The following is a 144,179-nucleotide window of genomic DNA, read 5'->3' on the forward strand; positions in this document are numbered from 1 at the left end:
TACTTCTTTTTTTTTTCTTTTTTTTTTGTTGTTGTTGTTGTTGTTTTTATTTTTTATTTTTTTTAAATCAAATAATCCAATTTTTTTTTTCAAGTTGAACAGACTAAATTTCTTTAAACAAACTTACTTATACTCCAGAGTCCTTTAAAAACTTAATAGCATTTATACATTGAAGGTATTTGATTTTCTTGTAACTATCACTTCAAACGCAACAAGCATTTGACCCAACAAGTAAAACTTTCTACAGTTCATAACTTTTATAAATAAAATAAATTAAATTTACAGTGAATAAGTTCTCTGAAATATTTCAATATTTCTGCAGGTTTAGTAACATCGTAAAATACATTTCAACTAAAATTCACAAATCTAAAAACCTGTTAGGCATTTTTAGGCGTTTTAAGTTGGAAATGAAGACCAATGTTACATCGTAATATGCCAATTACAAATAGTACTTCAAATAGCAAATACTACAGTTTGTCCCAAACTTTAAAAACTATTCATGAACTCAACACTGAACTATTGATGGCTATGAGAATTGTTTCCTAGCCTTTTTGAAAATTTCAACCCATTTACGTTTAAGGTAATTATTGATAAGTACGATCCTGTAGCCATTTTCTTTATTGCTTGGGTTCAAGTTTATACACTCTTTCTGTGTTTCCTGTCTATAGAAGATCCTTTAGCATTTGTTGGAGAGCTGGTTTGATGATGCTGAATTCCCTCAGCTTTTGCTTGTCTGTAAAGCTTTTGATTTCTCCTTCATATTTGAATGAGATCCTTGCTGGGTATAGTAATCTGGGCTGTAGGGTATTTTCTTTCATCACTTTAAGTATGTCTTGCCACTCCCTTCTGGCCTGAAGAGTTTCTGTTGAAAGATCAGCTGTTATCCTTATGGGAATCCCCTTATGTGTTACTTGCTGTTTTTCCCTTGCTGCTTTTAATATTTGTTCTTTGTGTTTGACCTTTGTTAATTTGATTAATATGTGTCTTGGAGTATTTCGCCTTGGGTTTATCCTGTTGGGGACTCTCTGGGTTTCTTGGACTTGGGTGATTATTTCTTTCCCCATTTTAGGGAAGTTTTCAACTATTATCTCCTCAAGTATTCTCTCATGGTCTTTCCTTTTATCTTCTTCTTCGGGACTCCTATGATTCGAATGTTGGAGCGTTTAACATTGTCCCAGAGGTCTCTAATATTGTCCTCATTTCTTTTAATTCGTTTTTCTTTTTTCCTCTCTGTTTCATTTATTTCTACAATTCTATCTTCTAGTTCGCTTATCCTGTCTTCTGCCTCTGTTATTCTACTGTTTGTTCCCTCCAGAGTGTTTCTGATCTCATCTATTGCATTATTCATTGTATATTGACTCTTTTTTATTTCTTCTAAGTCCTTATTAAATCTTTCTTCCATCTTCTCAATCCTTTTATCCAGGTTATTTATCTGTAACTCCATTTTGCTTTCAAGATTTTGAATCATTTTCACCATCAAAATTTGAAATTCTATATCAGGTAAATTCCCTATATCTTCTTCTTTTGTTTGTGTTGGTGGGCAATTATCTTGTTCCTTTACTTGCTGGGTATTTCTCTGCCTCTTCATCTTGCTTATATTGCTTTGCTTGGGGGTGGCCTTTCCCTCTTCTTGCAGTTTGTGGAGTTCTCTTTATTATGTAGTTTCTTCGCTGTGTGTGGGGTTGGACGGGTGACTTGTCCGGGTTCCCTGGTTAGGGAAGCATGTGTCGGTGTTCTGGTGGGTGGAGCTGGATTTCTTCTCTCTCCTTTAGAAGACAATGGGCTGCTTTTCTGGGAGCCTGATGTCCTCTACCAGTATTCAGAAGTTGTTTTGTGGACTTTACTCCGCGTTCAAATGTTCTTTTGATGAATTTGTGGGGGAGAAAGTGGTCTCGCCGTCTTATCCCTCCGCCATCTTGTTCCTTCCTTCCCAGAACACTGGATTCTTATATTCCACTTGGTCGTGGAGTATCTCTTCCCAGCTGCTCCAGCAAGGTGCAGCCGCTGTACCTTACCTTGGACGAGGGGTATCTCCTCAAGGCCGCCCCTCCTGCCCCGAATGTGGATCAGCTCCTCTCGGCCCTCCGGTGCCCAAGCAGCCACCGCCTCCTGAACGTGGTACAGCTCCTCTCGGCCACCGCCCTAACCCTGGGTGCGGGGTAGCTCATCCCAGCCACGATTCTGCACGTGGTCGGTTGCGCCGCCGGAGCCGGGCGTCTCTCGCGTCTGCGCCGCCGGAGCCGGGCATCTCTCGCGTCTGAGCCGCCGGAGCCGGGCGTCTCTCGCGTCTGCGCCTGCGCCGCCGGAGCCAGGCGTCTCCACTTAGCCTACTTCTTACTGACTTTAAATGGCATATTTTTCTCCTGAGGCATTTCTTTTTGTGTGAAATATATGTATTCTTAATCATAGTTATTGACTTCATATCTAGCTTTTTCTTACAGTCACAGAGAGAGAATATAAGAGAATATCTTCAGCCAAAGCAAGTAAATGTGCATTTAAAAGTTCAGCCCAAACTTCAGCATAATTGTCTTGAAAGTGACTGGAATCGAGTTGCAAGAGAAAGGATGGGGTCTGTGATAAAGATGGCACACTGACCTGACAACACAGTCTCTACGTGGATAGTGTTGTGATTCATAAACATTTAGAGGTAAAAATATAATCAGCCTTGATTTTTAGCAGGAGTTGAATAAGGAAACTAGCAGCATAATTTTGGAACTGCCAACTGTCCTTAGAGCCAACTGTCTCAACACTATGGAAGTGGGAAGGCAAACAAGACAAGCAACTGAACAATTAACCATTTCTGTCTGCATGCTGCGTGTCAATTGCTGAGCCATATATATTAACTGGAGTTACCTCCACGAAACCAAAATGTAGTGGAAATAAATTTTAAACAATTTTTAAAAGGCATTGTACATAATAAGATAAAACATATAGAGAGTGCTTTCTATGCTCTAAATTTTTTTTTCCAGGACTAACACACTGAATGCTCATAACAACACCAGGGATTTACAGATGAGGTCCATGGGGAGCAGGGAGTCGAGGGGCTGTGCTACCCACTTTCACAAATATGTATCCAGAAATGAGAAGACAGATGGAACCCACAATCAGATCACAAATAAAATAGCATCTACAAAATGAAATGAAACATTGCTAAATGTGCATGTATTATTATCTGAGCCATTTTCACCAAGAAAAAAGATCATCTTGAAAATGCTGTCCCTTGTCTTACAAAGCATTTTGGGGGTTAGCCTTGTAAAGCAACCCATGGAAATCTGTAAGGCATGTGACCAGTAGAGAATCTTGAAGGTGACAGAATAGTAGTGATGGATGTATGGAAGAAGTTTTCTGGAATGCTTGGCCGCCTCTGCTGGCTCCAAGACAAACATTTATTTTGAGGAAACAAATTGTGAGAAATGCTGCTGTTTGAAGACATTGGCTTATGGACATTTAATTTTGAAATCTATACTTAAACTATTAGGTTGCTGCCAAATAAAATACTTGTCTACCTAAACATATGTTTCAGTTGAAAATGCTTGTCAGTGTAGACAGACAAGAAGGAAATGCCCAGAACATGGTCAAACTTAGCAATATTTTAAAAAGCCAAATTGTTAAGCACTGAATTTTTAGAATATTAATTTTCCAAACAATGTTTCAGTGTCTCTTGTCAATTACTGTGTTATAAAAATGAACTAAGAATGTGTAGCCTTTTAAAAAGTTCTATTTAAGAACCCAGCAGTCTTGTCAATGAAAAAAATGATTTTTTTTTCCTTTGAGAGTCAAGAATCTTGTCATTTTCCTGTAATTCCTTTTTTTTTTTCTTTTAAAGAGAAATTAAACATAGTCTGTCAGAATCCTCAAAAAGCATATCTGCTTGTTCTAAAATATTTTCCTGTATGATTTTTACTTCAGAGGGATCTAGATCACTCTCTCATATATATATATATGATAAATGTATATTATACATGGTTTTTTTTGCATAGTTCTTTACAGTTTAAAAAGAGCAGCTCAAAACCTTTGGACTCAGTGCAAGAAAGTGAGCGTGAGATGATTTGAGAGAATAGCTTTGAATCATTACCATATGTCAAATAGATGATCAGTGCAAGTTCAATGCATGGAGCAAGGCACCCAAAGCCAGTGCTCTGGGACAACCCAGAGGGATAGGGTGGGGAGGGAGGTGGGAGGGGGTTCAGGATCGGCAGGGTGGGGGGGACACATGTATAACTATGACCAGTTCATGTTGATATATGGCAAAAAACCATCACAACATTGTAAGGTAATTATCCTCCAATTAAATTAATTAATTAAAGAATAAAAAGAGTAGTTCAGAACATCATAGCTTATACTATCCAGAAAATGGCATTGTTGAACTTGCCAAATCTTTGTCCAGTGCAGTGTCTTCTGTGCTGATGGCTTCATCTTGGAACCCTCAACTGGTTTTTAGTTATCTTAATTGTGAGTTGATTTCAGACTTGAACTTGAGCATATTGGGTCAGGATGCTCTCATAAAAACATCTTTCTGACTCTATTGAATATGACTGCAGGGCCCCCCAAGGAGATGGTGTTCTGGCCCTTGGAGAGGAAGCAGTTAGCCAGACAATCATTGTCATGAATGGAGAAAAAAGTTACCAGGCCTTGTACAGACAGTTTATTTGCTCAGGCAACTCCCCTGATCTAGGATCCCTTTCCTCAGTTCCTCTTTCCCTGCCTCTGAATGCAGGGAAAAAAAATCTATGGCTCATCTCATTTGTGAAACTTTGCTTGATCTTCTCACCTGAAGTGGTGGCTTCCTCTTCTGATCTGTTATGCCATGCACTGGTTCCAGGTCCAAGGAACTAGAGGGAAAGCTGAGTTCTTGAAAGATTTCCCACAGTATACGATCCTTAAAGACACTGGCACTGCAATTTACACTCTTTTGGTTTTCCCCACAGCCACTTCCAGGCTTCTCTGGTGGCTCAGTGGTAAAGAATCTTCCTGCAAGGCAAGAGATGTGGGTTCGATCTCTGGGTCGGGAAGATCCCCTTGGAGGAGGGCATGGCGAACCCCTCCAGTATCCTTGCCCTGGACAGAGGAGCCTGGTGGGCTGTACAGTACATGGGGTCACAAAAAGTCGAATGCAACTGAAGTGACTTAGCACACATGTGCACACAGCAACTCCCATAGTGTCTTTATTTTAAAGAGAAGTTTTCTGGTTCCCAAAAGGAAGCTGAGAATAGGTTGTTGTTATTGTTTTAACTGAGAGGCTCTTACACAGTGAACAGCAACTCCCAAAAATAATACAATAATAATAAGACTTTGTGTCATCATCTGACCCACTAACTCAGAGGAGGGTAAGGGTGGGCACTAGTCCAGACAGGAGAGTGTAGGCTGAGGGAGCAGACAGCTTTCCAGGATTCCCATAGGCATTCATAAGAGCCTCTGTGGGACTTTGGGTCCTGTTTCCTCAGGCAGGCTGGTGGGGGGGAAGGACTCAGGTCCCCTTCACTTCTGCGGCTACCTGTAGGCCATCCTGGCTCTTAGAGACTGTTGTTGAGACTCAGGGAATTCACGCACTAGGACCCACCAACCCTCAGAATGGGAATCAACCATAGCATATGTTCCTAATTTCAAACAGATGCACGGCAATATGCTTGCCTCATCCTGATTATAATTTAAAGCCTACAGGCTTCAACTGAGGTGACAAACTGGTCACCAAAGGAAGATTGTATTAGAACCAGGTAGCATTTGCTGGAAGAGTTTCATAGGAGATTGTCCTAAACATCCCTACCAATAGTTGCTTGCACACAGTAGGTGCTCATTAGATATTATTTGTAGCTGTTCCTTTGTAAGTAGGTAACTTCCATTGGGCTTGTTTCTTCTTAGAGATTCTTTGAAAAATGGAAGAATAAAGTATGCGGGAACAAGTGGCTGCAAAGGAGATAACGAATGGAAAATATGAGCTTCTGAAGGGCCAGTTCCCCTTGTCTAATTCTTACTCTTTTCCTTTACTTACCAAGAATTAGTTTTAAAAAAGAGCAGCTGTTTTTCACACATTGGGTATTCATTAAGTCTTTATGGGACTAAACTGTGTTTTAAACTGCATGAGGCCTTTGCAAATAATAGCTGATTTCCCTGCAAACGGAAAGGATATATTTAGAGGCTTTCCTGGGAGAATGAACCGGCCCCCGGGGATTTGTAATGGACTGTTGAGCCTTCCACCTCGGGGGTCAGTAGGTCAAATCCAAATCAGGTCTGGGGTGGCTGACAAGCATTGTTTGAGTGACAGCTGTCGGGTAGCCAGGATGAGAGGAGCTGGAGGGTTGGGCTGCGTTCAAGTGAAGTGAACAGGTGCTGTCTGCAGTGATCTTGGCAGAGGATGGAGGACAGGAGAATGGTTGAAAGATTGAGCTCCGTGCCTCAGCCCCAGAGGCCACCTTCGACCTGGCCAAGTGAGGAGCATGCCTTCCCAGGATGGTTGCGACAGGAGGAAAGCCGAGGAGATGACATGTACAAAACTGCCAAGGCCTCAGAAAAACAGCGGCATTCATGCAGCTTTGTGGGAAGAGCTGACTTGTCCGGGCTAAGCTCTAATGCATCTTCTCCTCACACTTCTGCTTTCTGAAGGTCGCTGGCACGGTTTTCTAAAACGGGGTAAGGACAAACAAGTGAAGGTGCAAAGGGATCAGTTGGAAGAGGGCAATGATTCAAGTAAACGGTGTGAGTTTCTCAAACACATTCTTCGCCCCACACGCCTTAGACTCATGGCATCCAGGGGGTGGGGGTAGAAAATGGGTAGTGGAGAGGGAGGGCAGAATCCGAGAGCTGCTTACGAAAGAGCTTAGAGTAGACAGCTACATAAGTGCCATCCTTGTGTTTGACCATGGAAGAAACTGCTGCTCAGGGCAGTGTGGAATAGGTCACTGTGTAACGTTTAAGTCACCAGCAGCGAAGGTGACTTCAGCTGATATAAATAGTGAACAGATGTATTTGAAAGGATACTGAGTAGCTCATAGCATCTTGTGGGAACCAGGTGGGAAGAGGTGGAAGCAAGGGGCACCAAGTGTGGCCAGAGGTTGATGAGGCCGGAGCCTTCTCCAATATCTTGGGCGCTCTTTGGGGAAGCCCTTTTCACAGTGTTCACCACTGAGCCACAGGTTAGGGCAGGGAATGTCCCCACTCCAGGCACAAAACTGGCATCCTCTTGTTTAACTCTCTGCCCAAATTTCATCTCTGAGAGAAGCCTTCTCTGATCATTAGATTTAAAATAGTAACACTCTCCACCTACTGCTCTTACCTTTCCTTTCTGTCCTGCTCTCTATAACATCTTCTCATCTGACAATATTTGTTTATTGTTTACTCTGTCTCTACCCCCTACAAAGTAATCTTCATGGGGATCTGGACTTTTTGGGGTTCATCTTGCTTTAAAGCCCCCCACAGCCCCTTTCTGAGGAGATAGAATGCCCACCAGAAGCTTCTTGTTCCCTTAGGAGTTGGGAGCCTCCTTGGGATCCCAGGTCTGGGCAAGTTGCAAAGCTCTTTTGGGAACGTCATGGGGTGGGGGTGGGGGGGTAGGGTAGTCTCCTTTCAGAGATTCCCCTCTTTTGCCTGCACTCCCAAGTCCTCAGTTAGGTGGCTCTCCCCTTCCTAAAGAATGGAGGGATGGCACTTTCAGAACAAATGTGAGTGAACAGATGTAAAGCAGGGAAAAGCACTGCTAGAGGCAGAGTCCCTGCGCAGTTTGGATGCCACATTTTCAGTCGGGAGTTTAACAGCACGGTAGAGGCATCTGTCCACTAATCTGGCTAAATATACAAAGATCCTTCCTGGATCCGGCCTCCTTTTTCCTTTTTCTCCTCCCTTTTCACCTGCAGTCCCTCCCACCCCCATCCATTTCCCAGGAAAATAAATCTCTGGGAGGAGGCCAGGAGAGTGGATCTCAGAGAACCCTTCTGAATAAATGTCTATATTAATGAATTATTAACTCAGTCACCCATGACCTTAAACCTGGAAGAGGGAGCATGGAGGGCAGAGAGGAGAGCTGCTGAATTCTTTATTGGAGTCCTGTCAAAGGCAACCGACCATTTGTTCCCCCTCCTCCATCAGGAAAAAAAAATTAATATAAAAGGCAAACTTTAAAACTTATGTCGAACGAAATCAGATAGAATTCTCTTTTTGCTTTCCTGCCCCTTCTTGCCTCTCCCTCTCTGCCCTGTCCCCATTCCCACCCACCAGTTCCCCCTTCAAGCTCAAGGGTTCAATGGCTTCCCAAGGATAATTTTCTGGGGGAAAAAAAATGCTCGAGAAAATGATGAATTTGGGTAGTTAATTTATCGATCCTGGCTCCTCTTCCCACTTGTTTTATTTTAGAGGTCATTAATCAATGAAGAAAAACACCACCGTGTCCCCCGTTTGCATTTAATACACTCACGCTCCTTATTTATTCCTCTGGAAGAAATTCCCAGCAAATATTCACCCATCGATTTGGGAGCGATGGATTTTTATAAAGGTTTGATCGCTTCCTAAGTGATCGAAGTGATTTGTTTCATTGGTTTTCTAAATATGAAGAGCAGGGGCGCGGATTTGAGGGGGTGCAGGCCGGTGGGCTCGCTTTTTGAAAACTTCCGAGATGTGACAGGGTGGCCTGTGACAAAGAAGTCCGGGATCCGCTGGGTGAGCGGAAAACGGCCCGGGGCGCCTGCTGTCCCGAGTAGGCAGCGACGGTGCGCCCGGGGGTGGGACTGCGCTGACCCTCTGCCCCAGCTAAGCCCCTGCCGACCTCGCACAGACCACGGTGGGAGCCAGGGCCCCGCCCCGCCTCACTGGCCTGCTGGGGAGGCTCGGATCCCTGCGACCCTCCCCTCGAGACCTTTCCGTGCGCTCCTGGACTTTCCGGCCTTCTGAGCGCCCCCTTTAACCTTAACCCACTCCTTTAGCTAACCCTTGGTTCCCTAAGACCTTTGGACCCTGGGTCCCGTTGCCTCAAGACCCGAGCACGCTGGGGCCGCTGGGGGTGGAGGGTGGTCCTTAAATCTGGCAGGTCCGGAATACTGCACGGGAGCAGAGAGGGAGAAATGGGCTCGGCTAGTTTCTACTTCTCCCCGTGCCCCCCACCCCCACGCAGCAAGAGGAGCCAAATCTCCCCTCCATGGTGCCCCAATATACATCTGGCGTCAGTCCTTCCGGACTAGTGTGGGCAGGAAGATGCACTTTGTGTCTCACTGACCGGGGTTTGAATCTGCCTCCATCACTCATTAATGTGACCTCAGGCAATCTATCAAACCTTACTGAGCCTCAGTGTCCCCATCTGTAATATGGGGTGAATGATAAAGCTTTCTCCGCGTGGTTGCAGGGCGGACTTGAAGCTTCTTCCCGCACCTGGCCTGTCGAAAGCTCTCACAGACGGTCAGCTAGTCTTATTAGGAAGGGAACTCGGGCTTCCCAGAGTGTGGGCGGCAAGAGGCCTTGGGAGTAGTTGCCAGTTCCCAAATCCTGAGATTTTGAGGTGTGTTTGGAGGGCAGTTTTAGGAGGAGTTCTTCGGGACGGCTAGTTCTGGGGACCGAGCACTTTAGCTGGTTTGCACAGAAACAAGGAGGCGGCGGGACCGCTGCTTCAGTGTCCGGGCTCGGAGCCTCGGTGCTGTCTTTGTTCCAGAGAACTGAGAAAAAGAATATGAGAAAGGCAGTATGCCTCTTCTCCCGTGGCCCAACGGAGGCTGCTCTTCGGCAGTCCGCGGACAGATGAGTTAAAGGGGCCTAGCCCTTCCCCCTCTCCTCCCGATGGAGTCTTTCAAAGTCGGTGGAGACTGCGTGACTCGCCTCGGGGGTCCACAGCACCGTGAGTTTTCCCTAGCGGTGTTTGCCTTAAACTTGGGTACTATCAATCTATTCAGGGATGACTGATGACCTTGTCACGGAGACGCCAGTCAAAATATTTTCGGTCCAACTCCGTACCAACCAGCACCGAGGCATCCTGCGTGAGACCGGACAGAGTCTAAACAGCGCGTTTCCCAGGCTCAGAAGAAATGAGTGGTGGGAAGACAAAACGAAACAAGCGGAAATCAGGAAAGAATGGCTATTAATTGTTCAGAGTGGCAGGTGCTAAATAAATTGGTTTGTTGAGGGGGTGGGGGGGGGAGATCAATGTTATTTCTTCTCTGTGAGGTATGGACAGAAATCCGGTGATGGGAAAGCGCCCGAGCCGGTCCGGTGCCCTCTGCCTACCTGACTTCTGTGAATGCCTTGAAGAGCTGGGGGCGGCGGGTGTCTAATCCTTGGATGTGAAACCACGCCTGGAAGGGCTGCCACGGCCCGAGGCGCGGGGAGGAGGTAAGATAGGGGTGGGGTTGCGATCCCACCCCGTACTTCGAACACCAGGTTTTGGGGGGCGAGAGACCCCTCCGGGGGCAGCCCCGGGCAGCCAAAGGCAAATAAGCCTCGCCTGTGTCCGGAGCACTTGTACCACCAGACGTAGCTCGGGATACTTGCCTTGCATGCCAAAAGGGAGAAGGAGCCAGCCTCCCAGGAAGAGCACTCGAGAGCGGGTGGGCTGAGGGCTGGGCGCTGTGAGACTCCACTGCAGCCTCCTTTCAGCCTCGCGGTCCGGCCTGAGTCCCACCAGGACCGGTGCCCTTTAGAGACCCTCTCGGTCTCACGCCTTCCACCTCTCAAAGACAGCTTCCTCGACTGCCGACTGAATTTCATTCCAGCGTGCAACCCACCCCACCACGGACTCCCCCTTCACTCCCACCTCCACCAAGATTTATATTAGAGATTGCGTGGCGGGCTAGTCGACTCTGGCACCCAGCAGTACTCCTGAGAAAAACTGAGCCCGGCAAAAGCGCAAACCCACTGCCGGGACTTGGTCCCCCTCGCCCGGCCGCGTGCGCTCGCCCGGATGCCGACACCCGAGCGAGTGCCGAGATGCGTTCCGGTTACCGCGTTTCCACGGCTTCCAGGACCAGGGCAGTGAGCCGGCACCTAGAAAAGATATATCATGGGCAGAAAGAAACAACAGGCGAACCGGAGACGTCACGCCAAAAAAAAAAAAAGTGGGGGGTGGGAGGGCAGAGGGCGTATTTGTGCGAGAGAGGCTCAAGAGCTGTGTGTGGATACACCCGAGTTAGAACTTCCTTCTTCCCTCTCCCCTCCCCTTGGTTCTTCTGGCCTGCCTCCCGCCTCCCCCCACCCCCATCTCTCCTTCTCTCTCTCTCTCTCACGCACAAATGCACACACACTTGTATTTTGTGCTGTCGTAAAACCCACGTGTCCAGCCGGGAGGCTGCCAGAGCGTGGAGCGGAGGAGCCGGGACGCGGCAGCGGCCAAGAGCCCGCCGCCGCTGCTCGGTCCGGCGCCCTGGTCCGCCCCGCACTCCCGCGCTCGGAGTAATTGCTCTCACGCCTTCCGCAGGCCTCACCACATCCCTGGCTTGTGGCCCCGGAGGGTGCCGGGGAGCGGGATCTCTAGTGCTCCGCTCCCGCGCTGCCCAGGGGCATGTAGCGTACCGGGGGCGCACACTCTCCTGCACGCTCGCCAAAACACACGCACGCGCGCACAAACCCGCCGGGCAGCTCCGAGTTTTCCGGTAAGCTTGGCTGGTCTAGGGCTGAGGGTCTTGGGCCGCGGAAATAGGAGCCTGGAGGTCCCGCGCTGGGGGCGGGGGGGCGAGACTGTCCCGCCTCCTGGCGCCGGAGGCCAGCGCGGCTCAGGCGCTGCGCCACTCGGGCTAGGGCTCGGGTCGGCTTCGAGCGCCGGCAGAGGGCGGGGGCTGAGTCCTGCCGCGGAGTTCCGCGGGGAAGCGCCCTCTCGCCGGGCTTCGACAGTGCAGGGTGGGTGCCGGGCGCCTCAGGCCGGGAGGCAAGGTAGGGTGCACACAGCTACCCCCGCGCGACGCCGCGGCTTCAGAGTAAACTTTGCGCCCCAACGGAGTTGGGAAGAGGGAGCCGCCAAACCCGGCTGCCGCCGGCGGAGCCAAAGACTCAAACTCTTCGCTCCAGGGTCTTGGCTGCTGTCCTCCCCGACCCTCTCGCACCAGGCCCCGAGTCCGGCTCACGCGCACCCATCTCTTTGCCCTCTGTCCCCAGCTTGAATCGTCGGACATGCTGAAGCCCGGAGACCCCGGCGGCTCGGCCTTCCTCAAAGTGGACCCAGCTTATCTGCAACACTGGCAGCAACTCTTCCCGCACGGGGGCGGAGGCCCGCTCAAGAGCGGCGGTGCCGCGGGTCCCCTGGGCGCACCGCAGCCTCTCCAGCCGCCGCCACCCCCGGAGCGCGCTGAGCCCCAGCCAGACAGCCTGCGCCCGCGGCCGGCCTCGCTCTCCTCCGCCTCGTCCACGCCGGCTTCCTCCTCCACCTCGGCCTCCTCTGCCTCCTCCTGCGCTGCTGCTGCTGCCGCCGCCGCCGCCGCCGCGCTGGCCGGTCTCTCGGCCCTGCCGGTGGCGCAGCTGCCGGTGTTCGCGCCTCTGGCCACCGTCGCCGCGGAGCCTCTGCCCCCCAAGGACCTGTGCCTCGGCGCCACCTCGGGTCCGGGGCCCTCCAAATGCGGAGGCAGTGGCGGGGACGGCCGGGGTGCCCCGCGCTTCCGCTGCAGCGCGGAGGAGCTGGACTATTACCTGTACGGCCAGCAGCGCATGGAGATCATCCCGCTCAACCAGCACACCAGCGACCCCAACAACCGTACGTAGCAGCAGCCCTCGCGCTCTCTTTCGGGGCACTGGCTCCGTCGAGCGCGGGCGTCCGTCCGGGAGGCGCATCAGATGAAGGGGATCCCGGGTGGTTGGCTGTCCGGGCCCCGGGCCCGTACCTCCCTGACCACTGTGACCAAAGTTTTCTGGATTAGAGAAGGAAGGAGAACGGCTAGGATGGCGGGGTGGCCCCCATGGGTTTCCTCTTCCCGCTTCTCTCATTCCCTGCTTCCCAGTCCCGAGTCTTTAAACCCAGGTTTCCCGCGGACCGAGGAGTACAGATCGCCGCCCTGCCGCGGCGTATTGCGCCCGGCGCCCGGCGGGTTTTAGCAGCGCGCGATGGGAGTGCCCAGGGACCGGCCTGGTCTGGCCTTCGGAGGGACAAGACAGGAACTCTCAGCGGTTCTGGGGAGCGTGGATTCCAGGGCTGATTTCTCCTTCTCTCTATCTTACCTCTGGGGTTAACTGTGTCAGTTCATTTTCCGATCGTGGGGTTGTCGGGGGACCAGCCGGGAGCTGCTGGCTGGCCGGACCTCTAGGAGTTTTGGATGGCACTGGGTCAGTCTCTCCCTGCAGGCAGGCATTGTTCTTAAGTTTACTATTTATTTTAGGAAAGAAGGAAAAGAAAAAGAAATGCCAGTTACTTAGTGAGAAAACATTTCTGATTTCAGGCCAGGGTCGTTTCCTGCGGATCCCGCATTCTCCGTGCACCCTTGATCCTGCAAACATTTACAGTCCGTAGCCACGCTTGTGTGCTCACATTTTTTTTTTTAATGAGGGTGATAGTAATTTAGTATAAGAAGCGTATTCTTCTTGTCCCCACGTAAACGGAAAATGCCTAAATTAGCATCAGCTTTCTTCTAGAGTCCCTTCCTGTATTCACAATTTCAAACCCTTATCCATTTTGAGGCTTTGAAGTAAAACTCTAAATGAACACCAAAAATGTATTATTTATGTTTTATATCCTACTCTTTTTGGTCATTTCAGAAGTTATGCTGTGTTTACACTTTCTGTGTTGGGATAAGTTGCAAATACACTTCCAGAGACTCCAGGAGAAAACATTAAAGCAGGTTAAGAGAATTAGGTTGAAAGCAGTTCAGGATTTGAAAGAGCAACACTCAGCTACTTTCTTCACCTCATTCCTTCATCTAGCTTCTCTGGGACCAAAGTTGATTACAAATGTGTATGATCATTCTATTTTGATCATGTCCCTTCTTACAGAATGTCTATCAATCTGCAAGCTTCTTAATTCGTTGTAAAAACAAAATAACTACAGACTGTAGTTAGTGAAAGGACTCCCAAATTTATAACTTTGATTTAAAACACTGGGAATGACCCTAGTGATTGAGATGTATAAACCTTTCATAATAGTTGGAGATAAATGTTTCAATGGAGATAATTATTGTTAATAAGAAGAGCAGTTGTATTTACTTTTTTCCTTTCTAGAGTCTGAGGCTAAGGTATTGTGTTTACAATGAGGGTTTCGATTCAAATTTGTTCTGCAGTTAAGGAAATTCTTGTTTTTCAGAGTTCCAGAAAATGCTACAAAGCTATGTTGTCTGAATGGATTAAAAAAAAAAAAAAAACTTATCGCCTACTGAATTCCTTGATGGTGTTGTTTTCAAAGCATTTCTGTAAAAAATATTAGAAGCTAATACTTTAGTAAAAAGGTGTTTCTTATCACTCAGTGAAGTATAGTCACTGTGGGCTGAGAGTGCTTGATCAAACTGGCAGACTTTCTTCTGAATTACGTCAGTGCTGGAAAAGACACCAGCAGTGCACCCCCAAAGCCCTGTCTGTATGCTAAGCTCCCCATGATGTTTACAATGCAGTCTTGAGGTTTAATGCATTTTCATCAGAGAAAAACCTGGACTAATCAGAGAAAGAACTGGGACAGAGTCCTAATTAATAATATGACTGTTAAACCAGTTTATTGTCTAGGTACCATTTTTCCTGGTTGGAGGAAATGAATTATGATTTATTTACATTATTCCTATTGTGTTGATATTCTAATATCTCCTTTTGAGTCGACTGGACTGCTTCAGTGGGCAAAGTGCAGAGGCAAAGACAGGAAAGAAAGGAAGTCAGATTCCCCTATTGGAGTTACACTTCATGTTGCTCTCTAATTAAAAGGCAATTGAGAAAGAAAATAGAAAACTGAGGTGGGTGGCTATAATGCCGGGAGACCAGGTGTGCCATGCTTACAGGAACTTCTCTGGGCAAGAGTAAGTACTCATTTGAAATCAGGAGATGTGTTTTACAAAGACAAAGTGAGAAGCAATTGAGTTTAGTCTAACTAGAGGATAAAAACACATCAGAAATGCATAGAGTGGGAAACGTTTTTTCCTTGGCAGGGGAAGTTGATATATCAGTTGAAAGATGGTGAAAAACAGTTTCACCCCATTCCCAGGTTGTATGTAGGGGGTGGGGTGAGAGATGGACAGAAGGGAATCACCTATTAATTTATCGTGCATAGATCTTTTTAGTTTTCCTTTTAGTCTATTGCCCTTTCCCTCTAAAAGAATTCTGTGAAGTGACCACTCAGCATTGCTTCGTTTTTTATTACTTTGTATGTAAAAGGGTATTGAGTCATTTTGTCTGCTCTTTTACAAGGCAAAGGCGCCTCCAGACTTGTCTTTTCCCTTTAGAAGAGTAACTTGCCTGGGATCACCAACGCAGTAACACCTGTGAATCAATCAGTAGCCCTCCTTTCACTTGAAACTGTATTGGCATCTATGGGAACTGCCATAGGGAAGGCATAGTGAAGGGTGTTGCAGCTCTGTTTCACACATAAAGAGATTGAAAAACAGCAGAAACTATACAGTCTAGCCCGGTGAGCTCTTCTAGTGTATATCTAACTCTGTGTATGAAGTTATTCTATAATTGAAATACACTTTCCACTGAACCTGTCAATGCTTAGTTGCCTCTTCTTGCATCTGTTTAAAGTCAGGTGGAACTTGTGTAAGGTAAATGGGAGATGGGGGACCTTCCGTCCTCTTCCTGTATCACTGCCCTCATTTGCTGACAGTTTGCTTGAAACCATTGATTCCGTCAGGCTCTGTTGCAGAGGCAGCCTCTTCTTGGATTCTGGGAGCTCAGTGCACTGTTTGAGACCCTGTCACTTTTCTTGGAAGGTATTGAGCAGCAGCCAAGCGGCGCGCTGAACGCTTGTGTTAGTTCAGAAACGACTGGCCCAGCCACTTTGCTCTTCATATCTTTTTAATTTTTGATTAAGATCATCCTCCCTTCTACCTGGGAGAGAGGTGAGGGCTAAGCCTGTCACAGGTTTCTCTGCGGAGATTTGAGTCGGGGCATTCCGCAGCTTCCCCAGCAGGAGGTCTCTTATCTCTACAGATATTTCGGGGAGCCCTGCTGTGCAAGGAACAGCGCTGGGAACAGCACTGGCTGGAGCACAGGTGTAGGAGCTGGGGCCCCGAGGCTCCTCTATTGGTAGCGCCATCCTTTCCGAGGGTTTGGGGAGAGATATTGGAGAGAGAAGGAAAGCTGGGGTTTGTTTAGTTGAGAGGTCAGGGCGAAGAGATAAAAGAAGAGTGAGTGTTTTCTGACCTTCCCTAATCTCTTCCCACCCAGTTGGAAAACGCAGGTCCTGTTTGGGAAGCTCCCGAGCCCAGTAACCCAACCAGTGGGATTTTCCTGACACCAAGACACACTCGCTGCGCTACTCCTCACTGTCAATGGCCCGCGAGCGACTTAGATTTCAGACCCGGTCCTCGGTGGGAGGGAGGCGGCTCGGCGTCAGTGTGTGGGCTTTTGTGTCATTCTCTTTTTCTTTTTCTGTCTTTTTGTGTGCAGGCCCAAGCCCCATCCCGGAACACACATGATGTAGCTATTTTACATCATCCGTTATCTAGTGCCCTGAAACTGAACATAGAGCCATATATTAGATTGAGGTTAGGAGAGGTGGCGACTGTTTATTTAAGGTGATAAAATGGTCCATCAGCAGTAATCTCCATCGATATGTGCCACCAGGAGATGAAGGATGAGGGGACAAGCCACAATTAATTGCCCTATAGTTTTGTAGGAGAGAGTGGAGCCGGCCCAGACCCGGCTTCGATCTCCTCTCGCGCCTCCTATTCATCATCTCCGCATTGTATATGGCGGCCTCGCAGGGGCAGGGGCCGGTGAGGTTTATCTCTGCGCAATATTCTCTCGCCCTCACACACTGGCGCTCCCATTTAATTTATTAATACAGTCATCGGGAGACCAAAAAAAAAAAAAATCACATTTCCTCTTTCTTTCCCTCCCCCTTTTGTCTCTCCCTCTTGGTCCCAGGGCCAAGCCGGCAGCCAGGCCGAGCAGGGGAAGCCTGACGCGGCTGTGATTCGCGGAGAAAGCTTTAAATCCGCCTAGAAAGAGTCCCACAGAAGGCTCCCCGCGAGCTGGGCCACCCCGCAGAGGCCGAGACCAGGCTTGGCGGCTCCCATTCCTGGCCTGCCTCGCCTCTGGATCCGCTCTCTCCTAGTCCCGGTTCCGGGAAGCCTAGAAGACCCCTTCCCAGGGGAGAAAGGGGGCCGGGCGGGTGGTGGGAGCTCCGGAGTGCGGGTGGTGGCGATCACGTCTGGTCTTGCAAGAAAGCCGTTCGCTGGCAGCCAGGCGGGCGAGGACGTCCACATTCCGGTTAAGTGCTGAGGGGCCCGGCGTCCATCCCGCGCAAGGTCCATCACCATCCCAGCCAGCCGGCGGCTGGGCGCTGCAAGGGCTGGGAGGAGAGCGCGCGCTGGAATCGGGCGTCGAACCCACGTGCGGGAGGCTCCCCGCCACTGCACTCCCCAGGCCCCTGTCGGCTGACCCCCTCGGCGACCCTGAGGGTCCGCGCCACCCGGCGCCCCACCCCTGCCACGAAGCAGGCGGAGCTGCCAGCAGGCGGCACTCCCGGGGCCGCGTCGCCGTCGCCAGGCAGGGATCGATGGGCGCCAGCCCCACGGGGCTTGGCCTCAGGACAGAGGGCGGCGACCTCGGCGGTGGTCGCAGAGAATTTATAGCTCGGTGGTTACCACGGTCCGGGCGGGGAGGCAGGCTTTTCAGCTGCTCCCCGGTTCCCTGTCCGGAGCACGCGTGAGGGCAGGAGAAAGCAGCGGGGAGGCTCTGCGGAGCGAAGGCCCAGCGTGGCAGGCGCGTCCCCGGGGTCCCCTCTCCGCCTGCGCCCACACGCGCCTGTCGAAGGGCCCTGGAACGCTGTATATTTCACCTTTCCTAGAATGAGAAATGAGATACCAGAGGACTCTGGCCTCCTTTGCCCCTTTTGCCTTAAAAGAGATCCATTTTCAATTACAGGAGTCGCACGTGCTCTTGTAAAAACATCCAAACAGTACAGAAGGATAAGGAGTGAAGAGTGAAAGTCGGTTCTTCACTCCACTTAGTCCGGCCTTTTGAAGTCAGTGGGCGAACAAGTCTTTAACGTAGTGATAACCTCCTCCTCATTCAGAGACCAATAAACAGGAGCTTTAAAAGATCTGTTCAAGATAGAGACCATGATTTCATATTCCCCAGTGCTACAATGGCATATCTTGCTTGGAGAGTATAATATCTCTCACGATCCTAAGAGACAGTAGGAACATTTGTTTGCCTCTTCTTTATGAATACAAGTAGATGTATTATGTATTGTTTGGCCTAGAATGCTGTAACATGTATTATATATATATATAATGCCTATATGTTTTTATGTGTAGTTTAGGCATCTAGCCCACTTCTCCCTCAAATCTTTTCATGTAGGTGTTGGTGGCTTGCTATCTAGAAGACACTAGAAGGTGTTGCTGGCTTGCTATCTATAATGTTTGTCCACTTGGGCCACATTTGTCAACCCCAGGTAATCAGTTACTTGTTTTAGCCATCCTTAGGCTCCTTTGGCTAAAACAAGTAACTGATTACCTGGGGTTGACAAATGTGGCCCAAGTGGACAAACATTATAGATAGCAAGCAAGCCATCCTTAGGCTCCTTTGGGAGAAGGCAATGGCAAGCCACTCAAGTACTCTTGCCTAGAAAATCCCATGGATGGAGGAGCCTGGTAGGCTGCAGTCTGTGGGGTCGCTAAGGGTCGGACACGACTGAGCGACTTCACTTTCACTTTTCACTTTCACACATTGGAGAAGGAAATGGCAACCCACTCCAGTGTTCTTGCCTGGAGAATCCCAGGGGCGGGAGACCCTGGTGGGCTTCTGTCTATGGGGTCACACAGAGTCGGACACGACTGAAGTGACGCAGCAGCAGCAGCAGGCTCCTTTGGGACTCCTGAGACATAAGTCAGAAGTCACATATTTTCAGTGATGGAAGCTGTTTGTATTAAGAGACAGTATTGTTAGGATTAACATGTATTTTGACGTAATTGGTCAGCTTTTGGGGTGGAATATTTTGAAATAGCATGAAGTCATTTATAAATGATGATAACTTCTATTGGATGGACTAATGACAGTGGATTGGAATTGCCTATCCTGCAAGTATTCTTCTACATATTGGGAGAACCTCTGCTTGTCATTCTGCAGAGTGCTACCATTGTTTTAACACTTCATGGAGACAAATGAAAGTTCCTAAGTTGAAGAAGTGCTTTAGAGGACATCTTTGAGAAAGGACTAGACATACTCTATCATGCATAACAAAAACCAGGAATATGTTTGTTGTCTGTGTGGGTGATGGCTGGAGTTGGCACCTTTGCTCTTTATTTTATTGCTGATGTAGTGGGTATGATGTTACAGGTTGTGGTAATCTTGTAGGTTGACAGAATCTCTGGTATGGACTGTCAGGGAGTGAATACCAAATGCTCTTTCTTCTCACACTTTGTTTCATTGAGCCAACTAGAAAGAAAAGGTCTGTTAATCAAATCCCCCGGGTGATTCATTTTTAATTTTACGGGCATATTGCCTTTGCTTATTGTCATTTGTTTTAAGCTATTTTTGCTAAGGTGCTGAAAGGCCATTTCTGAAGTTAGGGACTAAAATTCAAAATTATGGACATTATCATCTTACTTTTCAAATCATCCTCTTAAGTTAAACTCCCCAAACCCCAGAGTGTGGAAAAGAGAGAAATCTCTTTAATTCAATCATGCTACAACAGTTTTGTAGCGCCCCCACCACCACCAAATAGTGACTTCAGTGAAATATTTCAATCTATTGACTGAGTTATAAGTTTGGATATAAAATTCTCCTGGCTTTCATTAATCTTAGATCTCTAGATTTGGAGGCTTTTATAGTCAGGTGGACCTGATGGTGAATCTTTCTCTGCCCCTTTCTAAGTTTCTGGTCCTTGGTTAAGTTATATTGCTCATAAAACCTCATTTGCTTCATCTGTAAAATGGGAATTGTGATATTACAATAATATAGTGGTTGTTTGGTTGAAGATGGGTGCCTGGCACATAGTAGGCAATTGGTAATTGTGGGTTTTTATTGTCTATCTTTCCATGCCCCCTTTGTCTTAAAGTTTTTGTTTTCACAATCAGGAACCTGTGAAGGTGTGAGAAATGAGTACATTCTGGAGGAGTTGAGAGTACCTCCCTCCATCTAGGCCCCAGGGTCAAAAGCACAGCCTGGCACAGTTTTGATGGTTAGTTTGTGTGGCTGAAAGAGGGGTCCTTTGTGTGACGGCAGTCCAAGGGGCATGGTCACTTCACTACCTGCCTAAAGAGGTTGCTACTTTCCACTTGAGAGGCCTGGGGACACCCTCAAGAAGCTCCAAAGGTCCCCTCATTCTCTGGACTCTTTGGGGAGAAGTGTAGGAGTAGCCGGCTGAGGGGAAGGCACAGAGGGCTGGAGCCCTTCTTCACTGAGATAGGATGCTCATGTAGTCAAGCTTCAGTTCACTGTGAAGCAATTGAGGAAAACAGGGGATCACTCACCAAGCTGGGTTGCCATCAGATGTTCCTCGAAGGTTGCTCCATGACTCACTTGTCACGAGTTCTTTGGGCATTTCAGTTGTTCCAGCACGGATAGAGTACACCCAGGGCCATCCACCAGGACTGGCTGTGACCAAGGCTGGGCACAGGTGTCCAGGGGGTGATCCGTCGCCCAGTGCTGGCGCATCCGCTGGTGCCCAGCTCTTGCCATCTCTGCCAGTCGGGGCTCGCCCTCCATCAGGCCCAGTGCCACAGGGCTCTGCTGCGCTGGGGCGCCGCGGCTCCCCAGGGAGGCTGGGCCAGAGAGGCCGGTGTCGTCGGCCGGCGGGCGCCGAGACCGCGTCCCAGAGGCAGGTCCGCGGAGCCGGGGCGCAGACACGGCGGCTCCGCCGGGCCCATTAATAACCCGGAGGGCGCTGCGATCCGACAGCATGGTCGCCGCAGGCCTGCTTCCCGCGGCTGCCGGGCCTGTTCCTGCCCGGTTTGAGTCGAGGGACGCCGGGCGTTCACGGCCGGCCGCCCCAGAGGGTGTGGTGTGTGTGTGAGGCCGCGGGTGTTGGGGGGGATGGGTGGGAGAGGGGTGGTCCCCTCATGCGCCGGCTGCTCTGAAGGCTTCACTAAAGCTCTCACTTAGTTTGTAACGTAAAAAAAAAATCGCATTTAGCTTCGGTATTAACCGTCTGGGCGGGATTTGGGGCCCTGTCCAAGGAAACTGTCTTCATCATTAAAGACCCATTATTTTGATCATTACCTTTGCTGTTCTTTTTTTCTCGGAGGGGGCCTTCGGGGAAGAGCTTGCACGCAAGCACAGGGCACCCCAAACCCGCCAGAACATCTCCCCTGTCTCGCACCGGCTTCAGTAGAGCCGGGGCCACCTCAGCGCTCGAGAGACCCCAGCGCCAGGGCGCCCTCTGTGGCCGGGGTGTGGGACTGCGGCTCCACGGGGCCACGGCCGGCTCCGCCCCCTCGCAGGGATCTTCTCGCGGGAGCAGAGCTTGGACCCGGGACCCAGGGATGGCGGGTAGGGTCGCCCGCCTGCTCTGGTGATTTTGAAACTCTGTTCGTAAAGAAAGGAAAACCAAACATAGCCAAGCCACCAAGGTAGAATCTCCCCGAGATCCCAAATGGGTCGGGAGACACCTTCCTCCTGGTACAACGATAAACACACCTCGAAACACCACGCGCAGAGCGGGAATAGGGGAAGGGGCTGAGAGGGAGAATAGGGAGGGAAGCGGGGTAGAGGCCGGGAGGAGAAGCCGCCAGCCGGCCCGTCGGTTCCTTGGAGACGCCGCCGCCATCCGGCTGGAGGACGCCCCGGAGGCTTGAGGAGGGCGCGCGGGGTCTCGACCCGGTACCAGGCGGATTTGGGCACGGTGAATTCCAAGGGAGCGCGTCGAGTCCACCTCTCCCCCTGCTCCCTGTGGCCTCGGCGCCCTCGCGGCCTCACCTCCCTCACAGGTGGCTCACCCGGGCGGGGAGGCTTGTTGTCTCGGGGTCTGCCAGGGGTTAACCCTCTCCCTTTCCTCCCCTCCCTCTCGCGTGTCTCCGGCAGGTTGCGACATGTGCGCGGACAACCGCAACGGCGAGTGCCCCATGCACGGGCCGCTGCACTCGCTGCGCCGGCTCGTGGGCACCAGCAGCGCCGCGGCAGCCGCGCCCCCGCCGGAGCTGCCCGAGTGGCTGCGGGACCTGCCCAGGGAGGTGTGCCTGTGCACCAGCACCGTGCCCGGCCTGGCCTACGGCATCTGCGCGGCGCAGAGGATCCAGCAGGGCACCTGGATTGGGCCCTTCCAGGGCGTGCTCCTGCCCCCGGAGAAGGTGCAGGCCGGCGCCGTGAGGAACACGCAGCATCTCTGGGAGGTAAGTCGCCTGGCCACCCAGGACCTTGCCGCCCGGCAGAGTCTAGGCCCATATAGAGCCTCCCTTATTCCCCAGAGGGCAGCGGAGACAAGATTTCTCTGGTCATGCAAATATCTGGTATTTGCAGCACCTGCAGTAAAAGAGTTGCCCATAGCAGCGTAGCCAGGAAGCAGCACAGGCTTACAGGTTTCTGAAGATGGAATCACATTAACAAGCTTCTAGTCCAGCTGGGATAGATTTGACCCTTGATCTCCCTTGATCTTGAGAAAAAGAGAAAACACCTGAGGAAATAGAACAGAGGAGGTTGGGCACTGGGATGTGAGCTAGGTGAATTTTGTGTCCTGTTTTTAAGCTCTTCCAACATGTTTTTCTGTTTGTCCACTGGGCAAGAAAGAACGTAAGTATAAACAGGAGGAAGGAGAGTCAGGCTTATTTTCTCCAATACAGACAATTCCGTAAACGCCGAATGTGAGAGCCACATTCCACAACTTTCAAAATGCCCAAAGTAAAGCAAGATTATATTGTGAATCAGAAATCACAAATTCTGCTTTTTCTCTGACAAAGTACAATTGTTCAGGCTTCAACAAAGATAGAAAATCATACTGTAGGAAAACTGAAGTGGTTCGGTATAATCCAATTGATAGTACTTCAACGGTACAATCTTACCTGATGCTGTTACTTAAAAATCAACAATGTATTTGAAAAATATTAACCTGAGATTTATCTCAGAGCTTCATGGTTGATTCCCAAGGTCCATTCTGAAAAAGACAAGACTCTTAATATAGGTCCTCCCCCCACCAATTTTAGATACTCCTACCATGGAGAGTTGTTTGTGAAAGTAAGGTGCCATAAATCTTACCCTTAAGCGATATGTAAATCTGACTGAGACCAGGGAATATAATGGAATGGGATTAGCCAGAAAATAAACATTTTTAAACATCAGGGGCCAAGTTGGTATGGAGCTTAGGGCTCCATTAATGGGTCATTTCTGCAACAGCATGCACCCCACACTTGGCTCAGTATACTGCAAGATGACCATTTTCATTGCAGGCTGCCCTATAATCACTAGCTAAACTCATGGGATTCAATAATCTGCTCAGATTTTTGCTGAGCACCTTCTCTGGCCAGCACTATGACTTGGTCTCCAGAACACTTATAGGACTATTGGCAATGGTCTACTACGGCTTGTGTCTGCAAAGCCGCCTTTGATGGAGGAGGAGCTAAATCGCTGAGCTCATAGACAAACAGCCCAAGATGACTTCATGGTAGCTGATGGGCTATGTACTATACAGTTATCCACTGGTGCACTGTGCCCAGGCTCCCAGGTTCCAATTCACACCTAAAGTGTTACTGGAAAACAGTTACCTTTTCAGTCTTTCAGATTAGGATTCTTGAATGAGGGGAACATAGAGACATATTTATATTACCAAATAGTGCCTTTTTTAAAAAAACAATTTTATATAGGGAAATGGGGCAGGAGAAAATGGTTGATACATTGAGGCAAGTTAGACGTTAGCATTTTGGAGTAGGAAAAACTAGGAAGTGGGGAATAAAGCATCTGGTTCTGAGACGTTTCCTAGTTGGTTTTTGTTTCTGACTAATTAGTTGTAACCTCCAGTGTGGTTTAAAGTTTGTAAAACAGTTCCAGGCACTTTTCATGTTCCAGTGGTGTTATTAGGAACTCTGTACCATACAGTTGAAGGTCTGCCAATATTTTTCTGAGGAAATTGTAAAGCAATTGTTTAGTGTACAGATTTATTCTATCTGAAAATGTTAAAACTGAGTGCTATTATATTGTCCTCTGATGCCTTGAGTTCAGTGCCTATCTATTTTTAGAGTGCCAGGGACAAAGCCACAATCATGTAAAAAATCCCATAGTTTATTGTCATTGTTGGTTTTCGTTTTCCTCAAAGGCTTTGAATGATTGGGATGTTGGCAAGAAACCACTATATAGGTAGAATGTGATGATTTATATCAGTATTGAAAACCAGGGAGTCTTTCTTCTGTACCTTTACTTGTACTTGATGAAGCTAAAATTCTGTTGCAGTAAAGAGACCAGGGAATTTAATTTGTTGTTGGTGGTGATGCTTTGGTAGATAGAGTGAGTTTTATCTGTTGCTTCAGGTATGTGAGTTGAGTGTGTTGGGGATTGGTGCATAGACTTGGTTCTGTGTTTAAAAATAATACTTGTTAGGTTTATGCTTGAATGGTCTACTTCTTAAAAGGACATAATCTGTTTATTTTTATCATCTGTAAGAGTAGTTATAATGACATGCCTTTAGAGGACTGAAGAAATATTAAAACTGTGACCATGTTAAATGTATCAGACTTCTGGGAGATCATATAAAATGTGACTGACTGAGGTCAGGTAACTTAGTGCCAATGTCCATTTGTAAGATGAAATTTTTTAGCAGGTTTCAGATTTTTACTAGTATAATTTTTAAAATATGAAGTATAAGTTTATTTTTAATTTTTAATCATTATGATTATTACTTTTATGAAATATAACTATTTGGATTAAGTTACATTTATAACAAAATTCTAAATGTTGAATTGTTCCGTAGACTTCAGTCTTTCCTTTCAGATCTAAATTTTATTGTGAAAAAAAGTTTTAATTATTATATTTTTTATATTAGAAAGAATCAGTAATTGGAATACACTGTAGGTCTATAGGAAACTCTTGGCAATAATTGTTTTAATGACTCATGTAGTAATTATCCGTTTTGAAAACATACTTTTAAAGATATCTTCTAGACTACAGATCGACATAAAGCAGATCTTGAAAAAATTAAAAGAATTGAACCATGACTATTGCATTGTAAATGTTAACTGGAATCGTTTCTCTTTCTCACATTTTTTCGTCACTTGCTGATGAAGAAATGTCTTTACATTTAGAGTTCAATACTCAGGTCCTGATGGATCTTACTAAGGTTACTTATCTTTATTTCAGTACGATAAATGGATTGCTAATCTTTTCCCATCACTGTTTCCAAGTAGATGATGGATTTTTGTTTCAGTTTACAGTTCATTGTTTTTAGTGTGGTTGTACTTTATTATACACATGAAGGCTTAATACAGAAACAGATTCACCTTAGTTACTCCTTTTGTTTAATTTTTAAAAGCTCTATTTTTTGTAGAAAAATGACTTTCTTTAATATTTAAAGTATATCAGCTATGGAGAGCTTGATTGGTTTGTAAGTGTGATGTCATCTTTTAGTTAATATTTTCTTTGTGTTTAATCCTGGTTCATAAAAATATAATTTTATGAAAGTTAAATATCATACCACTACCTTCATTATGTTTTGACTCTTTGGGGTACCATGGGAAATTCTAAGAATTTTTCTTTTTTAGCAATAATCCAAGGTGAAATTTTTTTGGGTGCTTTAAAGAGGTTAACAAGCTAAAATCAGATTTATCATTTTGGGCGGCCAATTTCTTTTAGAATCAGAATTTTAATGTATTTTATAAAAATAGTAAATTTAGATATCTTAAAATAGAAATACAACTGGATAGATTAAATAATCACTTGCCTTGCTTGTATACATTTATTCCAGCAAGACTTGGATGCATGATATATTTCTAGCTATTTGGCCATAATGGGAAAAATCTTTCTAAATGTTTTGCAAAGAAAACATAGTCTTTCTCAGCAACTAGGTCTTATTGATGAGAGTGAGTTAATTTTGTCCTATGTGTTTTCTAATAAAGAAGTGGAAAGGCACATTTGATTCCAACATTTATGAAAACATTATCTCCATTATTAATGTGCCCCTTTTCCCTTGAGATAAATTAATCTAGTCCGCACATGGTTCCCCTTTCTGCTTAACATCAGAATTTAATATGACTGGACCTGAGGAATGTACACAGTGTATACTTTAAATTCTACTGGAAGAAAATACGGAAGTTTAAAATAAAGTTACAGTTTAAGATAGGATAGAATTACTCAGGCCTTTCAACTCGAAGTCTGATCTGACAAGAAGTTTTAACAACATTGACAAAATAAATTGCACTTATTTTCACCCTAGAAAAGTTACTCCGTTAATTGAAATAATGTAGTAACTTGTTAGGATTATAGTCAAGGTATTAGGATTTACACTAACTTGAGTACTTTGCAATACTTTGGAGTTAATTTTATAGAATTTCTCTTTGCCTAGTTTAAGTATCTCATTTTCATTTTTACTATGTAGAGACTTTCATTATTTTTCTTCAGAAAATCAAGAGGGATAATATACAGTGGTCCTTTTTGTGGTTTGATTTTGTGCCATACTATTTTAGATTTAATAAGAGGTTTACTTTGAAGCAAATAGTCTATTTTTCATCGTTACTATTTAGCTTAGGTCAAAAGACATTAATGAAAACCAATATTAAAAATATATTGCGTGCTACTAAATGTTTATATTTCAAAGCCATCACAGGTAATTGGTACTAGAAGGAAATGAATTGATCTCATATTTTAAATGTATAATGTATGTTTTCATAAGTGACCCAGTTCCATATGTAGTACTGTACACATTTGTATATATTTAGATAGTAAAAAAGTCACTTGAAAAGAATAATTTTAAATTGAATAAAAGGAATTTTAAAAATCAATTAAAATTATTTAAAAATTTCCAGGGATTGTACTGTAACTGTATATTCCATATTTTGCTCTATAGACCTGGGTTCATTTTGGCCTTATTCACCAGAGTACCAGGGGACAGGATTATGTAGCTATCACAGCTGTATTGAAGTAAAAGTTATGTTTCTTCACAATTTATCATTTAATATAGCAGACTGTCATTTCAGTTTTGAACGTATTGACTTCATGAAATCCAAATATTCTCCTTCAAAACAAATCATAGTAATGTTACTATTATGTTTTTAATTATGCAGAGGAACAGCTGGTGTATCTCGTTGACTTTGCCTCATTTGATTTGAAGATGTCTTTTATAGTGGTGCCCATTTGATCGAGTGTGAGCATTTTGTAGTTTTACATAAACTGTAAAACCATCTGCCGCCTCTTGGAATGGTTTCCAGCATTGTGTTAAAAATAAAAACTTAGTACTTAAAGCTGGCTTTGGAAAGGTCATTTAAAGTCCCGATACTCTTGGTTTATGCACCAAATGCCACCGTTGGTTTTCTAAGTCCAAAAACGACTCTGTTAGAAAAAAATTATAACAGCCATTTGGAAATTCTCATGTTAGTGAAGTTTAATCCAAATATACATGTGACTGTACAGTGTTTTACTTTTTAGTTGCAAATGCTTTATAAAGAATGATGTATTCTATATCTGAAGGACTATCTTTCTGATCAGTCAGTTCAGTTTATCTATTGTTTATAGATTGCTTCTTTTGATAGCATTTTTGTCCACATGAAGAAAATAATTCCCAAGTTTTTTGTGGTCCCTGCATGTTTTCTTATATTGTATGATTTTTTTCCCCCACACTGGGAAAAATAGAGAATGGAAATTAAAATCAGAATTGCGGAGGTTACTGGACAGATGAAATCTGCTCTCCCCAGTCACTCTGTCGCAGCAAGTGATTTGATGAAAATGCAGTTTAGGTAACACTGCATCAGAGAAACCTGAGGGGAGCCTTTTAATTTTATGTGTCAATTAAGGCAGTTTTACTTATTCAGGGAAATCTATTGTGTTACCCAGAAACCATTTATAGTTGTTGTATAATGTTGTGAGTTTTAAAAAATTTTGGTTGAATATGAAAATCTTATCTTTTACTCAGCTGAGAGATCGTGTCCACAGTATCAAAATCCTCTTTTCTCAGAGGGTAGATGTGATACTTTGGTGTTTGGCCATTCTAAAAAAAATGCAGTGCATGAGACCACTATGAGACCGCCTTGCTCCCCTTTCTTTCTTTCCTTCTTTTTTAGACTCACATATACTCCCAGATTTTGTGAGTGCAGACATTCCTTGTGTATTTACACAAGAAATACAGACTCTGGTATAACTACTTAGCATAAAAGCCAGAGCAGCCAGAGCAGCATATACTTTTCCTTGTAAGCGTTTGCCACCTCACTCAGATAAGTTACAGAATTCCATTATCCAAATTGTTACACATGTGTGACAGAGGTTGACCTTTCGTCATGTCAATCCTTTTTGTGTAGGCCCCAGGCTCCAGCCTAATGGCTCAAACCCTGATTTACTCACTGTAATAAGGGCAGGAGGTCGAGCAATTGTCAGGCTGCCTGTTCGTACTCTTCTTGGAGCCTGGTTGAAGGCTGTTAACACAAAGCTTTTCAAAGTGAATTTACAACCAGCACCACTGACAGAGGCCAATCAGTGCACCATAAATGTCAGGTTAGTGAGATTGAGCAGTAAGTAAAGTACTGACAGCACACTATTGGCTGGAATCAATTGACCAAGGTTTAACTGAGAAGAGCAATCTCCTTGTGGTGGTCTTAGGGAAAGACCTAAGTGTGCAGCCAGGGTTTCCAGGTGGCATCCGTAGGTTTACCTGTAAGGGTTGGGGTGTCATCCATTTGCTGCAGAGCATCCAGCATCCTGCCTGGTATTGATATGCTTCACAATCTGGGAGTTCAGAGTGTTGGAGCCTGCTGACTCTGAGCTGGGTGGTAAAAAAAAAAAAGGCCCCAGCATTAGAAAGGAGAGAGAAAAAAACTGTTACAATATGGGGCTGTCAGAATTGGGAGACACATCCAGTGCATTCCATTTCAGTGAAAGGTAATTTGTTCAAATTGCAAACTGTACCAGGGAATTTCCACCAAGGCACAGACATAAATAAGCCCACTCTTCCTGGGGCTCAGTAGAGTGAGACTTTCATGGAAGTCACTAATGAGTAATTATGGGTTGAGGGTCTGAATATCCATGAGATGTGGTTTCTCTACCAGACGAATGTTTTTATCATTTTGTGTAATGACAGCCTGGACAACAATTCATTGAGCTCAGAAGGCATCAGCATTAAAATGGAGGAATCCATTAAAATGCTGTATGCAAGGATTTATAAATTAGGCAATTTCCTTGATTATTGCAATCATTTACAAAATTGATTGTTCCAGTGTGGTATAGACAGATTTCAGCACTGATCATTGACAGCAAGCACATTCTCTGATATCTGTAGCTACTGGTCACTAAACCAGGTCACTATTCCTCACCCCTCTGCTGTTCTTGGTCTCAAGGTCAGGCAGACTGATTTCAAAGAAGCTTATAATTATTCACTTGTCTTCAGAGGAGACTCACCTAGACTGTGAGGGCAGGTAGGTCCAGGTTCCTCTAAAAGTTGTTACATTGTTTTTGTATTTTAATTCTAAGTTGGGGGAAAGATATGGATGATCCTGATATGCTTCAGATCAGCAGCACAGATTTTGAGATGTTGCCAACTTAAATGGAAATAATTTTTGCAAATTGCAACTGTAAATATTTGTTTGATTGAAGATCTAAAAGTCAATAATGTGTTTTATGTGTTGGTCCTTAGAGTTCTAATTATCCAATAGATATATCGCAGAGTCACTGGATTTTAGGTCAGTTAATTCTGGAAGGCATAATAAAGACATTGTTACAAGTGCGAAACACTCAAAATGCTGCAGATTTTCCTGTATATGAACACACACAAGTTCACTTGGTGCTTAATCACTAACCGCAAACCACAGAGTTGTCTTTATTCCTGAAATATCAGAGATGGGCATGCCAAACGTGTCTGCAGAGCTCTGTCCAATGAAAGCTAGCCGTGCAGTTTATGCTTAGTACAAAATAACTTTAGCCATTTGTTTTCAATCATTTTGTTTTTAATCATAATTTTCCCCTTTTGGAACTCTAACACGAACTGGGGTTTGTAAAAGAATAACACTTTATAAAATTGTTTAACGCTTTGGGGAAGGCAAAAACTTGTTCAGTTTGTCCTGATTTGAATATATAATAATTTGATCTCGAGGTAGTTCCTTGTTTTAAAGTGAAGCTGTGATGTTGTGTGAAGGCCTATGGCTTGGGGACACTTTGCACTTACTTGGCTACTGTTAATACTGTAAGTAAGAAGTTCATTTTCACTTTTAATTAGTTGTAAAATTCACTGCTTAAAAATTCAGTACAAAAGGCAGTGTTTTCAGTACTGTGTCTTGATATGATCTCTTCATTTTTATTTAAATATTTCTCTACACAGTATTCTGGTTTCTGTTAAGAATTAGAGGCCGTGTCACTAGATCTGTCTTGGGAGATCTTTGAATGAGGCACTCAGTTTTATAGATGTTTTTGCTTGTCCCTCTGAACATTTATTTAATAAACCAACAGCTCACGCACATGTTTGTCAAATAATGATATGGGATTAAGCCCATTTTATTAAAATGAACAGTATTTTTCCCTGTGATTGTTTTAAATTAAAGCTACGTCAGATAATGAAGTGTCGTCTATAGAAACATTCAGTGTAATCTAATTCACTAGAAAGTTCTTAAGTGCTTTTTAATTGGAATCAAATTAAATGTAATCAAGTCATGTTTTCAGTATCTTGTAAAGCACTGGGGCCTTAAGTGTTGTTAGCACACTTGGGAATATTAATGTTTAGTGCAAAAGCAGCAGCACTAAATTCTGAGATATCCTTGCAAACTCCAAAATGGTAGATAACCCATAAATAAATTATATGTTAGAGTGTCATGTTTTTAGAACCTGTTGTGTTTGTCCCAAGCTAATATTTAAGTTCATTTTTTATGTGCAAAATGCACAAATAGTTCCTGGGGCAGAGAATCCTGAAAAATATTGGTCTATTGAGGAAAGCACTTAATTTCAATTTATTAAGATTAATTGCAATTTAAAAGTTGGCCTGGGTAATCTACAAAGAAAATTTAATTATAAACTTTAAAATAGTAGAAATGAGCTTTTCTATTAAAAATAATTCTTATCATAAAAAATTTAAACTATATAAAAGTATAAACCAAACTTAGCCATTAATGATGATTTTTATAATAGCCTTTTGAGAGAAAACTATGTAATGTGATATAATATATATTTGTTTGTATATGCATTGTATATACATTGAGTCACAGTTTGAGTAAAGATACTTGTGCTATTTCCTTGATACCACAAAACACATTTTTAAAGCAGCAACTAATGGCACTGTGTTCATGGAAGTTCCTGCAAATGTTTAAATTTGGCTCACCCACGGATAGATTTTGTGTCTAGTTCTATCCTCTGATCTCTGTATCTTTCCTGGTGGGAAATTTCAGTCTGTAGACCCCACTGATACTATAGACGCATTTCTACTGGTATATTCATATGTTTGATAACCCATCTTAATAAGACCAGAGCTTTTCTGGGATCTAAAGGAAGATTTTAATGGTCCTCAGGGAAGAAAGAAAAAAAATTGTGTTTCTTTTAATAGATCAAGGTGTTAACAAAAAAGAATCAGATCTCTGAAATGCTTTTCTAAATAAGAATACTCCATTTATGTAGCTGTATATGAGACTTCAGGGAACATACTTAATTTCTTTGTGTCTCTTATTTCTCCATATGGAAAAAAGAGCCATGTTTGACTGCTATGCAAATTAGAGGGGCAAGATTTGTGATGTTTGTGTAATAAAAGAGATCTTTCTCTTTTCAGTTAGGGTTTTAGCAATACTTTTTTAGACTAGTGGACTCTGCATAGAGTTATAACGAATCTCGTTGTTTGTTAAACCAAAAGATTGTATACATGACAGACCATGATACATAGCTTGGATTTAATTACTATAAAATCAGGCTTAAAAATATTTAAATACAAATTTATTTAGCACTGCTCTCAGGTAACAAAGGATTATGTATGAAAGGGATACCATATAGTGTGGAGGGCTTCCCTGGTGATGCAGTGGTAAAGAATCCACTTGCCAGTGCAGGAGACACAAGAGCCACGGTTTTGATCCCTGGGTGGGAAGATCCCCTGGAGAAGGAAATGGCAACCCACTCCAGTGGCAACGTGCTCCCACTACTTGCCTGGAGAATTGCATAGACAGAGGAGCCTGGGAGGCTGCAGTCCGCGGGATTGCACAGAGCTGGACGCGACTGAGCTTGTGTGATACACTTCTCATAACTGAGAATTGACTCCCGATGTGGAAGGGGACAGACTCAGTAAAATCACAAAGGGCCCTAAACCTGAAGGTCTTTTGACTCTGATCAGGAGCAAGTTGTTAGGTAGGTGTCCACCCACATAAGGAATTCTGAATAGAAAAACATCTCCATGCCCAGCATATTGTGATTTGTCCAGTAAATATTAAATAGCAACAAGTCAGCATAATGGTACCTTTTCCACTGTCCATAAAAATGTGTGTGTAACTGCATGTGTACCAGTGAATACTGACATAATAGTGCATTATACAACTCCTGAATATGTGTCAGTGTTAACCATAAAATGTATATAAAGCAAGAATTCCAAGTGACAGAACAAGTTTTAATGAAAAAAATAAACGTAAATACTGAAACATGTCATAGAGAACAAAAATTAATCTGAAATTCGTATTTTTTCTAATATATGTTTACTGAATACTAACCATGTCTCTTATGGTATCTGGAGTTTTTCCTTTGGTAATCCAATGGAGGTGATAGTCAAACTATTTGACAAGCACCAGCTTAGACCTTGCCCATAAACCTCCAAAGCTAGACTAGCTAGCAGAGCTTTAGCAAAGCCACTAAACAGATAATCCATCATGGGTGTAAAGTTTCAGTTTTTTGCAAGATGAAAAAGTTCTGGAAATTGATTGTACAACATTGTGGATATTCTTCACATAGTAAACTATGGTAACTTTTATAACATGTGCATTTTACCATAATAAGAAAGGAAAAATAACTCTATTTTCAGTGATTTTTCTTCTAGCTCACTGATTATTAAACTCTAACATCCATAAGAATCTCCAGGTACAGGGAGCTCAGCAAACTTCAGTCTGGGGACCTGCTCCCCAAAGACTCTGATTCAGTCCTGCAGAAGGACTTAGGAACCTATTTTCTGAACCAGTGTCTCATGTGGTGCTGGGACTACACTTGAAGAAATGAAATGCCAGGCTCTACCTTTCTCTGCCTTACTCCTTAGTTGTCCACTTCCCTTTCTGCTTCCTTCTTTGTCTTGGCTGCTCTTGAGCAAATCCAGTATCTCTTCTGCTTCCCTTCCACACCTGGTCTCATCTGTTCCTGTGTGAATTCTAGTCTTACCTTGCTTTCATTTCTGCTACACCTTGGCTAATCTATGGGCATTTCCAATCTTCTCCCTTACCACCCACCCCTAAAGTAGATAAGTAGATAGATTTTTTTAAAAAAGATAAATATTACAGAGCTACTTACAGACAGCCCTGGTAGCTCAGCTGGTAAAGAATCTGCCTGCAGTGCAAGAGACCCTGGTTTGATCCCTGGGTTTGGAAGATCCCCTGGAGAAGGGAACGCAACCCACTCCAGTATTCTGGCCTGGAGAATTATGGACTGTATAGTCAATGGGGTCGCAAAGAGTCAGCCATGACTGAGCGACTTTCACTTCACTTCAACAGACAGGAAAATGGACTTCCCTGATTTTCATCTTTTCTGTCTTTCTGAAGTCCACCTGACCAGGTATAAGGAAGCAGCCAAAAAGGAGAAGGCTCTCCACAGCATGTCGACTGCAGTGTGTAATTAGCCCCTTAGCAATCAGGGTGTACTTCAGGAGGAGGTGGCCTGCTGAAAAGTATTCAGTAGGTTCATAGGTCCTGAGTTCCAGCTCTCACCAGGTCTGAGCTATGTGACTGCAAGCAGATACCTTCCCTCCCTTGGCTCTTACTAGCGCTACATCCGATGGCACTGTCCTTTCTGTTTCTCCTGCCAGCCCCTTCTGTGAAGCCCAAGATCATAGAGAGAGGCCATATGCTTGCATGATATTTGCAATTTGCAGCCAACTTTATCTGCAAATGTGCTGGTTGTTTTCGGTCTTCCTCCTCAGGTTCGCATTTCTGCCGGTTGAGGGAGCATGCAGCCTGTATTCTGATCAGAGCTTAACTACTCTATTTGTTTCAATTGGTGCCACTTCCCACACTCATCTCTCTTGGATCATCTATCCTCATTTGTCTGTGGGAAGTTTCCATTTAGATATCCAAACATTGTTTCAAATTGAGTTCACTAATCATCCTCACCTCACATCTCCTCAAATAAGTATCTCCTTATTCCTAACTTACAGTGCTCTGGTTGTCCTTTTTGACCTATGAGCCCAACATTTTGGAGTTACTATAATGGCTTTTTTTTTTTAAGATTTTTTTTTTTTTGATGTGGACTATTTTTAAAATCTTTATTGACTTTTTTATAATATTGCTTCTGTTTTTATGTTTTGGTTTCTTGGCTGTGAGGCATGTGGGATCTTATCTCCCCCACCAGGGATTGAACCTGCACCCCCTGCCTTCGAAGGGAAAGTCTTGACCACTGGACTGCCAGGGAAGTCCCTGTAATAGCTTTTAAAAATATTTTTATTCTTGGCAACTAACAGAGTATCTGGCACATAAAAGGCACTTAATAAACACTGTTGATCTTTTTCTCTTTTTTAGAGTTGGAGTTTTTATATGAACAAACTGGAGGATCACTCAAGTAAAAGTTAATGGTGCATACAAATTATTTTGTAAAAAAAAAATAGTCTAAATATGAATCCTAAATTGTATCCTAGCTTCTGGCCAAAAATATCCATTACTGAAAGCCAAATATCCTCTGTTGCTAATAACAAATAAAAGAAGATTTCTTTTTATTCTTGAACTTTGTGACTCATTTGACAATACTGAAATGTCTAAACAAATCTTATCTGTGACACTTTTATAAACAAGTTATTAAAAATTGCAGTGGGACATCTTAGACACAAGCTGAAGTTGGTGCTAAGATCCACTTTTAGAGTCTACTTCTGTAAAAAGTAAGGTGGTAATGATCTGACCACAGTAATATGAGCTAATACATTTAAGCTGAGACTTTGTGCAAGGCGTTCTGCTAGGAGCTTTATAGGAACTATCTTAATTAACCCTCAGAATCACCCAATAAGGTAAAGACTACTACAGTATTTTTCAGATGCAGCAGCTTTTCAGATAAAGGAGAAGTAACTCACCCAAGGTTTAGGTAGTCAAGGTAGGGTTTCCAGAGGGTGTGGGCTGCAGAGTTTTTGCTCTGAACCAGTCTGTAGCTATGTCGCCTGCACCCTCCCACTCTCAGACCCGAACTCCCATCATATCACACAAGGCTCCAGTCTCTACCCCAGACTTCGCCTCTGGACCTGGCTGGGAGCACTCCTTCCCTGGTGGTCACTGCTTTGGTTTGTCAGATGCAGCCCAGCTATCTTCCCAGAGACCTCATAGCTCAGACCCTTGGCATACTCAGCACACCTTGTGTCCCAGGACCATGGACTTCACATTTATCATCCCCAGAAAATTTAACCTCCCCAGCCTTCAGAAAAATGCATTTATGGAGAAACTGCTGTGCATGAGTTGTGCATGGCACAGATATCATGAGTAATTCCAGTTGAGAACAGTGTCCAAAAAGTGCTGTTTGAAAGGAGAAGTTCCTGCTGGGAGGACCAGGGAAAGGAGGAGGAATCTGACCCTCGGTCATAGATAGTTAACACTCAAAAGAGTTAGAGGTTGGGAGGAAGCATGCTCCAAGGGGAGCGTCAGCCAGCCCCTGACAGTACTTGCAAGCCCAGCTTTCCTCCCTGTGTCTGCTTCTTTCTAAGTGGACTGCTTCCTATTCTTTGTCCTTGTCTTGCTGATTTCCACTGCTGTGATTTTGCCTAAGCTGTTATTTCACCCAGAAGGCTTTTGCTTCTTATTCTGGTCAACCTGTACCTTTTACTTTTTTCCAGTTTTATCTTCATTGGGTGTGAATCCCACATCTGCACCAGCCTTTCCACATTCTTTTTCCTACAGTCCTTTCCTTGACAGTTAAAGCTTTGCTCTTTGCCTGATGTTGCCTGCAGCCTCAGTTGGGTAAGCTCACACTTGGGACATACTTGGACTAAACCATTGCTTGTTGTTCATCTGTGATTCAGCTTTGACTGGGAGCCTTGTATTTTTATTTGTGAAAGTTCAGTCACTCAGGCGTGTCTGACTCTTTGCAACCCCATAGACTGCAGCATGCCAGGTTTCCCTGTCCATCACCAACTCCCTGAGCTTACTCAAACTTATGTCCATCAAGTCAGTGATGTCATCCAACCATCTCATCCTCTGTCTTCCCCTTCTCCTCCCTCTTTCAATCTTTCCTAGCATCAGAGTCTTTTCCAGTGAGTCAGTTCTTCATATCAGGTGGCCAAAATATTGGAGTTTCAGTTTCAGCATCAATCCTTCCAATGAATATTCAGGACTGATTTCCTTTAGGATGGACTGGTTGGAGCTCCTTGCAGTCCAAGGGACTCTCAAGAGTCTTCTCCAACACCACAGTTCAAAAGTGTCAATTTTTTGGCACTCAGCTTTCTTTATAGTCCAACTCTCACATCCATACCTGACTACTGGAAAAATCATAGCTTTGATTAAATGGACCTTGGTTGGCAAAGTTATGTCTCTGCTTTTTAATATGCTGTCTGGGTTGGTCACAGCTTTTCTTCCAAGGAGCAAGTGTCTTTTGATTTCATGGCTGCAGTCACCATCTGCAGTGATTTTGGAGGCCCCAAAATAAAGTCTCTCACTGTTTCCATTGTTTCCCCATCTATTTGCCATGAAGTGATGGGACCGGATGCCATGATCTTAGTTTTCTGAATGTTGAGTTTTAAGCCAACTTTTTCATTCTCCTCTTTCACTTTCATTAAGAGGCTCTTTAGTTCTTCTTCTCTTTCTGCCATAAGGGTGGTGTCACCTGCATATCTGAGGTTATTGATATTTCTGCTGGCAATCTTGATTCCAGCTTGTGCTTCATCCAACCTGGCATTTTGCATGATGTACTCTGCATATAAGTTAAATAAGCAGGGTGACAATATACAGCCTTGATGTTCTCCTTTCCCGATTTGGAACCAGTCTGTTCCAAGTCTAGTTCTAACTGTTGCTTCTTGACCTGCATACAGATTTCTCAGGAGGCAGGTCAAGTGGTCTAGTATTCCCATCTCTTTCAGAATTTTCCACAGTTTATTGTGATCCACACAGTCAAAGGCTTTGGTGTAGTCAGTAAAGCAGAAGTAGGTGTTTTTCTGGAACTCTCCTGCCTTTTTTTTAAATTTGTGAAATGTGGGATCCTATTAAGATGACAATTGAGGAGACACCTGATGGAGAAAGGAATGAACTGCCAGGGAGGCTGGTGTGCCAGTAGCAGAGTGAGTTCAGAGAAGTGTGGTGGGGGATAGGGTCAGAGGTACCTGGGTTCAGTAAAGGAGACCGTGGGGAGGACTTTGCATTTGACTCTGAGTGAGGAGCAGCACAGGCTTGCTGTGTTTTAAAAGGATCACGCTGGGTACTGTGTGGGATAAGGGTGTACGCCGGCAGTAGAAACTCAGAGGACAGGATGTGGCTAGAGAAATAAATTAGGAGTTGTGAGCATATGGCTGTTGAAATCCATAGGACCACTTGAGTTCAGCTGGGCAGTGTGGGAAGGCAGAGCTTTGCCTCAAAGAGGGCTATGACATCTCTAGTTCTAGAAACTTCTGTGGATTGGGTCTGCAGGTTGGCTGTGGATGAGGAGCCAGGTAGTTGGGCACAACTGTGGATGCATCACCTTGTGTCCTTCCTGTGCCATTAATAGACTGTCCTTACTTTGCCTCTGTGATTGAGTGGCACTGAAACAATAATATAGTAACTTAGAATGATGCTGCTGCTCCAAAATGTATTGGAGTCTGTGAACCAAGAGGCCACTGTATAATATGTCCTAAATGCAGCCTCTACCAGGATCCTTCCTCAAGGAGATGCTTAACCTGACTCACCTACGCATTCTGTGAGAAATGTCATGTATGTCCTCTCCTCATCGTGAGGCATCCTGTTCTCTCTTGTAATTTCAACCTCATGATTTAGTTGCTAAGTCATGTCCAACTCTTTTGAGACCCCTTGGTCTGTAGCTCCCCAGGCTCTGCTGTCCATGGGATTTCCCAAGCAAGAATCCTGGGGTGGGTTGCCATTTCCTTCTCCAAGGGATCTTCCTGACCCAGGGATATAACCTACATCTCCTGCATTGCAGGTGGGTTCTTTACCAACTGAGCCACCAGGGAAGCCCAATTTTAACCATGCTTCTTGTGAAATCTTTATTTTTTGTGTGATTATAAGAGCTAAACATTTATGAAAAGTAATTTGGAAAAATGTAGAAAAATATTTTTAAAAGGAAAGAAAAATGAGCTGAAATTAATTTGGTGTCATTCTTATTGCTGTTAGTTTTTTCTTTTATTATGCAGAAGAAAGTATGCTGTTTGCCTTTTATCATCAAATCAATAAGCATTTTCCACATATTGAAAATTCTTTGAGTATATAGCCAGTAATGTTGATTGGTTATATACTCTTTTAATATGGCTGTATCCAGTTGTTTAACTTGCCCTTTCTCCTCACTTTCCTTTTCTTCCTCCCTCCCTTCCTTCCTTCTACCTTCTCTTTTTACTTTGAAAATATTACTAATCATTTGATATCCTGAATGTGTTGGATCATGTTTGCCAAAATACCTGCAGGAAAAACACACCCAGAGAGAAAAATTCCCTTTGTATATTCACAAAAATAAGATTAAGAACAATAGGAAACATTTGTCCTGCACTTTCTAGTTTATACAAGGTTTCGCTACCAGCTCACTGATTTTGTTGCTGCTGCCTCACGGAGGCAGGAAGCTCTCTGTCCCGCCTGATGGGAGTGAGCTGGGGAAGCTGGGGCCTGCGGGCTGCCTCCTCTGCTCCTGAGAAGGCCAGGCTGGTGGGGCTGGCTCTTTTGACCCAAATGTTCCAGGGGAGCTTTCCATCTGTCCAAATGTTAGCCTGGAACTAGACGCCTCCACACAGTGATGAAATCCTTAACAAATGTAGTGAGAACACTGAACATAAGGGCTTCATTTTTTTTTTTTCAAATTGCTTGCATTTACAGTTAATTCAATTTGAATTATAAGTCACCTCCACGCAAATGACTCATGCACTCATAATTATGAGCTTTGTTTTCGAAAATGTACAAAACAGAGAGAAGTTGGTTTGCATGCTCTGCCTTGCCAAGGTAGGATGGAACCAGTTTCCAACTGAGAAAAGGGTTTTGCATCTTTGTACATCTTGTATTCCAGGCCTGGAGTTCTACAGGAAAACAGAAATATCTTTTAAAAGCACACTTGGATCGCTGTCCACACTGGCTCTTGGAAGGGATCAATATGCAAATCAAACTTAACTGTGTAGAAAAATGAAAAAAAGTTTTTCTATTTCAGGACATTTCACTTCAGGCCAGTTGAAGCCCTTTTTCCAAGTTCTGACCTCTGGGATCCACAGAGGCAAATAGGTTAGGCCTTGTAGGTTATGATGAAAGTGAGGAATTGGTTTCAGAAGTGAATCACTTTCATTCTGTTTAAAGGACTGGAGAGAAACAGTAAGGATATATTCAGAAAACAACCATATAAATAGATAATTGCTGAAATATTTGGATAATTTTGAGAATAAATGCAGGCTAACATTTTTGGACAGTTACATCAGCTTTTCATAATAACCTTGTCTCCCAGCCAGTAATTTCCTTGTTCTCCCTAATTTACTTCACTTTTCTGTAGCTGACAAATTCCTTGTTCTGTACCTCAAATAAACCGACTTTCCAGCCATGAAGTTCTGTTTGGAGACTCTTGTGTAAGTTACCTCTTGTTTTTATGCACAAGCTGGTTTCCACCACTCTGCCAGGGTGCTCCTGAGCCCTGAACTGGCTTTGGGCTTTCTGATGAGTTTCCCTGTGGGGCATCCAAGGATGCCTGATATCCCACCAGTTGGCTGAATTCTGGACCCAGGTCCAGAGTAATTCTAGAGTTATGCAACTTTTAACAGTTAAGGTTCCTAAGAAGGGGTGTGGGTACTGGGAGAGGGCAGTAAACACACCCAGCAGTCTCTGCTAGGGGGCTGATGGCTAAGTGGTCACAGCCAAGGTTGGACTGCCCTAGAAGGCATGGGTCATTTGAGGTACCTTGGGTTTTTGACTTTTTTTTTTTTTCCTGGCTGAGTGAGAGGAACGTCAGTGACTTCTACTTCTGAAAACTATTTAGTAGCCTGGCATGATGGAACTGTTCATGCTCTTAACTTTGGATCACAGCAAGTGTCTGGAAAGTGTGAAATGGGTGTTTTACAAATACATTCTAAAGGACTAGATAACCAGCAGGAAACGGGGTGGTTTCATTTCGGTGTCTCATCATCTCTCCTATTTGGCTAGAGTCACCAATGGATTTTGCTTAGATTTACCCTGCTGGCATAAGATATCTAATGGTGGCAGTTCTATTTAAATCTTGCTGAAGTTTCCAGAGCAGAGCGCTTCTCTCAAAGCAGCTGAAAAGAGTGTCATGTAGGAATGAGTGTAAAGTCCAAGCAGTGTTTACTTTGCACGCATGATGATTAACCTACTGAGAACTGGAATGGGAGTTGCGGAGGTGCAGAAAGTGTTAACAGAGGCAAACTTGGAAGAGTTCACAATGTGACCGAGGAGAGACACTTAGTTAGTTTATATATTTGATAGGCACCTGCCATGTGCCAGGTACTCTCTATTCAGCGTTGTTGGAGGGCAGTGTTGTCTTAGAAAGACATAGTCTATGCCTGCAAAGCCATCAAATAACCTACAAAGATATTTAAATGAAGCAATGCACAGTGAGTATAACAGATTGTGAACTGATTGTGAAAATCCAGAGTGCTAACTCAAGAGGTGAATGAAGGGCAGTTGGGGAGGAGAGTCATCTAAAGCCTCTGAAGGTGAGACTGCTGTCAAGGCTTCAGGGACGGGTGTACGTGGAATAGTAACCAAGAGGAGAGATGGCGTTTCAGGTAGGGAGAGAAAGGGGTGCAAAAGGGTCAAGGAGGAATAAACAACTCAAAATTTTTTAAATTGAAGTATAGTTGATTAACAATGTTGTGTTAATTTCTGTTGTACAGCAAAGTGGTTCAGTTATACATATATATTATTTTTCCATTATGGTTTATCACAGGGTATTAAATTTAGTTCCCTGTGCTATACAGTAGGATCTTGCTGTTTATCCATCCTATATATAATTGCCTCTGCTAATTCCAAACTCTCAGGATTCCCTCCTCCACCAGTCCCCTGGCAACCAGAAGTCTGTTCTCTGTGTCTGTGAGCCTGTGCAAGTTGCCTTTGTCAGAAAGGATCCCTTGGTCTGTTGGTGTCTCAGTGGGGTGCTAATAAGAAACAAAGTTGAACAAAGCTAGTAAGAAACAAAAAGGCATATTAGTGGGATCCTTGAAAATTGGTTGGAGAGTTGAGATTGAGGTACAAATAGGAAACTCCAGCATCATCTTTAGAAAGGTCACTTGAGGAGGGCCAGTTGCAGATGAAGTAGATATGAGTTGGACTCTGCAGATAGTATTTTGACTGCTATGACTATAGCTGATGGAAATTTCACCAGCATTTGAGATCTTGCCTTCAGTCAGACTGATAAAGATTTTAACAACACTAGGCACATCCCTGAATCCCAGAGAATTTCAAAGACTAAAGCGCAGTTCATCATACACATGAGCTGTGGGTCAAGGTGCACAGCTCTCTCAGGGCGGTTGAATGTTGTATTGTCTTAAATTTGGCATCTAACTCCAAGTAACATCGAATTAGATGGACAAAGGAGTAGTTCAGTTCAGTCGCTCAGTCATGTCTGACTCTGCGACCCCGTGGACTGTAGCACACCAGACTTCCCTGTCCATCACCAACTCCCGGAGCTTGCTCAAACTCATGTCCATAGAGTCGGTGATGCCATCCAACCATCTCATCCTTTGTCGTCCCCTTCTCCTCCTCCTCTAACAGTGGGGAATAACTAGAAGGATGCTTGAAAGGGGATTAGGAGCTTCTCTAAAACAGCAACAGTTTCTGTGTTAGAGCCCTTTTTTCCCCCTTGCTGATAGTGTTCTTGGTTGGGCCACACACAGCTGGGGGATGCTCTTCTATTGAAACAAGGAACTGTATCTTATGCTTTGTGACAAATGAATGCATCTCGTTAGACTCAGGATCTAATTATTTATACCCTTATGAAGGACTTCAGCAGACAGCACTGAGCTGTACAACTCGAAAAAACAGCAACAACTAGAAACCCAGCTGTTTAGGAACGCAGGGCTGCCAGGGGGAGGGGCTGTTCACATGACACTTGCAACAGAAATCTGTGTGGTGCCTTCAGTGGCTGATGGGCAGCAGGTAGCACTAACTGTCACTACTTCCTACTTACCAAGAAGCAGAAAGGAGAAAGAAACTGACCTAAACCGTCCTCCAAACTAGTAAGAGTACTAAGGAATGCAGTTTTAAAAAATTAATTAATTTTAATTGGAGGTAATTACTTTACAATATTGTGATGGTTTTTGCCATATATCGACATGAATCAGCCATGGGTACACAATGTGTCCCCCCATCAAGATTAGGGTAGGGAAAAGCAAGATGAGAGATTTTTAAAAATGAAGGAATGAGAATGAAATTGGTGATAAAGAATGAGTCGAAAAAAGAGGACCTGGGCAACAGGATGATAGTCTGTGAGAAATAAAGAAGGAATCGAGAGAAGGGGAAAGAAGCCCATAAAACCCTGACATGCACTTTCCAGGCTGGGCCAGGCTTACAGGCTTGTCACCTTCAGGGCCACCATGCTATCTCCACTCCTACACTGACCAGCAGCTTCTGCTCTAATGCCAAGCCCTGCCCCCTCTTGGAATTAAAGGAATGCATCTGTTTGTGGCTGGAGATTAGAGTTCCGAGTGGGCGACTACCAAGGAAAGCTGTCTTTTTGGGTGGCCTTACAAGACATGCTTCAGACCCCAAGCTGATACTTCTAAACATCCTTCCCTTATGATCTATAATTTTCTGTTTTTAAAACCTCATTGTTGGCGATGTCAGGGAGACCCCTCTCAGATGATCCATCCATTTAAGACTAGCAGTAATATCTCTTGTTTGAAAATTAAGCAACAGAAAGGAATTCAAGGGGGCAAGCTAAACAAAGACATTTTAAATTAAAGTATGTCTCAGCTTCTACAACAGAGTTAGGTCTGTTTTATTCCAGAGCTTTAAACAAGGTAGAAAGATTATATTTTAATTCATATTTTAACATTTTTTTAATCTGAAAATATTAAGTTAAAAATTATTTTTACAGGTTTTTCCCTCATCATGTCATCTATAATGCCTGGCACATCTTAGCTATCCTGTGAAGAGTTATTGCTCCGTTTTTAGTATCTTTCATTTTATTCAAGGTGTTTTTTTGTTCTCAGTTTACCTTGTTCCAGAAAGATCTGAAATGATTCAGAGAGTCTGCGTTTAGAGATAAATATATTAGGGAGATGAAAATGGAAAATAGCAACAAATGTGAGTAATTTAAAAATATTCAAGGTACTGTTTTAGTGCTAGGATGTGTTATATCCAAATACTGTTACATGACAGATCTCCTGGTTTACCATCCCTGCCTCAGTTACTCTGTTGTTTATTTGTTTGTAGGATGGATATGATGTTACCAGGATGTGATGTTTTACTCCATCATCTGGAGGCAGTGTCTTACACAGGACAGAGAGACGCTTGCAGAGTTGGGCAGCTGGAAATCTGTCTGTGGGGTGTAGTTGACTATAGCTGTGCAATACTGTTTCTTTATTAAATTATTTTTTTTTCTTATAGAACAAGTAATTGATGTTAATTATCAAAAAATTTTTAAAAAACAGGGAAAAAATTCAATTCTCATAGCCCATCACCTGGTAACAAACTCTGAATTTTATTTTACTTTTTTACAAACTCTAAATTTTAAATGTATTTCAAAGAAAATTATATATATATATGTTTGTGTGTTTTATGTAAAAAATGTTTTGCTTAAAATTATTACCTAAACATGTCTGAGTATAATTAATATTCTTTATCACTTTATTTAATATATTGCCCAGCAAATGGAGTCAGGATTAGCTTGATTGTTTCCTCATTATTAGGCATTTAGCTGTGTTGTTTACAGGTTTTCATTATTTTTGTAAACATATTAATATTTAGACATGTTACCATGGTTTGGACTTTGGTGGATTGGGAAATGACTTCTTTCCTACAGAGTTATTGATAATAATGAATAAGGTAATATAGGACAAATAGTAGGTTCTTGCTAAATATGGGCCACTTTTCTTTACTCTTGACCTGAATAGGGCTGTCTTCAGATCTGTGAGTTGATGTTTATAAGCATTAATTTACTGATGCTTTGAAAATGATAATTACAAAAATGTAATTTTCCTAACTTTGTATTCTACAAGAGAGAGAGTTCTGAAAAGTTCTGAAAATCAGGTTCAGTTTTGCAAACGTAGTCATTTTTAAATCACTAGACCAGTGGGTTTCCAACCCATGGGGAAACTTTTACCCTAACTTTCTATAGAAGTTTAAAATCTACCCAAAGGAAGAGAGAACTAGTGTAAGTCCTCTTGTACACAGCATCTGTTTTGAATAATTTTTCTTTCCATCCTTTTCCATTTGTTCTATGCTGCTTTTTTTGGCTTTAATTTTGCTTAGTATTTTTTGTTATTGTTCGGATATTTTAATGCAAATCCCAGACCATAGCATCTGACCTACAAATATTTTCTCTAAAAGATACAGATTTTAAAAACACACATAACCATAATACAATCATCACACAACAATATTAACAATAATTTCTTAATATTATCCAATTTCCATTTTCCCTCATTTCTTCCCAGTTTTTTTTTTTTTTAAACAACTGGTTTGAGTAACAGTGAAACCAAGATCTTTACACTGCACTTTGTTGAAATTTCTCTTAGGTCTCTTTTGATTGTAACTGTTGAATAGTTGTGGGTTTTTGTTTTTTTTTAATGAGAATTCATGAATCTTCCCCTCTAGAAGACCCTAGAGTCTTCCCCTCCTGAATCATGATCATCAGGGAGGTGGTTTGATGGTTTGCATTTTGTAGAAGTTCTAGCAGTGGTTCTGATGGAGAAACAACTTTGAGACTCTTGTATAAAAGAGTATCCTTAAGATACCTTTGGAGTGAATTTTTTAGTAAAGGAGGAAACTTTTTAAATACTAAAATAATCACCCCTAATTCTGTGCTTTGTTATATAAATGTTAACTCTTTATTTATTGGATTTTCCCGAAATGAAAATTACTTTTTGTATGGATGATGATTGGGGTGGTTTATGATTCTTTTCACAATAAATTCTTTTTCTCTTGATTATTCCTCCTGATGGGTGTTTTTACTGTTTCCTGTTTAAAAATCAATACTAAAAATTTCTTAGTCTATTTGCATCATATCCTTGGTTATGTATCTTTGTGAAAAGTTTTTAAATGCAGATGTATAGGGCAGTAAGAAGAAAAATTGCCTAAACTCTATTTAGAGGTAATCAGTGGTAGTATTTTCATTGTATTTCATTCTAATCTTTTCCTATGGCCGTAGACCTTTTTAAAAAGCAAAGTCTTAAGTTCTATTATGAACATTTTGGTAACTTTCTAACATATATTGTAATTTTTTTTCAATAAACATTCTATACTATAAATTTAATGACTGGTATTTAAGCATATGGATATGGTCTAATATAGTGTCTTGCTAATTTTTTCACTGGTATAGGTAATTAATACTCTGTTAGAATTGTTACAGTTTTTTGTTTTTACTTATATATGATTGTTTTACTGGTTTAACTTTTTATTCTTCCAAGCTAAAATGTTTTTACACTTTAAAGGCTTTTAATTTTTGCCTAATTTGCCTTCAGGAGGGTTGTATCAGTTTACATTCTTCTTGGTGGATGAGACAATATTTGTTTCCCTAACCCCTTATCTACATTGTCTTTATAAGACAATGCTCTTTGTCGGTTATAAATCAGTTATGTGTTCTTCCCTCATTGTATCGATGGTTTTTAATACAGTACCTCATTTACACTCAGTTAAAAAGCAGAGACATTACTTTGCCAACCAAGGTCCATCTAGTCAAGGCTGTGGTTTTTCCCGTGGTCATGTATGGATTTGGAGTTGGACTGTGAAGAAAGCTGATGGCCGAAGAATTGATGCTTTTGAACTGTGGTGTTGGAGAAGACTCTTGAGAGTCCCTAGGACTTCAAGGAGATCCAACCAGTCCATTCTAAGGGAGATCAATCCTGGGTGTTCATTGGAAGGACTGATGCTAAGGCTGAAACTGCAATACTTTGGCCACCTCATGCGATGAGTTGACTCACTGGAAAATACTGATGCTGGGAAAGGTTGGGGGCGGGAGGAGAAGAGGATGACAGAGAATGAGATGGCTGGATGGCATCACCGACTCTGTGGACATGAGTTTGAGTGAACTCCAGGAGTTGGTGATGGACAGGGAGGCCTGGCGTGCTGTGATTCATGGGGTCGTGGAGAGTCGGACACGACTGAGCGACTGAACTGAACTGAACTGAACTGATGCTTTCTGAAGCATATCATACCTAATGATTCAATATTAGGTCCTTTTGACTCTTGGAGTGTTAGAAAAATACACTTTGGAGGTCAGGGATGCCACCTGTGGTCAGTTCAAAGACCTCTGCTCTCATTACAGGAATAATAGATGATAGAACCATGTAGCTGGCTATTGAAATTTTTTTTTTTTTGTCTAGTTCAGTTCAGTTCGGTTGCTCAGTCGTGTCCCAACTCTCCGCGACCCCATGAATCACAGCACGCCAGGCCTCCCTGTTCATCACCAACTCCCGGAGTTCACTGAAACTCATGTCCACAGAGCCGGTGATGCCATCCAGCCATCTCATTCTCTGTCATCCTCTTCTCCTCCCGCCCCCAACCTTTCCCAGCATCAGAGTCTTTTCCAGTGAGTCAACTCATCGCATGAGGTGGCCAAAGTATTACAGTTTCAGCCTTAGCCTCAGTCCTTCCAATGAACACCCAGGATTGATCTCCTTTAGAATGGACTGGTTGGATCTCCTTGCAGTCCAAGGGACTCTCAAGAGTCTTCTCCAAACACCACAGTTCAAAAGCATCAATTCTTCGGCGATCAGCTTTCTTCACAGTCCAACTCTCACATCCATACATGACCACGGGAAAAACCATAGCCTAGTTGCTGCTGCTGCTGCTAAGTCACTTCAGTCGTGTCTGACTCTGGGTGACCCCGTAGATGGAAGCCCACCAGGCTCCCCCGTCCCTGGGATTCTCCAGGCAAGAACACTGGAGTGGGTTGCCATTTCCTTCTCCAATGTGTGAAAGTGAAGTCACTCAGTCGTGTCCGACCCTTAGTGACCCCACGGACTGCAGCCTACCAGGCTCCTCCATCCATGGGATTTTCTAGGCAATAGTACTGGAGTGGCTTGCCATTGCCTTCTCCGATAGCCTAGTTAGATCATTTTAAATATTGCATTGTGATAGAGATAATGGAGTATCCTACTTCTAGAGGTGGGCTTCCCTGGTGGCTCTGCAGTAAAGAAAATGCAGGAGACTCAGGTTTGATCCCCGGGCTGGGAAGATTCCCTGGAGGAGGGCATGGCAGCCCACTGCCATTATTCTTACCTGGTAAATCCCATGAACAGAGGAGCCTGGCAGGCTGCAGTCCATGGGGTCGCAAAGAATCGTATATGATCTAACGACCAAACAATAACAACAGCTTCTAGAAGTAGCTGTGTTTTTTGAATAAGCAAAATAAATCCACAATAAATTAACTTTGTAAGATATCTTTAGGATACTTAGAGGGCAAGTTTGCACAAAATAATTTTTACAATTGATGGTATAGTTTTCATTTTTATTGCCTTCCATTCTCCGTCCACATTTGTACTGATGCTATGATAGACGTATGCTCTCTCTCCTCCCATTGCAAACTCTCATACCACATTGATGTCATTTGAAATTTCACCCCTGGGTGACATGGACTCTTAATACACCTTATCTAGCTTTTTTGGGTGCCATCAGTCCAACCTCTTGTGTCAGATGGGAGCTCTGTGGGCTGTCATTATAGGGTGACTGAAAAAGGAATAACATGGAGAGACTGCTGTGGTTTGGATAGGGGAAGAGAGATCTGGGGTCTTTTGCATATTTAAAAATACTGGAGAAATCTATGGTTTGGAGTAGATGACAGTCTTTAAATGAAGCTCATCAGAGTGGAAAGAGCCAAGCCAGGGAGGACAGGATTCCCTGCAAATTTCAACTTGGCTCAGGGCAGGCCAGCTTTGGAGACTGACCTGCCAGGCTGGGCTACTGCTCCTTCTGTGTTGCAGGCAAGTTGGGTTGTGCATCTCTATAGTGTGAGGCAGTTGTTCTGAGCAATTGTGAACTGTGGTGTTGGAGAAAACTCTTGAGAGTCCCTTGGACTGCAAGGAGATCAAACCAATCAATTCTAAAGGAAATCAACCCTGAATATTCATTGTAAGGACTGATGCTGAAGCTCCAATACTTTGGCCACATGATGCGAAGAACTGACTCCTTGGAAAAGACCCTGATGCTGGGAAAGATTGAAGGCAGGAGGAGAAGGAGATGACAGAGAATGAGATGGCTGGATGGCATTACTGACTCAATGGGTATGAGTTTGAGCAAGCTCTGGGAGTCAGTGATGGATAGGGAAGCCTGACGTGCTTCAGTCCATGGGGTCGCAAAGAGTCGGACACAACTGAGTGACTTAACTGATTCAACTGAATCATACCAAAATACTTTGCATTTGTGACTGTTTATGCAGCACAACAGGAAGAATCAATCTGGTGATTTTCTAAATAATTATTTCAGTCTAGATGGCCAGCAAGATAACTCAGACTCCAATGAAAACGATTTTATCTTAAATCATCTAGTGTAGCCACTCACATTGGTACAATGAATGTTGCACAATTTTATTTTACTTTTGTGCTGTTTAGACACACTTCATATGGTGCTCTGTTTTAAAAGACCTCAAAGTATTTTTATGGAAGTATTTACAGGAAGTTTGGTTTTCAAGGGCTAAGGCAAAATATTATTACTCCATTGGTAAATATATTTATCCAAATCTGCTTTTTAAGACAATAGCCTAACGTAGAGCTGGCATTAAATGGAATGATTCTAGTCTTTCACAGTTACAGTGTCTAATTCAGAAACTTTGCTGTTTTTGGCAATCACACTGCCTTGATTTAGGTGGGGTAGGGATCAGGGAATAAAATGATTCCTCCTAGGAGTAAAGTATAAAAGTTTGACAGCAGTGAAAACTAAGACATTGCCACATCCGAAGCATTTATGGTTAAGACCAGGGAAGTCTGGAAAGTTAGACAACTATCATATATTAATTTATTACCTTTGCAGCATGCTTTACTTTAGAAGACTGACCTCTGAAAGGCTATGTCTTCAAGCTCTGTATTTCTTCTCTTCATATAAAATAAATATACGTTACTTTGAGTTTTCTAAAAAAGGTAAAATAAAGGGAAAAACCATGCATGCTTTTGCATCTAGATGTGTGGAAAAAACTCTTTTTCCTCTAGTCACATATATGTGTCCCAAAGATTTGATGCTAGAACCTCATCATTACAAATATTTCCCTGGTGACTTGTGTGGACAACTTATAAAACTTTTTTTTTTTTTTAAACCTTGCATTGCAAGTACTGCCAGTACTCTGCTCAGTGTATATAACCACACACACATGCACACACACATATACTCATACCCAGGGACTCATAGCTGTGGGTGCCTTTTGTGCTGCTAACCCAGCCAGCTTGTAGTACATTTTAAGTCTGATGACTCACAGTCTATTTGTTTTGTTGCCTCATTTAAATTGTGGTATCATAAATCACTCCATTTTTTTAATCATTTGAGTAGCAAACACCCCACAGCATTAAAATTAAACAATGTTAATGGGGATTTACTTTGGATGCTATTGTTTTAATATGACAAATGGCCATGCATCAAGCTGCGTAGCACAGTTTATTTATGCAGACATAATTGGGCCTTTGAAATGAAATATACAATGAGCCATTTGCCAAAAATTCAAAGTCGACTTGACATGGTCCCTCCTCCAATCTTATTCCTCCAGTGTGCCTGTTGAGTTTACAGCAAAATGTAAGCCAGAGGAATACTTCTGGGTGGGGGATGTTATAATTAGGCAAGTAGCTACGTGATACTCAAAATGGAACACTTCCTCCTGCATTTCTTTGGCGCATATATATATATAGTGTGTGTGTGACTTCTTGTGGGAGAAACTTGAAAGTCGGAAAAAAATGCTTTTGGTTTCAGATGTCTGAAACAGATGCAATTTCCCAAAGTGTTCTCATTGAAGAGTTCCGTGGTCTGAAGGATACTGAGCAGCTCTAACATGCAGACTTTGGAGAGAAATTGTAGAATGTCCTTTCTCAGAGATTGTGGGGAACAGGGTACATGTGATCATTTCCAAGTCCTTGTCAAGGACTTCTCTGTGTCCTTCTCTCTCTATGTTCATTCTGTTGTGCTTAGGTGTATGTTGCGAGGGGTAGAGATTTAGTCCTTCATTTATTGCTGGACACATGTTACTTAAGGTCTTAATTACTTATGTTTTAACAGTTAGGAAATAGGCACTAAGTTGGCACAGGAGACGAATTCTGGAAATGAGGAAAGTGAAAGTTGCTCAGTTGTGTCCAACTCTTTGTGACCCCATGGACTTCTCTAGATCAGAATACTGAAGTGTGTAGCCTTTCCCTTCTCCAGGAGATCTTTCCAACCCAGGGATCGAACCCAGGTCTACTGCATCGCAGGTGGATTCTTTACTAGTTGAACCACCGGGGAAGCCCAAGAATACTGGAGTGGGTAGCCTATCCCTTCTTTAGCAGATCTTCCTGACCCAGAAGTCGAACCAGGGTCTCCTGCATCGCAGGCAGATTCTTGACCAGCTGAGCTACCAGGGAAGCGCCGAAATGAGGAACCAGCCTGCAAAGCATTCTCCCCAGTTCATTTCAGCTTCTAACTCTTGTTAATGTATAACTAGGCCCAGTCTTCCTCATTAATCTGAGAAGGGTAGGGTCATATCGATAAAGGCAAAGAGAAGGAGCAGAATTCTATGAGTTATGTCACATTTGTGACAATCACTCTGTCCCTTGCTGGGAATGAAATGGCAAAGGACACCTCCTTTTGTTCTTCGGTGACTGCTTAGAAGTCTGAAAGGAAGGATTATTGGCTGTAATTGATAGTTAAGTGAAGACTCAAATATAGCATTTCTGTAGTAACAGAGATCTGAGACTCCTGGCAGTGACCAGTGGATTAATTCTGTTTGGGAAGAGAATTTTCTCTGGGCTTAGGTAATTAGTTGCGGAAATGGTCTCATGCCAGCCAACACTGTCCCTGGGTTCTGGCACATTCTCAGAACTGGTCCAGTTCTTTTTAAGATATTATCAGTTTCTTGGATTCTGTTTTAACCAAGTTTTGTTTAGTTAAGCAAAATAAATTTCCTAGACAACAGGTGATATATATTCCTACATTTTCTTAGAATGTAGAGAATGAGATTAATTTTAAGGATTAATTTTAATTTAGCCAGTGACAGGAATATCCAAGTATTACAGCAAAGGAATATTGCAGATACTCAGCTGACTCTAGTCTCAAAAGATTTTAAAAATTATATTCATAGTTATTAAGAAGATTTTTGTGTTTAATATTGTAATACAAAGTGCTTTCTTCTGTTGGTGTAAGGAAAGTTACATGTTAAATATTTGTTGTTGTACAAATGACTTAGCAGTAAATTTAACTGAAAACCCAGGCTCCCAAAACATAGACAAAGACCCCACCTGAGTCCCAGCACTTATATTCCTGTTTATCAGAAGCACTGTGAAAATCTGACAGTTGAAGTGGAAGGAAAAAATAAAATCAAGAGGTTGGGAGAAAGTTGTTATTTCTAATTCTTGGAACTATATGTTTGAGGGCAAACAATCTGGTCTCTTCATGTAGCACCATTCAAAGAAGTAAATGGAGAAGTAACTGTACATTTGGGGTTGAAAGAATGAAAACATTGCTGGTAATGTGACTTAACCCTTTTCAAGGTTTGTTAACTTTTAAATCCATGCCAGAAAAGATCTATGGATGAAAATAAAGTGAAGAATTTTGATCCTAAAATAGAACTTTTAAAGAACTGATAGACTAAAGTATTTACCAAATAATATGTTAATATTATGAAGCCATTTAGGATCATATCAACTCCAGGATAGGGCTTCCCTTGTGTCTCAGATGGTAAAGAATCTACCTGTGGTACAGGAGACCTGAGTTTAAGCCCTGCGATGGGGAGATTCTCCTGGAGAAGGGAATGGCAACCCGCTCCAGTATTCTTGCCTGGAGAATTCCACGGACAGAGGAGCTTGGTGGGCTACAGTCTGTGGGGTCCTGAAGAGTTGGACATGAATGAGCGACCTTCACTTGGTATGTAAATAATCATTAAAAAAAACAAAGTCCCTAAATTCTAAGCACAGTAAAAATATCTTGGGTGTTCATGAAGTTTTAGTTCTACCCTAAATCTACTACAGTATCTGGAAAAGACCTTGTGTTGTAAACAAGCATAACAACATTTGAGAATATTAAATAAAGGTTGTTGTGTGATCTGCCTAGGCATTTTTCTTCCAGTGCTGTATGAAGAGTGAGCCTTTATGTGAAAGGAGCTACGTGGGGTGATGGACATAATGAATAAGGCCTCGGTAATTATGCAGGTTGTTCAAATCCTGACTCCACTTCATGTGATTTTGGGCAAGTCATTTTTAATTTTTCTTGGCCTCAGGTTTCTCATTTGTCAAATGCGGAATACCAGTCTTATCTAACTTTGATAGGAATTAAATATAACTTATTTATATAAATGAAGTATGTTGTTTGTCACATAATAGGTTCTCAATAAATGTTTCCTTCCCTTTATTGCACTTTCAAAAAAATTTTTATGAAGTTCTGCTTCACTTAGCATCTAGAGACAATCAGCAAATCTAGTATTTCAGACCTAAGCAATTCCTGTTTGTAAAAATAGCATCTGAATGGGCTGGCACTCTTCCTTCTTTCCTTCCTTCCTTCCTGTCTTCTTTCCTCCCTCCTTCCTTCCCTCCCCCTTTCCTCCATCCCTCCCTCCCTGCTTCCTTTCTCCCCTTCTCCTCTCTATGTTTCTCTTGACAGTAGTTAGCCCTGAAACACATCTTGAAGAATCAGGAAATCTTCAAGCATAGCAGATAACTCATTTCTTAATACATGCAGCAATGGATGTATGTTTTGGGATCAGAATCAGACACAGAGGGTCTTTTCTATAATTAGTTTATTTAAATACTCTCTATTTATTTAGAGACTTTTTTTAAAATGATAAAGTCCATGTGTTCCAGTATCAAGAGTAAAAATTGCATTTGAGTCAAATGATAGTCAGTAAGCAGTTACAAATTCTCTCAAGAGGGGGTCTGAGAAGTTGATACCACTATTGTTCCACTTGTGTTTCCTTGTTCTTGACAGCATGCAGTATTCCAGGCTACTACAGTCTGTTCATTACATTAAAAATTATCGTTATTAGTATTAACAGCATTTACTATGTACCAGGCATTATTCTGTACGCTTTGCACACATTATACATCTTAATCCTTGAATCATCCCTCTGAGGGTGGTTTAATTATGCCCATTTAAAGATTGTTTATTCATTTTATTTTTGATTGTGCTGGATCTTTGTTGCTATGTGGACTTTTCTTAGTTGTGGCAAACGAGGGTCAACTCTCTAATTGCAGTGCATGTGCTTCTCATTGCGATGACTTCTCTTGTTGCAGAGCATGGGCTCTAGAGAAGGTCATGCAGACTTCAGCAGTTGCAGCACTTGGGATCAGTAGTTGCGGCTCACGGGTTCTGGAGCACAGGCTCAATAGTTGTGGCTCATGGACGTCGTTTCTCGGGGCATGTAGGACCTTCCTGGATCAGGGATCCTACCCATGTCTCCTACATTGGCAGGTGAATTCTTATCACTGAGCTACCAGGGAAGCCCTAAGTTTGTCCATTTTATACATCAAAAACAGGTTTTGGGAAGTTATATCTATCATAATATGGTAGGGCATTGTAGTCATAAATTTTAATATCTGTATTTCTCAGTAGATTGAATAAAAGCAACTTGAAGTTACAGATCATGTCTAACTCAAATGTTCAGTTGACCCTTGAGCATCATGGGGGTTAGGGATGCTGACTATGCTGGTGTCTATCCAATTGAAAACCCACATATAACTTACATTCAGCCCTCTGTATCCATGATTCTTCCTCATCTGCGATTTTGCACAGCGATTTCAACCATCCTTGGATATGTGGTACTATAGGATTTACTGTCACAAAATTTGTGTATAAATGGACCTTCACAATTCAAACTGATGCTGTTCAAGGGTCAAGTGTACAGCTTCAATTTTTGGTAAATATTTGCTGGATGAACAATGGTGGTAAGAGTTATTTATTATTTTGATTGCTTACTATGTGCCTAGATGTTTTGTATCTAGAATAATCTAGCTTTGCATCTCAGCTTTGTCCTCCACTAGGTAGATTGCTTAGCCTTTCTGTGCCTCATGTGCATCAGAGGCAAACTGAGCATAATAACAATGTCTTTTCTGTAAGGCAGTTTGAGGATTATGAGTTAACATACAAAGCTCTTAATGCCTGAAACAGAGCAGGCAGGCTATAAATATTAACTATATCATTATTATTTCCGACTCAGGTGTGTCTCATTCCAAAGTATGTGTTCTTTTTATAAAAGAACCTATATTTCTTTTTAAAATTATATACATATCTTTAAATTAAAATTGTGCATATTTAAGCTGTACAGCAGGGCTTCCCTGGTGGCTCAGCAGTAAAGAATCCACCTGCCAATGTAGGAGACGTGGGTTTGATCACTGGGTAGGGAAGATCCCCCGGAGGAGAGCATGGCAACCCACTCCAGTATTCTTGCCTGGAGAATCCCATGTACAGAGTAGCCTACAGTCCATGGGGTTGCAAAGAGTCAGACACAATTTAGCAACTAAACAACAACAAAGGTGTGCAGCATGATTTATATATACATATATAAGTAGTAAAATGATTATATACTCAAGCTAATTAACATGTCATCTCACATAGGATATTTTTGTGTGTAATATGTACACTTGAAATCTGTAAATATTTGTCATGCTCAGTAAGGTATTATTGAGTATAGTTATCATGCCTGTACATTAGTTTTCATGAGGTTATACTTAGAAGTGTTCATGTAGAGAGACCCAGACTTCCTTTGTCTAAGTAAGTAAGACCCTATTTACTCAAGCTAAATTCCTACCTTGTGAGCATTTTAGCTCTGAGAAGCCCATTCATTAACACATGGGGTACGTAAATGTGGAGAAACACCTCAGGCCTTCCAAAATTAGAATTATTGCTGTCTCAACCTTCACATAGGCTTCCCTGGTAGCTCAGATGGTAAAGAATCCACCCGCAATGTGAAAGACCTGGGTTGGGAAGATCCCCTAGAGAAGGGAACAGCTTCAGTATTCTGGCCTGGAGAATTCCTCAGACTGTATACTCCATGAGGTTGCAAAGAGTCACACACTCCTGAGTGACTTTCACTTCACTTCAGTCTTCACATAAATGGGATAAACAAATTCCTCTGTCCAAGTAACAACAAGTTATGTGAGGTTTTTTGTTTGTTTCCTCTTCCTAACTTATCAAAGAGAAGTTTCTGAATCCTGGATGTTCCATAAGTACTTTTCTAATGGGTTTCCTTGTTTAGTTTTTCACAAGAGCAGGTATCTCATTCGCGTATCTCTGGTGAGCACTCTTAAAGTGTGTTGACATTTCAGGAAGCTTTGAATGTTTCTAAATGCATTGGTGTTTGGGGCTGAGTGGTTGGCCCAGACCCAGAGAAATGTGCTTGCATAAGATAGTTTCCAAGGATGATTGCTAACATGGTAAAATTGTGGTTGTACACATGTATGTGTTGTATAGGAAGGTATATTTTCCAGACCCCTGCCTTTCTTTCAGCATCATTGTTTTAGAGGTTTTAATTATTTATTAAGCGTTTTCTGTCTCAGACATGTTAGATTTTGCTCATTTTTTTCTATTTTGCCAACAGGTAGATACTAACACTTTGGGCTTCCCTGCTGGCTTAGATGGTAAACAATCTGCCTGCAGTGCATGAAACCTGGGTTCAATCCCTGTTCGGGAAGATTCCCTGGAGAAGGGAATAGCTACCCACTCCTGTATTCTTGCCTGAAAAATCCCATGGACAGCAGAGCCTGGCAGGCTACGGTTCATGGGGTCACAAAGAGTCAGACATGATTGAGCAACTAACACTTTCACTTTCAGATATTGTATCTTTACAGTTGTTGAGCTTTGATAAACTCTTACGCACTATCTTTGGAAAATATTAGCCTGAAGGCTATTTTCTGACAAATAAGACATACTGTCTATCCAATTCTGTAAGCCCTAGAAATGTACAATAGCTCCCTAGTGAAGGGCCTTGTAAGGAGAGAGGACATGTTGATATTGATTACACATTTTATGTTTTGGAAAGAAGACACAAAGTCAGCGACACAGTGTGAGATGGCTATACATATGAAAGTAAAAGGAAAGTAATGGCTTGATAGCAGAAATTGTGTTACTTACCTTTGCCATAATCCCCTTTTCCATTTAAAACAAAGTATTTTTATAATCACAGGTTACGCATTTTGCCAAACTGAAGAAAAAGTAGGAATTTCATATATATTCTCCCTGTTCAAACATGTAAGTTTCTCCTATAACTGAGAGAAATAACCACCTCTGATAGTACTGGTAGTTTTCTCCTTTTAAAATGGAATCAGAGTCAGAGCTTCCATCATAGAAAAGGCAAAAAAAAAAAAAAAATAGTTCTGATAGCATATTACACCTTTAAAAAAAAAAAAGGACAAAAGAACAAGACACAACCAAAATATCTTTTTTCATTAAAAGTCATAATTAGCATTGCAAATACAACCCAGAACTTAAGAGCTGTCCATAAGGTGAACCTTTTGATAAATTGGATCTTGATATTTACAAAATCTATTAAAACACAACCAATAATGTGTTTGTTTATATGTTGACAAGATGATATACACCCTGAAGGTCAAGGGTGATGTGAACTGTTATGGTGTTTCTGTCAAAGTAGCTAAGAAAGGGGGGCGATTTAAAGAGTTTTGATGGAATAATGGCTTCACCAGAAGGGTGACAGCACAGGCAAAGACCATCTTGAAAAAGTTCAGTTGATTTGAAATAAAAATCTGCGATGTTTACCAATCAAAAAAATAAAAGGGAAAGTTTCTCTTCCTTCTGTAGCATGTTAAAAAAATTGGCAGCTCAAATGGAAAACAAATAGTGAAATTAAACAGAAAAATATTGATTTAACTTCTTGGGTGGTTTATCAAATGCCACAACGAACTTTTCATTCTGTCTTGTCATTTATTAATTATCCTCTTTTAATCAAACCAGTTAAGGATCACTTTACAAACTTTTGGGTTACTTCTGTATAAATAGTTTCAGCAATTCAAAAGCACTTTATCTTTTCACAAAGGTCTTTCTCTCATTGTCAGCCAAATTGTAGTTGTTATCTCCTTGTAAAAGACTCAGAATGTCTCTAAAAAATAAATGTGAGATTTACGTATTATTTTTCCTAGCATGATCTTACTTCTGCATTTGGTAAAATCTTTTTACTTTTTCTTAGTAGTTATAATGGCGTTAGTTATGGGAAATACTAGCTCTAAAATGTAACACCAAAAAGAATGTGGATGCATTCAAAATTAGTTAAGTTTTTTAAGGTCTTTATTTTGATACTTCAAAGTATCATCTAGAAGAAACTTAGGAAAAAATTGTACGTATTAATTACAAAGTAATATGTTAAGCTTCGTTTAATGAAGAGGGTTAGCATAGTTTGTTAATAAAATATGAATTTGGTATAAAGAGATAGATATTTGCTGTCCTCCATCTCTTTAGAAAGCTTTTTAATTTTCATGTAATAAAAAGTAATTTATGGGCATGTTTTAATTTATGTTTTGAAAGGACCTGAACCTGTTTATGTGTTTGTCATAAAATGGATTCATTAAATGAAATTAAGCCAGAATAACTGTAAACAGACATAAACATTATTAACCTCACATCTCCACCGAACATTTTCAGTAGGATTTCTGCAGAACAGTCTGTGTGGTTTAGCTCCTAGAAATTAATTCTTTGAGTCCATTTCAATAGGTTGTTTCATCTCCAGTTACTGTTTAGCACGCGGAGATGTATAATAGAACGTTAGAGAAGATTCAGAGTTTTAAGAAACTGATCACATTGCAGTGCTGGGACATTTAACCTGCAGTGGTTTACACATTCAGCCTCTGCAGGATTTGAGGAGACCCAGATCATACCAAATAAATGCATGAAAAAAGCCAGAATGTTCTTTGAGCAAAGCTCATCGATTCCTGTTCTCCTTAAGTAATTAGAAACTGTGGCTGTAAACAAATATCTGTGGTTGTTTTAATTTAAAAGATCATGGTTATCTCAGAGGTAGCAATTATTGAATGGTTTATACAGGCTGGAAACCATTGTGAGGTAAAATGTATGAGAGTTTTTTGAAAACAATAAAGTTCTACACAAATGCAGAGTGATGTTGGATGAACTTGGACGAAACTGTAAGCACTGAAAACGTTTACTCATCCTAACAGAAGACGGGATAGAAGTCAGCAATTCAGATAAAATGTTTGTGGAACATCTTGAAGGCAGTGTGTGATTGTGAAACTCCCCATGCTGAAAAAGCTAAGGCCATTCGCCCGAACAAAACAAACCAGAAAGCCATCCCTGGCTCCGAGAGTGAATGCAGGAGTTTTTCCACTGATGTGGCTCCGCTCTGTGTTCATACCTGACAGCTGTATGTCAGCTTCGCATTAAAGACCTATGGATTTTATAAAACTTTAAGGTGTATCCTTGAATGGTTGCTATAGAGAGGATGTTGGTAATGCAGCATTAGCCCAAACCACCCACATCTCCCTAGCTCAGAGCCCCAGGAACTGTACTTAAGCCACTAAACTATTACTAAAATTGATTAATCACCTCTGACTGCTTTGAAATAAAACAAATGATTTAAGAATTAAAGTTTCTGTGTCCTATTATCAAACTCATTAAGTCATCTCAGACTGCTCGGTTTTAGATGAATTTCTAAATTCCTTAGAATCTATTCATGCATCATCACCCCACAACACATACACACACACACACACACACACACACACATTTATCCATGTTACACAAATATTGTAATAACCAGGCCAATCCATTATGGCAGCAGAGTTCAACATAATTATTTTTGAGTTTTGTTACTTTGTTTTGTTAACTGTCAAATTGCCCTCGGATTTTTTTTTTCAATATTTTAAAATTACTTTTTTACTCTCACTAAGTGAAGGAAATTAAAGTATTAAAATTAAATTGCAGATGGTCTAAGATCTTGCAGTAAAAATGAAACTTCCTCGTTGGGCCAAGTCTCACTGTTCTGCTTACATTCATGGTTTTCAGAGGTCTCTGTCATGTGAGAATGACCAGGTTTCTTGTGAGAAATTTTGGAGAAGAGTTAAATTATAAGGCTGTGTTTTCAGCCTCATCATACTATGAAGTCAGACCTTTATCTCCTTTTGGAAATCATTCCTTTTAAGTTTTAAGGCAGTGATCGTATGACTACAACTCTGAATGTATTTCTTGGCATGTCGCACAGTGTAATATGAACTAAGCAGGCCTTAAATGAACCACTTCTATTTTATTTCTGCTCTAATTATTTTAATGTGTTTATAGGGTTCGTGTTGGCCAGGAATGACAGTGAGCTATACAACATTGTTCGACCAATACAGTAGACTGTTTCATGAAGTAGATATCCAAGAGACCAAAATGTTTCCAATTGTTATTATTTTCTGTTCTTTTGTAGAAAGAACGAACGTGTAAAAAGAAAAAAAAAAATAACCTAATTGCAAACTATTTTAAGTAGCCAGTAACTCAAACACATTTTAGTGCATTTGACTCTACTTTGGAATATTTCAACCACAGTTTTTCTTTTTAATAAGAATCCTTTAGAGGGCAGGGCAGACAGAGGTTGGGTATGGTTTATTTGGGTTTTTTCTTTTTTTCAATTGATTGTGGTACTGTTGAAAGATTTAATATTATTGATGTCATTTAAGCTAAATTTAGTGTAAATAATACATTTTGCAGCATATTTCTTTTCAGTTTCCTTTTCATTTTCCAACTGTTTGCTTTCCATTCAGTTCAGCTCTGTGGCTCAGTCGTGTCCGACTCTTTGCAGCCCACCAGGCTTCCTTGCACCTAAGCATCTACTTCCGGAGCTTACTCAAACTCATGTCCCTCCATTCGGTTATGCCATCTAACCATGTCATTCTCTGTCGTCCCCTTCTCCTCCTGCCTTCTATCTTTCCCAGTATCAGGGTCTTTTCCAGTGAGTCAGTTCTTCGCATCAGGTGGCCAAAGTATTGGAGTTTCAGCTTCAGCATCAGTTCTTCAATGAATATTCAGGACTGATTTCCTTTAGGGCTGACTGGTTTGATCTTGCAGTCCAAGGGACTCTCAAGAGTCTTCTCCAATACCACAATTCAAAAACATCAATTCTTTGGTGCTCAGCTTTCTTTATGGTCCCACTCTCACGTCCATACATGACTACTGGAAAAACCATAGCTTCGACTAGATGGACCTTTGTTGACCAAGTAGTCTCTGCTTTTTAATATGCTGTCTAGGTTGGTCACAGCTTTTCTTCCAAGGAGCAAGCGTCTTTTAATTTCATGGCTGCAGTCACCGTCTGCAGTGATTTTGGAGGCCCCCCAAATAAAGTCTCTCAAAGTTTCCATTGTTTCCCCACCTATTTGCCATGAAGTGATGGGACCAGATGCTATGATCTTAGTTTTTTGAATGTTGACTTTTAAGCCAACTTTTTCATTCTCCTCTTTTGCTTTCATCAAGAGGCTCTTTAGTTCTTCACTTTCTGTCATAAGAGTGATGTCATCTGCATGTCTGAGGTTATTGATATTTCTCCTGGCAGTCTTGATTCCAGCTTGTGCTTCATCCAGCTGGGCATTTTGCAGGATGTACTCTGCATACAGGTTAAATAAGCAGGATGATAATATACATCCTTGACGTACTCCTTTCCCAATTTGGACCCAGTCTGTTGTTCCATGTCCAGTTCTAACTGTTGCTTCTTGACTTGCATACAGATTTCTCAGGAGGCAGGTAAGGTGGTCTGATATTCCCGTTTCTTCAAGAATTTTCCACAATTTGTTGTGATCCGCAGAGTAAAAGGCTTTGGTGTAGCAATAAAACTGAAGTAGGTGTTTTCCTGGAACTCTCTTGGTTTTTCTATGATCCAATGGATGTTGGCAATTTGATCTCTGGTTCGTCTGCCTTTTCTAAATCCAGCTTGAACATCTGGAAGTTCACAGTTCATGTACCGTTGAAGTCCTGGAGAACTTTAAGTATTACTTTGCCAGCATGTGAGATGAGTGCAATTGTGCGGTAGTTTGAACATTCTTTGGCATTGTCTTTCTTTGGGATTGGAATGAAAACTGACCTTTTTCAGTTACTTTTTAATTTAATTTCTTTCCATGTTACTTTTTAATTCTCTCTCTGCCTCTCCTGCCTGCTGTCCTTACATCCTCTAATGTTATCCTCAGCAAAGTGTGCATGGAAACCTAAAAGCCCACACTGCAGCCAGGCTCATGGGCTCCAATTCCCAGCTATCTCACCTCCTTCCTCTCTTCATGCCTCAGTTTCCTATCTGTGAAATGGGCTAAAGAATGGCTATGAGGATCAAGTGAGATAATATATGGTGCATCCATGGCACCATCCTTGGAACAAGATAGGCACTAGGTAGGTGTTTGTTGTCATTTCCCAATACACTCATTTCCAAGCCACTTGCAAATTTGTGTGCAAGGTAGGATGAGGATGAAAGAGCACTCAATTGGGAGTCAAGAAATCTGAGGTCTGGATCTGGTTCTCCTCTAGCTTTCTTGAGCTCAGTGATAGTGCAAATCATTCCAGGAGTCCCGTGAACATCACCTTTTAGAATTTAGAAGAGCCTTGAGGTTGCCCTAATGTTTTACTTATGACTGAACAAAAGAGGGGATCCACAGAATTTGCAGTTGCTTGCCCCATGTCACATATAACTAGGGCAGAGCTGGCCTTGGAAGCCAACGCTGTGTTCTTATTTCTAAAGTTGATGTTTGCCAAAGTGTGCATGTTGTTGTAGATAAAAAGAATTCCAGGCAGTTTACAGAAAAATGTTTTCGATACTACCATATTAGTAGTATTAAGGTACCATTACACTTGTTACAGGATTAGTAGCATTAAAGTAGTAACAGCAGTAGTATACAAACAAACCCACAGTTTTATAAATAGTATTGTTTATGCTGAGGCTAAATAGCATGAATAAATTGAATTAAAGTCATTTTAAAATGGGACATCAGGTAGGTAATGGTATAGATATTGTAAAGATAAAGCAAAAATCATTAATGTGCAAGCTGAGGTCTGGGAAATCCTACTTTTCCATATCAGTTTCAGACGCTGATTGAACTCTGTGACAGTTCACATGGTTTTCTATGATCTAAGATCTTTTTTTTTTTTAATTCATGATTATATGCCCAAAGAGATTTTTTAGACCTGAGGATTTTTTCCTATTCTAATAAGTTAAAAAATGAATAAATGGGTATTGGTTAGTCATATGACATCCTGTTCTAGAGTCCTAAGTGCAAAGGGAAGCAGTGATCATTGGCAGTGGTACTGAGCAGAGGGAAGTGTGAGATGCACTTTAGAGGAAAAAGGCAGATATGAAAACCCAAATGTCAGGAATGGTTCTGATGGTGGGTTATCTTATCACACACTGATGTACATTTACCCATTCATGTTCCATATGATTGTGATGTACCCTTATCATCTCTTCTCTATAGCTGTGTGTAGACACAGGTAAACCCTCTTTCACACACTGACTGTAGTTTTGCAATGGTATGAATACTTTGAATTTGTTTCATTCAGGTTATCCTTTAGGACTTTGCTGAAGTCGAACATTCTAAGGAAAATTAGTAAAGTTTTTACTAGTCAAAATCACCCCATAACTCTTATAAATTCAGTTATTTATATATCATATTTTTTAAAACAAAGCAGATATAATTAGAATGTTCAAGATTTGAGCATATTAGGCAACAAATGCTTGGTTTTGTTTCAGTTGTTTGTGCTGTTGATGGTTTTTGAAAGCATGGAGGGAAGCCCTTGGAAATGTCAGTCAAACTCATGGAGAGGAATGACAGGTCCCTTACCCACCCTTGTTTTTTTTTTTTTTACTTTTTATTTTGTATTGAAGTATGGTTGATTAACAGTGTTTTCATAGTTTTGGCTGTACAACAGAGTGATTCAGTTATACATGTATCTATTCTTTTTCAAATTCTTTTCCTGTTTAGGTTGTTACAATACTGAGCAAAGTTCCTTGTGCCATATAGTAAGTCCTTGTTGGTTATCTATTTTAAATATAGCAGTGTGTACATACCCATCCCAAATACCCTAACTATCCCTCCCCACCACCCTTTCCTCCTGGTAACCATAAATTTGTTTTCTAAGTCTGTGAATCTGTTTTGTAAATAAGTTCATTTGTGTAACTTTTTAAAAAAGATTTTGCATATAAGTGAGATCATGCAATATTTCTCTTTCTTTGTCTGGCTTACTCAGTATAACAATCTCTGTGTCCATCCATGTTGCTTCACCCACCCCTGTTAAGCGCCATATCTCTGTCTCTCCCTCCATGAAAGTATACTTGGTCATTTGTTAAGTGAATGAAATTTTAATATTAAAAAGGCAGTTCTGTGACCAAAAAATGGGGAAGTTTCTTATTACCTTTCCAGTTAAAGCATAACTTGGAATCTTGGTACATTCTGAAAGCCAGTTCTTTTTTAGGTGATCTATGAGCTAATCTCATGTGGATGATTCAGACACATAGCCAGTCATCTAGAGATTATATATAGTGAAAGTCAGGTTTTGCTGCGGTGTTAAAATTAGCATCCATTTTGGAATAATTTCTTTTGTGCATTGTTTGGGATGGTGATCTTGAGAGAGAGAGGAGGATACAGGACAGTGTGGGCCATGGAGTCCTTTGCATTCTTAAAAAGGTCTTTGGAGAGTCATTTCCTTACTGGTATATGCTGAGCCCATCCTTGGGGACATAGGCTTCCCTCAGTGTGGACTCGTGACTTATTTCTATAAAGTCACTTTGTCTACTGTTTTGATTCCATTGACTGATCCAACCGATGTTTAAAATGTGGAAATTGAGGGACTATGGGTTTATTCCAGGGTCGGAGTTGGATTGAAACCCCTTGCTCAGTGAGTTGAACTAAAGAAGAGAGAGAAGAACGCGAGGGCTGGGCTGAGTAATGGGGAAGGATGAGCCAGAACGGGGAAGGATGGGTGGCAAAAATGATGCTGCAGGAATGGCCTCCATTTGATGTCAATGTTTTTGTAATTTGTTTGTGAAAAGATGCTGACAGAATTGTAGCCTTTATTTCAAACTGCAGTGATCCCTGCATTTGATTTTTTTTTAAAAATAAAAGAACTGTGTAATTGGTAGTCACAGTTTATAACAAGCTGTTCAAAACATATCCTAAGCACAGTTGCAAGCTCATAGATTTCCTAAGTGACGTCAAAATTTCAGATCATAATTATAATTTTCATGCTTATGAAAAAAATGGATTAAGTTCTAAGATATAAGGACACCTTTAATGTAAAATTATCTGTGCTTGGCCAAATCGGCTTGCCTGTATTTTCTTTCACAAAACATTTGGTCTCAATTGTAGATTTCTTTCTTTAAAAAAAAGGTCAGAAAAAGTTCAAAATGACATGATGGAATATATATTTGTTTGGAAAAATGATCTGGTTATTGCCATGGCAGCTATATTAAATTTTTAGGGTTATGTGATATAGTTTTTATATTAATACCATCTTTGAAATTTATTTATATGATGTAACAGCTTCAGTGGTCACATTACATCCTTGAAAGCAAAAATGTACAGACTAGTCAAGATTTATGCAGTTTCTAAGCAGGACAAAATTATTCAACTTAAAGGAAAAATATACATGTGTTGAATTTTAATTATGCCATTTAGAATACAATGTGTGTTGAATTTATTACAAGAGAAATGTAAAGATGGTTTATAGAAAAGAGTCTTAAATAATGACACATATCTTGGTAAGATTATTTAATTTTGCTTTCTAAGGAAAGCAAAGGTCAAAAGCAGGCGTTATGAATGAGAGAATCTTTCAGTCTTCCCTCTGGTGTGTGAAATTGTTACATATATTTTCTTTTGCTGGGAGTCTGGTTTATAAATGGTTTACTGATCAAGAGAAGGCAAGTTGTTAATTATTAAATAAATTATAGTTATAGGTATTATTTGGAGAAGGCAATGGCACCCCACTCCAGTACTCTTGCCTGGAAAATCCCATGGACGGAGGAGCCTGGTGGGCTACAGTCCACGGGGTCGCTAAGAGTTGGACATGACTGAGTGACTTCACTTTCAGTTTTTACTTCCATGTTTTGGAGAAGGAATTGGCAACCCACTCCAGTGTTCTTGCCTGGAGAATCCCAGGGAGTGGGGAGCCTGGTGGGCTACATTCTATGGGGTCGCACAGAGTCGGACATGACTGAAGCGACGCAGCAGCAGCAGCAGCAGCAGCAGCATAGGTATTATTTGTTTCTAATGTTTTTATTGAACAATTATTTCATCAATCACATTCCCCTCCCCCTTTAAATTGAACCTCAGATTCTAATGTTAAAATTTTTTTCATATGAAGTCAATTATTTTTTAGGGTTAAGATGGTAGTAGTTACAAGGGTAATTATGGAAACTAAATATTTCTATTGAGATAGAGAAAAAAATAAAGCCTGTGACTCTGCTTGTGATTATACTTCCTTGGTTTTATAAGCCAGTTTTGAGTAATTATATCCCAAGCTCAGAATTGTTCTGTAAAATTAATATATAAAATTCTGATTCTTTTGAGAATATAGTAGTAGTATTGTTTTCCCCCTTTAAACTATTATTTTAACCTAAAAAGAAATATAATGTGGTTCAATAAAATGAGATAAAACTGAAATGATGTGGAAATATATTTTCAAGTTGAAATGTGCCTAAGTTAATATTTTAAACATTGAGTACTTTGGCATTTATGTTTTTGATTTAAAATAGTTGTATAGAGTTTTTCAGAATTTGTTCTTCTTTGGTTTTCTTCGTATTTAAGATAATGGGGCCACTGAACTACGAAAAGAGAAAGTTTACTTTTTCTAATAGTTGTCTTTTGTAGCTGCATGTCCGCCACTGTTCTCAGCCCTTGTTTTATGCCTCATTTTTCTCAATCCTAGCACAGTCTGTTATTCTCTGTTTACACATGAGAAAATGAACTTGGGAATATTAAGCAGTTTGCTCAGAGTCACCCACAGTTCAGAGTCATACAGCTGAGATTCAAGTCCTGCTCTGCCCAATACCATTGAATACTGCAACACCCCGGAGTTGAAAATCCTCTATCATTTTCTTCTGTAATTAATTTTTCAGCAATACTGAAGTAGAGGGAAATTTGTTTGGAAAGGAAAACTTAAACCCGTCAGTTAAAAAACAACAATAATGGTGCCATTAACATTTAGGGTTTTCCTAATGGTGCAGTGGTGAAGAATCCGCCTGCCAAGGAAGGAGACACAAAAGAAGCTGGTTCGATCTCTGGATTGGGAAGATCCTCTCAAGGAGGGCGTGGCACCGGTTCCAGTATTCTTGCCTAGAAAATTCCATGACAGAGGAGCCTGGTGGGCTAATAGTCCATGGGGTCGCAAAGAGTCGGACACTACTGAGCAAAGAATAGCAGCAGTGATGCTATTTATTGAGCTATGATGCATATTTATTGAAACTATGTTTCATGCACTTACATGGATCATTGCATTTCATCTTCACAAAACCCTTTTGCAGTTGCATTAACATCTTCCTCATCTTACAAATGAGAGATGTGTTTTGCTTAGGATAATGACTCAGCTCCTAATCACTGAATCCAAGACTCAGACCCAGTCTGTCTGATTGTGTTCCATGACTGTGTCTCTTTTTCACTGAAATCTGAATGTAATCATTACACATATGAATTATAATTCATACCTACCAAACTGCAGAACAGATCTGTCAAGTATAAACTCTTCAACAGTTAATACATTTTTAAATTGCGTGTAATTGAAAGTGAATTCAATTATGTATATGTAATAATTACATTCAGATTTATTTGTAAAGATCTAATGAAAAAGTTTGTGACTTACAGTTGTTATTCTAAGTGCCCCCCCATAACTGGGCATCAGAATATTTTTATAGGTACTCAAAATTGTTGTTATGGCTTTTATCTTTCTGGGTCCAGCAACCAAGTTTTTACATTTAAAACATATTTACATAGTCATCAATCCATAGGGTCATAGAAGTTGATCTGGAGGATCCCCAAAATTATCTATTTAGCATTCATACTTCACGTTGGAGGACTTACGAAGTCAGGTTAAGTGACTTATCTACATCACAGAGTTAGTACTGGCTAAGCAGAGTTCCCTGGTGGCTCAGAGGTTAAAGCGTCTGCCTCCAATGTGGGAGACCTGGGTTCGATCCCTGGGTCGGGAAGATCCCCTGGAGAAGGAAACGGTAACCCACTCCAGTATTCTTGCCTGGAGAATCCCATGGACGGAGAAGCCTGGTAGGCTACAGTCCACGGGGTCGCATAGAGTCGGACACGACTGAGCGACGGAACGGAACGGAAGCAGAGTTAGAATCCAGGATTCCTATTTTGTAGCTCATGTGCCAATGAATTAATTAGGAGATACAAAGGCATAAGCCTGAGGAAGGTAAACAATGCCTTAATTTACAAAAACGCTACCATTTATAAAGCAAGTAGTTCTACCAGGTGAGTTGATTTAGTGTGACAGTATACTTTCCTTTTAGTAGTAAAAAATGGTGGAATCAGGGTTTGATCAAAGCTGAAAAGAAACACTTTAGAGTATTAATAACCATTGACTCACTAAATCCAGAATGTTTAATGTCCACCGAGCTGAAACACTCAGCTGTCCAATGTAATCTGGCCCACATGATCTCTAAGCTAAAAATATGTCTTATGAAGTAAACCAACCGAAGGTTTACTATTCCAGTTTACTTTTCTAGTGGTCATGAAAATGTGGTCAGAGATTTAGGCAAAACCAATACAACAAAACACAGTTGCAATCAAATATAAAATCAAAGTCCAGTAAAAGGGTCACAGGAGACTCAGGGTCCTTGGTTTCAGAGAAGAGGAAATGAGAATGAGATCAGATAATTCAGAGACCCAGAGAAGCCTAGCAGTCTTTAAAGAGAACCTCATCAGCAGTATATAAAACACCTCAAGGATTCTAGCTCATCATCCACAGATGGGTCTCATCTTTTCTTCATTCAGTACTCTCCTATCTGAATGTGTAGAATTCTGGCAGTAGTTCCGTGTGTGTGTCTGTGTGTGTGTGTAAACAAACCCGATTTGAGACTCCACTAAATCTCCAGACTTTCTTCCCAGAAGATTACTCACATGCTCATCCATCATTTTCTTGAGATTCAAGGTGTTTGTAGCCTTGCCTGGAACTTCACTATGCACCATGGTGTGAAAGATCTCTTTCCGTTCTTTCCTTTCAGCTCACAGATACTTCCTGTGGAAAGAAAGGAATCCCGAGTCTTGTATAAAACGAAGCATGCATGTTCTAACAGTGTGATAATTAGGTGGTTGCTTTGCTTTGGGTGTTGACATACGTCACACCCCCACTAGCCAGAGGATTTGCACACCTGGGCCCTAGACGTCCAGGTTTACTCCATCTCTTGGTTGGATTTCCGGGGAATCCTGCCTTAAGGACTTGACTGTCTTACCATGAACACAGGACTGTCTCTGGGGGGGAAGCAGTGCGCCTCAGTGCCAGCTCCAAGCTTGCCAGCCCTTTGACCTAACTGTGTAAAAGGAGTTTTATTAACAAACCCTAAAGAAGGCTTGACAGACATGGGCTACTTCCATTTTTCTGAGGTCCTTGATATATGGAAAAATGAAAAAATGCTGAAACAGGGTTATAAAAACAGTGGTATGCTTTAAAATGTTTACCTTTAACAACTTAATGCTTTTAATACCAGCAACATATAATTGTGCTATTCATAAGTTAATTTCAGGATTTATTAAAATGTTAATTTATGACTCACTTCAGGCAGTGTGGTCTGGTCAAAGGACCCAAGTTCAGAGAGTGCGAAGGCCGCCTCCTTTTAATCCTGTGGGTCTGTGTCTGTGATTGTATGTGTAACCTCATTTGGAAATGACTTCAGAGGTCTCAATTTGAGGCTCTTTACATAAGTGAGGCGGAATGGCCCTATTGGCACCCCCTGGAGGGGATCTGCAAGGAATTCTTCTGCAGGAGTAACTGGGTTTGCCCAGAGTCTCTGACCTTCTCCTCTGAGCCCCCAGCCTTCGCAAGATGCCTGTGCCCTTGACTGCAGCTACAGCAGTACAGTCAGTGGCATCACCCTGGCTCTCTTCCGAGGATCAAAATGGACTGTCTGTGCTATGCCAGGGTTCCAGGGATGGTCATCTGTTCTCCCCAGGATGACTTCAGCCCTTATTACGGTACTTCAAATTCCTTTCTGAGGGCAGACCCCCTTCCAAGCCTCACTTGAAAATGAAGTTCTAGATGCAAATATTCCTTCTCGGAGCAGCACCTTGACCTACATTCACTAGGTGTAAATCTCAGCTTCTGGGAGCCTGATGAGGGCAACACTGGGCCCAGGAGAGAGGGCTGGAAGCATAATGGAAGGTAGAGAAAGTGCCACCTTAAGGCAAGACTCTGGGCTTCCTCAGTGGCTTAGATGGTAAAGGGTCTGCCTGCAATGCAGAAGAACTGTGTTTAATCCCTGGGTCAGAAAGATCTACTGGAGAAGGGAATGGCTATCCACACCAGTATTCTTGCCTAAAGAGCTCCATGGACAGAGGAGCCTGGTGGACTTCAGTCCATGGGGTCACAAAGGGTCAAGGGATAGTAACAGTGACCCCCAGGTGGGGGTAGATTTGGGGAGTGGGATGGGAGGAGGGGCCAACAGCAGAAAGTTAGGTTTATGCCAGGTTCTGAGTAACTTCTGGCCTTGCTGTTGACTGAAGTCTCTATCCAGCTGCTTTTCACTGACCTCAGCTCTACAGAGACAATTAGGCATTTTTAAAGGAACTTAAATGTTCTTACCAAAAAAAAAAAAAGTAGATGAAGTGATGAATGTGTGTTAAGTAACTAGATGGGGGAGGAAATCACAGTATATATCAAGTTACCACTATGTACACTTTAAGTATCTTACAATTTTATTTGTCAGTTACACCTCAGTAAAACTGAAATTTAAAAAAGAAACAAAAAACTAGGGGAAAAATAATAAAAGTAGTGTCAGTTTTTTAAAAGGGCTTCCCTGGTGGCTCAGATGGTAAAGAATCTGACTCCTATACAGGAGACCTGAGTTTGATGCTTGGGTTGGAAAGATTCCCTGGAGAAGGAAATGGCAACCCACTCCAGTATTCTTTCCATGGAGAAAGGAGCCTGTGGGGGGTTACAGTCCATGGGGTCCCAAAGAATTGGACACAACTTAGCTATGGATGAAACTGTGAAATCGTGAGTGTCCATTTTAACTAGTAAGGAAAAGTAGACCTTTTTGGAAATGATACTTTCCTTAAATTTTTCCAGGATATTCAGCTCTGCCTGAGATGTGTGGGCCTGCCCAGAGGGCAGAGTGACTGGTCCAGCCATTAGTGCTTGGCTACCTAGAAGGTATCTGTATCCTTCTAACTGTCCATCTGTTCATCCAGCCATCCATCCACTCAACCACCCATCCATCCACCCACCAAACCAACTAACCAACAGACAGATTGAACTGAGCTCTCTATTAACCACTAGGGAATTAATAGCCAATATGACAGATTTTATCTTTGTCCTCATTGAGGTTATAGCCTAGCAGATTTTAATTAAACATTTGTTTAATTCTGCCTTCACAGTCCACAAGTTGTTTAAACAACTGAGATGACTTAAAGAGCTTTAGCTTTAGCTCTTTAAGTCCTCATGTCTTTTTTACATTGTAAAAAATTGTAATGGATTACTCTTCCTACACTTAGGAACCCCATTCTAGACATCAAATGTGCAAAGACTGGATAGGAAAATCTACAGATAGTCATGCCAGGATTAATGTCTTCTGATTTGTTTAAGTGTTTATCTCTTCTTCATGCTGTGCTGTGATCAGTCACTCAGTTGTGTCTGACTCTGCAACGCTGTGGACCATATCCTGCCAGGTTCCTCTGTCCATGGGGATTCTCCAGGCAAGAATACTGGAGTAGGTTGCCATCTTCTACTTCAGGGTATCTTCCTGACCCAAGGATCGAATCTGCATCTCCTGAATTGGCAGATTCTTTACCATGGTGCCACCTGTATCTCTCCTATTGAATGGTAAATTGCTTGAGGGTAGGGCCTGGGTCTTCATTTTTTTTTAAACCTGCACTAAACACAGTGGCTGGCACATAGTAGATGCTTTCTAAATAAATGTTTGTTAAAAGAATGCCGTCTGGGGAGTCAGAAGTCTCATATCACTGCTATGATATTCTGTTCTTGGCTGCATCTTCTCCTGGGTCTTGATGGGGAGGAGCTCCATGCAAACCAGTGTGTTCATTCAGTCCTCTGCACAACTGTGCAAACCTTCCTTCAAGAAGAATGTTTCCAAGAAGCCAAAATTCATCCCTCTCCCATGTTTCTTGCTCCAGGACAAACCTGGAATTTCACTCAGGTTTTCCTGCAAGCAGTTACTTGTTCAGTTGCTCAGTTGTGTCTAACTCTTTGTGACTCCATGGACTGCAGCACACCAGTCTTTCCTGTCCATCACCATCTCCTGGAGTTTTCTCAAACTCATGTCCATTGAGTCAATAATGCCATCCAGCCATCTCATCCTCTGTTGTCCCCTTCTTCTCCTGCCTTCAGTCTCTCCCAGCATCAGAGTCTTTTCTAATGAGTTGGTTCTTCACATCAGATGGCCAAAGTTTTGGAGCTTCAGCTTTGGCATCAGCCCTTCCAATGAATATGCGGTTGTTGATTTCCTTTAGGATTGACTGGTTTGATCTCCTTGCAGTCCAAGGGACTCCCAAGAGTCTTTTCCAACTTGGGAGAACAGGAAACTCCCCTCAGGACCACCTGGTCTAGGCCTGTGTTAGCCTCTACACTCTCACTTTCTTGAGCACCCTGAATCTAGGGTTTATTTTGTTTCCTTGTTTCTCCTGTGATCCAGGGCATGATGGTGTAAATTGGGAATTGAGGGCATGTTTGGTACTGTCCCAACTTGACGTAAGGAATGTCACCTAAATTATTTAAGATCTGAAAGTATGTTTTCCACCCTCGACAGATGGTCACTTTCCCCTTAATAAAGCATTTCTTGACAATCACACTTTATTGGTGTGGCTAGGAAAAAAACGTCGTAGACTTGAGAAAACATAATAATTCAGAGAGTGACATATTTCAGAGAAGAAATAAAGCTGTAGGCTACTTTGAAAAGAAGTAAAACCATAGGAAACCATGATTTCATTGGAACAAACATTCTGCTTCTTCAGAAAGTTTTTACTTAAAAAACGAGGGTGACCTCTAGGACATGGTACATGTGTGTCTATACATTCGTGAAAGTAACCTCTTTTTGATTTTTTAGGGACATTCTCTTTGGAAACATTCCCCACTTAGTACCTTGTAAGTTTTTAATACAGTTGCTAACACAGCAGTTTGCACATAGGCTTTGGTCAGGCTACTTCTTGCAAATCGTAGCTACCATGCTGAAGTATAAAATCACTAACCATTTTCATCAAGGTCTAAAGGTCTGCATAGTATCATACCACGTGGAATTTTTAAGCCAGAAATTTCTACTGCAGTAAGGGTTAAATAGCATCCCATGAGATACCATATGGAGAATTCAAGTGCACAGTGCATTCACTTTACTGTGTTCTTTTATAGCTTTCAAGCATAGAACTATTCAGTACATTATCATAGATAATTTGCACATCCCAGAAGTTCACATTGGTAATAATCTAGGATTATTTTAACAAAATAATGGTCCCCTTTCCTGTTTGGTAGATAACTAAGGCTTTGTTTTTCCAAGTATGTTCATTCAAATTTCCCTGTGGTTTAATTTTCCGAAATTGATGCTTTCTCACATGGAACACATTATTGTTTATTTTTTTTAGTCCACCTCTCATGGACTGGATAAAGGATGGTGAGTGCTGTGCATGTTTGCTAGTCAGAGTCTGAGGTCAGTATCAAGGCAGGATTCTGTGAGGCTCAGTGCTGAGATCTGGTTCCACCGATTCTTTTCCTTTTCAGCAAAAGTGAAAATGAGAAAGGAAAGAAGGACCAGAATGGGAGGGTGGCTGGAAACTGCGGCATTTTACTTGTTCATCTCAGTAGATGGAGAAAAACGTGGTAATGCTGTGAGCTGCCCTTTGTTTATAACACACACGATTCATGGCAGCAGTCTTTATAGGCTCCCAATGGCATTTAGCAAATATGAGGAGATAGAAGTTTTCTTGATTACTTAGATCTAAATGTTTATTCAAGCTTCCCTGAGAGCTTTTCTTCATTTATAGAATTCTCTCCACTGGACAAATGTCCATTTTTAAGTGTGGACTCAGTGTATATGAAACAAGTTTTCACAGCATCCAAATTGATTTGGTCAGGACTTCTTGTTGGTAAATTTAATTAAAACTGGATTTTTAAAAAACTGAGTTGAAGCAATATTTAAATGGGTGGCTTATATCAAAAAATTTTACAGTTTGTGAAAGACATTAGTGCTGATACAAAAAAAAAGAAAAGGAATGCAAAATAAATTGCCACTTGAAAATATTTCCAAGACTGTTCTTAGCAGTATAGGATTAGCACTATTTTCATTTTTAGTGTCGATGTTGTATGGACACTGGAGACAGTTGTGCACTGTGGATATTCCTGCTGCGACGAAGGAGAAGGGAAAAGATACAGGTTTGCAGCCGAGCCTGAGGATGGCACCAAGCCAGTGCCCTGAAAAATGGCAAACATGTCACAGCTAACAGCTGGATGCAGAAATATTTCCCTTTAATTTGGATGGATAAAATTTTTTTCACAGCAGGGCACTTTCAGAAGAGGACAACATCAAAGAGGGCGGGTCTCTCCATTCAGACATCAGCTGGCTCCAGGATGGAGCAAAATGAATGAACTGTCAGGACTTTTCCAGTGTGTAGGCTTCTGCCAAGTGAAAAGTTGAAGGTTCAGTGGCTTGTTGGGATCACAGACAAAGTCCTGATAATGCAAGTCTGATTCCCCGAAGTCTCCCCCGATGGGCAGACAGGATGTCTGATGAAGCCTCTCGGTTGATGGATGGCAGACTTTGTATGGATGACCACTGCTGTCCTCGGAGATAAGGGAGACTCACCAAGTGCTCAGTGGCTCTCGGGAGCGCTCAGGCCCTGTGCTGGGATCCTCAGTCACCCTCTCTCCTCTGCCAGCCTGCAGCCTAACAGCCTCTGCCCCAGAGTGTGACTGAAACACCCATTTCATCTTTCCATGCCCAATTCACTGAGGCGGACCCCACAAATACCACCACTGGTGTTTTATGGTTTATTGACACTTTTCAACTGTTTTTCTGATTACCATATTTCAGTCTTGACTTGCATGTTAGTATTATCTGCAAACTCAACATAAACCTCTAATGATTTTCTAATATTTCTGGAACTTGATGAATGTGAATTGACAGAGTACAGTATATAGCTTTATATCAACATTACTGAAAATACGGCAACGGTGTATATAACCATTACTCATTTCTTTTATGGGGCGTTTATTACTTGACCTTTGAAACCTCAACTCAAAACCTTGGCATTCCAATGTACTCCAAACCAGAAGGAGAGGGAAGAGTTTTCTTATGAAAAATAGCAATGAAACAACTTAATTCTAGTGGAGAGAGAAAATATTGAAATAAAAAAAAGTGTAGTATTACATATTTGAGAAAAAAGTGGGAAAACTGAACACAAATAAATCTGGTCCTAGCCAGTATTTGCTTTAAGGAAGAAGCTTTCATTTTAAAATGTGTATCTTCCTCCACAGATTTATACCCTAGCCATTTTTTGATGGTCCTTGTCATAGCACATGATCAGCAGAAGGAGAGTGGTGTCTTTATCCACTGCATGCTTGCTTTGTGTAAATTTGACTAGTAGGTTAAGTAATTCTCACTAAATTGGCATTTTCTCTGAAGGATAAGAGTTTGTTTTATAAATGACGTTGTTAATTATTATGAACATGTTTTATGGCCCTCCTTCTTACATATTAAGAGTTTTAGGCACTTTAAATGAAAGAGTTCTACTAGTTCTCCTTGATAGGATGAATGGGATGTGATGAAAGCAATAGTCACATGGTGGCCTGTGATTCAGGAGAGTTTCCTCCTTGTCACACAGACCTGCTGTGTGACTGTGGGCAAGTCATTTCCCCTTTCTCAGCCCAAAGTTTCAGAGTGGTAAAATGGAATAAATGCTGTGGTCTACCTTCTAGGTCAGTTATAAGAATCAATGAAGGTTGAGAAAGTATTTTATAAACCAAAATACCACCCAGATGCATATGACCTGGTCATTAGCTGCTGTTCTTTCTTTGTGTTTAGATGGTGGCAGATGCTTCACTCCTTTGAGACTATTGCTTTGTGGTCTCTATTCTCAAGGTGGATTTAGCTGGAGTTGAGAGTTTACAAGTAAAAAGGTTAGGAGACCACAGTGGTGTTGTCTTTGCTTTCCTCCTCTCTGGATTGGAAAGCAGTGCCCAGAAGCCATGGCTGACAGTGCTCCCTGTTGATCTGACTTCTCAGGCTATCATCCACAAATGTCCCCTGATCTTCATCCAGGTACATTTGACTGCACAGACAGCTCACGTACCTGGACCTTGTTCAAGGTTCATGTGCATATGAGATAATGTGAGTTGGGGCCTCTTCTGGCTAGAAATGTCAATGTCTTCAGAAGTCAAGCAGTTCTACATGGTAGATATTGTTCAGTAAGAGGGCTGAAGCCACAGCGAATTAAAACACTTCCTAGTGGGCGACAGTCCCATGGGTTGCAAAGAGTAAGACACAACTGAGTGACTGAGCACAAACAATCTGTTAGTTTCAGAAATGCTCCAGGAGTGCTCTTAAAGGTGTGGTAGTACCTGTGTCTATGTTAACTTAGCAAAGGGAAAATGTAGGACTGGAAAAATGCTTCCTTACTGTTTTTTCTAGAGAGTATTCACATTTATCCAGCATTTTCAGTATTTTGTTTTATTTTTTGATAGACTCATCAGAGGAACAAAAACATAAATGACTGGCTTATTGCTATACCCCCTCTGTGTTATTTCCAACTTTTTTCCCCTCTCTCTCTCTAAACAGAAGTTGATTTCCTGATGTGTAGAAAGCTTTGTGTAAGATACTGATGGGTAAAAGCTTAAAATATTTAAAATGCATTCCTGCCCTCAATGAGCTTATAATCTTCTGGTCTTATAATCTTAGCAATAATGAGTTTCCAAACACTGCACATATTCTCCTGTGGTCACTGTCCACGAGCAGGTTAGTAGATGAAGCCTGGGCTGACATGTCCCATCTAATGTGATGGCCTCAGAATAGCTAATGCTTTTTGGACTCTTACTGTGTGCCCAGCACTGATTTAAGTCCTTTACATATACTAGCTCATTTGATTTTCATATGAGCCCTATGACTGGGACTGTCAGTAGCATCATTTTTTCAAAGAAGGTCTCACCTTCCTGAAGAGTTAAGTAACTGCCCAGAGTCACTTGGCCAGCAGACATGAAGCTGTGATTGTAACTCACACACATTGGAGCTGATACCCACATACGTGCTCTTAACCTCTGCCCTCCACCCCCTCTCCAGTTCCTATTGACTGGGGTGATTTCTATTGCGTATTTTCATTGGTAATACTTTAGAAATTCCCCTCTAACAATTATAATATTAAAAGTAAAATCTTTTATTGTGCAATAAAGGTATTGGGTTTTTTAATTTTTCACAGTTCAGTCAGGAATTATTCTTGGGTTCAGTTCAGTTCAGTTGCTCAGTCGTGTCCGACTCTTTGCGATCCCATGAATCACAGCACACCAGGCCTCCCTGTCCATCACCAACTCCCGGAGTTCAGTCAAACTCATGTCCATCAAGTAAGTGATGCCATCCAGCCATCTCATTCTCTGTCATCCCGCCATCTCATTCTCTGTCATCCCCGTCTCCTCCCGCCCCCAATCCCTCCCAGCATCAGAGTCTTTTCCAGTAGTTGCAAAAAAGATTTTCACCTCTTATCTTCTGATACAAAGAAATCTCACAGTAAAACATTTTTATCTATCTTGGCAACAGTATAGTTTTCAGCTGAGTTTCTCAAATTACTAATACACTTCATTATTGAAGCCCTCATTTTCTGAATTTAACAGAAAGATGGGGCCATATAAGGTAGTGTGTGGAGAATAGGTAGAGAAGATCTGAGAAACCATCTTTGTGTCTATTCTTCCCTGGATTCTCCAAGTGCTGTGAAAGGACTTAAAACAGTGCTGGGTTCTCAGGTCTAAACTGGGAAACTCCCTAAGACCTCTCCTCGACCCTTTTCTATGGGCTTCCCTGGTGGCTCAGATGGTAAAGAATCTGCCTGCAGTGTGGGAGACCTGGCTTGGAAAGATCCCCTGGAGGAGGGCATGGCTACACACTCTAGTATTCTTGCCTGGAAAATCACTATGGACAGAAGAGCCTGGTGGGCTCCAGTCCATGGAGTTTCAAAGAATCGGACATGACTGAGCGACTAAGTACAGCTCATGAACATAGACACAACTGTTTATTACATTTTAATCATGTTATGAAAACCACCTTTGCATTTCATAGACTTGAAAGAACTTAAATTAAAAAAGATGTAATATTTTCTTTAAAAAGCCCTGGTTGTTAGTCTTAGAATGGAGTTTTAATTGCATTTAGTGGTGGTTTCTTCTCAAGTTTTGAATAAAATCTGAGCTCTTTAAAAAGCTATTTAATTCAGCATATTTTGAGTTCCTCCAATGAGTTAGGCCTTGTTTTAGATGTTTGGGTATAAAATATGCACCCTCACCTCAGCTTTTTGAGGGGAAAGCTGAAGAATACTGGTGTTCCAGTACATGACCAAATGCAGCTGTCTGGGGTCTTGGCACAGGGACCTGCCACTGTGTGGAATCACAGGAGATGGAGCCTGAGACATCTCCCTGCTCACTGAAAACTGGCGAATCCTTTCAAATGCAACCTTTGGATCTTTTCTTTTTCCTCTGTTTCATGCCAAGATTCAGAGAACCAGGTTCTGGAAGGAGCGGATTAATGTTTAAGTTATAATTTAAGTTTCTTTTGTTTAAGGTTCTTGGCTCTCTTTATTTGTAGGATTGAATGAGGTGTGAAGAGGCCTCATTGTGCCTCTGACTAGAGTCTGTTTGTTGAAGTCCCTAATTTCTGGGCTTCCCTGGTATCTCAGATGGTAAAGAATCTGCCTGCAATGCAGGAGACCTGGCTTCAATCCCTGGGTTGGGAAGATCCCCTGGAGAAGGGAATGGCTACTCACATCAGTATTCTTGCCTGGAGAATCCTCATGGACAGAGAAGCCTGGCAGGCTATAGTCCATGGGATCACAAAGAGTTGGATACGACTGAGCAACTAACACAGCACTATACAACTAACTTTTGGAGACCCTTTTTTCTTATGTATATAATTGCCTCTGGGTGTCCTCATGGTGTCAGTTCCAGCACCCACCCATGGATACCCTACTCTTCATTGTTCAAGATCCCTTATACAAGCCAGACTAGCGCATTTGGCCCTGAGCCATCCTCCGTGATTGGTTGAATCCAAAGTGCAAAACTCAGCAAGAGAAACAAAAGCTGATTATAAGCTGATGAGGTTAGAACCGGTGGTCTCTTCCCTGTCTCATTTTCCTGACCTCTAAATGTGGCTGAGGTACTCAGTGGTCTAGCAGAAGAAACGGAAGCTTAACTGGCGGAGGAAGTGCTCTGTCTGCCATTTTTCAAACGGGGTCCCCCCTTCCCTGCCAGCCCTTGGTGGTGTCCCAGCACCTGCATCAGAGAGCAAAGGTGAGGTTTGTTGAGGTGGTGGGGTTCTTCCTGATGGGTTTTCTTTGAATCTGTTTTTAAAGTAGATCCAGGCAACTTTTATCTGATTTTATAGTGTAATTACATTTATGACGTCTTTGAATTAAAATGGACCCCTTGCTTTAAAAGACTATTGAAAGCCCTCTGGTAAAAATAAATGAACGCTCTGCTCTGCTCTCCCACTCCCTGGAAAACTATAGCACAAAATGCCTGCATCTCAGTCATATGATGGCTTCTGGGCTGCGAAGGAGTGATGGAAATTTGCAGTGTTTCCAGGCCATTAGACTGGATGGTTTTCCTTGAAAGTGCCCCCACCTGTAGCAGATTGATTTTCAGGGGTAGCAAAAATTCCTTTACAGCAGGGTTTACCAACTTAGGTGTTTCATGAGGCTGAGCAGCTAAGTAAATAAGTGAAGTAAGGAACAGCTAAGAATAGGGGAGGGTAGGGAGGATGGGGAAGGAGAAAAGCCCATGGCTGATCTCAGGGGGCCACTTTGCAGGCGACCTAAGTTTCCTTGGATTAGTCCCAGAGATTGAGGACCCATCTTCTGATTTTTTTCCTCAAGAAAAATTAAAAATTAGATAGAATTTCCAAAATTTTAAAACACTCATGAAAAAACAAAATTGGTCAAGTATTCAACCCACGAGCCACCTTTTTGCAGATCTTGTTTTAGAGATACAGATTGCTCAGAGCCACCAATATACATAAATTTCTATCTTTCAGAAGATGGTTTTCTCTCTATTACGTTAAAATGGGCCCAAGTCAGTCACTGCTGCTGCTAAGTCACTTCAGTCGTGTCTGACTCTGTGTGACCCCATAGACGGCAGTCCACCAGGCTCCCCCGTCCCTGGGATTTTCCAGGCAAGAACACTGGAGTGGGTTGCCATTTCCTTCTCCAATGCATGAAAGTGAAAAGTGAAAGTGAAGTCGCTCAGTCGTGTCCAACCCTTAGCAACCCCATGGACTGTAGCCTACCAGGCTCCTCCATCCATGGGATTTTCCAGGCAAGAGTACTGGAGTGGGATGCCCTTGCCTTCTCCAAAGTCAGTCACTAGCTTACACTATTTCTGTGATGATTATTGTTGTTAATGTAAGTTGGCAATATTCATAAATGACAAAGCTGTGGATAAGCCACTCATGACCAGTTTATTTAAGACACAACACTGGTGCGGTTTTCACTCATGTTCTCATTTTTTAAAAATTTATTTATTTTTGGCTGCACTGGGTCTTTGTTGCTATGCAGGCTTTTCTCTAATTGTGATGAGTGGGGCTACTCTCTAGTTGCAGTGTTTGAGTTTCTCATTGCTGTGGCTTCTCTTATGGAGCACAGGCTCTAGGCTCATGGGCTCAGTAGCTGTAGCTCCCAAGCTCTAGAGCACAGGCTCAAGAGTTGTGGCTCACGGGCTGGGTTGCTAAGAGGCATGTGGGATCTTCCCTGATCAGGGATCGAATCCCTATCTCTAGCACTGGCAGGCAGATTCTTTACCACTGGGCCACCAGGAAATCCCTGCTGGTCTCATTTAAAGTAGTTTAGTGTTCTAGGAAGAAGGCAATGGCAAGGCACTCCAGTACTCTTGCCTAGAAAACCCCATGGATGAAGGAGCCTGGTAGGCTGCAGTCCGTGGGGTCGTTAAGGGTCGGACACAACTGAGTGACTTCACTTTCACTTTTCACTTTCACACATTGGAGAAGGAAATGGCAACCCACTCCAGTGTTCTTGCCTGGAGAATCCCAGGGATGCGGGAGCCTGGTGGGCTGCCGTCTATGGGGTCACACAGAGTTGGACACGACTGAATTGACTTAGCAGCAGCAGCAGTGTTCTAGGAAAGTAAGATTGTAGCAAAGAGTGCAGTTCCCTGATCTTCAGGATTGCAATGAAGTCTTTCACATGGTTGTTTTCAGTTAATGGCATGCGTGGTTTATAATGAGTGACTGTTTGTGTGATCATTATCTCAACCACATGTGTGGCATTTCAGTAAATATTATTGTTCTGTAAACTATAAAAATATCCTTAAAAAGGTAAGAATGAACTCTCCTCTTATCTTCTCCTCCTTTTGATACAGGATAAAAGAAAAAGTACAGACCACAACCAGGGGTTTTAAAAAAGCAACAAAGCAATCAGAAAGGCAATCAGTAGCTGGTAATGTAATGGTACATATTACTGAGAGTTTCCCAGGAGGATAACACAGATAGTTTCTAACTTTGGGTAAGATAGTCTGCTCCTCTATTTTAATAGCCTATGCAAAAATTGATGTACACAGAAATAGATGACTAGACTTTTCATGTATTGTTTCACTTTGATTTAAAAAATCAGAATAAGTTCAAAGTATAATATATAAATGCCAAAAAAGGGAATGTTAACACTTTGTTATATTTGCTTCAGAAACTTTTTTTTTTTTTAAGAAAAATAAAGCATTTCAGATACATGTGTGTTCCCTTTGTTATCCTTCCATCCCCTTCTTTCCCAAGGCCAGGACTCTGATGAAGTTAACGGTGAACCCTTCCAGCATGTTTGTTGTAAACAGATACATACAGATAGACATACTGCTATATTGCTATCTGTATATTACAATATACACTATTTAAAAATATACAGTTGGGTTATTTTGTATATTTTGAAATGTTAACAAATGATATCATATGCATTAATCTGCAACTGATTTTCTCAGTCAACATTATGTTTTTGATGTTTTGATCTATATCAACTAGATCTTAATACAAACAGATTTTGTTCATTTTAAGTGTTTAGTACTTTTTTGTTGAATAAATAAACTACAGTTAGTTCATTCTTCTGATGATGATATTTCTCTTATTTATAATTATTTGCTGTTAAAAGTTGTGCGTCAGTGAATGCCCTTGAACTTTTCTCCTTAGGCACATGTATCAGAATTTTATTGGAGTAGTTTCCTAGAAGTGAAATTGCTGAGTCACAGGAAATATGCATTGTCAAGTTTATTTCAACATTGCAAAAATGTTCTCCAATATGACTGTGCCATTTTATACTCCCTTTCAGCAATGCTAGGACTAGCTTTGTAAAACAAATATGCTTTCTACAGTTTTGAGGGGTTCCTGTTACAAAATTTAACCCTTTTTCTACCAAGTGTCCTGTGTATTTCTTTACATGTGTTTTCCCTACTCTCTAGCTTCCTTAGAAAAAACAGAGCAAGTATAAAACTTTGGTGGTTCATATTCGTTGAGAATAAAGTGCACAGTTTTCAGCAAAACTATGCTTGACTCAAGGGTTCTTTCAAGGAATTTTTTCCTAAATTTAACTCTTACTTTCATTCTTACCATTTGAACAAATTCAATTTCTGACCTCTGACATTTTTATTGGTCCTAAGGAGATTATCTAAACACTGTGTAAGATTTTTGATATTTTTCTTCTTATTTAAAATCTTTTGAAAGGTAATGAAAACAAAATAACTCTTGGTCTTGGCGTTAATAAATCTCCTCAAATTCCTTAACATTTTTAGACCTGTTAGGTATCTATCTTACAGTTACATTTTAGTGTCACACAAATGTAGATGTTGGTGCAGCCTCCAAGAACAGCTTCTCAACCTTGAAATTGTTGCAACTGCTGTAGACTGAAATCTGCTGAAGCATTTCCCCACTTGTGGTTGCTTGTCTCCCAGAAGGACGAATGTCAGCCGATCTGGGTACAGGGACAGTGTCCTTGTGTAGTTCAGATGCATGTGGAATTTTATCGCCCTCTTTTAAAAAAAATTCTTTTACTGAACTCTGAAATGAAAACAAAGTTGAGCTAATGATGGAGATTAATAACAACACTCAAATTGGGACGCAGAACTTTTTTGAAAAGTTCCCCTCTAGCGCTTACATGTGGATGTCGTGGTTTTTCCAGTTTTATTCTACTTTTATTAAGAAAATGAACAGAAATAGGCATCACTGACTTCTGGGCCCTTGTTTCTTTTTCAAGAAACACAGTTTAAATGTTTAACAACACAGGCTAGAAAGGGCCCCAAGGTGGTCTTGAGCCAAAGGCAAAGGTTCGTGTTTTTGGCCAGCCTCCCTAAATAACTTCGGCTCGAGGTGCTGCCCATATTAGCATGATGGATCCCACTGAGGAAATCTCACATGCTGAGAATGTATGTTGTTATGACTTGACATTTTATGGCATTTATGAAACTCTTATTTTGGCAGGGGGGGATAAAAGCAAATCATTAGATTTGGATTTTGAAAGATCCCTCTGGCTGTACTTGAGAGACTAGGTTGGAAGGGCCTGAAGAAGCAGCAGGGAAATCTATCAAGGGACTTTTGTAGTCCTTCAGGTGAGAGAGGAAGCTGGTTCAGGTAGGATGGTGATGGTGGAGAGGGAGAGATGGATGTGTGTGAAAAAGTTTTAGGAAGCAAATTCAGCTGGATTTGGTGATGGCTGGGCTCTGGGTGCTAAGGGAAAGAACAGTGTCAAGCCTGCATGAGTTTCCTCATCTCTGATGGGGTGTATACTTATGGGATCTAACTTGGTGAGTGGGATTTTTGTCAAATTTCATGTGAAACAGTGTAATACTGGTATCAGGCTGAAGCACGGGAGGCTCAGCTTCATGCTGTGTGCTTGGTGTGTGATACTTTGGGGAGGCCTGACAAATAACCACCTACTTTTCCTTAAAGCAAGTAGCATTTTCACCAGGCAGGCAAGAATTGTAGGATTCTTGTAATCACAATATACTTAGTTTAAGGAGATTATTGCTGAAACGGTGTGGGAGAAAATACTTTTTTAATACTCATTTTGGAGACTGACTGGCTAATGTCTGGTGTTCAGATGAGCTAACACTGGGTGACACCCATGATGTGTAAACGTTATAGAGTTTAACTTGCTGTTGAGGACATTGGCTGGAAGCATGAAGGAGAACTGCACTTCTCCAAGTGCTTCATAAGTATTTTCACCAGCAGCTGTCATGGAAGATTTGTTCGTAGGAGAAGGACAGGGCAGAGGGCTGGGTCCTCAACATTTTGGGCTCCGTTATAGATAGATAGATAGTGGTATTCAAAGAACTGATGACTTTGTACAGTGTCACATGAGCTGTTGACAGCAGACTCAAGATTGAGACTTTGAGCCTTTGAACTAGTTTCCTAAAATGAAAATAAGAGCAACAAAATAAGTACTGTGTGATAATCTTACCTAAATATGAAATCTATCATCAGGTTGCTTATAGAGCAGGTGTATCTACCACATGAAATGCTCCCATTTCCTGCTATCATCCCCAAACTAGGAGTTTAGAGTCATTAATCTTAAATATAATCTAGGACTCTCCTCATTCTTCTCAGGCTACATTGATTATCAACTATAATCATTCTAGCCTGCTACCCAGTCATAGCTTCTCCAACCGTTATATTGATTAGGTTGGCATCTCTTCTTTTATTTGTGGGGGTTAGTGGAAAGATTGGAGGTGAAGACAAATGAGTTCAAGAAATCCAAAAAAAAAAAACCAAAAAACAACTGCTTTAAAGTGACCGATGATGATAAAAAGAACTGTCATCACTAAGTCCTTTGGCCCCCAGAATAGAAATGCTGAGCTAAATTAATATGAATGACCTTACTAATTTTAGGGCTGAAATGTAACCAGTGAGGCACTCTGGGAGACTTGTTCTCTGTGTCTGTTTGGAAAAGAAAAGTGGGAAGGCTGATTAGCAAGAGTAAGAGACATAATTTCTCAGGATGCTCTGCAGAACACAATCTTACTGCTGATTTTTCTTTAAAAGGACCAGTTTTGCCATGGTCCTTCTGAGAACTGTACCCCTTGCTTCCTGGCTGCCCCTAGGACTGAGAATGGCCTTCTAGAATTGCTGCCCATATATAATTCCCCAATCCACCCTTCCAGATACCCCAACCTCCATGGTGCCCAGGGCTGGCCTGGTTTCTGGAAGTGGGGGCCGATTGTCTCTGCTGTTAGCCCTGATTCCAGCATCCTGGGCTGGCCAGTTGTTTAGCAGAAGGTTTTTGGTCCCATGCTCATTGTCTGGGATTCCATTACCTTGGATGTGATCTTGAAAGAAAATCTGCTTGAGGTGACCTAAGGCAATAGTGATTAGACCGACCTCAGTTAAGACATTTTAAATCCATAGGAAACTTTTATTATTTTTTTATTTCCCTTTGCGAGGGTCTCTCTTTTTTGATGACTCCTCTCCTAATAGTTTCAGGTCCTGACAGCTGAAGTCCTACATCTTCTGCGAGGTGAGAGTCCATTTCTTTCAATCCAAATCAGAGTCTAATTTTATCAATCTGAAACAGCTCCATAACGTGCCAACCCCCCTGCTAGGTGTCACCCAGCTTGTTGAGCCGACAGTCCCTGCCTCCCAGATGCCTTCGACCAGTTACGTGTTTGAGATGAGGGCCTCTCATGCGGATGTTCCAGCCATGTCAGCGTGGCCTCGCCTCTCAGCTTGCTTTGTTTATCCAGCAGCTCATTACTAAAGAGTAGCCTGTCAAAAAGAGGTTAAATATTCTTTGGGAAACATGGTCACTCACATCCTTGAGATGCCACAAATATGTTTAATAAAGGGAAGATTGGCTTGATAAGAAAAACGTGATTGACTTGCATCACCAGAAAATGTTTTTCTCCTGTTATTCTAGTTGCATTTTCACAAGCATCCATGAGCACTAGCAAACCTATGGGCAATAAATTGCTGCAGCCAACACATAAAGACACCAAGGGAAGCAGGGAAAATGATTGCTGATGATTCGTTCTAACTACTTGACCTTCTGACCTCTTCTCTAGATATATGACCAAGATGGGACACTACAGCACTTTATTGATGGTGGGGAACCTAGTAAGTCGAGCTGGATGAGGTATATCCGATGTGCAAGGCACTGCGGAGAACAGAATCTAACAGTAGTTCAGTACAGGTAAAGTATACCTTGATTTACCACTTACAAAGCCGAAGCCCTTTGCCTTGCATATATAAATTCAGGCTTGCTGCTAATTTTGAAAAAACCTGCAGAGTCCTGAAGAACTCTGCAAGGCCTGGCAGGAATTTTTTTTTTTTTTTCCTGCTAGGTTTGTGATATCTCTCTAGTTCTTGTAACAGTCATTTCTTGAGAATTCAGGAATAAGGATGCTAGGAGAAGGCCTTTTTCACTCACTGCACATGATAAAGTTACTTCCACATCATCACGTGAATGTTCACCATGGCCTGAGTGAGCCCAGCGAACTCACTGACTTGCAGTGATTTCCTCCCCAGCAGATGTGTCCACATGCAAACAGGAGTTCACAGATTAAGCCCAAGTCACTTGGTTTCAGTCACCTTCGGTCTGGCTGTCTCTCAGAGGGAACAGTTTGAGTTGCACAAAGGCATGAGAAATCAAGAAGTCTCAACCCTCCCCAGGCTGCTTTCCTAAAACCATTGTGCTCAGCAGCCTTGACTGAGTCACAGTAACCTCTCCTGATCCCTTGAAAGGTGCCAAAATATTTGGCTCTCATCCTGCCGCCATTCAGAGTATGTTTCAGGGGATGGGGTTGTTCCAGAGCACAGAGAAGGCACCAGTCCCCTGAGATATTTTGGCCAATCCCAAAGGTGAATGGAGAGGAGGTGGAGCCTCCCCTATTTCCCAGAGTCTCATAGGAAGGCCTAGAGTGGGGGAGGGGCAGAAAAGCCAGTGGGCATTCCAGATCCAAAGCCATACCTGCCTGATGCACCTGTTGGTCAAGCATTTCCATCAAGTACTAAAGGCTAGAGTGGCAACCCAAAGGCAAACACAGATCCCATAGGAAAAAAGCCCTGCCACGAAGCCTTCTTTTCTCAAAATCCCTCGAAAACATGTGCCATGTAAATATATGACCTCAGTTATAAACAGCCACGTTCCCTTTAGAATCAGAAGCAACTGTTTAACTTTATCAGGCACTATAGACACATCAAAGCAGAAGGAGCCTTGCTCGGCAACTTGGAGTCCTGCCGATGACAATTAATTTTCTTTTTTTTTTTTAAATTTTTTAAAATGAAGCCTTAAAAAAAAAGAAGCAAACTTTATTCCCCTTATAGGTTAAAGGCTGCACAAATCTGGCTTGCTCTCCGAAGGCCTCCAAATTCAAAGGGAACATATTTGGGCAGCATGTGACTCACTGCCTTGGTTTCCTAGGCAGTTATCTTTCATTACATAAGGGTTTATATGAACTTGCACACGATGCTATCTGGTTACAGTCTGTCTATGGGCTTCACCCACCTTCCCTGCAGCTGCATCTCTGTTGTGAAGTTTTTATAAAACTCGGAGCTAGTAAAGTAGTAAAGATTCTGTTTGTCTACTCGGCAAGAGATAGTTTGGCTGGTTCTGTCACGGGCACCCTGGGAGCTCTTGAGGAGAGTTCTGACTTTGGGAAAATAAGAAACCCCTGCAAGAAAGGTGGGCATGAGAAAGTCGTTACCTTTCTGTCAATATTAAGTGGGTTTTATCGCTTCCCTTCCTTATGGTGCTTTCACACTGAATTCTCTCTGCCGATCTGTTTTCGATTACCTCAGATCTTTATAAAATGAACTACAAAAACACAATTTAAAAACTGGCATCCATCACCAGTGACCACGTCCAAGAGTAAGAAAATAGAAAAGTTGGACCCTGAAGAGCCAGCCTAATTTTTATTGCACATGAATGTCCTCTTCACAAAAAGTCAGCTGGTTTAGATTCATTCTGTTATGATTTGTAATATCTAAATGGAATTTTCTTCAAAGCGCCCTTGATTGATTGACCCTTAGCTGAACGTTTTGTTTTTATTTTGAGGCTGACAATAATGTTTGTTGGCGTGTGTTCCGCTTCAGCTGCGTTGGGACGCCATGAAGCTATCTTTATGAGTCATCCAACCACAATACTAAATACATGTCAGCAAAGGAAATATTATCTGAAAAGGGAAAAATCCCTTTGATGTGCTTCAACATGCAGAGATTTCTGCGAGTTTTGGAAGCTCTGCCTGCTTGTAAGGAACGGTGTACACTTACACTTTTCTTTTTCCCCTTTTGGCCTACTCTGTGCCTCAAAAGACCACCCATCGCTCGAAAACAGTTCTGCTCTTTCAGCGGCAAAGTGTGTCATTTGGTTTTAGCACATTCATTTGCCGGCGCTGTGTTTATATTAAGGGAAGCCAAACCGAGAGATGAAATGTTACAAGGGTGAAGTACAAAGTCGACTCAATTTTTCTCAAGTTAGGAGATGCCAGTGATTTATATCCCAGCTCCAATTTTGATTTTTTTATGTAGCAGTGGAAAGAATTAATAAAATGCACAGCTCTTGGAGATGCGGAGGGAGGAAGGGGAGTGAGGTCTGGACAACTGGCTGGAGTTTTTGTCAGATATTCATAGAATGTTGGGGAAAAACATTCTGCTTAGCTAGCAGTGCCCTCATGAGACAGAACGGCAGCAAGTAAGGAAAATAACAAGATAAATGAAATTTTTGCAGCTGCAAGTAAAATATTGAGAATCTGCACTTTTTTATTGATCTTTATGATCCTATTGCCAAGAGCCACTTTGTGGTGACAAAATATGTTGACAAGTGCATATCTCACCACCATGAAAAATGTGGTGAAGGATTCGCCTTATGTCTACAGTGTTGTACAAGGAACAGATTGCCCTGCTATGGCCAGTTCCTTACAGAAAGGCTAAATTTAAGGTTCACCAACCCTGAACGTTTTTATCTTGAACTTGAGGCTGATGTTTGTAGCAGTTCTTCACTGAGAAAACCGATCCCAGGCTCCTTTTTTTTTTTTTTTTTAAATCTATAGATTTTTATTTACTGTGCCACGGCTGTTTAGTTCTTGGTACCTTCACTCTGTCATTTCATAGTGTAATCTTTCAGCCAGAGTAAAGTGCCCCTCTTGTATTTATTGAATTTCCATCCACTTCACATAAAAGGGTTTTTTTTTTTTTCTCCTCTCCTCCTGTATCAAATTTTAGGGAAAAAAAGCTATGGGGAAGATTTTTATTTCTCTTAGCCCTTATATCACAAAGCTGCTTAATTTTATTACAAATTTGAGAACTCCCATACCAAGTTGTTAAGAATACACCTAACGCGTTTCCTTCAAATAAGAAATCAATGGTGTTAATTTGTATGTGGGGTCGACGTACCAGTCTGCAGTTTACAGAGAAAGAGAATTTTCTCATTAGTGTGAGATGAAATTTTTTCTTTAAATGAACTCTTCCTTTCTGCTCTCTCCGGGGCCAAATATCTATCTCTTCAGCCAGGATGTTCCGTGGAGGGACACTGTGGAAATAAACTGTGAGCTATTTATCGTACTGGGTTACAGGCTCTAATTGGTTGCTGGGAACAATAAGGTGGGTGCAGATTTTATTACAAACAGAAATTGTTTAGGTGGAAAACCGGGCAGAACTTTTTTGGGGCAATAAAAATGTGGATGGAGCATATGAGTCCTACTGATTACTAAGCTGGGTTTTCTTTTGTTTTGAATAGGTCGAATATATTCTACCGAGCCTGTATAGATATTCCCAGGGGTACCGAGCTTCTCGTGTGGTACAATGACAGCTATACGTCTTTCTTTGGGATCCCTTTACAATGCATTGCCCAGGATGAAAACTGTAAGAATTTATTTTAGCTCTGAATTCACATTTCCAAATACCTATTTCAAAACTAACTTTCAAAATAAGAGTGTTGTTTGAAACTCCTGAAATGTGGTTCACTCTGCTGTGTAACACAAATGTACACAAGTCTGTTCCATCATTTTATTTTCCCTTGTATATCCTGTGCTTTTTCCCAGGACGTCTTGACCTGTACAGTCCAATGTTTTTTTCACCCATTTATGATTTCAAAACCTTTGTCCTAGTTTAAATCATTGCCAGCAGCAGTTTAAGGCAGCTGGTATCTACTGAGTACCAACGATGTGTCTGGTTCCAAGAGCAGCATAAGTTATAACTTCTGCTCTGAAGGATTGCACAGTCTTGCTGGAGTCACACTGTTTGCAAAAACTAAGTAAGGAGACAACACTTTCTTTAATCAGGAACAACACCCCTCCAGTCAATTGGCTTTGCTTCCTCTTAAGTAGTTGTTGGAATGAGAAATGGTGGTAAAAATCGTAGATATATGATTGAGGAATTTATCTTAGTCTAAAATGAACCATGTAATTTTCTTCTGTCTTTATTACTATTACTAGCATTATGTTTGAAAAAATAATTTAATGCAAACCTTTGCAGTAGTTTTCATATGAACTTTATATATTTGTTTTTATCAATTTTGGGGAAAATGTTATAAGGTGATTTCTAGTATTTGGAATAGATTTAGGTGATTCTGATGTGCTTCAGTGAGAAACACTGGTTTGAATGATGCAATTTTTTTCTTGTCATCCAACTGTGAACTGATAAGTTGGGATTATGCAGTAGAAAAAGAAGCAGAGAGAACAGATTTATGTAAGAAACTTAATTTTGGAAAAGTGTTATTTTAATTTTTCTTTCTCTATTTACTTTCTCTCACACACATATGAACTGAAAAAGAATGTTTATAATATTACTGATCAAAATGCTGATGATCAGATATTTCTTTTCCACGTTATCTTTGTTTTCTTTGTTAGAAAAATAGAATCCTCAAAAAGTATACTATGCTCAACTTTCTTTTTCTACTTTACCCTAACCCCAAACCAATCTCAAATTAAAAAAATGAATCTTTGGACATAGAAGTACATTCTTCTTACTTACCAAATTTCCATTGGAAAGTTTTTTTTTCTGCAGTAATGCTCCTATTTGAGGGAGTGTCTGTTTCATAGGGGAAAATCTCCATGTTGGACATGAGTGTGTGGTTGGTGTTAGAAGCAGAAATGGCCATGGCGGCCAGTATGCTCTGTCTTCCCAGTATGACTCCATGCCCAGCTCTCCCAAGACTGGATGTCGGTCCACACATGGAAATGCACTGTTATCAGCTCCCCTGATTAGAATCTCGGTGTAGCTTCACCTTCTAAAAGATGGAATCTGATCCAGAAAGATTCCGTAAATCCTATGAGGCCTTCTATTTCCATTTTTAGTACAGCCTACTGCAGACTCTGAAGATATTCTGGTGTGCGTGTCAAGGAATGTCTGGAAGTAAACACATCAAAGTCTAGAGTTCTAAAGAACATAGCACATAATCCAAAAATTCATTCATTCATTAGATAGTTGTTGAATACATACTAAGGACCAGTGTCATTGCTGCATACTGTAAATACAGCAGTGAACAAGATATACAAGAATTCCTGCCCTCTTGGAGCATATAGTCTAGTAGAGGGAGACAGATTATCAACCAGTAAATAAGTAAGTTTGTCGTGTGATGATAAGTGTCATAGAACAAAGCAGAGCAGGGGCGAGGAGTGCTAGGAACTGGGAGTTGCGGGTTTAGAGATGACCAGTGTGGGCCCTACTAGGAAGGTGGCCTTTGGGTAGAGACTTAAGGAAGTGAAAGAACGAGCCACATGTTCTTTGGGAGCAGAGTGTTGCAGGCAGCTGGACTCTGAGCATAAAGGCTCAAGATGGAGATACTACTGGCCTGTAGGAAGGGCATCACAACAGTTAGCATAGGTGTGTCAGTTGGAGAGAGTGAATTGGGGGGGAGTTAACTTAGATCTGGGGACAGGAATCTTATAAGGCCCAGAAGGTCACTGTCAGGACTCTGGATTTTACTCTGTTTGCATTGGACAAATGGGGTATTGTAGAGTTTCAAGCAGAAGAGTGATATGATCTGGCTGAAGTTGTTACGGGTGTACTCTGGCCACTGAGTGGAGATCTGACAGTGAGGGTGAGGAGGGAACAGGATCCAGTCAGAGGCTCTTGCTGGAACCCGGGGAGGAGGGGTGGTGGTGGTCTGGACCGGGGTAAAAGTGGTGGAGGTGGTGAGAAGCGCTTGGATTCTGGATACATTTTGAAGGTAAAGTCAACAGCATTTGCTGACATGTTGGCTGCCGAGTAAGAGAAAGGAGTCAAGGATAACTCCAGGGCTTTGGTCTGAAGAGCTGGATGGATGGAATGGCCACTTAACTGGATTATGAGTCAGACATGGGAAGCATGAAGTGACTGCTCAGGGAATGCTTTTCTTTCCTTTGACACGGATCTCTGGGGTGGAAGTCCCACGTCTGCAACATTGCTTCTACCCTGTGATGCTGTTACAAGGATGAGAGGGATGTAGGGGCTGGGCTGGATGATTAGGGTTTTATGTGCCGTTCACAGCCACCTGACTGTGGTGTCTGGGAGTGTACCAGCTGCTCTCCAGGTTGCGTGCTAGTGCCATCCACAGTGCGCTTGGTGGCAACCCCAGGGGCTTGGCTTCTCAGACCTTCTTTCTCCCATAGTTCAGCCTTTGTGAAGCATTCTTGAGGTTGCTGATTAGAGTGTTGAATAAACTCTACCAGGGCACATGTTATATATCATTTAGCACCTGAAATCCTTGGAAGGAAATTCGCAAAACTTCAGCACCTTGAAGTGTTATGGATTCAGTAGGTAAACTATGTAGCTCTTTTGGGCTGAGTTCAGAACCCTAAGTAAGGGTGGAGGGCAGTTGAAAGAGAATTAAGTCATTGACTAAAATGCTCAACAGTGACAATCCCCCATCCCCCTAAGGGTATTATAGGAATTTTATTTTAGTTCCTGTCTCAGAGTCGTATATCTATCATGGGATTGGCCACCCAGGAAACCAGCAGAAAGCTTCATCAGATGGCGTGGGGGTAGATATACGGCTTTGACTCTAACTGGAAGATGGATTCTCATTCCATATGATTCACGGAGATACCTAGGGAGGCTTTATAATGAGGGCTCTTTTTTCTGTACCGAGAAAATACTCAGTGTGATATAAAAGAGTAAATGTGTGAAAGGACATGGACAGATAATTTAACAGATAGCCTTTCACAGCCCTGAGTAATTTAAATCATCTCACCAGGATTAGCAATTTGAAGACAATTTTTATTCTACCAAGCTAGCCACAAAATAAATTAGGTACCTTAAAAAGAAGCTTCTTGAGATCAAAGACTTATTTGACAAAATGCCTCCATAGAGCCTCCTTATAGTGCTGTGCACACAGTAAACAATACATGCTCACTGGACGCGTATTGAGAATTTTACTGCCATTATTAGAAGCGATGGATACAAAGTTCCGCCAGATTTTTTTCTTGGTTAATGAAATTGTTACATGATCCAAGACATTCAAGGAAAATATGATTTTGCTTAGTGAATAATACTTATTAAGCACTTTCACTTATAAAAATACCACTTTCTTCCCATGGTTCTTTCAACGGTGAAAGTACACATTTCCTATTGAGCGTGTGGGGTGGGTTCAGGCTTTAGGCACTGGCCCCTCTGGCAGCGGCCACGAAGCAGTGGGACACACTCCCTGCCTGGACAAGCCATTGAAAGCCGCTTTGCCTCAAAGAGAGGGCAGTGTTTCACATAGGCATTTGGGCTCTGGAAGCAATTCCTATGTTATTTTCTTTAAGAAAGAAAAAAGAAAAAAACCTATAGTTCTAAATGTAATAGAGCTGCAAAGAGAGTATGGCTGCGTCCACTGTGGGCCTTTCAGAAGAGCCTGAAGGAACGCCTGTGTCGACAGATTGTATCCGCAAGGAGCAATGAGGTTCCCCAAAGCTTCCAGTGGGGGATTAGCTCCTGCAGAGTGTAAAGACCATAGTGTATTCATATTCATTTCAGAGGAAATTAAAAATAAAAAACCTGGGAATAAATGTTAAACAAGTCTTCCTGCTGCTTTTTCTGTCTTGGCATATGAAGCTGAGGTGGTGGAATGTGAAACTTGATGGCAACACAGGGGTTGTTACATGGACTAAACTCTGTCTGAGAGAGGCCTGCCTTTTCATTTTGATTTTAAAGATCAGAAAATAAAGCCGGGCATCTCTGCATGGTGCCCTGGCCCTACCATCCCACCAACAATGTGGAACTAGGCCCTGGGTAGAGAAGGCTCCATCAAGCCTTCTGTCTGTGAACATTGAGGAGATGATGGTATAGTTCAGTCCAACAAGAACATCTGTCTACAAGACCCTACCGGGAGCATCGTGATGGGGTACAAAACCTCAGACCCTATCCTCGAAGGGCTCAGTGTAGGAGAAGGCACGTGAGAAGAAACTACACTATAGAACCTAATATGGGTGCGTTATGACATGGCCATAGCAGGGAGCTGGCCTCGGTGGTGTCAGTGATAGTCAATCAGTTCTGGCTGACTCTGCGACCCCATGGACTGTAGCCCGCCATGTTCCTCTGTCCATGGAATTCTCCCAGGCAGGAATACTGGAGTGGGTAGCCATTCCATTCTCTAGGGGATCTTCCCGACCCAGGGATCAAACCTAGGTCTCTTGCATTGCAGGTAGATTCTCTACCCTCTGGGCCACCAGGCCGGTAGGCTTGGTGTTAATGCAGTTGGGAGGAATCCAGTCCTAGGCCCTTGTGCACAGTGGGCAGCTGGGATTGGACCCCTCCCATAAATCCAGGAACCAGAAGTCACTGTTTGACCCTGAATGGGGACTAGAAAGTGCTTCCCTCAAGCCAATATTCCAAGGAACTCTCCATCTGGGGCCATTGGTAAAAGCAGTATATCGCATTCCAAAACCAGCCCCAGCTATGGGAGGGTGTGGGGTTGGGTTTTGCATTACCTGCCAGTTGTGGAAACCCTAGGCCAAGAAGCTGATATAAAACTTGGCCCAGAACTGGAGGAACATGGAGGGTCCTAGAACAAGCAGAGAAGAGTTCCACCCCAGAGGTATCTGCTCAGTACTCCAACAGAAGGCAGTGGCCGCCGAAAACACCTTCATTGAAGGAATCGGCAAAAGACAGAGGAGCATGCTATCATGAGAGATTTGGCCTCTTGGATGCCTCAGTCCTTGGCTCCTTGGGAGCCTTGCCTTAGGATTGAGGCCCGCATCCCTCCACTTTCTGAGGGTATAGAGGGCTGACAGCTGAATTGTCTTCAGCCTACAGAGCCACTTTACCCTTGGTTGTGTTCCCTTCCCATGTAGCCTGTGTCCAGAGACTGGTCAGTGTGGGTGGGTATTAAGGACTGCTCCCCTTATTCCAAAGCCAGATGACTTGAAAGGTTAATTAAGTGCTTAGGTTAGTTAAGTGCTTCTAATTGCTCTTGACACCATCCTCTCTCCTCGTTCTGCAGTAAACCTCTTGTACACAAAACGGCAGATCTCCATTTCAGACTATTTCCCAGGGGACCAGACTTCAGACAGGTGCTACTGGATTTATATTGCCAGCCCAGACCTCCTGACTCCTGTCCACTTGTTGAATTCCCATGTATGCTTGCCTGTCTCACAGACGTCTCAAACTCAACACATTGAACTGAAACCATCCTACTCTGTCCCCCAAGCTGTCTCCCAATTCAGTACCACTCCCATTCACTGTTCTTTCTAGAAACCTTGACACCTGTTCTTTCTCAGCCCATCTGTCTAGTCATTCATAAATCCCTGTTGATTGTATATTCTTAAATACTTTTCTTTCCATTTCTGCTTCCACCTCCCGATCAGCCTCACAGTCAGCTTTGGCCTGGACCTTTGCATTTTCCTTTTTAGTATGACAGCAGCCAAAGTGAAATCTCATTGACTTTATTGTTTCAGTTTAATCACTTATCTGGTTAAAAGTTAGTTTTTAACTAACTTTTGGTTCCGTTGATCAGAATTCAGAAAATAATATGGACATATAATTCTTCTTCCAAAGGCAGGGAGTTGACACATTCTGAGGTGTCCTTCCAGATGTATTTTTTTGCCCATTCTCATTTGTGCACAGTTCAGTTCAGTTCAGTCACTCAGTCGTGTCCGACTCTTTGCAACCCAATGAACCACAGCACGCCAGGCCTCCCTGTCAGTCACCAACTCCCGGAGTTCACTCAAACTCATGTCCACAGAGTCGGTGATGCCATCCAGCCACCTCATTCTCTGTCGTCCCCGTCTCCTCCTACCCCCAATCGCTCCCAGCATCAGAGTCTTTTCCAGTGAGTCAACTCTTTGCATGAGGTGGCCAAAGTATTGGAGTTTCAGGTTTAGCGTAAGTCCTTCCAATGAACACCCAGGATTGATCTCCTCTAGAATGGACTGGTTGGATCTCCTTGCATTTGTGCACATTCTTCCTCTTTTTCTCTGCCTCTCTGTTCCTGGTGGCTCAGGTGGTAAAGAATCTGCCTGCAATGCGGGAGACCTGGGTTCAACCCAGGAGAAGGGAATGGCAACCCACTCCAGTATTCTTGCCTGGAGAATCCCGTGGACAGAGGAACCTGGCAGGCTAGAGACTATAGGGTCGCAAAGAGTCAGACATGACTGAGCAACTAACACTACTACTATTAGACTTTTTGTACTGGATCTCACTTTTTCACTTAATGATATAGGGTGATGATTCATTTAAAGTGTAAGTCCGATCACCTTACACCCTAGCTTCAACCGCTTTTTTGGATTGCCATTACTCTCATAATCAATCCCCAGCTCTTTAAAATGATAGCCCATGGGCTACATATAGTCTTCAGAAATGTTTTGTATGGCTCACTTAGTGTTTTGTAAAATTCTAATTCAAGCATCATCAGACTGGCCATGCCCTACTTGGTTTGCTACAGATCCCACCGTCCTCTGTTGTACTAACTTACTTCACATTCAAGGTCACTGTCTCAAGGAAGCTATCTTTCCCACCCCAAGTTTAGCCAGCCCTGATAGATGTTTTCCTGACTCCTTTTCTTCTCTGTCACAGCAGTTATACTTGTAGAGACTGTATATTGTCAGTTCTAAGATTTACATATTTTTACATTTTAATCTTTCTGAACCTGGTCTTACAATACACAGTGACTTAAAATTAACGGTGCAGCTTGCAATTCATGGAACTTTAAATTTGATGAAACCAAGTAAATAATTACCTGTGAAGACGTTTGTGTATCTGTCTCTCTCATGAGAGTTTGAATGGTCTGAGAGTTGGGCTATTACTGTCTTGTTCCTCTCTATCTGCAACTCCTCCATATCTTGTTCCTCTATGTCTGGCTTGTCACCAGTGCTCTGTAAGCACTCATAGGCTGAATGAATGACTGAGGGTGTAAAATAGGGCTTTGTTATACAGATCCTGTTTTGCTCTCAGAATTTTAATTTTTCTGGATTTGGTGAGTTCATGTTCTTTCTTGAGTATATCCTTTAGAGCTTCCAGAGTTTGCCCTCTCCTCCCTCAATCTTTGTCTTACAGACTGAAGACAAAGTCTTCTTTGTTCACCATGTCTTCATGGAGAAACCCCTTTATCCTTTTGAGGAATTTCCTTTGTTGTCTCTGGGCATTTTGCAGTTGTCTGGACTGTCTTGGCTTGGAATAGCATAGTCTTTTCTGATTCATTTCTTGTCCTCCTATGATTACCTATTTTTCATTAATACTTTTGTTTATTGGGTCAATCAAAGTGGTATTCAGAAAGAATGATCCTCTGTGTCCTTTAAGTCCTGCTTAAAGTACTAGACCTTTAAGGGTATCTAGACCTCTAGGGTCTGTGGGCATGTGCAGGCACTCTGCAGAACAACTTCGAGAGCAAATACAGTTGTTTTGTGAAAATTATCCATTCCTAGCCTTACTTTTTTCTCTCTCTAAATTATACGCTCATTTCATTCAGCAAGATTGAATTTATTCACAAGTACAAGAAAAGGTGATGCCAAAAGCAGAATACAGAGTGTAAACATTACTAGTATATCTTGAAAACATGTTTGTTTTAAGGATCCTGTAGGAGAAAATAAGACAGAGAATAAGCTTCCCAACTCTTATTACCTCAATGCTCTTATTATCATTAACATAGATCCCTGTTTATCCCAAATCATCATAAAAGCTAATATAAACTTTTCTTTATTACTATTTTGACTTTGATTATTAAACTTAGAAAAATCTACTGGCCCACACATTCTTTTAATAGAAAGGTGATATGACCTTAACAATTTTTGAAAATGAGTTTATTGAGTTACTTTCCAAGAGTTTAAGTGAGAAGTCAGCCTTTATAATCTATACTCAGAGTATCATTTGTATGATTTTCCCCAGAGACATCATATTCCTCTTTCCAGCAGGGAGCTTCTGGCTGGCTTTCCTGTTCTCTTGCATGTTGATGACATCTTCATTCCACAGTCTCCCCACCCTGCCTTCCTTCCTGCTAGTCTGGCCTTCCCAACCCACCAGAGCTCTGTGTTGCCTGAAGACCTGCGGGTTTCCCTTTGCTTTATCTCTTCCGGATTAGTTATAAATGGGCTAAGTAAGAGGAGTTTTACCTTAATCTCTTGACAGTACTGGTGTTTTGTTTTTTAAGAAAGAGCCAAAACATACAACATTTCTCTTTATCTTTCAGTATGTAGTTTAGAAGTCACAGCCTCTGTGCAATCAAAGGTTTTTTTGAAAGTCTAAAATGTGTGCACACATTTCATATTGGTGATACACTTTTGCCCTAGAAGTTGAAATTATACACAAATTTTATACATGAACTATAGACATAAATATGTATATGCATGTGTTTATGGGTGCATTTATAACTTTTATGTTTATGTATGGGTTTATATATGCACACAAAAAAACTCTGTACTAGCTGTGAAATGTCCTTTTTATTTTTGCAGCATGACTATTGAGTAGACACAGAATTGGAGTGTGGTCAGGAAAAAAAAAACACCCTGGAGATCAGAGAGCTAAAGCTTCCAGCTTAGCTGTGTCCTTAACCAAATGTGTGACCATGGACAGTTATTAGACCATGAGCAAATTATTAGACCTTCAGCTTTTTTTTTTCTTTTTTTGGTTATAAGAGAGGGTAGAACAGGGTCAGTTGTTCTCATCTCTATATATTAGAAGTACTTAGGGGGAACTTTTAAAAATGCAGATGCCCAGGCCCTACCAAGTGATTCTGGTATCAAAAAAAATCTCCCTTGTGAGTCTGTTATGCATTCAGAGTAAAGAACTATCAACTGGACAAACTCTCCCTCGGTCTGTGAGTCTCTTTTTTAAGTTGATATTTCTCCTTCCTAAGACAGGATGGGCCAGGCCAACTGCATGGGCCAATCCAGAGCCCCGCAAGATAAGCTGTTACTTTGTTGAATTCACATTATACATGTGGTTATTACAACACTCAGAGATAAAGCGTCCTTGTTGTTGCTGTTCAGTCACTCAGTCATGTCCAACTCTTTGCGACCCATGGACTGCAGCATGCTAGACTTCTGTGTCCTTCACCATCTCCTGGAGTTTGCTCAAACTCCTGTCCATTGAGTCGATGATGTCATCCAACCATCTCATCCTCTATTGCCCCATTTTCCTCCTGCCCTCAATCTTTCTCAGCATCAGGGTCTATTCCAGTGAGTCAGCCCTTCACATCAGGGGCCCAAAGTATTGGAGCTTCAGCTTCAGCATCAGCCCAATGAAGAGTTCTTGCACTATCTCACTCAATCCCTCTGATGACCATTTTACATTTTACCAAGGACTAAATTGTGGATTTAGGTGTTCTATACTTACCCACAGTCAAAAGTAATACAGGCAGCCGTCTGTATCCGTGGGTTCTATCTGCAGATTCAACCAACCACAAATGAAACATATTGGAAGAAAAATTCTAGAAAGTACCAAAAAACAAAACTTGAATTTGCTGTATGTTGGCAGCTATTTACATAGCATGAAGGAAATAGCAACCAACTCCAGTATTCTTGCCTGGAAAATCCCATGGACGGAGGAGCCTGGTTGGCTACTGTTGATGGGGTCGCAGAGTCGGACACAACTGAGCGACTTCACTTCACTTAAATGGTATTAGGTATTATAACTAATCTAGAGATGACTTAAAGTCTCCAGCAGGGTGTGAGTAGATTATATGCAAATACTGTACCATTTTATATAAGGGACTTGAGCATCAGTAGATTTGGGAATCTGCAAGGGTTCTGGAACCAAACCCCTCTGGAGACCAAGGGACAGCTGTAGATAGTGGAGTTTAAATCTTGGCCATCTGAATCACTAAGCCATGCTGCTATTACTGTTAAGATTATTATTTCCACTGTCCTCATTTTACAGATGAGGAAACAGAGACGCAGAGAGATTGTGTAACTTGCCTTAGGTGACCAAGCTAATGAAAGGCAGAGTTAGGACTGGAACATAGCTCTTTGTGATTCCGAAGCCCGAGTTCCAAGCTCCATGGCTGCGCACTCTGTTGCCTCCCACCCTTACCTTATCCACTGCATCCTGTCTGTGCATTGTGCCTCTCTCAGGCCCTCCCTGAACACTAATTCTTTCTTTTTTCTTGCTGTTCCTATGCTCAGAAACAGTCAGTGTCTGTTTCTTAGGCCCAAGGTCTTTTGTTTATTTATTTATTTGGATGTTAAAGGCCCACTGAGGTCTGCCCCCTGCTGCCCTTTTATTCCCACAGTGCTGAAAACCCATGCTGTGCTCTGTCGGCCTGATTCCCCGCTATCCCACCAGCGTGCCAGACTTCTGTCTCCAGGCATCTTTCATAGGGTTGCCTTCATCCTTCAGCCAGTTTTCCTTGAAAACCTGTTTTGTGCTGACAGGACCGAGTGGAAGGCCTGAAATCCTGAGGGCCTGAATCTCCCTTCTCTGCTCAAAGCCCCCTTCTCGGAGAGCCCTCTTTCCTCTCCTGTCTCCTGCTGTGCCTCCCATCTCAATGCTTCCCACATCTGGGCTCCAGTGTGGAGCCTCATTATGGAGTCTTTTATCTCAGGTCATAAGTAACTCTGTGAGGGCAAAGACCATCTATGAAAATCTTGAGCAGATAATCATTGCTTAATAAATAGACATTGAATGAGTTCATTTTTGATAATTGTGCTTTCCCCCTCAAATCAAACTGTCTGCTCTTACATTTATTCTGAGATCAGAAAAGCCAATTTTTTTAAAATATAGGCTTACAGGAATTTTTTTAGACGTGTTTGTTATTATGACTTCTAGGAATTTTTTAGAAGCCTGTGCTTTGCTTCTTTGAAGGGCAAATAAAACTGATCTAAAACTTTTGCTGTTCTCCCAGTAAATGTCCCCTCCACGGTCATGGAAGCCATGTGCAGACAGGATGCCCTGCAGCCCTTCAACAAAAGCAGCAAACTCTCCCAGGCTCCCCAGCAGCGCTCTGTCGTCTTCCCCCAGACTCCGTGCGGCAGGAACTTCTCCCTTCTGGATAAGTCAGGGCCCCTGGAATCTGGATTTAATCAAATCAACGTGAAGAACCAGCGCGTCCTGGCGAGCCCCACCTCCACCAGCCAGCTCCACTCGGAGTTCAGTGACTGGCACCTCTGGAAATGCGGGCAGTGCTTTAAGACTTTTACGCAGCGGATCCTGCTACAGATGCACGTGTGCACACAGAACCCTGACAGGTAACCCCACCTCTCGTCGCTCACAGGGTGTGTGTGCTTGTGACACTCACTGCTTGCCTTCCTGTCGCCTCCTCCAGCCACACCTGGGGGGAAATCCTGCAATCAGAGGTCTGGAAAGTTGAGTCTCACTTGAGGCTCTTCTTTGGCTTTGTTGTGTAGAAGGGCTGCATGAACGGGGGCTGCAGAAAGGAATCTTCTGTCACTTTCCAAACAGCTCTGCCTGAGTCTAAAGGGAGGCAAAATTGAAGGTGCAAACTTACGAATATCATAGGTGGAAAAATGAGGTCAAGATAATTAGAATCCTCTCTGTCTTCCAAAGATAATACAGCTGCCTGCTCTGCTGCTGTCACAGTCGTTTCAGGGTTCACCTCCAGTGTGCCGTGGGTATGAACTTAATTAAGTACTAAGAGGTAATGAATTGGAATTTTTTGCTTAGTACTATTTTTCTTCAGAGCATGTAAACCCATAAATCCTGCAAAGCTGTCAAAAGGAAATACCTACTCTGCTAGTGATGTGGAGGAAAACAGATGCCACTTATTCAATAAACTAATATCCACACAGAAGAAAAATGTTGACTAGATACCTCGGAGTCAAAGTTGGTTTGAAAGTTTGTCAATAAAGAATTTTATGGCCATGAACTGAAGATGAAATTTAGCTGAACAAGTGAATTAAAATTTCAGGTACTTTGACGAGTGGCACAGTAGACATAATGGAACTATTATTTATGAATCAAAACGGGTTTATTCGACAGTCTTGATAGCTGGGAGCGCAAAAGACAAAAATCAAATTAATTCAGTAAGAAAGGACAGTGTTTTATCTCCCCTTCACATCCTCTGAAAATTTGATTAAATGCAAAATATCTAAAAATATTTTTAATAAAAGGCAGAAAGTAAATTTTGGAAGTAGAATAGGAGACTCCAAAGCAAGACTGCTGAATTAATTTTCTTAATTTAGTCACTGATTAACCTTAAGCCACTCAGCACTGCTTGCCCTAGGACATATGCACCGAACTCTCCCCTCTTAGCTCTGCAGGATACAGCAGTGTGCTGGAACCCAAGCAGGCAGGGAGGATGTTGGAGAGGGGTGGATCTTTTTTATTTTTTTTAATTTATTTTATTTTCATTTATCTTTTTTATCTTTTTATTTCGGATAATGATCCATTTTTAGGGTACACGTGCATTTTTATGTGTGTATATGTTTTCTTTTTTGCCACCCTAGAAATCACTTGCTTGGCATCAAAGCGTTGCTGTAACTGATTGATGTTGAAACATTTGTATTAAAGCTGTTGAGGCAGCTGTGTCTATATCATCTTTTACCTTCAATAGGAGAGCCTCCTGGTGAAAATATCAACAGACTTCTGCATATCTTTGTAGTGTTGGCTTTAAGGGAACACAAAAAGTTTTGGAAATGTTTTTCTTACTCCAGAAGGATTTTTTTTTAATTTGCCTTCCTTGCAAGTATACAGATAGCCTCAAGATATATCTGTTCAAAGTTTGCAAAGCATTTTTGTTTTTTTTTAAATATAAAAAGTGCATTACAATTTGTTATTATAAACTTGCGTTTTAAATTGAGGGAGTTTAGGTGTGCATGAGTTTAGGTGTATTCTCAGAGATTCATTGTGATCATCACAACTGAATATACAAGGTAAGATGAAATGATAGTTGAAAATTTCTGGATGGAGGAACTGAAAGCTTAGCTTTGAGTATGACGATTTCACACTGAATGTCAAATGAAACAATGAAATATATCATGGTAAATAAAAAGACAGCAAAACAGACTGTTTTTCAGTTTCACTTCGAAAACCATGTGTATTCTGGTTTAAGTTCCTGTGAAGTCTGTTCTGTCAAATAATAGTGTTAGAATTTGTAAAGCATCTATGTAATCTGTTAGACAAGTGCCCGACAAATTAGAAAACTAACAAAGTGTACAAAATACACTTCCACGAGGGACTGTTAGGTTATTGCTGATTCCAAGCTAATCTAGAGTTACTGGCAAAAACCCAGGTGGCTTGAGACTCCTATCCTGTGTGAGACCCTTCTGGGCTTGTTTGATGCAGATATCCAGGCGTGGTTTGGCCAGACCCTCCCAGATGAGGTGAAGTAATGTGCTTGATGTGCAGGGAGATCACCAAATCTCGTTCTCCTTTCCCTGTACTTTGTTGGTGAAGACTTGAGAGGCGGTCACCATCATTCATGAATAAGTTAAAAGTAAGAAATATGACTTCACTGAAGTAGTCCTTTTAGAGGCAGAGTAATAAAATACAGTGTTTCTTACTAATAACAGGGAGATGCTTGAATTATTCCATCACATTTGAGTTGGTTGGTGGAGGTAAGGGAAATAGAAATGCTCAGTCTCTCCTTGACCCACTAGTTTCATTGAGATACATAATGTGCTTTTAGGATATAGGCTTGGAAGATCTGTATGGTTGGTGTTCCAGAATCTCGCAAGCTTTCCTGTACCAGCACATTTGGGAGTAGAAGACGTTCTCTCCATAATTCTTAACCACATGAGTGAATTTCTAAAGAGGAGAAATACACAGAACTAAAGCGGAGCATCAATTTGTGCATAGTTGTGAGATTTGAAGTCTTTTATTATCCACATGGAGACTTTGAACTGCTGAATAGATGTATTTTCTTTAGTGATTGACTCCATAAATTAACTTTTAGTCCTTGGCAGTTTGTGCCCATTCAGCCCTATATGGTGAAAAAACTTAGAACCTGTCAGTCAGAAACCATTTCCCTTCTATTTGAACAAACACAAATGCTTTTATTTTGATAGGAAAATCTTGATAGAACTAGAGGCAAGAAAGGGAGACACAGAAGACAAAGTCAGAAAGTAAACAAGCTAGAGTTTAGTTTCAAACATGTCCAAATTTTGAAACAGGCCCCCAAATCTTAGGTCCAAAAGATTTTTCACTCAACAGACTGAATATTTGGTCATGAAACCCAAGAAATTTGAACTTTCATTAAAGAGACTGTGTGTCTTTATTTGTAAGCTTTTTCATGTGAGGGACCATCAGTAAGTCTATGCCTTGATATAAAGGGAAGAGATCTGAGGATACCCAGGATTGGCAGCCTTACTGATTTTCACTACCATGTTATTTACATTGAACACAGAAGGAAAATTGATTTGACCTGGCAAAGTAGCAATTAGCATTAAAGATAAAAATACACCCATAATAGGGTCCAGAAGCCACAGGATTGTTATTTCTTAATTTTATTGTGTTAATGTTGTGTCTGACTCTTTGCAACCCCATGGACTGTAGCCTACCAGGCTCCTCCATCCATGGGATTCTCTAGGCAAGAGTACTGGAGTGGGTTGCCATTTCCTTCTCCAGGGTATCTTCCCAACCCAGGAATCAAACCGAGGTCTCCCACATTGTAGGCAGACGCTTTACCGTCTTGAGCCACCAGGGAAGTCCTAATATTAATACCCACCCCCCCAATCTCTTCTTCCCTTTTCTTAAGCTACTGACTTTTTCTTTCATGAGTAAATTCAAAGGGAGGAAGCTGTAGGAATCTAGATCAACCTAGATATTATTTCAGTTCAGTCGGTCAATCGTGTCCGACTCTTTGCGACCCCATGAATCATAGCACGCCAGGCCTCCCTGTCTATCACCAACTCCCGGAGTTCACTCAAACTCATGTCCATTGAGTCAGTGATGCCATCCAGCCATCTCACTCTCTGTCGTCCCCTTCTCCTCCCACCCCCAATCTTTCCCAGCATCAGAGTCTTTTCCAGTGAGTCAACTCTTCACATGAGGTGGCCAAAGTATTGGAGTTTGACTTTTAGCATCAGTCCTTCCAATGAACACCCAGGACTGATCTCCTTTAGGATGGACTGGTTGGATCTCCTTGCAGTCCAAGGGACTCTCAAGAGTCTTCTCCAACACCACAGTTCAAAAGCATCAATTCTTCGGCAATCAGCTTTCTTCACAGTCCAACTCTCACATCCATACATGACCACTGGAAAAACCAGGGATTTCAAAAAATATTTATGGTTTAGGATAAGTTTATTCCAGGTAGTACAGTGGTAAAGAATCTGCCTAACAATGCATGTGTTGCGATCCCTGGGTCGGGAAGATCTCCTGGAGAAGGGAATAGCAACCCAGTCCAGTATTCTTGCCTGGGAAATCCCATGGACAGAGGAACCTGGCGAGCTACAGTCCATGGGGTCACAAAGTCAGACATGACAGAGCGACTAAGTGTACACACAGGCACATAAGCTTATTACCCAGGCCAGGGCAGCTTGACAGACTTGTGCTTGAACCAGGAATTAGAAATCCCTTTTCCCTTCTGTCTTTTGCTGCAGAAACTCTGCAAGGTCCCACTGGGGGTAGTGGTGGTGGTCGTGGGGCTCCAGAAAGGAGTAAGCAAAGCCTACAATCACAGTGGGTTATTTTCTGATGAATATGTTCTATTTTATTCTCTGCAGAATGTCTTTACAGTGCTTACCTTTATTTTGCATCATTTTCCTTTCCTTCTTGATTGTGCCACATGGGGAAAGCTTGCCTTTACCCTCCTGGACACACTGTCAGCCGCTCACATTTGCGTTTTGAGCGTCCTTGTTTATGTAATTTTATGTGGAAGTACCAGAGGGGAAGATAACTCTAGAAAGAGCTGTTTGATGGGAGGAACCTGAAGATAATCCATCACCATGATAGTTGCTTTGGAATGCATCGGTGTTTCTGTTTCATTGTTTCCCCCTCCCCTACGTGTGAAGGTTATCTTCTTGCTAGCTTTCCTTGTTTTCCGAGTGTCTTGGCTCTGTACTTCTGCCAGTCTCCTGAAATCTTTTTCTCCTTACGTAGAGCTTAGTTCTTTTCTCACTCAATGCAGCCTGTAGTGACCTAAATGGCGCCCCGTTTGAAGTCTCTGGGGATGGGCTCTTGGGCTTGACTGACGGGGAGCAAGGAGGGAACGTGGGCCCAACTTTTGTCCTGGAGGCTTTCATGCCATGAAAGAAAAATCAAGGAAGGATTAATAATATTTTAAACCAAACCACACTTAATTTTGTAAAATGTTTCATCCTTTTCCTATGTGTACACCAAACCAATTACAGACGCAGAGTAAATGAATTGCACATTTTACTCAAGTCATCTTTGGCAGAGGAGCCACCAGTTGCAGAGAATGCCAGGGGATGCACAAAACCGTCCTGCTGCTTTCTTTCTGCGTGGAAATTTATCGGCATTGATATATGCTAACTAAATCGACCCAGGTTTTGTCTGTTTTTTTAGATATTTCATTGTTGAGAATGGAGCACCTCCTAGTTTTTCTTGAAACTTGGTATTTCTATGTTGGAACAAGCCACACAAGGGTATTTAAATTAATCCAAATTAAGTAGAATAGTATTTTGGTTTCTCAGTCACCCTAGCCACATTTCCAGTGTTCAGTGGCTGTGTGTATCTAGTGGTTCCTCTATTGAATAGTGTAGATACAAAACATTTCCATCATGGGACAGCACTGCTTGGTATCTCAAGTAGTGTTTTTTTAAAAAAACCAAACAGCCAAAAGCTTTTTCTGGTTACTGGATGTTATCACTTTGTGAGGAATGCTCGTTGCATTTGTTTGGAGAATAATAAAATGATATATGTGTATGATAACTTGGAGACAATCAGAGTGCTTTAGAAAGGAGAGTCTCATTTAGTTGCCCAGTGACCTGAGATCCTATGAAGAGTGAAGCTGAACACGGCGCATGACGACACCAGTCTTCCTGTGCTGCTTCTGCTATGACACATCAAAGGGGTGCAGAATTTGGGAATTGAAATTGATCATATCCAAGAGTTTAATAAATTAAGACTTTGTTGTTTTTGTTGATAGTTTCATTTCTTTCATTTTTAAAAAATTCTTTTATTATTTATGTAACTTTCCAAACCCTGACCTCTATTCTATGAGTCTTTTTTTTTAAATGTACAATTTTTAAAAGTTACTTTCCATTTATAGTTACAACAAAATATTGAGTGTATTCCCCTTGTGAAGTACATCCTTAAGCCTATCTTACACCTAAGAGTTTGCATCTCCCACTCTTCCATCCCTATACTGCCCCTTTAACCAGACCTTGAAAAGTTAATGGGAGTGTTAGTCATCAGAATAAAAAGCTGAGAAATGGCAAGTGATTCTGTGCCCTCAAAGCCGTTTAGATGTAAACTGAGAGGTGAGGAGTCAGGGTGTGCTAATAAAAACATGCATACAGAGTCTTAAATCCTGAGGTCAGTTGTTTCTAAACAAGTTGTGACATCTGAGATTCTGTAGTAGCCATAATGTTTTCTAAGCCCTGCTCTTGGGCATGAAGATTTCATTCTGTCTTAAATGTATTCCTGTGTGCTTAGGTCAACACTGAGATGCAGTCAATGTTAAATTTACCTTTTTGATCATTTCCTTTTATTCATTCTTGAGAAATATTGAAAATCCAGAGAAAGAAGGGTCTTGTCTGTATTTCCTAAGGGCTCACTTTCCATATATTTCTAGGCTGAGAGAGAGGATCTGTTATTATAATGGCAAATAGAGTACACATTTTGGTACTAAATTCTACATAAAATAAGTATCTGCAAAGGTGAGTATGACAATATGGTCTAAAATCTTACTCTTCAGGGTACCAGAATTAAAAGGATATCACTTTGTTTTTTGAGATCAGCTAAAGTAAAGTTTGTTCCTGTATTTCAGTTCTAGATTTTCTTGTTGCTTGGAAGTCTCAACAGTTTACCAAGTTAGTTTAAATAGTCCATATTTTAATTAGCAGGACTAGAGACAAAACTGTGGAAGACTGGCTACAGGGGACTGGCTAACAGGGCACTGGCTGGTACAGACAGTGGAGGGTGGAGGTCACATGGTTGATGCTGTCTCCCGTGAGGCTGTGTCTTGGCCAGATCCTTAGGTGGCACATGTGTGTTGATTATCTAAAAGCAGGAGCAGAACAGGATGGGATGCAAGAGGGCAACTAGTTCAGTCCATCCTGCTTACCAGAGCGATGAGGAGGCGGAAAGTCAGGGAAGTTGGGCGACTTGTCAAGTCCCACAACTGATTAGGTTCAGAAGCTGAAGCAGGACTCATCTCCATTTCCCTCATTTGAGGCCATTCCATTTATTCAGCTGAATTGTGCAGAGTTTTAAAAGCTGTGCCATAGGTCACGGGATACCTAGCAACTCTCTCAGGCTAGTACTGGCCAAGGTGATGTTTTAGAATCCAGTTTGCCTTTCATTGTTGTTACCTTGATATAAGAATTCAGCATAAACCCCTCTATCGTCATTTCTTCTCTTTGGTGTGTAAATCTTTGCCACCTTGATTATTAGCATAAGAAGGCTGGAATGACTTCTGACTACAGGAGATAAATCACTCCAACTTTTGACAGCAGAATTAGAAAAAAAGAAGAAAAGATTAATTGGTTTTATTTAGTGGCTTATTTTTTATTGTGATAGCTATTAAAAATAGATAACCAGAGGCTAATAAATGTTAATGGTCCTTCACTATTAGAAAAATCAATTGTCAGTGGATATAGCATATATTTATACATTATTTTGTTTATGATCTTCAGTAACATTAAAAAAATTCACCCCGAGAAAATGATTTCTGGAGGACCCCTCTAAGGTTAATGGTTACTACAAAGAATAGATTTGGCAGAAGGACGTTCTCATCTACATATAATTTTAATGATTTCAAAGCTTTATTTTATCATTGTAATAAAATGCATGTGCAATTTGTCAAGTTTGATAAACTCCTTACCAAGGACTCTTATATATTTCTTTGAAACTTGTTTGAAAGCAGATAGATTTCTAAATGTAAGTAATTAAAATTGTATAGTATTGAGTTATTGACCAATCCTGGACTATTAATCAAGCTAAAAAATTCTACAATCAGTGCTCAATGTGCTGAAGCCTGGTAAAATAATAGTATTTGTGTTCAGTGAGGCAAGTAGCCACAATTAAGCACTTCACTTGACAAATGAGAGGGTACACTTTATTTTGCACTTAATTGAATTGTTGTACATGCTCAGTCTCCTGGCCCTACATTTTGGTTTCTAGTCATTGGAATGTGTGCATTTGCTAAAGGTAGAGCAGTTAAGTCTGTTTTAGTCACTGGCTTTCTAAACACAGCCAGAAATGTTTGAGCCACAAGCCAGGGCTTCCTGAACTCTCTTGATATCACTCATGACAGATTATTAATTTTCTTAACAAAAATTTTGATAAACAAATTAGAGCCCTGTCAAGGAATGATATGAAATAGCCTCGAATAGGGAAAACTCCCCAGGTTTTATATCACTCACCAGATTCTGCTTAAGTAAGCAGAAGAACTTCTGTAGAGAAGACAGAATTTTAATCTATTTTATGAAAACCAAAAATTGATTTCCTTCTCAGGAGCTGAAAAGAACATGTTCCAATAATCTTGCTAATTATCAGGTATTTGTCACAACTTCCTTCCATTTGCTTTTGCATCCCAGTCTTCCTCCTGCAAGCATAGTGATATCCTGTCATTTCTGGGCTGCTATAAATCATCACTTGCTACCAGATTAAACTGGGGAGCTGAAGTTTCAGAAAAAGACCCAGTGGATAAATATAAGTCAGAGTTGGGAGTGGGGAGAGAGTAAATAGAAGTCAGGATGTCTTTTTCAAAGAAGCAAATCTGAGTGCATGACCGTGTTGATCTGTGTGCTACCAGTTGGGGATGTGCTATAGACAGAGCCCAGGACCATCTAGTATCTTTTAAAACACACAGGCAGCTTGCCGACTCGCCTGCCTGTTTACCTGGGACTTAGAATAAAGGACAATTACTCTTGAGTGACCTTGGCATCAAGAGCTTATTTCCTTTGAGGACAGTTTATCCTCCATTTTCTGAACTGACAGAGATAATAATAACTGCTTTCCCTGTGGATTATTGTAAAGATTAAACCAGATAATTGATTTTAACGTACTTTGTAAAGTTAAAGTGCCACAGAATTACGAGAGACAATTACATATTTTCTCTTATACCGTTCTCCTTCATCAAATCTGTACTCTCAAAGCTCCCATATTTGCCTGGGGGTGGGGATCAAAATAGGAAATAGAAGTTGTGAAAATGGTGCGGTTAATATTGGGAAGGAATATTCGTGGGGTTATTGGATGTGTCTCATCAGCTTTGTGAATTCTGTTCCTATGGCAACAAGTATAGTAATGAGAACCCAGTGGCCCCAGCTGTATGCTTTGTTACAAAAACAGAATGTTACCAAAACATTTTGGCCCTAGCCTCGTGATGCTAACTTCTCCTGACTAATGTAGAATATAATGACCAGGTAGTGTCTTCATTTGTTTCAGACCTTACCAATGCGGCCACTGCTCCCAGTCCTTTTCCCAGCCTTCAGAACTGAGGAACCACGTGGTCACTCACTCCAGTGACCGGCCTTTCAAATGCGGCTACTGTGGTCGTGCCTTTGCTGGGGCCACCACTCTCAACAACCACATCCGAACCCACACTGGAGAAAAGCCCTTCAAGTAAGTAGCGGCTTGTGCTGTCTCCTTCCTTTCTCTTCACCTTTCCTGAGAGTCGGCAGACAAGGTGGGCAGTGGTGCCCAGCTCAGCTGGCTGCTGGAGAAGGCTGGGTACAAAGTCAGTGTCCAGACTGCAGAATTACCTGCTTGTGTAGTAGCTGATGCTGGGAAAATAAATTCAGAATATTTATACAGAGCCTGGCTTGAGCTATGCAGCCTTGAACGTGAGATATTCTTTGTGATCTGTTTTCTCATAAGTAAAATAAGGAAGTAGGAATGAGTAATTTAGGGATTCTTTCTAGTTTCTCAGGGTCTATGCCTCTGGAATTTGAGCTGGGAGCCTCGCAGAGTGCCATCTGTGGCCATTTGCAAGGTGGCCACAGTTGAGAACAGCTGAATAATTGTCTCTTGGGAAATTTGAACCCTTTAAAACTCTGATGAATGATTTCTTCCTCTTTTATATGAAGGAGGTTTGAATATATTACAGTAGCCAACTGGTAGCTTTTCAATGTGCCCTTTTGGATTTCAGACTTACTGTGGTAATGAAAGAAAGAAAAACAAAATCAAACATAGGACATGTTTGAGTTCTTGAGGATTCAAGGAATGTGGAAAGAGGTAGACAAGGGCTTTGGCCAAAGCAAGGGCACCTGAGCAAGAAACGATGTTTCTAGACATAGCACAATCATGAAAACAGAGGACATGTGAATCCTATGAGATGGCCTTTTCATTCTCTCACTCATTCATTCATGCAGGTATGGGTTCATTCATGCAGCAGATATTTATTGAGCACCTTCTTTTGTACTAGGCACACTGCTAGGCATAAGAGAGAAAAAGGTGAATGAGACTCAGCCCCCTAATCTTGGAAGACCTCATAGTTCTGGGGGAAGCCCAATTAATACGCAAGTATTACCACATAGGGTGGAAGGCGCATAATTGAAAAACAGTAAGGCATATGTATTCAGTGTTTCAGATAGCACGGAATTGGAGTAATCAGTGCTGTCTGGAGGAGATGAGGTTTAAGATATATTTTGAATGCTGAGTAGGAGTTTTCTAGACACACAAGGGAAGAAGGCTTTCTGGAAGCCCATGTGGGATATGGAAAGGCTTGGGAGTGTGAACCAGCTTGTGTGAACAATTGGTCATCTCAGAACAGGTTTTACTGTCTGTGTGATAGGCTCTTCTTTGTTCAGCCCTCTTAAATCTCTCTTTGCTCATTTACCATGATGACTTTACTTGATTAAGAAGGAGCATGAAAAGGGCATGGATTACAGTCTGTTTACCTTCTGTTCAGTTGATTCACTTAGTTGTGTCTGACTCTTTGTGACCCCATGGACTGCAGAAAGCCAGGCTTCCCTGTCTTTCACTATCTCCCAGAGTTTCCTCAAACTCATGTTCATTGAGTCAGTGATGCCATCCAACCATCTCATCCTCTGTCATCCTCTTCTCCTCTTGCCTTCAGTCTTTCCCAGCATCAGGGTCTTTTCCAGTGAGTCAGCTCTTTGCATCAGATGGTGAAAGTTTTGGGGCTTCAGCATCAGTCCTTCCAGTGAATATTCAGGGTTGATTTCCTTTAGGATTGACTGGTTTGATCTCCTTGCTTCTATAGGATAAGATCAAGCAAGAAAGGAAATGATTCGGGCAGTAGGAGGCGAATCCCCTTGTTGGTCTCAGCCAAGGAGTCTCCTCAGAGTCTCAGTCCCCATGCTTTTCCCTCTGGACCTGCCAGGTGGAGCATGCGGTTGCCATGGTGCTCAGCCAGAGGCAGGGCTTGGCTCTTGGTGGCAGAGTCCTGCTGGTCTGTATCCTGCATGACTCAGTGTCTGCAGCTGAGGGAAAGATTCATAAACACTCATCTTCACCCACTTCCTCACGAATTAATAAGCTTTATTCATTATTCTTAACTATTTTCCATTGTGGTTTAATTTACGATATTAGTTAATAATTGCAAGTTTTCATTTTTGTCTGTGTTTGTGGGTGGAGCTTGTTTTTTGCATAAGACGTCTGGTGAGGGGACTGGATAAGGTCTAAAAATCCCACCTGCACCACACCAGGCCGGCTGTGTCCTTTGGGGCTGCCACAGCCCCGAGCAGCCCCTTTCTTTCTAGTCCACTGTGAGGACCATGTGGGTTAGCACAGCCCTGGAGTTCCCTGGGGCAGGTGTCCGCGTCCTGCACAGTGGGCTTTGGCATTGCCCCTGGTCCTCAGGGGCGTCACAGTCTCCAGCTCCACCATTGCTCTGGATGTGGGAGATGACAGTGGCATGTTCCCTGTGCCTGTGAGCAAGAGAGCTCTTCAAAAGCAGAGATGCAAGAGGGCCAGCCATCATCCTGGCCCCTTATAATAGAGAAGGTAGCCAGACAGACACAGTGCCAGGCATCAGATTGATTTTTATTTTGTTGCTGTGTAAATAGATTTTAGTAATTAATTGAAGAGGTTTCAGGGTCAGAATGGGAAATAGATTTCTGTTAATGTTAAGGTGTTACTTAAGTGTAACCTCGTTGACTCCACTCAATTTTTTCCCTCTAACATTCTGTTTTTGTCATATTTCCGATAAAGGTGCCATTTTAACTTAATTTTAATTCATCAGATTAGTAGTTCCAGGGCTTTATTTGCATGTTTTTCCTTTCTCAAAGTATTTTTAGGGACCGTAACCTAATTTCATCTGGAAAAACAAAGAAACGCCAGAGTTGGTTGGATTAGATTCTTTGTGCATGGTTTAGTTCCTCCTGCTTCTTCTTGTATTAAGATAGCCACATGCTGCAGGGTTTTAAAAAATTTATCAAATATATGTTGCCAGGGGAGACCTGAGTGAACTTTGTAAGTGCAAGATATAAACGTCTTCTAGGAAATGGAAAGCTAAATCCTTCAGTGTATACAACAGGATCGTTCAGGATTGAACTATCCCAGGGGAATTTTGAGAATCTTCCAACCATAGCTCATGGATATCCATCCTACGGACATTTGTAAATATTTTGAAGATATCCTTTTACTAGCCTATAAAACAAACATTCAAAAAAAAGTTTGTTGCAGATTAGTCAATAAAATGCGTTTTGCCACAACAGTTAATTTTATTACTTCAACTAATGGGTATTGGCTTAAACAATTTTGCAAAGAAGGAAAAGAATCTTGTAAAGAAGCACAACCGTAAACTGTACACTTTGGGCAGCTTCCAAATAGATGCCCCAAAGGACTCAGGCCCCAACAGGGGAAAGCCCTTTATAGCTTCTAAAATCTTCTGCTGAAAAGTGGTTTTTCAAGGCAGATCAAGATTGGTGCCGTCCGAGCAGTCCGGAGAAGATCTGGTGTTGAGAAGACAGTTTCATTCCAGGCTTTGTCTCATGGTATGATTGGCTGAAATCCCACTGAAAAACTCCCCTCTCCCACCTACCCCCATGCTCTAGGTAGACCTTGAGCTTATCAACAGCTAATCTGGGCTGTGGACTCCAAATGTGTAAGGTGAAGGAGATCATAGGGAAAAGCACATTTCAAAGGATCATATACTTTGAGTTTGTACTGTGAGACTGGAAGTTGTGGAGAACAAGGGACGAACATAAGACTTCATGTCGCATCAATTGCCAAGCGCTTTATCAAAAAGAGGAGGGAAGGAAGGAAGTTGTCAGTCTCAAACTTACTCTTTACAATAAGATCTTCTTCTCTGTTGTTAAACATAAACTCTCAAGGTTTCAGGGAGGCATCTCTGCCTGGAATCCATGTTAGCTGCTTAATGCCTGGCTTCTGGGCCTGGGAAGACCAGGAGACTTCATAGAATTTCTTTCCCTCCTCATTGTTAGAAGCAGGGGAAATGCTCATCACGTTTTTGCCTTAGGACAATTTAACTTAGTATAGAAAATAATCAAAGGATATTCCAAAAAGCATCTTATATTTTAACAAGATCTAGGCAAAATCAAAGCAAATCAAAAAAGCACATCAGTAAATATGCATAATATGCAATAAATGTGCATTGCATCATAAGTATGAAGAAATCTGATTTAATTCAGGAAGTACTTGGTGACAGGCCATAGAGGACCAGAAAGAAAGCTTCCTGCATGTTTTGTGTGTGACAGAACTTGACATCATTTTACACTTCTGTCAGTTTCAGATGACAATTGTTAAGCTCCCTCTGAACCTATAAGCCAGTCAACTATCATGTTAAGTAAAGAACGATCTCAAATCTAAAAGGAACTCAAGTGTAATTATATAAGATGCCCACATTGGTACAAAGCTGGGGACTTGCTCTTCGCTGAAATATTTGGACAACTTTCCCTACATTGTTCCTGCGACGTTTCCTTCAAGGCTGTGACAGCAGCTCCATGAGGAGGACCCTGTGCCTGAGCAGGTCTTTTGCTCCTGGATCATTACCCATGTCTTTCCTTCTTTTTTTCTTCCTGCTAAGTAGCATGAAATCTAAGCTTGGAGGTTCCCATGCCCAGGCACTTGTCTGGGATTGTAATTCAGGATTAGTTCAATCCCAGTCCAGCTGAAGTCCAGCTCTGACCTGCCAGAATTTTAAGTATTTACTTTGAGTCTGTCCTTCTGATGAGTTCTATTGTCTATGAAAATGATTTGTGAAGAGATTTGTTTCTAAAATTAAAGATGATGAACATAAAACCAAGGCTCTTCCTTTATTAAAAAATGGTTTTCTATCAAGCTTTCTTTACTTCCTTAATTATATAAATGGTATTCTTATAATTACCAACACATATAGGTATTAATTCTGGTAGCCCACTGTTCTCCAGAAGGGGAAATTCCTAGGTAAAGGATCTAAGTTATCTGCATACGTTTTCACTCACACTTGGTGAGCAGATGGCCCTAGAGATTTTTCAGTGGTGATCTCAGGAGCCCTATGATTTAGTAAATCTCCCGACTATGACAACAAATGGTTCCATGAGTGTAAATATCTGGGAGGCATTTAGGCAAATACATGAGAAAAGTGTCAACCCACCTCGTACTGTCTGATGCTTATATATAGAAGTACACCCTTGCCATATACGAAGCACTACACTTCCACTTCTGAACTGTTTATATTCTGATACACAAGATCAGAGGTACAAAAGCACAACCTGCGTGACTGGGCATTCCTTATAATTGATCAAACTCTTCTGCTCTCTTTGAAATTGATTCTAAAGCTTAAAAATTTTTTAAAAGAAGGAATATAATAATTTGAAAGTTTATCAGGCAGTGAAAGGTAGTATATTTTGACATACCAATCCAGTAACTAATCAGTTTTCTAATAAACAATCAGCAGCTCGCTGGCATGTCATCAGCACTTCAGGAGCTCTGGAGAGGGGATAAGCTGCCCATGGACGTTAATGAATACACCAAAAATCATTAGCTGATCAATACTTCTGAGTTATTTTCATTGAGCTGATAGGTCTGATACATTAAAGCTGACATTATACATTTGTCAAGATCACAGTGCAGTTTTTAACAGTGGAACAGGCTGCTAAGAATATTCCCCGAAAGACAATCAAAGAAACACAACTTCCTCATCCTGACACATCCAGCTGGCACAGGAGCCCTGAAAAATCCAAGTGTGATGGTCAAGCTCCAGCCTCCTGACGTTAAAAAAAATAGATGGAACTTCCTAATATGGATAGACGTGCTTTATTTTTATAGGTAATTGTCTTTGTGTACTTTACTCAAAAGGAAAATGAGAGACCCTCCCGCTGGATAATGGGGCTCACAGCATGTGTGACAGCAGTGTGGACTTCGTGCTGAGGGCTTTCCCTCAGCCCCACCAGTGCAGGAACCTGAGACCAGAATTGCCTCATTTAAAAGAAGACACGTGTCTGCAGCTCTCCTCAGTATCTTTTCCTTCAAAGGTTTGAGGAAAGGACATTAGGGGGAGAGCTAAGGTTGCTGCTGTGCCCTAGTGGGTGCTTGACCAGTGCTCCAGGTGCCCAGACAAGCAGCCTGAGTGACAGGGAAGCCACAATCTGTGCAGAGCTTGCTGCTGCAGTGTGTGTGTGTGTGTATGCATGAACCAGTGGACACCATTGGATATGTGTGTGTGTGTGTGTGTGTTTTGAAGATTGTGCAGCCATCAAGCTAGTTGGTATGTGTTTCATGGAAAATGGGTTAGGCCCAAGGTCTCTAGATTAGCTATTTTATTTTTTAAGTTAAGGAGATAAGATATTCTTGAAACATGATGCCAATTTTGTCCTTAATGGACACACCGACTCTTAAGTATGGCCCACATGTACATCCTTTCTGCTGTGTCTGATAGAGAGGTGAACTTGAAACACACAAACATTGATTGATTTTGAGTTTTTCCGAGTCCCCTATCCCTCTGCAAACATTTTTTAACCCTAACTTTGGTTGAGGTGCGATACTCTAGCTTTTGCACGAAAGCGGCCACTCATACCCACCTCCCACACTCACCACAGACTAATGCATTGCTTCCTCCAGTTTCCAGATTCAGGGCTGATGGCTCTCTGGCCACTGTGCTGAGGGGAGTAGAATTCCCGATTTCAAATTAGCAGCAGGTGAAATTCTATTTGTCATCCATTTCTCTTTGGGGTTACGGAGCAGAAAACTGCAGACAAGCTGCTGCTTTGATGGCTCACTCCTAAAAATCTCTTTTTGTTCTTTATCTATTTGAACTGACAGTGATCAGAGCTGCAGCAGGACAGGGCCCTCTGGAGAAATCACCTTCCCCCTGCCTATTGACAGATCCCTCTGTTCTGCATCAGCCGGGCTTTGTCCCATCACAGGCGTCCGGGCCTTGGAAGGAGCCACCAATTAAACCTCTTGAGCCGGTAAAATCTGAAGCCACTTTGGAGTGTCTGTTCTGATTAGGCAGGATGAGAGGAAGCCCATCACCCTGCGGGCCCCGCTCCCTGGTCTCAATTTTCTCTCTTGCCTCCTCCAGGTGTGAGAGGTGTGAGAGGAGCTTCACGCAGGCCACCCAGCTGAGCCGACACCAGCGGATGCCCAATGAGTGCAAGCCAATAACCGAGAGCCCAGAATCAATCGAAGTGGATTAACTGATTGACTGGTTGGAATTAAACTGCAAGGAAAGTCATGATTAAATGTCACGGACACTTAAGCAAAACCAAAGATTTCCTCGAAGCAACTTTCAATCAGTCCCAGAAAACCAAAAGCAGTAATAAAATAAGTAAGATGTTAAGAGATATTGATCCTGGCGTGGAAGTCAGACCAGGAGAGAGATTATTTATTTATGACTAGGGATGAGACTCATTTCAGTGGACAACCAACCTGGGATGGCTTACATTTCTAGGCCCACCATGTATTTGCTTTGTTTCTAAAAAGCTTTTTTTTTTAAAAAAAAAACTTATTTAATACCAAAGGGAGGAATCAGGTGGGCTCTTCTGCCCACAGTTGTGACTGAGAATGCACAGGGACTTGTTTCTCATTGCACCTTTTTTAGTAGCATGAATTCAAGGGGACCCATTGTACAACCCTTCTTCCTGCTGTTGCAGTTTGGCCTGGCCTCTGCCTCGGGCTGCCCAGCGGGGACTACGGATGCAGTTGCTGGAGCCTTTGCTGAGTCCCGGCCGTCTTCCGCCCCACAGGCACTCCATGTCTGTGTTTTCCACGCGTACTTCTCATTCTCTTTTCTCATGGCTCCTTTTATCCAGCAGCTGGTCTTGATGCAGAAGAGCCTGAAAGTGGAAGAAGATGGTTTAAAATTTAAAATTCAAGTGGAAAAAAAAAATGGGGACTTACCATGTCCTGTCAGGATTTCAGAAACATTTAAAATGTATGGAGCATCATAATACAGTATATTGTTCCAAAGCAGCTAGTTGAGAAAATTTTGTTTTCATGTTTTCAGTAACATTTTAGCATAAAAAAAAAAACACGAAAATAAAGTACTTCAGTGAGAGGCTGAATATTAGATATTAAGCTTCCAGTAATTTTTTTGTTGTGCCTATGAAAGCATTGAATATGTGGCAAAAGCCATGCCAAACCCTACTGTCAAGACTGTTCTAGGCATCTTCATCTTTCTTCCTCATACCTCCAAGGGGAAGGCTGGGATGCCCTCCTGAGTGTGAGGGAGCATTTCTGCAAAAATAGGTGAAAATAGCCCAGACAAGGAAACCTTGAGAAGGAGGAGCCATGCAGAGGGTTGTGGTTAAAACAGACTGCCCTGGAACAGCTAATTTTATCAAGAAGAGTTACCTTCTCATCCCCTCTGGCCCTTGATAATATTCTTCTTCCAGCATTGATCCACCGAGAGAGAAAGGAGTATGTGCGCAGTTTCACTGACCTTTGATTGAGTGCTAGGAGAGTGAGTGTCACTTCAGCTAGCCTTTGGGCAGTTCAGCAACCGTGCTCAATAAGATTGGGTCCTATTCCACGCAATGATCCAACATCAGGAAGAACTGACAGCTCTCGCTTATAGGTCTTAAGCTCCCAGCGACATTGGAGAGACTGAGTCTACCTTGATGACCAGTGTAAATCTGAACAGCTTAAAGCACACACCAGCAGCAGTCTTTGTAGGTTTCTTGGTCACGTGATATCAGGACACACCCTTTTAAGGAATTCCTTGTCTTTTTAGCCTTCCCATTGTCTTCCTGTAACAAAAATACAAGACACACAACTGAACTGGTCACTGAAAGGCAAGGATATCTGTGGTTTGGTTTAATCTGTCGTCATTTATTTTGTTCTAAGAAATCTTCCTTCCCTTTTCATTTCACTTTCCCCATCCCTTCGCACCCATTCTGCCACATTTAAAATGGAGTGAAACAGGGCCTCACTAATTGCGTTTGTAACTTATTTATACACGTCTCAAAATCTTTCATGGAGGAGTTTGGCTAAATCTGACCTCCATTGTCCAATCTGAAGTCATTCACATTTTCCCCCATTTCTTGTTGGCTCCTTGTCATAAAAGTAGTAAGTAATCTGTGCAACTGTGTTGCCGTTTATGATGGAAAATACTTTCTCTGGTGGATTGGAATGTGTTGAACTTTTGTAGTTTTCTTGTCCTAAGTGATGGAGACATTTGACAAAAACATGTGCCATTGGGAATGGTGAAAAGAATTATGTAGCGGTACTAACTGGAAATCTGCAAGACAGTAATACACTGGCTACACTGATGAGCAGGCTGTTCCATTTACTCAAGTTGAAACATTTGGTTATACTTTTTCAACATGATAAGGAACTCACCTGTTTGTTTCTAATATTGTTTCCCATGAGAAAAACCAGTTCTGCATTTTGTCTCACTTCATAAGTTTTACACAGTGCACCACACCCAGTGCCCGTGAGCTCCTATGTGAGTATGGGAAGCCTTCTCTCTGCCCTGTAGTCGTGTAGTCAGAGTTTCCATGACAATGGTCTCTGCCAGTCTAGTGGCTTTGCCAACTGATCCCAAACTCCCACTTAATATGGTGATAACCTCAATACTGAAAGATTCTTCTGACTTTCTGCTCATGTAAGCATCTTTTCCTCCTTTATAAGTAAGGGACATTTTTGCCATGTCTTTTCCACCAAATTTAGCCTGAAAGTATTTGCCACTTAATAAATAGAAGATTGGGGACATTCAGAATTTTCATACTGCTTAGCCATCGCTGGCTTCTAGCAGACTGGCCTTGGCCATCAGTCTAGTGGTAAGACAGGCCTACACCTGCAGATTGACTTGGAGCCCTGAATCTTATACTAGCATCGCTTGGGTTCTAAATGCTTTTAATCAAAGTATGTACTGGGCAGGAGGGTGGTGGAGGGAGTTTCTCCTTACAACCTACCAATAATTGCTTTAGCCTTTGCTGTTTAAAGTTAACAGATATTCTCTAGGGACACTGCAAATGGGTAGTAGATGCTGCAGTCATCAAGAGTCACTAGTTTTCCTTATTTGCAACTTCCTAATCATTGTGGGGCTTCCCTGGTGGCTCAGAGGTTAAAGCGTCTGCCTCCAATGCGGGAGACCTGGGTTCGATCCCTGGGTCGGGAAGATCCCCTGGAGAAGGAAATGGTAACCCACTCCAGTATTCTTGCCTGGAGAATCCCATGGATGGAGAAGCCTGGTAGGCTACAGTCCACGGGGTCGCATAGAGTCGGACACGACTGAGCGACGGAACGGACGAACGGACGGAATCATTGTGGGAGTTGGTGATGGACAGGGAGGCCTGGCGTGCTGTGATTCATGGGGTCGCGGAGAGTCGGACATGACTGAGCGACTGAACTGAACTGAACTGCATCATTGTATAGAGAGAAGAAAAACTCAGAGTCATTGTGGAGAGGGGAGGATATCTAAGATGAGAAAGGGAGACTCTCTAAGCTGAATCTGTGTTTGGCTCTTGAAGCAACCTTCTTGCCTTTTTCTGTCACTGGAGATGGAATTTTTTTTTTTTTTTTCCAGAATAAGACATGCCATCCCAGCATATGCCTGTTTGTCTGGCTAAGAGCCTAAGCTAACAGGTAATCCCAGGTGGGTATGCAGATAGCACATTTCTAGAAAAGTCTCAGTAACTTTCAGTTCAGTTCACTTCAGTCGCTCAGTCATGTCCGACTCTCTGTGACCCCATGAACCGCAGCACGCCAGGCCTCCCTGTCCATCACCAACTCCCGGAGTTCACTCAAACTCATGTTCATCGAGTCGGTGATGCCATCCAGCCATCTCATTCTCTGTCGTCCCCTTCTCCTCCTGCCCCCAGTCCCTCCCAGCATCAGAGTCTTTTCCATTGAGTCAAGCCAAATATTTTCCCCAGGAAATGTGCATGATTTTTTTAAGATAAGCTTTGCATTTTGGTTGTCTTTATCTTTAGAAATGACTTTTTTTAAAAGAGGAGATATGCTTTTATAGAGTTCTTAGGATAATTAAGACTATAAAACTAAATCTTTTATAATTTATATAATTTGATTCAATTAGTAAATATTTATTGAATGTCCATTCAAATATAACGTTATGGGGGGAAACTGTAATAGGGGTACACGTGTCCTCACACGGCTTAGATTTATTGGATTGTACTTTGGGAAAACTTCATTCTAGTCAAGATAGACAAAGATTTATGAACATTTACCAACTCATCAAATTTTTTTCATCAGTTGGTTGGTTCATTGTTTCATTCATTTATTCGTCAAGTATTTATTGAACTCTAGTTTTATATAAAGACCCCATTTTAGGTGTTTGCTGTAAGGAGTTTTATTTGAATGACTATTGATGAGAAAATATCTTCCTCCTAAGTGGCTGGCTAATAGCAATGGATCTTTTATTGCTTTAGACCATAGTCTCTGAAGTTACAGAGATTGCTACAACTGGGAGAATCAGAGAGATGTAAATTCAGCTGGTGACCAGAAGGTAGCAAGTTTCAAAACAGATTAAGATATACAACTTGGTTGTCTTTGTCTGATCAGTCCAGCTGTTGTTTCTTAGCAACAATCTCAAGATACCAGGATTAGGGTCTGGTTCTTAGATTTTTATGAGCCTCTTCCAGTGATAAGGCAACAAATGGGAACAGGGCTGGAGCTGCTCAGGACAGGAGCTCTGCAGACCCTGTGTGGGTCTGAATGGCCTCATTAGTGTCAAGCCTTGGCAATGTGGTCCTTGTCCCCGGTGTGTGGCTGTGGTGCTCTCAGAGGTGGGGACTCCTGACTTGCACTCACAGGCTTCAGAGAGCCCTGTCAGGGTGAATATTCACTGCTGGTTAAAGATAGCAGTTGTTGCGATAACTGTTTTTGAACATCGCTATCAAGCCCTTTTTAAAGCACTAAAACTGGAGTATCTTCCTCTTTAGTGGCACCACCTCCAAGGCCCCAGGTATCTGGTACATTATTGCAAAACTGTTTGCTGATAATTGGCTCTGAGTTGTGCACGTAAGAAACTAATATTTCGCTGCTTTTTGTAGTAAAAGTATCATTATTACTGTTACTTGTTTTGTGCTGATTCTGAAAATCAAACGTGGTGCCTGTTGAGCTGTTTAAAATGGGAAACATGGCACATCTCATGAAGCAGGGTATTTCCAGAACAGTATGGGGTCATGGGTCCTCCAAGCAGGCGCAGGAGCCTGTGTTGAGGAGCAGATCAGTCGTTTTCATATTAGGGCTACATATGCCTCTAGAAACGAGGCCAAGAACAACAAACTAAATAAACACATTTTTGAAAAAGCAAGTTTCAATTTTCCTTCTTTGATGTGAACTGAATTTTATTTCCCATAGCCTTTGCCGATTCTTGACACCAAATCCTGAAAGATACTGAGAGAGGTGTTTCTTTAAGTGATAACAGTAGGTTCCAGATATCACTCATTTATCAAATTCCTTTCAAGATGAAGAGGTTTGGAGACATTTTATGAAGTGACTAGGTGGATGTTTAGGTCCTTATCCACCCAAGAACTGAAGCTTTCCCCATCGCTAGTGCTTATCTGAACTACCAGAAAATAACAACAGGATCCCAGGAAAAACCACGTTTCAAGACCTTCTCAAGATTATATTCTACAAATCCAACAATCGGCTGTCCCAGACAACTGACCAAAGAGAGCCAAACTGAAAAGGATATTGCTTTATCTGGGGAAGCTATGCCACAAATGTTTAGCCTATAATCCATGGTCATGTTTAACATTTAAAATATTTATTTGGTTTGTTCTTTTAAGTAATGGATGTCAGATGTTTCGTCAAATCAATATGAAAAATTCTTTAGAAAAACAAAAATATGTCAGAAAACAGGAAGCCATTGGATTGTCTGCCCTATGCATTGAGAAGCTAATCTGCTGAGTAAATTTTAATGGAAAAATAAAATCTGAGCTGCTTATTCCCTCAGATGTTGATGAGGATAATAATGATAGCAATTTATTTTATGCAATCACTGTTAGGCACCATTCTAACTGCCTAACGTGGATTATCTAATTTAATCCTTGTAACAAAGATAAAATTGTTATCCTTTTCTCTTATATTCTTAGTCTTATCTTTGCAGGTCTACAATTTTTCCACTCCAAAACCATCTGAGAGTACTTTTTAAAAGGGAAAATATCTTTATTCCAATTCTTTTTAAGCATAAGAGCTTTTAAAACACGAATATAATTTGTCAAATGCGTTTGTGAAAAAAATGCTAAAATATTCTTAAAATATGTATTATTGCAGTTGCTGATTTTGTCATCTCTCAACCTGTGCCTCTGGACAGCAGAATTTCAAATATCCCACTGCTAGCAGGTATTGTTTTGCTTTTCTAAACTTGCAACTAAAATTCCACATTAAAAGAAAAAAATCCTCTCAAGCATATGATACACATTAGGACAAATGGCAACAGTCAGGAAGGCAGGTTACATTGGACCCTGGCCAAGAAAAAGTAGGCTTGAATGCTATTGACAAGTGAAAACACATCCTGGATGGGGCTAAGTGAAATCTAGTTTTCTTTCTTTGTTCTGACTGAATGCTAAGTGAGTTACCTTGCAGGCATCAATGGGGTAATTATGCAGTTGTGTCCATTAAGAATATGAGTTTCTGCGGTTAGGCTGTTGGTTTAAAGCACTGAGGTAGAAACACTGGACTCATAGGTTTGGTTTGTCAAAGACACAGATAATGTAGTTCTGTGCATGAGGTATTCAAGGAGCCAGTTCAAGTTCTTAGAAACAATCTAGCTGAGACTATTTATGAGAGGTATTCAAGAAGGAAGTTTATAAAACTTCATGAACTGAATTATAAGCCAGTTCTTTACTGTGGTCCTGAGAGTACAGTCTATGTTATTTTTCCACATATACTAACAGGCACAGTGATTTTCAAAACAATGAATGTGTTTTCACCAACAAACATGGTGGACTCCAGTTGGTGTTTCCTGCCTTACAAAACATCCCTGTTGCTGCTTTTCTCCCCCAAACATGGCACATCACTCCTGACTGAAAATTATTATCTTGATACAGACCTCAACAACTTGGGTATATTTTTCTACAGCAGAACTTGTTTATGTTTTTAAGAAGTCCTGTCCCACAGCAGGTGATCACCACATTTTGGGGAGAGCTGTCATTTTAGACCAGTTCTCCACCAGCTCATCATCCCTGTTGATCCACATTCAAGCATCATCTTAACATTAAAAATCAACCCTGTAGACTCACTTTTTTCAAACAGTTTGGTGCATATACTCAATCTTCTCCCATCTTGGAGAGAAGGAAATAGTGAAAAATAGGCAAGATTTCTCTCCTTGGAAGTTATAGGTACTCTGTGAAACAGACTTCCTCAGGTATGAATGCAAATGCCAGGTTGGTGATTCAGATATTGAGGAAAACTTTGGCTCAGATCAGCAAAATTAATTTGGAAACCTGATGTTCCCTTAATTTATTTTTTTATATCAAGGGGAGGACATCCAGCTTTGTAACATGCTAATAAACGTGTGGTGTGATTAATCACCTAGAGTCAGACATCCTGGAACGTGAAGTCAAGTGGGCCTTAGGAAGCATCGTGATGAATAAAACTAGTGGAGGTGATGGAATTCCAGTTGAGCAATTTCAGATCCTAAAAGATGATGCTGTTAAAGTGCTGCACTAAAGATGCCAACAAATTTGGAAAACTCAGCAGTGACCACAGGACTGGAAAAGGTCAATTTTCATTTCAATCCCAAAGAAAGGCAATGCCAAAGAATGTTGAAGCTACCACACAATTGCACTCATCTCACACACTAGCAAACTAATGTTCAAAATTCTCCAAGCCGGACTTCAACAGTACATGAACTGTGAACTTCCAGATGTTCAAGCTGGATTTAGAAAAGTCAGAGGAGCCAGAGATCAAATTACCAGCATCCGTTGGATCATAGAAAAAGCAAGAGAATTCCAGAAAAACATCTGCTTTATTGACTATGTCAAAGCCTTTGACTATTGTGGATCACAACAAACTGTGGAAAATTCTTAAAGAGATGGGAATACCAGACCACCTGACTTGCCTCCTGAGAAACCTGTATGCAGGTCAAGAAGCAATAGTTAAAACTGGACATGGAACAACAGACTGGTTCCAAATCAGGAAAGGAGTACGTCAAGGCTGTATATTGTTACCCTGCTTATTTAACTTATATGCAGAGTACATCATGAGAAATGCTGGGTTGGATGAAGCAGAAGCCAGAATCAAGTTTGCCAGGGGAAATATCAATAAACTCAGATATGCAGATGACACCACCCTTATGGCAGAAAGCAAAGAACTAAAGAGCCTCTTGATGAAAGTGAAAGAGGAGAGTGAGAAAGTTGACTTAAAACTCAAAATTCAGAAAACTAAGGTCATGGCATCTGGTCCCATTACTTCATGGCAAATACATGGGGATACTTTAAAGTGAGAGACTTTATTTTGGGGGGCTCCAAAATAACTGCAGATGGTGACTGCAGCCATGAAATTAAGACACTTGCTGCTTGGAAGAAAAGCTGTGACCAACCTAGACAGCATATTAAAAAGCAGAGACATTACTTTGCCAACAAAGGTCCATCTAGTCAAAGCTATGGTTTTTCCAGTAGTCATGTATGGATGTGAGAGTTGGACTATAAAGAAAGCTGAGTGCCAAAGAATTTATGTTTTTGAACTGTGGTATTGGAGAAGACTCTTGAGAGTCCCTTGAACTGCAAGGAGATCCAACCAGTCCATCCTAAAGGAAATCAGTCCTGAATAGTCATTGGAAGGACTGATGCTGAAACTGAAACTCCAATACTTTGGCCACCTGATGCAAACAACTGACTCATTTGAAAAGACCCTGATGCTGGGAAAGATTGAAGGCAGGAGGAAAAAGGGACTACAGAGGAAGAGATGGTTGGATGGCATCACCGACTTGATGGACTTGAACTCCAGGAGTTGGTGATGGACAGGGAAGCCTGGAGTGCTACAGTCCATGGGGTTGCAAAGAGTTAGACACGACCAAGCAACTGAACTGAACTGAATAAAAATGATATTTAGTTGCTCTCAAGGCATTGTATAGATTTCCTTCATATGCTAATTAAAATTTACTGTAAATGTTCTCACTGAAATAAAAATATGTCTCTCTCCAGCTTCCCCACAAAGAAAATGGCTAGAGTTAGGGGTCAATTTCAGTCTTGATTTTGGAGGTTTGAAAAGTTTTAACAAGTTAGTCAAGAGAATGACGAGAAGCTTACTGTGAATGGTGAGACTCCCTTGCTCTAAAGGCTGCTGATGTGACAAGAACAATTATCCTGGCATTAGAATGGTAAACAATTTGCTTGTGTTTTTTTTTTAAAAACTTATTAAACTGACATCTTAAAAAACTACAAAGAACCAATGAACTCATGCATGCAACTGTACTCTTACGATAAAATCCATCAGGATTCGATTGTGTTTAAATGAAAAACACATTTAGAGATAATTGGCCAAGAAACATAAATATATTTGATTAATAAAACATTCCTATGATGACTTGATCTGCCCTTGGATTCTTTCTAGTCCCACATTGGTCCTTTTTGCAAGTGCGAATTGTTTAATTCTAGCATGCAGCTTAGGGACTAGGCAGTCAACAAACTCTTTGGGGGGAAACATTAGCTAGAAAATGGAGTGAGAAAGCTCGTAGAACTAGCTGGCAGAAAGGTTGTTAAAATTCATGCCTGTGATTTATCCGGTATACTTGAGATTGCTCTCATGCTCATTTGTTAATCCAAGTTGGGTCCCCTCTCAAGGAAACTCATGTACAGAGGTCCAGCCACAATGCTGTGGCTAGATGGATTGGATAGTTGATTTCTGGCCTCCATAAAACTTCAAGAAGTTTACTTGCTCTGAGAGGAACCTGGATCTGTGACTCTTCTCAATATCCAGGGCCATGGGGCTCTTGATCAGAAAGCTCAAGTCAGCCATTTCATTTATCTGTGATTCTGTTAGATAATAAAATTCCGCTTGTATCTGAGGAAAAAGAATATATGACCTTCAAGGATTAGCAAGTACACTGAGGCTGGAGCAGATTGAAAGAGGCAGAGACTGTAGAAGGCGAGGTTGGAGAGGTAAAGTGAGGGGGACCATTTAGAGCTTGGAAGGCTATTGTGAGAACTTGACTGCTTCCTCTGAGTGAGGTGGGGGAAAAAACTGGCTTTGAGCAGTTTGAAACTGCTCAAAAACTGGCTTGAGCTGACTGAAAAGGATAAATCAACAAAGGGTGGTTTGTTGTGTATAGACTGTAGGGTGGATGTGGGCTGAAGATGGGAGATGATTAGGCGGGCATCTCAGTACAGGTGGAGATGCTGATGGCTTCTTCCACTTGGATGGGAGCGATCAGCATGGCAGGAAGTGGTTAACTTCTGGTCATAATTTGAAGATTGTCAGGATTTGCTAATGGGTTGGATGTGGGATGTTACATAAAGAGAGGAGTCAAGAATTACTCCAAGGTGTTTTGGTCTAAGCAACTTGAACTGTTTCTGTTTGGGAGTTTATTTTTTTTTATTAATTAATTTATTTTTTATTGGAGGCTAATTATTTTACAATATTATATTGGTTGGTTTTGCCATACATTGACATGAATCCACCCCGGGTCTACATGAGTTTATTGTTGTTTTGTCGCCAAGTCGTATCCTACTTACTGCTGAGCCACCAGGGAAGCTCATTTGAGAGCTTGCTCTCCATTTTTTGGTTGCTTTTTCTTTCATAAGTGGATTTCCCATGTGGCTTAGTGGTAAAAGTAAAATAAAATCTGCCTGCCAGTGCAGGAGATGCAGTTTCAATCCCTGGGTCGTGAAAATCCCCTGGAGAAGGAAACAACAACCCGCTCCAGTATTCTTGTCTGGGAAATCCCATCGATAGAGGAGGCTAGAGGGCTAAAGTCCATGGGGTCACCGAGTCGAGTCGGACACCACTTAGCAACTAAACAACGACACCTTTTTTTTCATAAGCACTGGCATGATTCCAATATAATAAATGTGGAAACAATCCTGCCAACATGCTGCTGTCTGACAAGGTTGCTGGCTCTTCTGAGTGGCCAAGCTCAGCAGTGAGCCCGATCCTGGAAACAAGGAATTTCCAGGTTGCTTCTTCTGTTGCACCAAATGGAGGTGCCATGGTCCAGGAACAACTTGCAAACATTTCTTGAGTAAAAAATTACATCAGAAGTGAGGGTCTACTTACAAAGGAATAGTACCCAGCAGCCATGGGACACCAGAGTCTCATTTTGGAGGTCATTTAAGGAAGGGTGCTCTGGAAATACACATGAGACTGTTTGCCCATGTTGTTTGTTTCTCTGGCGATGCTGTCAGCTCTGTGCTTGGTGGTGGAAGGGCAGGGACAGAGAGTTGGTTGTGCCTCCAAGTTGGGACAGTTCTAAGCAGGTGTAGTGAAACTCATGCCCTTAGACAACTCGTGTTTGTCATTCATTCATCCATTCATTTGTGTATCTACTTAAAAAATATTTTTAAAAATCTATATGCTAAGATTCCATTTTGCTTAGTACAAATGTCAGTAGGACATGGTGGGTAATAAAATTTGGAAGAGAGAAAAACACATAATTAAGTAAAATATACAGGTTGTTAGGAGGCTGTATAAGAAACTGGGGACAGATTTGAGAGAATAGTTTTCCCTTCAGGAGGAGTTTGGGCAAGTCCACAAAGTTGCTTTCTGAGATGGGAGTCTAAATAAACTGAGATAAGTGTTTGAATTCCCTATTTAACAACTACCCCCAAGAGCTGCCCGTCTGAGCTCTTTCGGAAAATTTGCCACCTATGTTGAAGGCAACCCAATGTGTGCTATCTTAGGACATTTGTGCTACATTTGAATCAAAGGGTTTTTGTTTTGTTTTGTTTCACTGAAATTTTATCATTTCTGTCATCCCCTATGTTGATAGGTTTGTACATGGAAATTAAAGAACTTGCCGAAGGTCAGAAACGAATAGCATTGAGTCAATCTGTGGGTATTTTTTTCTTTTACTGGCATGTTGCCTTTAATTAATTAATTTTAAAACAAAGATGAATATTTTTAATCATAAAAGGTACAATTCACAAAGAAGATAGACATTATAGATCATTAGACACCTAACAACAAAGAAACAAAGATACATAAAGCAAAAACCAGAAGAAATATAAGGGAAAAGAAAAAATATATAATCATAGTGAGACATAGTAACATTTCTCTGAGAATATTTTATCAAGTGCAGGAAAAATAAGAATAGGAGCATCTTGAAGGATATTCTTACCTTTTGGGGGTGATGGACTTCTTTGAGAATGTGACTGCTTCACAGCAAGCTTCACAAATACACTGAACTTTACTGTGAACTTCAGGGAAGGGTCCTGGATCTCAGCTTAGGACCCCTGACTCTTAAGACCTTGCATTTCGAATGGTGCCCTTCAGTTGTCAGAGCTTCAAAAGTCTGAGTGGAAATGAAACTAATAGTAGATAGAGCAGTTAATCAAGAGATGTGTATTTCTTCCTGCTCTCCATGAAGTTTCTAAGTAATGTTGAAGAGCAAGCAAGCGGATTGACTCCCTCTTCTAACAAGAGCGACAAGAGGCTTGGGTGCCTGTTTCTGAGACCAAGAGCACCTCTCTCTGTTTATGCATGAGAACCACAGAGACCCAGAAAGCCAGGCCAAATCAACAGATCGGTCATTTTCTTAGCCATTCAAAGGGGAACTCACAGCGAGGCAGAGATTTTCCCCCACCTGTTATCCCAGATTATTCCTCTTTCCCATCCCCTTAAGCCGAAAGAAAATCTTAGTGTACAGAAATTTTGCACGACATGCCTACAACTGTGAGAGAATACTAATTAGTTGGAATCCCAGTCACAACCACAACCAGTTCTTTAATACGTGTCAGAGTAGGTAAAATTGAACTTTTAGTCTCAAACTCACCATATGATTAAACAGAGCAAGTACAAAGAGCCTTTCTGTCAGTTTTTCCTGCTTTCAGGTAACTACCCCACACACGCATGCACATACCCATTTTATTAGAGATCACAATCCATTTTATCTTTAACATCCTTAACAAGACTTTCACACTTCCATTTGTATTGAATTTTGCCATCCCCTTTTCCTCTTTGTAGCAAGCTGAATGGTACCTACTGCCACCCAAAACCACAAAAAAGATATGTCTTCCCAGAACCTGTGAATGTGACCTTATTTTGTGAAAGGGTTATTGCACATATAATTAAGAATCTTGAGATGATCCTGCATTATCCAGGTGGGTCCTAAAGCCAGTGCTATGTCTTTATAAGAGAGAGAAGAGAAGACCCACAGAAGAGAAGGCTGTATGAAGACTGATTCAGACATTGGAGTGCTGCGGCCACAAGCCAAGGAAGCCTGGAGCCACCAGAAACTAAAAGAGGCAGGGAAAGATTTTCCCCTAGAGCCATTGGAGGGACCATGGGCCTGCTGCCACTTTGATTTCAGACCCCTAGAGGCTCCAGATCTGTGACAGAATACATTTCTGTTATTTTAAGCCTCCCGGTATGTAGTAATTTGTTATAGCAGCTATAGGAAACATACACCATTGTGGTTCATAACCCAACATCTTGCAGATAGTGAGTGGCAATCAAATTCACTTTTGGGAAATTCTTTCCATCAAGGTAATTTCATTTGCTCTTTTACCCATTGATCCATAAGGCTTACCATGTCACTTTTACAATGCAGAGTGACAGCCTCCTCTAATGATAAGTGTTCTTGACTCTTAACTCCAAGTGTCTGGATAGATACAGAATCCATTCTGCTGATTTTCAGGGTTGGCAGGCTCTTTTTCATGCACTTGCTGACCTTTTTTTTTCTTCAAACTTTTATCATCTGCAGAACATGTCATGGCAAAGAGCCTGTATGTAGTCGACCAATTTTAGGTATATTTAAAGCACTGTTACAAGTTTTTAAATAATAAAACACTTAAAAATATATCTTTTTTTTTCATGTGAACAGTAGGAACAATAGCATCTGTAATCTTTCCCCAAGTTATCTTCCTGAAAGGCAGTCTGGTCATCTAGTTCCATGAGAGGTAGCTTGAGCCATAGGTCTGTCTCTGCTGCTTGGCAGTTCATTTTCTTTCTCTTTGTTTCTTTTGATTTAGAGACACTTAATTCCCAATTATGTTATTGGCAATAGCAGCAGGTATTTGCTGGTTCATTCAGAGTCGTCGACATTCAGGTTAGCCACAAGCCCAGGAATTAAGGAGAATTTTATCACTGAAAATTGCTTTCAGATGTGTGTCAGAGACTACCCTGAAAAATATATACTGTTTCAAAGCTGGAAATTTGAAATTTAGACCTGAGAGTTGAAGGCAAATGGTTTCCTAATCCACTCTGGTTGCTTATGGCTATGGAAAGTATTTCTTCCAGTTCTGTTGTAGTATTGTTTATGGTTTTAAAAAGTCTCCAGAATCACTGATTTTTTTTTTCCTAGCAAATAATAAAAATAATGAAGTATCGGAAAGCCCTTAGCAGTTGGACATTTGCATTCCAGTTTGGTCTTATAAGAAAATCTAGTTTTAACTTAAAATCATGATATCTTAGGCCTGATTGTAGAATTAGCATGTTCTCAAACTGTAGAGTGCATCATGAGCAATTCAGAGATATAAAGCTCCCTGATTTTAGGTAAATTTTAAAAATACATCTGTTGGAAAATAAATTTTGAGAGGAGAACTTTTAAAATATATTTACTTTTAATTGAAGGATAATTGCTTCTCAATATTGTGTTGGTTTCTGCCATACATCAACGTGAATCAGCCATAGGTACACATATGTGCCCGCCCTCTGAAACCTCCCTCCCACCTGCCACCCCATCCAACCCCTCTAGGTTGTCACAGAGCTCCCTGGTCATATAGCACACTCCCACTGGTATTGTTTTACATGTGGTAGTGTATATGTTTCCCTGCTACTCTCTCCATTCATCCCTTTCTCCCCTTCCGACCACCCCCTCCCCAGGTCCATAAGTCTGTTCTTTATGTCTATGTCTCCATTGCTGACCTGCGAATAGGAAAGAAGAACATATTAATCATTCCTGGCCCTTGAGAGGTTTTGTGTATTTCTGCTCATGCTCTTGTATTTCTTTGTTACCATGAGAACATGCCTGGGGTCATCTGCTGGAAGATGCCAGGCTCTAGGAACTGAGCCTCATTGCCCCAGTAGCTTCTGCTGATGGCCAACAAACCCTTAGATTTGTGTGATCCCCACCAAATTCAGCAGCACTGCCAAGAGAGTTCCCCAATGATTCTGACTTCATGAGCAATACATATACCAGTGCATGCCACAAAGAACTGGTGATTCTTAGTTACCCAGGAAAGCTGTAGCAATAGATAATCAATACAATAACTATCACAGCTCAGTGTAAAGAATCCAAGTGCCTATGTTCCCCATTGCTTTTTCATACAGTACATCAAAGAGACTTTCAGTTGCTGTGAGTCAATTATATTTACAATTTTCATTATGTTCGCCAACATTTAATTAAGATTTGGAGGCAGACTTCTGGCCACCCACTATTCTTTGTGAATAAAACTGGCTGTGAATTGGCACTTATTTAATAATTGACAATTATTTTACTCTTTCATTCTTAGTACACACATACTGAGTGCCCTCTCAATACTCACCTTTTCCACTTATATCATAGCTCACAAAATAATTCTCAAGGTAACCCCCAAAGTCTCTCTTTCTGTAGTATTAGCTTTCAATGTTGATTAGAAGAAAAGTCATCACACGTTCTCCCTCATATACACACATGCTGAATGTGTACGCTGTACATCAGCGGTCTTGTCTGACTGCAGGGTGGGGTATCTGTGAGCACATGTTTTATTTACTTCTTTGACAAACATTTATATAGCAGGTACTCTGTGCCAGGCACTGTCCCAAGTGCTTTACGTTATTGATTTACTTCATCCTCTTAGCAGCTCTGAGGCTATTACTGACCCTGTTTTATATACCAGGTCACTCAGGCTCGGGGAGGGTAAGGAACTTGTCCAAGGTCTCAGGCAGGAAGTGGCAGAGTGGGGATGTGGACTGAAACAGTCTGACTCTGGAGCCTGTGTTTTTAATCACTACACATGATGGAAATTGCTCCTCTTTATTTCACTGTTATAACATGGCACCCACAGTGCCATCTGAAAAGGAAACTTCTCCAATGGCTTGTTCTGCTTTCTTGCCAAACATGATATCAATCAGTAAGTATTGAGCCGGCTTTTCAAGCTTATGGGCAATAGTATGTTTCTGTAGAGAATGGGCCTCTGTACTTTTGGTCTCTCAAATGCCTTAGCAGCGTTATTTGTAAATTTCTTGCTGAAAAGTATTATTTTGAGCTTGTTCTAGAAAAACTGTTGGCTTATCAGGAAGGTTGTTGTGTTGAAAAACAAGGGGAAGGCTCAAGTTGCTTTATGACCCTAGAGGACAAAGTTTTTTAACAGACAGCTTACTAGAGACCAGGGGTAAATGGAGAAAGGATCTTATAAATCTGTTTTTCAGATATCAAATACTAGGATTCACTCATTCCAATCTATGAGATTGCATTTACATTCTGGTGATCATTTCCATTTTTTCCATTATCCTGAGATGTATATTTTTAGTGCTATTTTTATTACTTCTTTTGCATTTCAGTGTATCACTTTGGAATTCGTGTGTGTGTGTGTGTGTGTATGTGTGTGTGTGTGTGTGAATGGGGAATAAAATGATGTATAAATGAGAGGCAGCAAAGGGTCAAAGTTTAAGAACTCAAGCTAGATTTCCTGGGGTCATGTTTCAGATCAAACAGTTAAAAATTATGTGACCATGAGCTGGATAGATAATGTCTGTGTAGCTCGGTTCTCTCCTTTATAGAATGAGGATAGTAATAAGAATACTGACCATGTGGGATCAATCTGAAGACTGAATTCACTTGAAACAGTATCTGGTATATAATAAGAGGTTTGTAAACATCTAGCAAATAAAACGGAGAAGGCAATGGCGAGCCACTCCAGTACTCTTGCCTAGAAAATCCCATGGATGGAGGAGCCTGGTAGGCTGCAGTCCGTGGGATCGCTAAGGGTCGGACACGACTGAGCGACTTCACTTTCACTTTTCACTTTCCACTTTCACACATTGGAGAAGGAAATGGCAACCCACTCCAGTGTTCTTGCCTGGAGAATCCCAGGGACAGTGGGCTTCCGTCTATGTGGTCACACAGAGTCGGACACGACTAAAGTGACTTAGCAGCAGCAGCAAATAAAAATGAATGGATAACAAGACTGAAACTACAAATTTAACTATTATGAATAATAGCATGCAAATATAATGAAGAACTGTTGCCTGTTAATTGAAAGTTAGCAGTGACAAACTGACCCCATGTAATCTTTATAGTGCATGTATAACTTTTAATAATATAATAGTTACTGAGGACAGAATGGGATATTTGTAAAAACCCCTACTCAGTCATATATTGCAAATTTGAGACACGTGTGTAAACAAACTTGCCTCCTCGCCATTCCCACTGAAACCACTGAAACCACCAAGGGACACATTCAGGCCACTATTGCTACATAACTTGTTACCCCAAAATTTAGTGACTTAAAACAACTTATTTTGCTCACAATTTTGTGGTTAAGGAGTTCAGGAAGGGCTCAGCTGGGCAATTCTTATTTGGAATCTCTTAAGCAGTTTCAACCAGCAGTTGAATGGGGCTGGATCATCTGAAAAGCTCTACTGGGTTGCAATCCAAGATGGCTCTGTGGTGTGGCTGTCAGATGGGGGCTCAGCTGGGGCAGTCGACAAGAATGCCTGGACAGGGCCTCCCTAGCGTGGCAGTCTTAGGAGAGTTTGACGTGTTACATGGTGGCTGGCTTCCCCCAGAGTGACATCCCAAGAGGACCAGCCTTGGAAGTCACAGAGCATCACTTTTGTCATGTTCAATTGGGTGAAGCTGTTACAAACCTGCCCAGATTCAAGGGAGGAGACATTGACCCCAAACTTCTCTACACGAGGAATCTTAAAACTGCTGCAGACCACTGAACAGAATCCCAGTAGCTGCTGAAGACTTGTAGAACCATTCATCTGCAATGTACATAGCTAGATTATTCAATACCAGTTTACTTTTTTCTTAAAGCTCTAACATGTAAATCTTTGAGCCATTTGCAGAGATTTATTCTGGGACTTTCACAACAGTAACAGCCCAAAGACAAGACAAAGAAAACTTGGAAATCAGCTAAAACTTTGAAAGAGTGAGGAGAATCCCATGAAATTCCTTGAAAGGCGTTCACAGCAATGCTCTTCTCTCTCAGAGCTTAAGAGATCTCACTATTCTGCAACCAAGGGGCTTTTAAATAGCTCTTTTTGTGGGCCAAGTCACATTGTCTCAGCAGTGTCTAAGAGTCACTTTTCTTAAGGCTTGGGAAGTGAATCACTATTCCTTGGCCTTGCTGCTTCTCCAAGCAAATTTTGTACATGACTGAAAAAAAAATCCCTTCTTCACACTAAAGCATCCTTTGACCAGGTCATCCTATTTAGGAGCAAGAAGGGACCTGATTCACTGAGTCCAAGATATGAGGGCAACACCCACATAAAACAGACTCAAAAGTAACTTCTCTAAGAGAAATTACTCTTAGATGAATCCAAATGGAAATCTGCCAAATCCACAGCTGGATGAATTCTGTTTTCAGGTTTAGAAATAGTTTGCTTTCTAAAAGTTGATATTGTCTATGGGACAAATATATTTAGTATCTCTCATTGCTATTCACGGGGGTGGGGGCAACTTTGATACATTTCAGTTCAGTTCAGTTCAGTTGCTCAGTCTGTCCGACTCTCTGCGACCCCATGAATCACAGCACGCCAGACCTCCCTGTCCATCACCAACTCCCGGAGTTCACTCAAACTCATGTCCATCAAGTAAGTGATGCCATCCAGCCATCTCATTCTCTGTCGTCCCCTTCTCCTCCTGCCCCCAACCTTTCCCAGCATCAGAGTCTTTTCCAGTGAGTCAACTCGTCGCATGAGGTGGCCAAAGTATTGCAGTTTCAGCTTTAGCATCAGTCCCTCCAATGAACACCCAGGATTGATCTCCTTTAGAATGGACTGGTTGGATCTCCTCGCAGTCCAAGGGACTCGCAAGAGTCTTCTCCAGCACCACAGTTCAAAAGCATCAATTCTTCGGCGATCAGCTTTCTTCACAGTCCAACTCTCACATCCATACATGACCACGGGAAAAACCATAGCCTTGACTAGATGGACCTTGGTTGGCAAAGTATTTACTTTAGGCCAAATAACAAAAGGCCACTAATCCCTCAGATGAGGCAAATATACTACATTCACTGTGGAGGTTCCTTGAGTCTCACAAAGTGAGGTTTGAGGAATCACTAATAGGTTTGGGTCTTTTTTTTTTTAAGACCATTTCCCACAGTTAAGAGCTTTCTGCCAGCACCCTGGTCTTCCTGCCCTTTTCTAGCTCGTTTTCCTTTTAAATTGGAGTTCCTGGACTGAGTTATTTTCACATGCTCCTTGAGCCCTAGCCTGATGGGTTATTCTTCTGTGAAAGTGAAAGTCGCTCAGTCATGTCCGACTCTTTGTGACCCCATGGACTATGCAGTCCATGGAATTCTCCAGGCTCTCATACTGGAGTGGGTATCCTTTCCATTCTCCAGGGGATCTTCCAAACCCAGGGATTAAACCCATGTCTCCCACATTGCAGGTGGATTCTTTACCAACTGAGCCACCAGGGAAGCCCAAGAATATTGGAGTGGGTAGCCTATCCCTTGTCCAGTTGATCTTCCCAACGCAGGAATCAAACTGGGGTCTCTTGCATTACAGGCGGATTCTTTACCAGCTGAGCTACCAGGGCTGTGCCTGTGTGAGCCAGGCAACTAAGAGGCAAGACCTGGGTCCTGGCCACCTGCCCTCCCCCTGCCCTAACCCCTGCTTAAGGAGTTTTGGTCCATCCCAGCTCATTTTTCAGGTACCCAGCCTTCTACAGCTTTCTTCACAGCATGTCCTGCAAGCCCTTTTCCTTTGGGTCAGGTTTTGAAAGTGCCCAAACTCCACAGGCCACAGCTTTGGATATGAATTTTGAGTCTTACTGGTTTTATGATCCTCTGGCCAATCACAGAGCCTCTTTCATTAAAAACAAAGGAGATAAGAAGAGGCTAAGGCTTGCACATCAGCAAGCTCTTCAAAGCAACATTTCAAGAAGTGCTAATGACTCAGACCAGATGGAGTCCATTTCCCTGAAAAAGACAAGAATGTCTAAAGAAGCAGGAAATGTAGATTGGGAAGATCGGTGTTTTCAGATTTTTCTAAATTCCACCCTCTTTTCAGATACCATCGGGCTTCATCCTGCCTTCTCTCCTCACCTGTCTACTCAAATTGACACCTCCCTTCGTCCTTTCAAAGAAAACTTAAGCCATATGGAAAACACCTTCAGACTTCAAACCTGGGGTGGGATTCTCAGACTCCTTTTATTACCAAAATGCTTTCAGTTCAAAGTAAGTCTTTTATTTTATTTTTAAATTGTAAAAAAAACATAACATAGTATTTACCATTTTAACCATTTTTAACTGTCCAGTTCAGAGACATTAAGTACACTTACATTGTTATACATCCATCATTACCATCCATCTCCAAAACTTCTTCCATCTTCCCAAACTGACACCCTGTACCCATTACACCTCCCCAGATTTCTTCTGTGGGACCCTGGATAAGATTGGTCTACTTTCTATCTCTATGAATTTGACAACTCTAGGTACCCACATGAATGGGATCATACAGAATTTGTCATTTTGTGACTGGCTTGTTTCACTTGGTTTAGTGTCAAGTTTCATTCATGTTGTGTTATGACAGAATTTCCTTCCTTTTTAAGACTATTAATGTATATTGTATGCACATACTATATTTTCTTTATACAGTCCTTCATCAAGGTACATTTTGGTTGCTTCTACCTTTTGGCTATTGTGAATAATGCTGATATGAACATGCGTGTATAAATATAGCTTCAAGATTATGTTTTTTATTCTTTTGGGTACATCCCTAGAGGTGAAATTGCTGAATCATATGACAGTTCTCGTTTTAAGGTTTTGAGAAACTGTCATTCTGTTTTCCATAGTGACTGTACCATTTTACACTCCTACCAACAATGCACAAGCATTCCAATTTTTCACATCCTCATCAGCAGTTGTTATCTTCTGTTTCTTGTTTGTTTGTTCATTTAACAGTAGCTATCTTAGTGATATGAAGTCGTACCTCATGGTTCTTATTTGCATTTATTTCCCTAATGATTAGTGATGCTGAGGATCTTTTCATATGCTTATTGGCCGTTTGTTGTGTCTTCTTTGAAGAAATGTCTATTCAAGTCCTTTGCCCATTTTATTTCGTTAAATATTTATTTGGCTGCATTGGATCGTAACTGAGGCATGAGCGCTCTTTGTTGTTGCGTAGGCTTCTCTCTCGTTGTGGCACATGGGATCCTAGTTCCACAACCAGGGGTCAAACCCACGTCCCCTGCACTGGAAGGCAGATTCTTAATCCCTGGACAACCAGAAGTCCCCCTTTGCCCATTTTAAAGTCAGGTTAGTTTTTTGTTGTTGTGTTACTAGGTTGTAGGAGTTTAGTATATTGTGGATATAAACCCCTTATCCAGGGGTCATATGGAGAAGGCAATGGCAAGCCACTCCAGTACTCTTGCATAGAAAATCCCATGGATGGAGGAGCCTGGTAGGCTGCAGTCTGTGGGGTCGCTAAGGGTCGGACACGACTGAGCGACTTCACTTTCACTTTTCACTTTCACACATTGGAGAAGGAAATGGCAACCCACTCAGTGTTCTTGCCTGGAGAATCCCAGGGACGGGGGAGCCTGGTGGGCTTCCATCTGTGGGGTCACACAGAGTCGGACACGACTGAAGTGACTTAGCAGCAGCAGCAGGGGTCATATGATTTGCAGATATTTTCTCCCATTCCTTGAGTCACTTTTTCACTCTGTTGGTTATGTCCTTTGATGGACAAAGTGTTTAAATTTTCACGAAGTCCAATTTATCTATTTTTTCCTTGTTGGCTGTGACTTTGGTGTCATAACCAAGAAGTCATTGTTAAATCTAACGTCTTAAAGCTTTTCCCTATATTTTTTCCTAAGAGTCTTATAGTTTTAGTTCTTGCCTTTTGGTCTTTGATCCATTTTGAGTTAATTTAGATATCGGCTATGTGGTGAGGGTCCAGTTTTGCTCTTTCACACGTGGCTATTCAGTTTTCGTAATGAAATCTATTGAAAAGACTGTCCTTTCCCCACGAATGGGCTTGGCACCCTTGCTAAAAGACCATCTATCTGAGGATTTATTTCTGAAATCTCAAAGTAATTCTTGACTCATTGGATTGTGTTAATGAGCACAGCATTGCCTCCAGGCCCTTCAGAACAGAGTCTAGGCCCCCAGGATGTCCTAGAAAGTTGATTCACCTCGTAATTAGTTCTTTCATTCATGAGCCATTTTGGGCAGAGAGGAGGAGGAGGAGGGGGCGAATCAGTTCTTTGTGTGTAAAAGATTTACACTGCATTTTCCAAGTGAGTGAGTTTAACACAGGCCCTGAAAATGCTAGTAGACTGTGGTAGTAGGGCGTGTAACGAACAAGCCATTATGTGATGAGTGTTAGAAAATGGGAAACATAGATGCCTTCATTCTGTGTAGCAACTTGGAATTCAGGAAAGCTTCTTTGACCCAGTGAAGTTCAATCTTAAAAATGAAGGACAATAGGAGTTACTTTGATGAAGCATTGGAAAAAGATGTTTTAGGTAAGGGAACAGTATGTTATTGAGTCTCTTCTGATCTTCTGAATATGCTTTGAGAAAACCAAGAACCACTGAGAATTAAAATGATGTTTCCTTACGTGTCTCCTTCCCTAGACTTGACATTCTTTGAGGCAGGACTGTGTAATGTTCACTGCTGTATCTTTAGAATCTAGCATTGAAGCTGCTGCCCAGAGTGGGAGTTCAGTACATGCTTATTTTATCAGATCAGTGAATGCTGAGCGTGTATCTATGACTTCTGACAGTTTCTAAGCCAGACATCGCCATCAAATGAAACATTTTCCTGTGTGGAGCCTCTGATTTTGTCCTCATAGCTACCGTGTGACATAAGCATTGTTATCCAGTTTAGAGAAGAAAAACGAGGCTCATATAAAGCAGTTTGTCCAAGATCACATAGCTAGTGAGTAAAGGAGTCAAGATTTGAATCCAGGTCTGGCTGGTGATTACTTTGTGCTGCTTTATGTTGTATGTGCCCAGGTAATTCAGAATTTATAGGGAAACCAGCTTCCTTTGAGGATCTAGAGACCGTATGAGGAGCTTGACATGTGTTCTGATAATAGCTAACTTTTATTGAGCACTTTCTGTATACCAGGCTCTTCTAAACACTTTGCCTGACTTTTCTGATTGAGTTCTCACAACAGCCCTATAAGGTAGAGACTGAAATTATCACCATTTTACAGATGAGAAAAATTGAGGCACAAGGAGCCAGAATCATACCTGGGCAGACTGACTGGTAGATTGAGCATCACTTCTGATGTCTCAATGTCAATGGGGAGCAGTTACTATTTTCTTTATTATCAAGAGGAAGAAACTCAGAGGGGTTGATACTTACTGTCTTTGCTCTTGGTTTTAAATTGTTTTTATTATTTAGATTAATTTCTTCTTTCTCCCTTGTCAGCCCTTCTTCTGCCTCCAGATAATCAGAAAACCCACTTATGAGGGGGTTGAATCGCTAAGAAATTCTTTCTCTCGGGCAGAGGCTGAGTCATTTAAACCACCAATCCTTCTCCAAGGTCTTAGTTGTTTGATGTTCTTTCTGCCTTTGGAGGGTTGATTAAGAGCCTAGCAAAAAGAGAAGCTTCAGAGCGTCTAAGTTCTGAAAGGGTCCCGTGACCCCAGGCACCCCAGCGGCTGGGTCAGACTTGGTGACCATGATTTATAGACCAATAAACAAAGCCTTTCCAAACCATGTTTCTCCTCCTTTAAGGGCGCAAGTGGTGAATGCTTTGAGTATAAAGCCTACTTTTCCTAAAATATTTTTGTTTGTTATTGAGGAAAGCCTTAGTATTGGGGGGGGGCATTAGTGAGAGTGAGGGATAACGTGAAGAAATTAGACAAAAAGACTGAAAATCCTCTCAGGCACAAATACCACACATCCTGACTTAGGTGCTTGAAACCCAAATGCTTTTCATTTTCATTTTGTACCCCTTCAAACCACATTTGCAGACAGTGACTGCTGGCTCATGTGTTCCCCAAAGGAGAAAATTACACATGTGGGAACCGAGTTTCTCCTCCCCTTTGCTTTCCTCCCTGCTCTGTTGCACCCCCCCCCCCACCCCCACCACAATTCAATGCTATCTCCACCCTCCCCTCCCCTTGCACCAAAAGAAAAAAAAACCCACCAAACTTTTTTGAGCTACATGATGCAATGTAATTTTTTTTTCTGGACAGTGAAGCAGCAGTTGTTTCTCTCTCAACTAATTTTTGTTCCAAGACCTCACAAGGCGTGAGGAGAATAACTTCCTGAGTAAAGAAAGCATTGAATGCCTGCATCTAAAGATACACAAATCCAAGAACTTAATGGGAGCGGGGAGGAGACTAGAGGGAATGAAAACAGAAGTAAGTCATTGCTGCTGCAGGGAAATTAGAAACCAAGACCTTTGTTTTGTTTTCTTTCTTCCTTTCTTTCTCTTTCTTTCTTTCACTGTCCCCTCTGTCTATAAATAACCATATGGACTTAAGTTCAGCTTTCTCCAGCTGGAAAAAAAAAATTCTAAAACATGCTTTCCTTTTCTTTTAAAGATCTAGGTCAGTGATTGTGGAAGTTGGGATATGGAAGATTCTTAGGAAATGTTGCTCCAATAAATTCTAGTCTGTCTTATTGGGTTGTTAAATTATAAATTCTATTAAGGCATATTTTCCTCTGCTTTTAAACTTCAGCAAGTTTTCCCAGTGTACAATGCTCAGATTACACACAAGTGAGCACTAAAGTGGAGACGGCGGGAGGAGGGTAGATAAGAGTTAGGAGTCACATCCAGAAAGTTCCTAGAGCCATGAACCTTAGGGGCGCACAATTAGCAGGCTTCCCGGGAAGGTTATACATCATGTCCAGGACTTTACATTAAAATGACTTTTTACTTGAGTCATTTGTTAGTCCATTACCAGTTCTCATATCAGATTGCATTTCATCTTGTATTAAATCAAGGTAATCTGGCATGTAAAAATAGTCTCCTTCATTTCACTTTCAGCTCTGGGCAAGACTGGAGATTCCACAGCATTTTGCTTCACTCTCTTCCGTGAGGCATGCAGAAGCACAGCATTTTGCCGAAAGTATTCATTGTTGATTGAATCCCAGATTCTCCCACGAGACATTCAATGCGCAAATGAAGCCCGAACTGTGTGTGCTAAAATGCTGCTTTTTCTCTTTAGGGTTCCACTCATTCTCCTTCTGCTACAGTCCTAAAAGGACCTGAAATTGAGTGACTCCTTTTGCCAATCCTGCAATCATTACTGACCTCCGGAGACAGAGGAGAGACCCAGAACTAATTACAAAGGAGCAGAGGCAACCTACATAAGAAAGCCCGGTCCTTATACTTTGAGGCCGACTAGATCTTCCTTATATGATGACTAGCTCCATTTCCAAGCAGCCTATCCTTTTATGGGGACACAGGGGAGGGCTGGTTAATTACCAAGACTTCACTGGTAGGAAAACTGAGCCTCCACATAATTCACTCTATTTATTGCACGAAGGTACTGTTAGGTTTTTGTGCCACCCGGGACAGGAACGGCTCCAGCGTTGGAGTGAAATCCTGCCCCTCACAGGCCAGGACCACATCAATTACATTCTAACACTCTTCCCTGGTACCCCTGTGTTTCCAAACGCTTAATGCACCTATGAGTAAATGATTTCTTTCCACTACTTCTTAAAGTGCCAGAAGGCAAGAGAAATTTAAACAGACCTAAGATCAACACTGTGAGTTTACTTGGCTTCCCCATCTAGCAACACTGCCATAAATTTCTTCAGCTTCTTAGTTGGGAATTTAAAGGGCCTATAGTCTTGGCAAAGTTTATATAACAATGTTTCTTCTATATGGATTATAAACTTGCAAAATCCCAAGCAGTGGTGGGGTATCATATTTGGTCAGTGGGTCAACCTGAGAAGTCAACAGAAAAACTCAATACCATGTCCAGTCAAACCCTCTTTTCTGGGTTTGGCCTGGTGAGTGAAAACAGCTTGGTTGGCTCCCTTGCTGACAGGGTCAGAAGCTGGGTCTTGTGG

General features: G+C 41.7%; 1 protein-coding gene across 3 annotated transcripts; it reads left to right on the forward strand.

Moving 5' to 3' along the window:
- The first annotated feature begins 11,284 nt into the window (after positions 1 to 11,284).
- On the forward strand, positions 11,285 to 121,161 carry PRDM6 (PR/SET domain 6). Of its 3 annotated transcripts, none has more exons than XM_055430886.2 (9): positions 11,285 to 11,558; positions 12,058 to 12,649; positions 22,054 to 22,361; positions 86,157 to 86,284; positions 89,828 to 89,952; positions 101,327 to 101,669; positions 110,953 to 111,129; positions 117,736 to 117,884; positions 117,998 to 118,104. In XM_055430886.2, exons 2-8 carry the CDS (start codon positions 12,073 to 12,075, stop codon positions 117,869 to 117,871), a joined length of 1,794 nt encoding a protein of 597 aa, XP_055286861.1. In that variant the 5' UTR covers positions 11,285 to 11,558; positions 12,058 to 12,072; the 3' UTR covers positions 117,872 to 117,884; positions 117,998 to 118,104. The 3 variants fall into 3 exon arrangements, with proteins under 3 accessions (XP_055286861.1, XP_055286864.1, XP_055286862.1); XM_055430887.2 differs by lacking the exon at positions 11,285 to 11,558 and adding an exon at positions 11,704 to 11,835; XM_055430889.2 differs by lacking the exon at positions 117,736 to 117,884 and having other exon boundaries at positions 117,998 to 121,161.
- Positions 121,162 to 144,179: the final 23,018 nt, after the last annotated feature.

Source organism: Moschus berezovskii, chromosome 8 (genome assembly GCF_049115385.1).
Source record: "Moschus berezovskii isolate FMDL1 chromosome 8, NW_MosBer_1.0, whole genome shotgun sequence".
Taxonomy (NCBI): domain Eukaryota; kingdom Metazoa; phylum Chordata; class Mammalia; order Artiodactyla; family Moschidae; genus Moschus; species Moschus berezovskii.

Excerpts from the sequence above, each read along its gene's own strand:
- PRDM6 (XM_055430886.2), top strand. The coding sequence starts at position 12,073 with ATGCTGAAGCCCGGAGACCCCGGCGGCTCGGCCTTCCTCAAAGTGGAC. Across the intron at positions 12,650-22,053 it reads CACCAGCGACCCCAACAACC|GTTGCGACATGTGCGCGGAC; the intron begins GTACGTAGCAGC and ends TGTCTCCGGCAG. Across the intron at positions 111,130-117,735 it reads ACTGGAGAAAAGCCCTTCAA|TGATCAGAGCTGCAGCAGGA; the intron begins GTAAGTAGCGGC and ends TTGAACTGACAG.